Source organism: Hemitrygon akajei, unplaced genomic scaffold (assembly GCF_048418815.1).
Source record: "Hemitrygon akajei unplaced genomic scaffold, sHemAka1.3 Scf000057, whole genome shotgun sequence".
Lineage (NCBI taxonomy): Eukaryota > Metazoa > Chordata > Chondrichthyes > Myliobatiformes > Dasyatidae > Hemitrygon > Hemitrygon akajei.
Window position 1 is genome coordinate 3,808,451 of NW_027331943.1, and position 130,547 is coordinate 3,938,997.

Sequence of the window (130,547 nt, forward strand, 5' to 3'; positions counted from 1 at the left end):
ATAACACCCGCGTCTAATGACAATACCGCGGTGTTTTCAAATAAAGCCGTTTTACAGTGAACAGGTTTGGCAAATATGTCATTAATTCAAACAATCATATGCCTGGTCATCCGGGAATTGCAGAATTCGCGGAAGATTGCTTGCTTTATACAGTTCAGGCAGGTAGCAATAGAAACGTTCAATGCTGCTGGGTTGATTGCTACATTGGTTGAATTATGTTCCAAACTATCACAGATACTCACAAAGGCAGCGATGGCTACAGGGCTTTCCGGGTTTTAGGTGTTTCAAAATGGACAGGGTCGAGTAACAGAGTGTTAGGGGAGTGCGATGGGTAACCAGGGATAGTATTGCAGCTGCAGAAAGGGAGGACAAGGTGGAACATTCGTTTGTTAATTGACTGAGACTATCACAGAAACATGAAGATGGAGAACACCCTATACGGAGTACTCTTTACAGCCTCCCGCCAGATCAGTAAAAATAAAACGCAACGGGAACAGTGAGGAACCGATCTGGAAGCGGATCTTTGACATGCGCCATGTTATTGACACGGGCAACTGAAACTTACACAATATTCTTTGGCACCTTCCCAGGGCAAAAGGTTTATGTATGGCATAATTTCTCAGTTGAGTCCAGGAAGTATTCATATCACTATAAGAAGAAAGGCGGACGAGCGAACCGTCCATACCGGATCTAATATTGGAAAAGTAAACGCGTCAGGTGACAGATATCTCCGCGGGTCAGCATTTCAGAACGATATGGCAGAACTCCCCGACGTTTACCATGCACAGGGATAGGACCAGGGAGCGTGGAATGTATTTAATTGGGGGGTCTGCGATGTATGGTGCTACCTGGCAGAAACTTGGGAACGTACGTTGCGAAATGACGTAGTCAGGGAAATGCGCAGCAGGGATGTGGGGATTGTTTAGGGAGCACTGACACGGAGTTCAGTATGGGCTTCTCTCATTGACACGGGGCAAGGATGATAGCGTAAAGTAGCCCTGGGTGACAAGAAAGTTGGAACAACTCGTCAAGAGGAAGAAAGAAAGATACTTAAGATTTAGGAAGAAAGGATCGGGTAGGGTTATGGCGAGACACAACATAGACAGGAAATAATTTAACATGAACAGAGTTAGAAGGGGACTTGAGAAGGCCTTGACGAGTTGCATTGTGAAGAACAGGAGGAGACTGGAGACAGTGTAGGCAGATCAGAGGATAACTTGCGTCTGGAGACCAAGGAGGCGGTGAAGCTCCTCACTGAGTACATTGATGAATGTGAACACAGCGTCAAACGGCAGATACGCCAGATCATGCCGATGCTGAGAAAGAGGATGCGATGGAAACTTGGAAAACTTTATGATGGATGATTCCGCGATACCGTAGGGGATATAGTCCAAGTAATTTTGGAAGGCGAGCTGAGATATTGCTGCGCTTTCGGATAGGATATTAGTGTCTTCGCTGGCCACGGAAGTAGAACTAGATGACTGGGGTGTGGAAAATGTTATTCATTTGTTGACGAAAAGTAATAGGGATACTTCTTGTAATTATAGACCAGGGAGTCTTACATAAGTAGTGGGTAAACTACTGGAGACGATTAATGAAGAAGGAAATTATGAATATTTGGAGAAACGTAGTCTGCTACGGAGAGAAAACATGGCATGTTGTCCTTAATGAGTCAGATTGAATTATTTGAAAAAGTGAAAATAAAACAAAACGAAGAATCAGAACAGTCGATGTGGGTGCATTAATTTTGTTCTGGCGTTTCATCAGCTCCCCATAGTAGACTCATTCAGAAAGTCAGAGGCATGGGATCGAGGGAAACATGGCTGCGTTGATTCAGGATTGGCTTCCTGACAGAAGGCAGATGATGTAGTGGACAGAGTGAATTCTGGCTGGAAGACTAATGCAGCCGGGTTCCGTATGGAGAGTCGAAACTTCGGAACACTTTACAACTCTATTGCGAGTCTGCAGTTACAGTGCTGCAAGAAATAGTGCTGAGGAAATGATTGATTTAATCTGACCACACAGCAGCACCTGGATAATTAATGTAATTAGGGCTGACGGCGTAAACAAATCACTGAGCGATTGACTGCACCAGCGCGTTTTCTGAACTGACCTGTCATTTACACATTACAGGGCAAATGCGGCAATGACTTCAAAGCATCTTTTCCAATGGAGGCTTACAACTGATAACCAGCATTTCAAAGTGTTCAGTAGCAGCTTCTGGCGCTTATTAAAAGAACAACCCTTCCAAAATGCCGATTCCAAATTCCCAATTCAAGTATACACCAACTTATCCTAATGTCAATTTACCTCTGATTCGTGGCTTTATCTTATTGGGTGTAGATACGCTCATCTTTCGATCTATTTAACCCTGAATCCACATGGCCGGTGTGGATTCCGTGTTTCTCTCTGAAATCAATTTTAAATGAAACATACAAAACTAAACAAACTAAAAATGCAGCGAAGACAAAGCAAACATCCGTGGTCACACTTGTCTTCATTCAAAGACATCGGAGGCAATTGGAGAATACAGAATAAATAATTTCAAAATATTCCTTCTTCTCATGCCATAACCATCCATTGACTCAGTCTCCATGCTTCAGTGTCTGCAAGGACAGAGGGAGAAAACGGTATCAACGACTTTCTAGATTGGTCGGTGCTGTGAGACACTGAAGTTCTAACCCAGATATACATCAGACAACCAGAGGAAACCACTGCACAGAAGCAGTGTCTTCAGCCCGTCCAGTCAGTGAGGAATTATTTAAACTGCCGACTCTCATCGACCTCACCTGGACCGTGGCCATCAATATCCCTCTCATCCGTGTACTTCCCCAATCATCTCTTAAACGTTGACATCGGAATCTCAATTACCATTTGTGTTGGCAGCACTGTCTATACTCTGACCACCCTCTGGTTGAAGAAGTTTCCAGTCATATTTCTCTTAAGTATTTCACATTTCACCCTTCACCCACCATCTCTAGTTGTATTCTCGCCTAACACCAGTGTAGAAAGATGCTTGCACTTACGCTGTCTATACGTCTCATAATGTTGTACATCTCTATCAAATCTCCCCTAAGTCAAGTCACTTTTTATTGTCATTTCGACCATAACTGCTGGTACAGTACATAGTAAAAATGGGACAACGTTTTTCAGGACCATGGTGTTACATGACACAGTAAAAAAAATAGACTGAACTACGTTAAACAAAAAACAGAGAAGAAGCTACGCTAGACTACAGACCTACGCAGGACTGCATAAAGTGCATAAAAACAGTGCAGCATTACAATAAATAATAAACAGGACAATAGGGCAAGGTGTCAATCCAGGCTTCAGGTATTGAGGAGTCTGATAGCTTGGGGGAAGAAACTGTTACATAGTCTGGACGTGAGAGCCCGAATTCTTCGGAGCCTTTTCCCAGTCGGCAGGAGGGAGAAGATATTGTATGAGGGGTGCATGGGGTCCTTCATAATGCTGTTTGCTTTGCGGATGTAGCGTGTAGTGTAAATATCCGAAATGGCGGGAAGAGAGACCCCGATGTTCTTCTCAGCTGACCTCACTATCCGCTGCAGGGTCTTGCGATCCGAGATGGTGCAATTTCCGAACCAGGCAGTGATGCAGCTGCTCAGGGTGCTCTCAATACAGCCCCTGTAGAATGTGATGAGGATGGGGTGGGGGGTGGGAGATGGACTTTCCTCAGCCTTCGCAGAAAGTAGAGACGCTGCTGGGCTTTCTTTGCTACGGAGCTGGTGTTGAGGGACCAGGTGAGATTCTCCGTCAGGTGAACACCAAGAAATTTGGTGGTTTTTACGATTTCTGCTGAGGAGCCGTCGATGTTCAGCGGGAAGTGGTTGCTCCGTGCCCTCCTGAAGTCAACAACCATCTCTTTTGTTTTGTTCACTTTATTCGGGAATAAAGTGCTAACATATGTAATCTTCCCTTTAAGTTCAAAGCTTCAGTACCGGCAATAACGGTTAACTTTTTTTTGCTTTCTTTTAAACTTATTTGCATCTTTCCTGGAGGCTGATCAAAACCGCACACAATAGTCCAAATGAGGCCCCAATAAAGTCTTAAGCAACATCAACGTAACATCCAAAATCCTGTACTCAGTGCTTTGCTCTATGAAGGCCAAAGAGCGAAAAGCTTTTTTTACGACCTTGTCTAACTGTGCCGCAACATACATTGAATTATGAATCTGCAATCCCAAATTCGTTTGTTCTATCGTACTCCTCAGTACCCCTATTTCTCATTGTGTCAGACCAAACCTGACTAGTCCTCCCAAAGGGCAACATCTAACACTTGTTTGCGTTAAATCCGATCGGCCATTTTTCCAGTTGCCCCAGATCCCGCTTCATGCTCCGGTACTCTTCCTCGCTATGGACTACACCAGTAAAGTTGTCGTCATCGGCAAATTTGCTGATCCAGTTACCGACATTATTAACCGAATCGTTGATATAGATGAAAAACAACAACAGACGCAGCAACGACCCCTGCGGCACTCCTCTCGTCACAGGCCCCAGTCAGAGAGACAGCCATCAATTACCACAATCCAGCTTCCCCAACATAGCCAGTGGCTAATCCAGTTTACTACCTCATCGTGAAAGTCAAGCCACTGAACCTTCTCGAGCATCCTCCCTTACGGAACCTTGCAAATTCATTGTTGAAGTTCCTGTAGACGGCATCCACTGCCTTGCCTGCAACACCATTCCTGGTAACTACCTTGGAAAGCTCAGTGAGATTGGTTAGACATGATCTCCTACCGTCTGGCCATACTGACTATCGCTAATGTTCCTGTTTGTTCAGACCCTTCATACACCATTAGAGGCGTAGTCTGAACACCGAGGGCGATTCCTCATTATTTAGTTCTTGACAAGTTCCTTCCAATCAAAACTATCGATATCAGCCAGCTGCCGGCACTGATATCTATGGCCTATTATTAAATTCTCCTGCAGTATTATCAGCCGTACGATCAGAATTCTGGAACATCAAGGCGCAGTAGCTTTAAATAATTAATGGACTGCACTTAAATAGCATGATACGGTACACTAGATACAGCATAGAGCAGTGTGAATTTCATTCTGTGTCTGTCAGTCTCTGCTAGTGTGAGAGTGTGGGTTTCATTCTGTATCTGTCAGTCTCTGTTACAGTGTGAGAGTGTGGGTTTCATTCTGTATCTGACAGTCTCTGCTACAGTTTGGGAGTGTGGGTTTCATTCTGTATCTGACAGTCTCTTTTACAGTGTGAGAGTGTGGGTTTCATTCTGTGTCTGTCAGTCTCTGTTACATTGTGAGAGTGTGGGTTTCATTCTGTATCTGTCAGTCTCTGCTACAGTGTGAGAGTGCGGGGTTCATTCTGTATCTGTCAGTCTCTGTTACAGTGTGAGAGTGTGGGTTTCATTCTGTATCTGTCAGTCTCTGTTACAGTGTGAGAGTGTGGGTTTTATTCTGTGTCTGTCAGTCTCTGCTACAGTGTGAGTGCTGGTTTCATTCTGTATCTGTCAGTCTCTGCTACAGTGTGAGAGTGGGGGTTTTATTCTGTGTCTGTCAGTCTCTGCTACAGTGTGAGTGCGGGTTTCATTCTGCATCTGTCAGTCTCTGCTACAGTGTGAGAGTGAGGGTTTCATTCTGTATTGATGACGGTTGCATCGAGCAGGGCATTCAGCGTCGTGGAGTCTTACGTCAAACTGATCACTCAGTTTGACTTCATTTGGCATGCTATTCGTTACTCAACCACACAGCGCCAATTGAGCAACACGTGATCTGTAATTTTCTGTGGTTTGGCAAAACGACTTCTTAAATGTTGAATGAAAATAATCTGATAACATAAATTCATTTTTATATAAATAAGTACGTAATTATATTAACAGTTTGCTCTAAATAAGACCAACCGAGGCACAGCGTTTCATGTCCCAGCATCATTTATATTAATACATTTCCTCTCAGCAATTCTGTCGCTCTCTTCACCGTGTATCTGCTCTGTTATGTTTGCCAATTCTGTCACATATTCCTCAATGTGCACTCGACCGTGGATCTACTAGAGTTATGTTCCACTCATAAATCATTCAATATTCATTTCGAGTTTCTTATAGGAAAAAAAAAACAGAAAACCTTGAACAGAATACAGGCCCTTCGGCCCACAAAGTTGTGCGAACATGTCCCTAAATTAGAAATTAATCACGTTACCCATAGCTCTGTTTTGCTAAGCTCCACGTACTTATCCAAAAGTCGCTTAAAAACCCTATCACAACCACCTGCACCATCGTTGCCGGCAGACTATCCACGCACTCACCATTCTCTGCGTGAAAAAAAACTTACGATAACTTCACACTTGTCTGCCATATGCCTTGCATTTTCCATTGATAAAATTGTGTCTCCATTGTTCTGTGCAGCACTGAGAGAGTTTGTGAATAGAACTGCGAGGGAAGCTCCAGTGTCACATTTCGGATAATCCAACTTTCCACATTGCAGCATTCAGTTGATTGACGAACTCCTGAGAATCTGGTGTCACTGCTTACGTCACAGCTCAGCCGGGAATGTTCGGCATGTCAGAGACATGGTGGATGGAACAGTTTGCTCCTGTTAGATTTTAGCTGCTATGTTTAACTGACCGTGTTAATCCATTACATACTTTATCACTGTGTTGCAACACACCGTGTCATATATTACACCCATCGGTGCCGAAGAACGAGATGAATGGAGGAGAGTGGACACCGGATGATTAATAGATTGATATTAAAATGGGAATACATCAGTTGGAGATGTTGGGATCCTGGGAACTGTAGAAAACAGGAACAAGCCCTTCTGCGCTGAACAAGATACCGAATGAGATTAAACTCTGATGACTGTACATGACCCATCTCCCTTCATTCACTGCATACCCATGTGCTTTGACTGAATATTTACCGTTATGGGAAGCTGGAGGTTATATCTTAATAGATGACAAACCAGTACCATCAGCTCCCTTGCTAATGTAAATATTTGAGAAGGGAAGTGGAAACACTTATGGATTAAACAAAAAGGTAAAGGCTCAGTTACAGACTTCCCCGGAAGGGAGCAGGAAGGCTGGTGAGTTCGCCAAACCAAAATCAATCTGGGTGGTGAAAGGGAATCCAAATGTAGAGGTAGGGATGACAGGGAAACCAGCAAACTGTACAGATATAGACTTAGTCATGACATATTATCATGATCAGGAGTTAGCAAAGCTATAAAGAGGCGAAAAATCTGAAGAGTTTGGGAAATATCGAGGGATCTAGGCACGGAATCGGATTGTATTTAATTATGGTAAATTTGTGGTGCCAAAATGGCGAAAAAGACTTAGCAAAGGTACAAACAGGACAGGATTCTGAAGATTATGAGAAATATCGATGGATGCAGGCACGGATTTGGATTATCCTTGACAGTGGTAAATTTGAGGTGCGGAATTGTGAAAGAAACCAGATTATGTACTTGCACCGTGACATTTGTGGGCATCAAGGATCAGAGAGAACTATGGAACAGTTGAAGAATCTGTGTTGGTGGCCGAAATTGCGAAGAGATGCACAATATTATTGTAAGGATTGTTTGATTTGTGCTCAGTGATAACGCAGATAAATCGGCCAAAGAAGCAATTTTAAGACAGGTCCCGTAGAAGGACCACGTGTTAACATGCAGATTTATATTGTTGCATCTTTACCTCCATACCCTGGAGGACTGAACTATATCCTCGGGATAGGGGATGCGGTCACCAAGTGGATAGAGGCTGCCACAACTAGATCATGAAAACCGCTGATGTTACAGCCAGGATTTTGTCCGAGAGAGTTTTTCTCCGTTGGGGATTGCCAAGGACTCTAGAATCAGATGATGGTCCCCGCTACACCGCAGAGGTGACACAAAATCTAATGAAACTGTTTCGGCTAAAACGGAAGTTCCATATTCTCTATCCAGCACAATACAGCGCGATTGTTGAACGGATGAACAGAACTTTAAAGACAATGTTGTCTAAAATGGCTAAACGACTCCTGGGTCACTGTCTTACACTATGTTCTTATGATAGTCCTCAGCACAGAAGCATCCTCTCCTGCATTTACTCGTTTTAAGTTGACGATCGGGAGAAAAATGAAAGGGTTAGTATTCCTGCTTGGCTAGATCTATCACAGACCGAGTATGATACATTGGAAAGGACACATGCAAGCAGCAATTAATTGACTGTATTAAGGAGGTCCATTATGATGCCGCCCATAATACGTGACGGAAGAAACTTGTTTCGAGGTGCGAGCAAAACCGTGGGCGTTGGAAATAGGACAAGTTTATGATGTCATTGCATCAGCCGAGCCCCTTTACACCTTCCAGATTTGCCGGGACAGAGCCAATCCATCAGTATATCGAATCCAGACCGCTCCATATAAGTTGGGTTGGTATCATGTTAATTAACTCAAACCCCTTGGAGCTAGTCAATGTCCTCATGTAGCTGAGTTCCAGGAAACCTATTGTCAATGGGATGCCCTGGACCGAGATGAAATGATCATCTTGGATTTACGTTTCAGGCAATCGACGGTGATGGGGATGATGGAGCAGTTGCCCCCTCAGTGAGTTGGGCGACTACTTCCATTTTGTACTCGGAGGATCAGGACAGTTCACATCTCTGCACTCGCCCGAGCCAAAACGGAGACACTGGAAGAGATACAGATGGGAGAACGTGTTTGTTGCGGGGACTTTTGGAAATAAAGTGGGCGATAATTTATCTGATATGAATGGATTTTAGCAAGGCGTTAAATTTAGCCATGGTAGGACCATTCATAATGTCAGAAGATTTGGTATCCAGGGAAAGTTGGCTGACGGATTCTGACCTGACGCCCACAGAAGACAGAGGATAGTTGTAGATGGAGCGTTTTCTCCCTGGATTTTGGTGACAGGTGTCCTGCAGAGATCTGTACTGAGACCGCAGGCGTTTTGTGTTTCTGAACGATTTGGATGAGGAGGTGGTAGGGTGGTTTATTGTGTTTTCAATGATGTGGAGGTTGGTGGAATTATGGATAGTATAGGAGGTTGTCACAGATTACAACAGGACAGTGACAGGACGCAGAGCAGCGCTGAGAAGTTACAGTTGGAGTTCAACTCGGAAAGGTACGAAGTGATTCACTTTGGAAGGATGAATTTGAAAGCAGAGGTGATACTTTCAAGGGTCAACCGAGGGCCGCTCATCGGTACGAGTACCACAATAGGGACGGAGCGGTGCACTGCAGGAGCAGAAGGAAGCGTGATTGACAGGTGAGCTTGAACACATCCGCTGTTCTGCACATACTTACAGTGACGCTGGAAAGGCAATATACCTGACAGTAAATCAGGAGAAAGAAAATACAACTTCGTGGCAAATAATAGAACAGCCTGGGAACCTGCGGATTCTTCACAAGATTTACTACTTTTGTTCAGACAGAGAATGGGTGGAGAAATAGTAGTGGAATCGCGGCAGCTTTGATAATGTCTTTAACGTTAAATAGACAGCGTTTCACGTTACTCGTACGGGATGGTCAAGTCATTGACTGGCAGAGGTCAGGTTCCTGCCAAACAGCCCATGTGTGCGCTGGAAAACATTGTTCTTCAAACTGTCCACAGCCCGCGCTAATCTCCCGAGGACTCGTTCCCTTTTTGAGCCCAAGTCTCTGCAATATCGCTGTGGATCTTTTAAAGTGTTTCGAGGAACATGAATGTAGTGTGTTTTATTGAAACACATGTCAGCTGTCACTGTGATTTCCATCAATCAAACCACCTGGAATGACTGGAACGAAAGGAAGAAAAGATAACTGAATATTCCCCTTTAATAAAGAACTGTTCTCCATTCCACCTGTCGGACTAAACTCCTTCTCTCAACTTCAGAGGCGAATGAGGTCCGTTTAATTTTATAACATAAATCAACTTAATCATGAACTCCTATGTTTGAAATAGCACTGATAGAAAAATGTCCTTTTTAAATTGCACAATTCAGGTGTCATGGAAATTAAACTAGCGACAATCATATCATATTTTGTTTTAGTGGAAATAGATAGCAATATCCCTTGAGGAGTCAAATACATGACATTGTGATTAGGTGAGTACAAACAATTTAACGTAAGTGTTTGTGCATTTGGTTGCCACTAACGTCCCTGACGTGACAGCCACGGTAATTGCCTCAGTGGAATTGCTCTCACCTCAATAAAAGTTTGCTAAACCGATCACCAGTCCATCTGAGCAGCTGAAACGTTCCGTACAACTGAACGCTGCTTCTGACGGAACATGGGATATCCGGCGATTTATTACATCGCGGGCATTTTCTATCCCACACTTGTAGCGGTTGGTGGCCCCGGTAAGATGCCGGAGCTGGTCACTTTATGTATGGTGCCGTCGTTACTCTGCTGCGGTATCCGCACTGTTACTGAGCACAGATGCTACCGTCAGCTGAAACGTGTTTCAGGATTGGAGGATTCAGGCATCTAATGGTTTTACTTTCATTTTTGCACTTTGATCGAAGTGATTATTCTTTTGTCAATTACGCTTATGCCGATATTGACATTGTTTCATAATTTCACCTCGCTAGGCTTTCTGAAGTGATGCTGGTCTCTGCTTTCCTAGGTCCGAGTCTCTATCAGTGCAGACATTTCGATCTTATAACAACGAGGCAGCTTATTTAAATGACGGTCCAGTCTAATTTCGACACGTCAATCTGTTCTTATATAAGTCAGTAAATGCTAAATTGTTTTTCTATCTTATAATTCCATTTCGTCACGGCTGCAAACAATCCCTTCAACTGTTTCACGCCGAATAATGGAACTGGTGTTTCTCCGGTCCGTGAGCCGTGGAACTCAGGTTCTTTGCTCTAAACTGCCCAGCCGGAGTGCAGCGACGGAGACCGCACACACTGGACGCCCGCTTTCCACTTCCAAACAGACCACGCCCCGGGGGCAATCAGAAAGTTGCTGCTAACCATATTTCTATTTTGCTTTCAAATTTCTTCCAGTTAATTTAATGGCGATTGTGATCCTCTCTCGGGGAAAATGCGGACTTTCCAAATGCATCACCCGTTACCTGGTTGGAATGGCAACAGCGGATCTGATGGCAGTTATCATTGTTGCTTTAGTGGATCAGACCAACAATATCCACATTTATTCCAGATCCCTGCTCATCACTCCTGTATGCGCTCTGACACTTGTATTTAAGGTTATAATGACGGACTGTTCTGTTTGGTTCACAGTCAGTTTTACTTTCGATCGTTTCATCGCAATATGTTGCCGAAAGCTGCGGGAGCGATACTGCACTGAGAGAACAGCAACGGTGATTATCGTGACCGTGTTTATAGTGAGCTGCGGGAAATGTGTCCCGTATTACTTTGCACTTGAACCTTACGTTATCATTGACAACACGCCCTGGCGCTGCATCCGCACATATGAATACGCTACTTCACCCGTGTGGAGAGGATACGAATTACTGGACAGTATTTTAACACCATTGATACCAATCGGCTTAATCCTGGTGTTTAACGGGTTAACCGTAAGATATATCGTTGTGGCAAATAGAGTCCGCAGAAGGCTTCGGCACAGTAGTGACAATCAGAAAGATGCCGAGGTGGAAAAACGCAGAAAATCGATGATTTTGGTGTTTTCTATATCAGCTAATTTCATATTACTTTGGATGCCCTCTGTAGTCCATTCTCTGAAATGGCAAACGCAAAATTATTTTTTCCAGGACAGATATTTGAGTTCCCCGGTATACATCCTACAGCAATTTGGGTACATGTTGCAAGTACTCAGTATGTGCACCAATACTTGTATCTATACACTGACACAAAGGAAATTCAGAGAAGAGCTGAGGAATGGAATGAAGTATGTCTTTACATTAAATGGCCATCTGTGTAGGTAACGCCCACGTCTACTGACAATTCAGCGGAGTTTTCAAATAAAGCCGATTTACAATGAACAGGTTTGGCAAATACGTCATTAATTCAAACAATCATATCCCTGGTCATCCGGAAATTGCAGAATTGGCGGAAGATTGCTGACTTCATACAGTTCTGGTAGGTAGCAATACAAACGCTCAATGCTGCTGGCGTGATTGTTACACTGTTTGAGGTTTGTTCCAAACTATCACAGACACTCGACTGTCACAAGGGCAGGAATCGCTTCAGGACTTTTCGGGTTTTTGAAGTTTCAAAATGGACAGGGTCGGGTAACAGAGTGTAAAGGGAGTGCGATGGGAAACCAGGGATAGTATCGCAGCTGCAGAAAGGGAGGACATCGTGGAGCGTTCGTTTGTTAATAGGCTGGGAGACGAACACATAAACATGATCATCCCATTTGGACTATTCTATGCAGCCGCATTTCTAACAAAATAAAAAACTGCAACGGGAACAGTGAGGAACCGGTCCTTTCTGAATACATTGATCAATGTGAACAGCGCAGCAAAGGCTAATATGCTCTAACATGCCGACGCTGAAATGAGGATGCGCTGGAAACTTGGAAAACATTATGACAGATGATTCCCCGATACCGGTAGGGATATAGTCCAGGTAATTTTGGAAGTCGAGCGAAGATATTCCTGAGCTTTTGGACAGGATATTAGTGTCTTCGCTGGCCAGGGAAGTAGAACTAGATGATTGGAGGGTGGAAAATGTTGTTCATTTGTTGACGAAAAGTAGCAGGGATACTTCTTGGAATTATAGACCAGCGAGTCTTACATCGGTAGTGGATAAACTACTGGAGAGGATTATTCAAGAAGGAACTTATGAGTATTTGGAGAAACGTAGTCTGGCTATGGAGAGAGAACATGGCATGTTGTCCTTATTGAGTCAGATTGAATTATTTGAAAATGTGAAAATAAAACTAACAGGTGAATCAGAACAGTCGATGTGGATATATTAATTTTGGTCAGGCGTTTGATCAGCTCCCCATATTAGACTCATTCTGAAAGTCAGGAGGCATGGGATCCAGGGAAACCTGGTTGCGTTGATTCAGAATTGGCTTTCTAACAGAAGGCAGATGATGTCGCAGACAGAGTGAATTCAGGCTGGAAAACAAGGGCAGCCGTGTTCCGCATGAAGAGTCGAAACTTCGGTACACTTTACAAGTCTATTGCGAGTCTAAAGTTACAGTGCTCCGAGAAATAGGGCTGAGGGAAATATCCGATTTAATCTGATCACCCAGCAGCAGGATCATTTATGGAATTAGGGCTGACGACGTAAGCAAATCGCTGACCGATTGACTGCACCAGCGGGTTTTCTGAACTGACCTGTCATTTACATATTACAGGGCAAATGCTACAATGAATTCAAAGCATGTCTTCCAATGGAGCCCTACAACTTAAAACCTGCATTTCAAAGTGATCAGCAGCAGCTTCTGATGCTTATTAAAGGACAACGCCTTCCAAAATGCCAATTCCAAATACCCAGTTCAAGTACACACCAATTTATCCTAATGTCAATTTATCCCTTAATCGTGTTTTTATCGTATCGGGTGTAGATACGCTCATCTTTCGATCTATTTAACCCTGAATCCACATGGCCGGTGTGGATTCCGTGTTTCTCTCTGAAATCAATAATAAATTAAACACACAAAACTACACAAACTAAAAACGCAGCGAAGGCAAAGCAAATATCCGTGCTCACACTTGTCTTCCTTCAAAGACATCGCAGGCAATTAGAGAATACAGAATAAACAACTTCCAAAGCTTCCATCTCCTCATGCTGTAACCATCCATTAACTCAGTCTCCATGCTTCAGTGTGTGCAAGGACAGAGGGATCGAACAGTATCAAAGACTTTCTAGATTGGTCGGTGCTGTGAGACACTAAAGCTCCAACCCAGACATACAGTCAGACATCCAGAGGAAACCACTGCACAGAAACAGGGTCTTCAGCCCGTCCAGTCAGTGATGAGTTATTTAAACTGCCTACTCCCATCGACCTCACCCGGACCGTGGCCATCCATATCCCTCTCATCCGTGTACTTCCCCAATCATCTCTTAAACGTTGACATCGGAATCTCAATTACCACTTGTGTTGGCAGCAGTGTCTACACTCTATCGACCCTCTGGGTGAAGAAATTTCCCCTCATGTTTCCCTTAAACATTTCACATTTCACCCTTCACCCATGATCTCCAGTTGTATTCTCGCCCAACATCAGTGGAGAAAGCCCGCTTGCATTTACACTCTCTATACGCCTCATAATGTTGTATACCTCTATCAAATCTCCCCTCAGTCTTCTACCCGCACGGAATAACGTGCTGACATATGTAATCTTTCCTTTTAATTCAAAATATCCAGTCCCGGCAATAGCTGTGTAGATTTTTTTTTTCTCATTCTTTCAATCTTATTTGCAACTTTCCTGCAGGTGGTTGAGCCCAACCGCACACAATATTCCAAATTGGGCCCCAATAAAGCCTGAAACCACAGCAACGTAACGTCCCAACTCCTGTACTCAGTACTTTGGTCTATGAAGGCCAATGTGCGAAAAGCTGTTTTTACGACCCTGTCTAACTGTGCCGCAACTTTCATTGAATTATGGACCTGCATTCCCAGATTCGTTTGTTCTATCGGACTCCTCAGTGCCCTATTTCTCATTGTGTCAGACCAACCCTGGCTGGTCCTTCCAAAGGGCAACATCTAACAATTGTGTGTGTTAAATGCGATCTGACATTTTTCAGCCCATTTTTCCAGCTGGTCCAGCTCCCGCTTCATGCTCCGGTACTCTTCCTCGCTGTCGACTACACCCGTAATGTTGTTGTCATCGGCAAATTTGCTGATCCAGTTAAAGCCATTATTGTCCAGATCATTGATATAGATGACAAAACACAACGGACGCTTTGTTAAATTGTCCTGAAGTATTATTAGACGCATTGAGAGTAATCTGGAAAAGAAAGGCGTCGTAGCTTTAAATAATTAATCGATTGGGCTTATTTAGTGAGATACGGTACACTAGATAGAGCATAGAACATAGAATATTACAGCACAGTACAGCCCATTATCACATTCATTCATTATTATTATTTATCCATTGATTTTGTTTTGTATTTTTCTGATTTGATAGTGTATGTTGCTGTGATGCAGCGCATCGTCAGTTTTCCTGGTGGTCTAGTGGTTAGGATTCGGCGCTCTCACCGCCGCGGCCCGGGTTCGATTCCCGGTCAGGGAAATAAGATATTGCCTGCTGTTATTTAATGTGCTTATTTTACATTATCGTGTGTATTAACTTGCTGCCACAACAACAACATTCCTGTCTGTGCTTAACCTGCGTCCGCCTGATTCAGCAGCATAAGACCACAAAATATAGAAGCAGAATTCGGCAGTTTGACCCATAAAGTTTGCTTCGACATTTCCTCTCAGCCCCATTCTCCTGCTTTCTACTGTGTGTACTACCTTCTTCCGTCTACAAATGCTGCCTGACCCGCTGAACACTGTTTCTGCAGCGATTCGTTATTTGTTCTGTGTGACACTTGTTAGACAATGAAAACATGACTTTGAAAAAAAATCGCAGGTGCAGTCTCAATAAAGCTGGAAATAACTGTGCGAGGTCTTACAGACACTAACTTGCAATCGATACAATGTAGATTTGATCTTCTTCACTCCTCACTGTACTTCAATCCACTTAGAGATGCTGTCTCTCTGTAGAAGAGGGTGACCATACATTTCCCATATTGGACTCTGGTCCTACTCACTCAGTTTGCCTACATCACCTTGACTCATCTGCCCGGGGTCATCACTGCTCAAATCTCAGTGAGTATTGTCAGGTCCGGTCGGGTTTATTGCCGTGTGCACAGGAACGGTGAGGGACAGGTACAATGAAACACTTGCAGCGTCATTGCAGGCTCGAAAGGACAGACAGTACGCAAAACATAAATTGTACAATTCTGCATCATGAACAAACGGTAGATATAAATCTTGTGCCAGTTTCAGACTTGGAAATGATTCCTCAGGCAAACTGATGACATAGATTGCGAACTATTATATCCACGGGGGAGCATGCAGGCCCAAGAAAGGCTGTTTATTCCTTTTCTTTAAACAGACAGACAACAGAGAGAAGGGCGAGTCTCTTGTCCTCTTCAGCCAGCCCCGGCATTCAATAAGATCAGGCTGGCCCAGACATTTTCTCAATCCTCCCCCCGCCCCCATACAGCAGTTGCCGGTCAAAAGTCGGCCGGTGTCCTCCAGCAAATCTTCTACCGGCTCCTCCGATGAGAGGAGATAAACTTCTGTCGCCCGCCTTTATTTCGACGCCCTGACAGCGCCCCCAGCTTCGATCAGAAGCATATGGATATGAATGTTATATAATGGGACATTGTTCTGAGTTTTGCTCAGTATTGACCGGACTTTGGGGAGGCAGAAGCAGTCAGAGTCTGTGGGAGGGAACAACTCTTGGGTGAAACCCTTTCCGCAATTGGATAACACATTGGATTAACATCTGCATACACGAATGGGAGCAAGGTAGGTTGCACGCCTTTTGATTAGATTGTTTGATGTCGGACCATTACAACGGCTCAGTGACAATCGGCGAGGGTGGTTTTGACGGAAGGTCAGCGAACCGATTTGTCTATGGCAATAGGCGAGGTTGCTCGCTAGACAAGAGAGCAATGGGGAGTCTGTAGAGTGAGTGATATGAAACCGGCGAAAGCTTTCCACGTTCAGAGACCGTGCTGCCCACTTCAGTGAAAGGATGAAGTCCACTTCTTTACACTGACGCTGAAATATCCGTTCTCTGCATTTGATTCTTTTAGCTTTACAGGTCGGTAAAGCTACAGACTACAAAGCGTTTAAGCTGCCCAGAAGGGGATTGATCAGAGTCGTAATAGAAATGAAATTTGCACAATGAGTGTAAAAAACTATAACTCTGCCGGCTGGTACGTAGTTGTCAACGGAACACAGACATCAGCCAGGGTGTTAAATTTTTATTGGCAGTGAGGTTTCTATTCCCTGGCGCTGTAGTTTGAGCGCTGCAAACAGGATTTGAACCTAAGCGGCGAATCCCCATTGGATTTCAAGTCCAACTCCTTAACCACTCGGCCATCGCAGCTCCATCAATGTTCAGCACCTACCGTAGCACTACAACTGAAGTGAGGGTTGTACTTGATTTATTTTCGGTAACGGAAAAGGTGATTCATCATTCCAATACAAATAGTATAATTCGACAGCTTTGGAATTTGTTTCAACACAGTTACGTCAGAACGTGAATGTGGAGGGATAATACTGCCGTCAGTATCGTAAATGAAGGAGATTTCCATTGTTGGGGATAAAAGTCAGGATCAGAATCAGGTTCATAATGACGGACATATGTTAACATTACAATGTTGCTTATATATTCTAGCCCTCCTGAACCGAATGTTAAAATTGCATTTGCCTTACTTTACCGCTGACTAAGCCTGGAAGTAAACATTTAGGGAATATTGCACAAGGTCTCTTTGCACCTCTGATTACTGAAAACCTTCCCCATTCAGAGACTTTTTTTATCCTTTCTTCCAAGGTGCATCACTGTACCACACGCTGATTTATTTGACAAATCTCCGCCCTTTCTCCTCAACTGTCTTTGATCTTCAATGTGCTTCGAATCTTTTGAGTTATTTAACACGTTGAAGTCAGGCTGCCTTTCTTATATTCTCCTTTCTTCAGCCAAACTTCCTTCTTTCAGAGTGGAGTGACAGTCATAATTCTCCAGTCATCCGGATCTGTTCTCGAATATCAAGTCAAGTCACTTTTATTGTCATTTCGACCATAACTGCCGGTACAGTACATAGTAAAAATGAGACAACTTTTTCAGGACCATGATGTTACATAACACAGTACAAAAAACTAGAGTGAACTACGTAGAAAACAACACAGAATAAAACTACACTAGACTACAGACCTACCCAGGACTGCATGAAGTACACAAAACAGTACAAGCATTACAATAAATATTAAACAAGACGATAGGACAAGGCGTCAGTCCAGGATCTGGGTATTGAGGATTCTGATAGCTTGGGGGGAAGAAACTGTTACATCGTCTGATCGTGAGAGCCCGAATGCTCCGGTACCTTTTTCCCAGACGGCAGGAGGGAGAAAAGTTTGTAGGAGCGGTGTTTGTGGTCCTTCATAATGCTGTTTCCTTTGCGGATGCAGCGTGTAGTGTAAATGTCCGTAATGGCGGGAAGAGAGACCCCGATGATCTTCTCAGCTGACCTCACGATCCGCTGCAGGGTCTTGCAATCATTAATGGTGCAGTTTCCGAACCAGGCAGTGATGCAGCTGCTCAGGATGCTCTCAATACAACCCCTGTAGAATGCGATAAGATGGGGGTGTGGGAGCCATTGTGGATTTTCCGTCAGCCATGCTAGTGCCCCTTTCCAATCCACCTGGCCCGCTCCAGACTTGGGTCGCTGTTCTTTTCTGCCAGTAACGGGTCCAGGACTATTATCGTCCCTGTTTTTATTTCTGCGAGTGACGGGGTCGAGGACAGTTATGGTCCCTGATTTCTTTATTCTGCGAGTGTGTCTGATCATAAGACCCTGGGGTATATTCAGACCGCCAAACGATTGAACTCCCGCCAGGCCCGTTGGGCATTGTTTTTTGGACGGTTCAAGTTTACCTTCACGTACTGTCCAGGATCCAAGAACGGGAAGCCGGACTCGCTATCCCGCCAGCATGACTCCAAGGATGACACCTCCATTTCCGAGACGATCCTCCCACCATCCTGCGTGATGGCCACTGTCACTTGGGAGATCGAGGCTAAAGTAAAGGAAGCCCAGCGGGAAGACCCCGACACAGGGAATGGACCCGGCGATCGCCTGTACGTGCCCGTCTCCGTCAGGTCTCAGGTTCTCCACAAGGGGCACAATCCCGGTTCACCTGCCACGCCGGGAGTGATCGGACCCTGGCTCTCCTAAGGAAGCACTTTTGGTGGCCGTCCATGGAAGGGGCACCCGTTCTTATGTCTCTGCTTGTTCCATCTGTGCCCGGGGAACGGACTCTAATCGACCACCCGCGGGTCTTCTTCGTCCTCTACCTGTCCCTGGGTATCCCTGGTCACACATCGCCCTAGACCTCGTCACCGGTCTACCCCTTCCCGCGGAAACACCACTGTCCTCACCGTGGTGGACCGATTCTCCAAGGCGGTGCACTTTGTGGCCCTCCCTAAGCTCACTTCCTCTCAAGGAACCGCAGATCTTCTCGTCCGCCACGTCTTCCGCCTCCACGAATCCCCGCGGACATCATCTCACATCGAGGACCCCAGTTCCTCTCGCAGGTATGGAAGGCCTTCTGTCGAGCCTTAGGTGCATCGGCCAGCCTGTCATCCAGCTTCCACCCCCAGTCGAACGGGCAGACGGAACGGGTCAACCAAGACCTGATGGCGACGCTACGCTGTGTAACGGCAAACAACCCGTCGACCTGGAGCGACCACCTCCCGTGGGTTGAGTACGCCCACAACTCTCTGGTGAGCTCTGCCATTGGGAGTTCTCCGTTCGAGTGCTCCCTTGGGTACCAACCCCCGCTGTTCCCCGCGCAAGAAGGGGAGATTGCCGTACCGTCGGTTCTGGACCATATTGATCGGTGCCGTAAGATTTGAGAGGAAACACGCACGGCCCTACTCAGATCAACAAATCGAAATACGAAGTGAGCCGACTGACACCGGACTCCGGCGCCGGAGGTACCAACCTGGGCAGATGGTGTGGCTTTCCTCCAAAGACATCCCGCTCAAAACTGAATATAGGTAACTCGCCCCTCGCTTCCTGGGACCATTCAAGGTTGAAAGGATTATCAATCCCACAACGGTCCACCTGAAGCTGCCAAGGTCCATACGCATTCACCCAACTTTTCATGTGTCTCAGTTAAAGCCAGTCTCCGTCAGCCCCTTGTGTCCCCCGGCTGAGACTCCCCCACCTGCCCGTATCATCGACAACCATCCGGCATACACCGTCCGAAGACTACTGGATGTGTGCCGTCGGGGCCGGGGTCTCCAATACCTGGTGGACTCGGAGGGGCATGGTCCTGAAGAGTGTTCCTGGCTCCCTTGCTCTTTCATCCTAGACCCTTCCCTCATCCAGGACATTCATCGGAACCATCCAGACAGGCCTGGAGAATCGCCAGAAGGCTCCTGTTGGTGGGGGGGGGGGGTGGTATTGTCTGGCACCTGGCTATCTTCCTCAGGAATTGGGCCTCAATCACCTCGTTTAGTTCTCAATCATTCCCATTTTCCACTAAATACAAACACCTGTTTTCCATCAGCAAATGCAGTATAAAAACCCTATTATCACAACTAGAAGGTGCCAGTTCGTTGGTCGACTCGTGTTTGAGTCGCCGCACCCCATGATTCTCAGGACGATCATTTCTGAGTCTAACGTCGTTCCTGAATTCTCTACTAAAACCAAGACTCCGGGTAAACACTCCCTTGGCACGCATTCCACGCCCGTGTTCAGCACTTGGGTTCGTTCCACCGCCATGTCCTTGTAATACTCAACTTATACCCATATTCCAGGGAATAAAGACCTGAACTATTTAATACGTGTTACTGAAAACGGAAAGGAACAGTGGGCAATGTTTTGTACTTATTGCTGTGCTTAAGAGCAGGGCGGGGAGGGGGTGCGTCGGGTCATTGCTCAACAGCGCAAAGCATTGAGCGCTTTACACGGTTTCTGTGGTGTAGTGGTTATCACATTCGCTTTACACGCGAAAGGTCCCCAGTTCAATCCTGGGCAGAAACATTGTTTGGGCTCCAGTGCTTCAACTGAACTTGAGACTCAACTTTTCAGTTTGTGTTCAAGTTTACTGTCATGGGCATCCAGGTGTAAATATAATGAACATTCGCTTTTCTCGCAATAGCGCATTGTATTTCAAACCTGGTAAAGGAAAATTAAAGAAAGAAGAATTAATAGAAATTATATATAATTTCCAGGAGATCATAAAAGGATTTAAACCTAAGGAGGTTCGTGGATAACGTACATTGCAACGTACACGGGAGAATTAGCCTTCAAACCTATTGTCATGTATTGTCGCATGAGGATGCATTGTGGTTTCAACGGAGCTCACATCTCAAATGTTCTCATTCAGACAAACATCAGGAAGAATAACCGTGTGCTGCAAAATTTCAAACCTACTTTAAAATGTTAAATCGCTTTCTTTTTCCTCCTCCTGTATTCCACTCCTTCCTAGTCCCACCATACAGTCTCTCTGTTCAAATTCTCCACCACGGTCTTCTAGGTTCCACCTTTTCCGTCTGCCTCTCCCTCTCTCTCTCTCTCTCTCTCTCTCTCTCTCTCTCTCTCTCTCTCTCTCTCTCTCTCTCTCTCTCTCTCTCTCTCTCTCTCTCTCTCTCTCTCTCTCTCTCTCTCTCTCTCTCTCACACACACACACACACACACATTTAATCTCTCTGCTTCTCGTTGTTTGCTCTGTCGCGATCAGCACCACAGACACCCCACGTCAGCCGCGCAAATATTTGTGCTTCGTACAGTTTAAACTGCGGTGGAAACAGTTGGTAACATCAACACCTAATATTTTCTGGTCTCGAACCAGCGATCTTCCGGTGATATCGCAGCGCAGACAGAAGCCAAGTATCTTACCATTGGTATCGCACAGTCCATTCCTGTTAAAGGACCAGGGAGGAAGTACTGATCACAACGCTGATATCGTGGTTCTGCGGGAATGCCGAAAAGTATGGTTAAAACCTTCCTGTATAATGACGGTAATGTAGAACAAGAAAACTGGATACTGTTTAGTTTTGAAACGAGGTGACGGTGGGAGATCGCATATCGGTACAGAGTTGGGATCACGGCCCTTTTCAATAGATCGAATTTGTTGCGATTCCATGTAAAATTAAAGCATGGGCGAAATATCCCACTCCTGCATAAGGGTGAGTAACTGGCCGTGGAGGTTCTCCCGCAACGTGAACGTCAGCAATAAATACTTATCTCGGAATACGCTCCGCCCCTGACTCAACGTGTAGTGTTACTCCAAAATACCTCCCATCTTTCCCCAGTTACACTCTTAACTATATCACCTTATAAAACCTTACAGCTAATCATTCTAATCAAACCGGCCACAATTTTATTGTTTAAGATTTCGGCAACGTAATGCTTTACTCCAGGATCCCCACAGTGATGTGAAATATTTGAAATGTATCCCACTGAAAGTGATCAGTGAAAATATATCCTGGGATATCAGTGGAGTCCAGTTGGAAAATAACACCTCGCCATTGGATATTAAGGAACAGATGGATGGTATATTGACAGTGGTAATTTGTCCTGCTCAGCAGTCACGAGTTTGCGTGTAAACGTCCATGGCAACATTTGAGATTTTGTGATTCTCCGGCCCGGATCTTGTGCCGCTTTTCCACCGCCTCATGTACAGTGATATGCTAATGTTCGGGCAGCCCTGGTCAAAGTTTCTGTTTCTGTGAATAGTTCAGTGAGTAGAAGCTCAACTGATCTCCAAAGTCATAAAGTTAAAGATGAAACATTCTTTTTCTGCATTTTAAACAAGATTAGTGTAATATTTTTGTTTTGTACAATTTTAGAGTGAAAGAAAATAAAAGGAGCACCAATCAAAAGCTTGGGCACCCCAAGAGATTTGAGGTCTCAGATAACCTTTACCAGTGTCTCAGACCTTTATGAGCTTGTGAGGGCTCTGGCGTGTTTACAGTCGTCGTTAGGAAAGGCCAGGGGATGCAAATTTCAAAGCTTCATAAATACCCTGACTCCTCAAACCTTGACCCTAAAATCAGCAACCATGGGCTCCTCCTGGCAGCTGCTTAGAAAATAAATAAATGATGCCCCAAAACAAGAGAAGGCTATAAGAAGATAGCAAAGAGTTTTCAGGTAGCCGTTTCCTCAGTTCGTAATGTAATTAATAAATGTCAGTTAACAGGAACGGTGGAGGTCAAGTTGAGGTCTGGAAGACCAAGAAAACTTTCCGAGAGAACTGCTCGTAGGATTGCTAGAAAGGCAAAACAAAACCCCCGTTTGACTACAAGAGACCTTCAGGAAGATGTAGCAGCCTCTGGAGTGGTGGCGCACTGTTCTACTCTGCAGCGACACCTGCACAAATATAACCGTCATGGAAGTGTCATCAGAAGAAAACCTGTCCTGCGTCCTCACCACAAAACTCAGCGTCAGACGTTTCAAAAGGAACATCTAAACAAGCCTGATGCATTTTGGAATCAAGTCCTACGGACTGATGAGTTTAAAATAGAACATTTCTTAAGTGTTCTTTATGCATAGTAAGGTAAAATATATACTATATACTAAGACAAACTTTTGACTAACTGACGCTAAATAAACCGATATACCTGTTCCGACTTCAAATCCGTTTTAAAAACGGACTCAAGAACGGAACTCCCTCATAACCCAGGAACTGCCTGTACTTTTAAATCATCTCTAGATTACTTTTCATACCTAATACAATGTAAATAGTTGGTATACTACATTGCTTAGGGAGTAATGACAAGAAAAAATAGTATGTACATGCTCAAACAACGAGTGCTGGAGAGAGATCTTCTGGGTTTTCTCGATCCACGGTTGGTTGAATCCGCGCATGCGGAATCCGCGGATAAGAAGGTCCGAGTGTACACTTTGTCGAAGGCGTAGACTAGATTATAAATGGGCAGTAAATTCAAATATGGAAGGTGCAAAGACAATTGGGAGACCCTGTGCAGGATTGTCGAAAGGGTAAACACAGGCTGAGTTGGTAGTAAGGACGACAAATGCAATGACAACATTCATTTGGAGAGAACCAGAGTACAAGAGTGAGGCTGTAATGTTGAGTCTGTATAATGCATTGGTCAGACCGCGCCTGGAACAAGATGAACAGTCTGTGTCCCTTATTTAAGAACTGATGCCCTGGCATTGGAAAGAGTCCGGCGGACGGTGACGAGAATGGTCCCGGAAAGAAAGCTTTAATGTATGAGGATCGTTTTATGACTCTGCCCCTGTACTCGTTGGAGATTAGAAAAAGGAGTCAGGGTTTTCTTTGAAAACTATCAAATACTGAAAGGCCCAGGTAGACTGGACATGGAAAGGATGATTCCAATTGTGGGTGAGTTTAGAGTCAACAGAGCACAACCTCAGAATATTAGGACGCCCTTTAGGACAGGGATGAGGAGGAAGTTGAGTCACCAGAAGGCTATCGATATGTGGATTTCATTGCGGGGATATCTGTGGTGTCAACTCAGTTGGTAATATTTTAGAAACTTAGAAATCCTACAGCATAATACAGGCCCATCACCCCACAGACCTGAGCCGAACATGTGTATAATTTAGAAATTACCTGTGGCTATATATAGCCCTCTATTTTTCTAAACTTCATGTACCTGTCCAGGAGGCTGTTAAAATATCATTTTATATCCACCTCCACCATCGTCGCCGGCAACCCATTCCACGTACTCACCACTCTCTGCGAAAAAAAAAAACCCTAAACCTGACATCTCCTCTGTCCCTACTCCCAAGCACCTGGAAACTGTGCCTTCTCGTGCTCGCCATTTCAGCCCTGGAAAAGAGCCTCTGTCAATCCACGCGATCAATGTCTCTCATCCTCTTATACACCTCTATCAGGTCACCTGTCATGCTCCATCGCTCCAAGGAGAAAATGCCGAGTTCACTCAACCTATTCTCATAAGGCATACACTCCCATTCAGGCAACATCCTTGTAAATCTCCTCTGCACCCTTTCAATAGTTTCAGCATCCTTCGTGTAGTGAGGTGTCAAGAACTGCTTACAGTACTCCAAGTGGGATCAGACCAGGGTCTTATAAAGCTGTAACATTACCTCTCGAATCCTATTCTTAAGCGGAGATAGACAAGTATTTGATTATGAGGCGTGTCAGAGGTGACGACGAGAAGGCAGGAGAAAGGTATTGAGAGAAAATATATCAGCCATGATGGAACGGACGGAATGGCTGAATTCTGCATCTACATCGTCTGGTATTATGGCCAAATTATTAACAAAAGTTGATTTTCATGATTCCCGGCCAAGCACTCTATGTGACAAAAGGTGAAGGCTCCGAATTCTAATAAGTGATAACTTCAATATTTCATCCCCCAGATAAACCTACCTCGACCAGGATTGGATTCGAACCCACGCGTGCAAAACACAACGGATTAGCAGTTCATCGCCTTAACTTTGCGGCCACCTCGTCAGCTCTTCAGCCATTTGTGTTTTATTGCTATGAGTTTCTTTCCGATCACTTGCAACCCCCGCTTATGACTCACACGTTTGTTTTCATATTCCAGATCTATTTTCCTTGGCTGCCATGGTTACCAGAATTCCTGGGCATGGATAGGGAAGGCCTCGAGCGATATGCCCCAAACACAGGAGAATGGAACTATCTTTTGTAGGCACCTCAGACACTCTGATCGTGCTGAGTTAAAAGTATCGATCCCGCGCAGTTTAAACCCGAGAACTTGTAAGTGTTTTCAGTTGTGCAATGAGCGGTGGGCAGGTGTGCAAATCTCCTGGTCCATTTTTAACTACTTTATATCCAAACACAACTACATTGTAAGATATGACAAATTTCCCATGAATCAAGCATTTTAAAACGGAGGTATAAAATTAAATATTCTTTATTAGACTGACTTAACTTTATTACACTCTTCACATACACAAGGAGCAAAATTCCTTACGTTATATCTCGGTCTAAATGTACAATGCGCAACTTTATAGTAAGTTATAATAAATATATGTTCAACTCTATAGTTAATATAACATAGATATACTGTTGTGGTAGCGTAAATTAACAGTCAGATGTCCTGGTGGAAGAAGCTGTCCTGGAGCCCGTTCGTCCTGGCTTTTTTGCTGCTGTACCGTTTCCCGGATGGTTAAAGCTGGATCAGTTTGTGATTGGGTTGACTCGGGTCTGGAATGGTCTTTCGGACGCTTTATACACAGTTGTCTCTGTAAGTGTCCCAGATAGTGAGAAGTACACATCTACAGATGTGCTGGACTGTCCGCAGCGCTCTCTGCAGTGTCCTGCGATTGAGAGAAGTACAGTTCACAAAAGTGCCAGTGATGCAGCCAGTCTGGATGCTCTCAAATGTGCCTCTAATGAAAGTTCTTAGGATCTGGGGCCCACGCCAAATTTCTCCAACCGTCTGAGGTGAAAGAGGCGCACAGCCGGTATGTACAGACCACGTGATTTCCCCGGAGATGTTTATGCCGAGCAACTTAAAGCCGTTCAACCCCTCAACCCAGGTACATGGAGGCATACAATAGGGAAGAGCCTGTCATTTGCTTAGTACAGCTGAAAATACATTTATTGACATGTTTCGTTTTAATTCAGTTGTGGCATGATAGTAAATTAATTCAACCGAAACATTTAAAATTCGCCTGATTGCAAAAACGTGTCTTCGCACTTAATACAGCGTAATTGCAGATAATAATAATAATAATAATAATGATAATAATAATAATAATAATAATAATAATAATAATAATAATAATAATAATAATAATAATAATAATAATAATAATAATAATAATAATAATAATAATACTTTAGTGATCCCGCGTAGCCTAGTGGATAAGGCATCGGACTAGCAACCTGAAGGTCACTGGTTCGAGCCTCAGCTGAGGCAGCATGTTTGTGTCCTTGAGCAAGGCACTTAAGAACACATTGCTCTCTGACGACACTAGTGGCGTGGAGAGGGGAAGGCTTGCAGCCTGGGCAACTGTCGGTCTCTGATACAAACCTGCCCAGGCCTGCGCCCTGGAGAAATCTTCTAAGGCGCAAATCCATGGTCTTACGAGACTAACGGATCCCTATTATTAGTGATCCCGAATGGGAAATTCTTTCATTAGTGCCATAACTTTTAAAAACAAACTATCGAAGAATTTAAGACTCTTTGGATATATAGGGATTGTGAATGTTCCAGAGATTTAGCTAAAATCAGCAAGTAGGAGTTTGCAGCGCCGGGAGAAATTCAGCCAAAATATTCTGATCTAGGTCTAAGTTCAAAGTCAAACAATGTTCTTGTTAAGTGTTTTTAGTTACATACTCTGGGTCTATATAATGAAGCGTGTCTACAAGCTAAGTAGAGCCCCTACACACCGCTCTCAGGTGCAGAGTCTCTCTGTGATATCATGTATAATAAAGTCCTTTCGTCTGAAACATTTCTCTGAGTCTGCCTGATTTGTTCTGTCTGCTGCTCCACAGATTTATCTGCAACAGATTGGCGACGTGGATGGGATCCTCAATTTAGTCTCCTGGCTGAAAGGGGGAGGCTGGAAGAGCGGGATCCAGAAAAGGAACCCTAAGCGGAAAAGGAAAAGCAAGACTAAAAGGCGCCGACCAAGTTGGGAAGGGAAATCAGTCTGCTAGCTGAAAGGGGGAGACTGGTGCCCTGAGTCCTAGCTGAAAGGGGACGGCAAGGGGTGCTCGTATTGGTACCAAGGTAGCTCCGATCAATTCCGTAACTGAACTCAAAGACCTGTGGAAAGACAGAGGAAACACACCGGTGAGTGCTCTCGATATGATTACGTGTGGCATAATACAAACGCCATGTATAGTTACTCTCTTTTGCAGAAAATGGGAAGTGCCAGCAGTCGAGCGTCTTCGGCTGCTGCTGCGGCGAAACGTCGACGGCTGGGAACGCAAGGAAAGACCTTGAAAGCAAGAAAGAAGGTGGAAAAACGAATGAAGACTGTGAAAAAGACCCGGCAGAAGGTAAGAAACACAATGGTGCCCCCAGGGTCGCCAGCGGACACCGTAGTAAGAGAAACCGGGGATAACCGTTAGGCTGTAACCTTTAGCAGTGATCTCTACGGGTGGTCTCAAGGAGGCTGGCCCTATCGGGGCAGATTTAAGATCCCCCTGATTCAGACTTGGTGCGACGTAGTGGCTAACGGGAATGGGGACCCTAAATGGGAATTTGACTACATGATGGGACGTTTTGAAAAATGGATGGAGGTGGCCAAGAAGCACCAACCCACCCAAACTGAAAGAGAAGGAAGAGCAGGGGCAAAGCTGCACACTGGGGAGTCACAGGTGTCCACTGCTCTTGCATCAAAACAGGAGCAGAATATGCGGGAAATACTCAAGTCGGGCAGCATTTGTGGAGAGAATCACATTGAGGTTGCTGATTTATAACTCATCGGAATGACAGGAAAGAAAATGGGTAGTTTTCAATCGCAGTGATTGAGTGGAGGTTTGGCCCTTCTTGGCTGTGCCGAACCAATTTTCTGCCTAGTCCCACTGACCTGCACCTGGGCCATACCACTCCAAACGTCTCTCATCCACATATCTTTCAAAGTTTTTCTTAAATGTTAAAAGTGAGCCCGCATTCACCACTTCATCTGGCAGCTCATTCCACACTTCCACCACTCCCTGTGTGAAGAAGCACCTTCCCCAATGTTCACTTTAAACTTTCCCCCTTTACCCTTAAACCATGACCTCTGTTTTTTTTTCTCCCCTGGCCTCAGTGGAAAAAGCCTGCTTGCATTCACTCTGTCTATACCCTGTCACCACCGAGAGACTGGCCCGGATCTGGAATGATGGACAGACCCCAGCGCATGCGCAAACATTGTTCAAAACGGCGGCTGACCTGCATGAGAGAGTGCGACAGGCGCAGACTCCTGTGTGAAGCGAGATTATGCATGCTTTCCAACCCGGTGATGGGGTATATGTAAAGGAGTTAAAATGCTCTCTCTTTCTCCCAGGTGGAAGGTCCCGTACACAGTGCTGATAGTATCCCGAACCGCGGTGAAGGTTGAAGGAAACGGAGAATGGATTCACGCTACTAGGTGCAAACGGCACCAGGAGTTGGAAGACAAGAAAACATGAAGCTGACAAGTCAGATGCTTTTATGGGGACTGATACAGCGGGGAGTCAGTGTGGCCTTGTCCAGAAATACCTCTTTGTCTTTGTGTCACACTTACGCCAGTCATTAAGGTGAAGAGTTGGATTCTTGTTGGGTGTGTGTAAAGATACCTCAGCATGCCGCCCATCCCTGGAAGGGGTCCCCATGAACGGAAGCGAAAAGCTTTCCGTGCAACTTAAGAACCTATTTGACACATCCTATTCCAGCTTTAGAACGAGAGATTGGCAGAAGGACTGTGATATCAGCGAAGGGGATTGTGGATGGTACCTCCCTACCCCGACGGAGGGAAAAAGGATGCCCTCCTTCGAGTTAGCAAATAGACAGAAAACTGTAAATAGGATTTGTTATTGTAATGCGGCGGGGGAAGTGGGACATTTTTGGGTCATAGTTCTTGTACTGAACGGAGGGTGGGTCCTCCTCCGCATACTCCTAAAGGGACTTACTGGGTATGTGGGGAAAGAGCTTATCCTTGGCTTCCAAGGCCGCCAGGTGAAAGTGGGAATGTGTCTCCAGGAAATTGGACGGGCTGCTGTTATCTGGCCTATATATTACCCTCCATGCATTCTATAAAAAATATATCGCAACATCCTTTTTGCGGACGAAGTAAGCGAGGGATAACTGAAAGTGAAAGTTTTTGGATGGTAGCATTTCCCTCAAAAGGTGTGGCCCGAAATTCGCGAGAAATTATTTATATGGCAACCGCTCGAGAGAAATTGGCCAATGGCACTGCCGATGCCCTAACTGACGTGCAAGTGACGCAAGTGAAAGACCTAACAGCAGAGGTAATTCCACTTAGAATGGTAGCCTTGCAAAATAGAATGGCTTCGGACATTCTCTGAGCCGAAAAAGAAGGGACAAGCGCCGTGGTCGGGCAGGAATGTTGTACTTATATTCCCGATGCCTCAGAAAACATAACTGACCTTAGTCAACACATAAGGGAAAAGATTAAGGAGATTAGGAAGATAGGGAAACAGTTTAAGGATTTTGGTTCAGGGACGAAATGGCGGGAAATAATAGAGGAATGGTTTTCTGGCTGGGGAAGCTGGATTACCTATGGGATAATTATAGTAGCAATGATATGTGTTTTAGGGTCCTGTGTTTGTGGAGCATTACGATTGTATTGTGACCAGTTAATGAAAAGTACCTATGATAACCCAGAGGATGAGGGAAATGCGCAGTAAGCGGAACTGGTGGGCAGAGGGGATACATCCTAGCAAAGAAATACCCTTTGCGGAGGGATCTGACCCACCTGTGAGGAAGAGGAGGAAATACCTCATGAGGAGTGTTGATCTGAAAGGATCAACAACGAGGGAATTGTGGAAGAATTTAAGACTCTTTGGATATGTGGGGTTTAGCGAAATTGCTTGTGAATGCTCTTAAAATTTATCTAAAGTCCTTGCAGGTTTGGAATTCAGCTAAAGTCCTTCCAAGAAAGATGTTGCGGCCACACATTTACGTAACACTCTTGTTTGTTGCAATCTCTTTCTAAGATCAAAATCACGTTGTTTGTTGAAATCTAGTCCTAAGTTCAAAGTCAAGCAATGCTCTTGTAAAGTGCTTTTAGCCTTCTACTCGGTGTCTATATAATGAAGCGGGTCTGCAAACAAACAGAGCCCCCAAGCACCCCTTTTAAGTGAAGCGGCTCTCCGTGATATCACGTATAAATAAAGTCCTTTAGGCTGAAGCGATTCTCTGAGTCGGCCTGATTTGTTCTGTCTGCTGCTCCTGAGATTTATCCTCAACAAACTACATGTCGTATATGAACTTTATGTTAACTTGTATATCTACAGCATATTCTACCTGTTAATATTATTGTATTGCTTTAATATTATTTTATGTGCCGCATGTGATATATGTTCTGTGTTTTGCACCTTGGTCCCTGTTTCGTTTCGCTGCATACATGTGTACAGATCAATAAAAATATATCTGAACTTCAGCTTTAAACTGAACTTGAGTGTTGAACAATTTCGATATTTCACTCTGTCGCGATCCTTAGACCATAAGACCATCAGTATAATTAGGCCCTTCAGCCCGTCGTGTCTGCTTCGCCATGTCATCATGGCTGAACGCGGATCCCAGACAACTCTATAAATCTGCCTTCTCACCACATTCTTCGATGTCCTGGTCTATCAGGAAACGGTCAACTTCTGTCTTAAATATACCCATGGACCTGGATTCCACCTCAGTCTGTGGCACGACATTCCACAGACGCAGTACTTTCTAGCTGAAGAAAATCCCCTTTGCCTCTGTTCCAAAAGTTGGTCCATCAATTTTGAGGATGTGCCTTCGGCTGGGTACCCCCACTATAGTAAACACCCACCCTATCTAGTCCTTTCAAAATTCGTTAGGTTTCAGTGAGATTCCCGTGTATGCTTCTAAATTCCAGTGAATACAGACCCAAATCTGCCGAACGCTCTCCATATGCCAACCTATTCCTTCCCGGAATCATTCTCGTGAATGTCCTCTTGACTCTCTCCAATAACAACAGACCCTTTCTGAGACCTGGGGCTCATAGCTGATGACATCACTCCAAGTGCGACCAGACTACTGACTCATAAAGGCTCAGCATTATCTGCTTGCTTTTATATCCTGTTCCACTTAGTAAATGCTTGCATTGCATTTGCCTTCTTTACCTCAAACTCAGTCTGTAGCTTCACCTTCTGCAAGTCTTGCACGGGGACTCCCTCGTTCATCTGCATCCTGATGCTTGATTTTTTTCCCCATTTTGATCACAGTCCGCACTATTGTTCCTTTTATCAAAATGATGAACATACTTTATTCCATCAGCCACATTTTTGCCCATTCTTGCAATTCGTCTAAGTTCTGCTGTAATCGCATTGCTTCCTTGGCATTACCTACCCCTCCTGCTATCGCTGTATCCTCTGAAAACCTTGTCACATAGCCATCAATTCCATTATCCAAATCATTGACAAAGATTTGAAATGTAGCGTTCCCAGTACTGACCTCTGAGGAACACCACTAATCACTGGCAGCCAGTCACTTCTGCCTCCTGCCCGTCAGCCAGTCCACAATGCATGCTGGTAACTTCCCTGCAACACCGATACTTCCTGAAAATTAAAGTCTTCGCAATTGTAACAAAATTTGAATATGTTGGAATGATGAAGGACATTGAGAGTGGCTGATGCTCAAATTGGCGAACGTGCTGATTTACAAAACTATCTGATATGTTTGTAGAGAATTGTTTAATGTAAATAACCCCGGCACTGAGATGGACTTGACATTTGATTTACCTCAGCCCCGAAGGCAGACAGAATATCATGCATCATCGACCTAATTTCGATGTACTCCGACATACACACGTGTACATTGATGAACTGTGGACATTATCTCACGAACAGTGGCCGATCTGCATGGTTGTTGGCGTACTCTCGTTTCGTATCACATACCTGCCAGCGCACATACACATTGTAGTTCATTACCACACTGCACGAATTTATCTAATTTACAAAATGTACTTTTCAGGAGTGGGGATCACTGATAGTGTTCAGTGTGCATCACCACTCTAACTTGTAGTCTGACACCTTCTGAGGCGCCGACGTTGCTCCGCTCAAGCACATTAATCCCCCGTCCCAGCACTGAGCTGGTAACTTTGTATAGAATATTGTATGAGATCATAACAAAAAACAACATTCAATGTCTCCCTACCTCCAACAGTGCGTGATGTAGGAAGTCCCTTATCACCCATATACTTTGTAGATGAAAGCTGTAAGACAATCTTCCACATGGCTCTTTAAACCCTGAATATCGTAGCGAATACTCGGCTCATACTAATCTCTGCTAACGGAAAGAAAACCTCACTGACATCCTCTTCTATTTCATTGGTGATGTCGATTGTCCAGTAAAGGTGCAACTCTGTAATCTCTCCGACGAAGTCTGAGAAGTTTCATCGGAACAAGCGGCTTCGGTACCCACACTGAAGTAATGTGGAGGCACAGGCGGCTCTAAACGCTTAAATATCAGCGTTTTCAGTGCTGATGGAGGTGACTTATATCTGCTTGCTTGGAGTAACCATATCATATATAACAGTGACTCTCCACCAGCTACATCAGAATATATCATCAGTGACGTCAGAACGCGTCACTACCCCATTGCCGGAATGCTGCATCAATTGTTTGGTTTCAATGACGTCACATTCAGGAAGGAATCACAGCCTGTAAGGTTAGACAAAGACTAACGGGTTGACATTAGACTGGACCCATGATGGGAAAGGTTATCGAAGAATTATTCTGTGAAAAGTAAAGGCAAGCGCAGCATCAGTAATGCGATAGTCAGTGGGAATCAGCAGAACGCTGTGTAACAAATGCAGTTACGGAACGGAGCGGGACCTCTTCACTGAGTTACTGTGGGACAACGAAAGGACCCTCCTGGAGCAATGCTCTTCGCGGGCGAGGGGAGCTCTGACGTCACTCCCTCGGGGGGGGGGGGGTTCTGTTGTGGAATGTGAATGAAGGAGCTTCATGATCCAGCTGCTCAGTCCATCAGCTGGGGAACAGGTGGCACCGGAGCGGAACATCAACCCTTGTTTGTTCATTGGCTGTGCGTAACGTCATTCATTGCACAACCCGCCTACCCATGACGGAGAATTCGTGTTTCCTATAAATTAGCAGAGTATCGTGGTCCGAGTCATACGCTGATGTGAACTGCACAATGGGAGATAATTCAAGCAATCGAACATGAGTCGACCGGCGATCCTACAGGTGAAAGACGTTTGTTACCCTGTTCTAGCGGTGTTTGGTTTACCGGTAAGTCGTATTAATACAGTGTCTAACAGCTTTTGGCCTTCGGCAGGACATTGATATTTTTTATGAAGTATGATCAGAAGATGCGCCGCAATGTGTCCATTATACAAGCTGCTCAATAGGCGCTGTATCGTTCCCTGTCCACACGGCCGGTGAGGAGACTTTCCTCTGGACACAGGAGGGCGTCTCCTCATGTCCGGTGCAAAGGGAACGGAGGGATGCCATCGCTGAAATAGCAGTAGTGTTTCGCTCAGGAGGTAATGTATTTTCCATCGTGCCTGTCGGAGAGTAAAAGTGCACAACACATAAAGCGGCCATTCGGCCTGCCATGGCGACCTGAACCTCTGTTGTCATATCTACTGGCACCTGACTAATATTCCCCTACCTCCCTCCCACCTTGGCCCTTTACAAGCTTATCTTACGTGGTACAACAGATCCCGCACCGTCCGCTCCGCAGGGAGCCGTTTCCACACTCGCAGCAACCTCTGAGTAAATAACCTCTCTCAGATTACCCCCGAAGCGTTTCAAATTTCACGCTAATCCTATGATCGTTCAAAATAGTCTCACACAACCTGAGGGGAAAAGGCTGAAATGCATTTAACCGAGTTATACCCCTAATGGATACAAAGATTTCTCATTCCCGTCAGTATCCTTATAAATATTTTGAACTCTGTCGCGGATTTTGGTATAATTTCCGTACTAAGGTGAGTAGAATTGTAAACAATACTACGAATTCGGCTTCAATTACGTATTGTACAACATCAACTCAATAACTCAATCCCAGTGTTCAAAGTCCTGAATTGTGATGGCCGATGTGCAAAATGATCTCTGTGCCACCCGGTTTACCCAGTGTTTTACTTTAAATGAATGACGGATCTGTATTTACAGCTCCGTTTCATTTGTGCGGAGCACCTCACAACCTACCATTCACCATGCAATGGTAACCTGGTTTACCCTCCTGCAGGGCAGCACATTACCCAGGCTCCCAGTAAATTACACGTGCTGTTTCTCAGCCCGTTTCCAGCTGGTGAAGATCACACTGCGAAGTGCCTTTCCGTCCTGCCTATGCTCACTCTCAGACCACCGTAATAAACAGAAATACATCCGAACATATTTCAGAAATAAGTTGTAAGATTCCCCTCTCTTCCTCCTTCAGTGATCTCTTTATCTGTTGTTGCTTTTTTTTTCTGTTGCAGCTAATTTGTTAACAATTATTATTCTGTCCCGGGGAAAATGCGGTCTTTCCAAATGCAACTCTGCCTACATGACGATGATGGCTGTGTCAGATCTATCGGTCATTCTCATCTATGTCCTTTTCTATGAGATTTTAATATTCCGCTTGTCAAATTCATTTCTGCATTATACGGAAGTCCTTAAAGCCACGATCTACGTGCTGACGGTCACTCTGGAACTATCACGGCGGTACACGGTGGCCTTCACCTGTGATCGATAGGTTGCCATATGTTGTCAGAAGTTTAAAACAAAATACTGCAGAGTGAAGACAGCCAGGATCCTGGCAGCAGTAATACTGGCGGAGCTTTGCCTGGAGAATATACCCCTCTTGTTTGCATTTCAGCCTCAACGAATAATTGGAAATATTTCTTGGTTGTCCGCCCGAAATTGGACATCTTCAACTCTCCAACTTTTGCCGCGTTCAGCAGATTCAAATCCTTTCAAAAACCTGCTGTGTGCATTTGTTTAATACTTTTATGTAACGGGATGACGGCCAGGCATATCTTAGTGGCCAGCAAATCCCGGAGGAGCTTCCGAACCCATAAGAGTAAGATTGAACGTGACCCGGAGATGGAGAACAGGAAAAAGAGCATCATATTACTCTTCTGTGTATCGGGCAGCTTCATGCTATTTTGGCTGCCGTCGGCAGTGACCAGTTCTATTGCCAGTCTAACCGTGTATTTTGATCGCGACTATTACTCTGCCCGATATATCTCTGCTCAAACTGGGGCTCTGCTCACGAACATGAGTTCTTGTACAAACACGTGTATTTATGCAGCGACCCAAACTAACTTCAGGGCAGAGTTGAAAACGTTGATACTGTCTCCTTGGACGCTTGTCCGGGAATTGATCAGGACAAATGTAAGATCTTCTTTCTCCCCGGAGTAGAACTCAGTTCCAGCTCGCACACGTCTTACAACAGGCAACATTTTGTAAAAGATCCGCGCTTTTAGATTGATAGTAAGATAAATATTCTCATTTAATACATCCTGATGCTGGTAACTGAAAGTGTCTCATTCGTATCTGATAAGAATTAGCTCGAGGTAGAAATAAAATGTATGAATGTGTGGAATGGGCCGGATGGAACTCTGTATTGGATTAGGACAAGCGTCATTTCAATTTTAAGGAGACCAGACTATTTGCATCCAGCATTGGATCTCTGTAAAGCAGCAGAGAGCGACGGTCAATAACATCCTTATTCCATATTTCCCGATCTGCCAAACTGTATAATGTGAAGCAGCGAAAAAGAGGGGCAAAAAGTTTTCGAATACTGCACAGCCGCGTCCAAAATCCTCAGCAGGAATTGAGGATAGAAAATATTCTTCCTCGATAATTATTAGAAGAATACAAATTTGGAAAGAAGTTACATAGCCTTTCAAAAGATCCTGTGTTAGTTCAGCTTACGTTGTGTCGTTCCATTTATTTCGTGATCGGCAGTGCCACTCAGCTGTACCAGAACCTCCTCAATTGACCAGCCACCCCTCAGCAATAGAAGGCGATCTTCTATTCCCGATCCTGTAGACATTATATTCGATGTTACCCCGCGATATGCCTGGTTACGGAAATCAGCCCTTACAGAAGTCAGATATCAATGCCAAATTTGGGAACAGCTTCTTTCCAACTGTGATAAGACTGCTGAACGGATCCTGACCTGGATCTGGGCCGTACCTTCCAAATATCTGGACTTGACTTGCACTACCTTACTTTCCCTTTTCTGTTTTCTAATTATGATTTATAATTTATTTTTAAATTATATTTATTTCGATTTGTACTTCAGGGAGCGCGAAACAAATATCACTGTGATGATTGTACGCACTAGTATCAATTGTTTGGAGACAATAAAGTAATAAAGTCAATAAAATACTTTCTGTGAAAAATAATAAATAAGCACACGATGTATTGCTTTTCAAATTGATTTTATTAAATCATGTACAGATGACTCACATTCACTTTCTAATTAAATCTGAATATGGTTCATATTTTAAGGAGGCAATACTCTCACAAACGCTCCACAGCACGCCCAGCAAATCCATCCCCAAAATGTCGGGATTATGTGAAAACTGATTTATTCAGGTTATTAACAAGGAGCACGAGAAGCTGATTCTCACCTGGTCTGAAGCCGACTGAGCCAAAGCAATCTCGCATTCCGCTTCCACAAGCTTCAACGTCACTCAAACCTGTCGAACTGTCTGCCTGATTTATTCACAGCTCATTGTCATGGAGGATTGAACGTGCCGAAGCGGGTGCCTTCCTGACTGACTCCCATTTGCCTGTGTTTAGACATCAATCCTTCCCAAGCTTTCATAACATGATCTTATCCGAATGCCAAAGACAAATTCCAATTATATCTGCCTCAAATATGTTTACTGTCATCTCGGTCCGTGCCCACCACAATGAAAATTATGTTACTCAGGAGCCCCTTCAAAACTTCCCTTCTCGCATACAAATATAGCCACTAGTTCTAGAATCCACTCGGTTGGAGAAATGCTTACTATCCGCGCCATGTCGTTTATATAAATATTTATATATTCACCCTTCACTCTCTACCCCTGAACAAAAAAAGTTCCAGACTATCCATACTTCCCGCTTACCTCAAACTCCAAGTTCCAATTACATCATTGTGAATCCTTTCCGCGTCCTTCAACAATACGTGAGCACTTCCCACTAAACTTCACTCTTCTGCGCATGTTAACGGATCGCACTCTTTGTTTCCACACGTCGCAGGGGCAGGTGTAAACGTACGAACTATTTTTCAGTATCTGTTCGGTTGATGTTATTGATAAAATGAGCTTGTTGCTGCGGATCTGAGTATTGAGAGAGAGCCGCAGAATGTCCTTCCAGGTCACGCTACATCTTCAGATTAACTACATCCCTGCTCTTCCTGAGATCTACACTTAAAAGGGGATTATCAGCAGGTGGGGTCCGGCCAGCTCATCGTCCAGTGACATCACTTATGATCCCAATTACAGTCCCTGATGTTTGTATTAATAATGTTAATAAATGGCTTCACGGCACTGACGCTCTGTCTCTCGAATCTCTCTTTCCTACGGGGTCACACAGTCCTAAACGTCCATTGATATTATGGAGTTGTTCCGGGACAGTAGGCAAGGTAAGGAAAATTGCATCCTTCCCGAGGATTGGACTATTTTAAATTAATCTGTGTTTAATTAGTTTTGGTAGTGCCCGTGTTCTTCGTTGTTTTAATGTCATCATCATGGCTTGGCTTCGCGAACGCAGATTTAGGAAGGGGGCTGCCCCCGTCTGCTGCAGGCTCGCTGGTGGCTGACGAGGCCAACACGGGACAGGCAGGCCCGGCCACAGCGGCTGCAATAAGGGAAATTCTGTTCCGGGTTTGGTGCTCCTGTGTCACGGTTCCTCCTCCTTCTCCTTTCATCCTCAAGGCCGGCCCTGCGTGCGTTCCCAGTGGAGGAGACAGACTGGTGAATGGCTTGTCGCCAGGCCTCGCCATCGGAGGCTAGAGTAGACCACTGGCGATGGTCAATGTGACAGGCACCAAGGGGCTTCTTCAGAGAGTCCTTGTGCCTCTTCTTCGGTGCCCCCTGTCACGGTGGCCAGTGGAGAGTTCGCCATACAGCACAATCTTGGACAGGCGATGATCCTCCATCAGGGAGACGTGCCCGGCCCAGCGCAGCCGCGTCTTCATCAGCCGGGCCTCGATGCTGGTGACCTCCGCCTGTTCGAGGACTTCGATGTTGGTGACGGAGTCACTCCAGTGGATGTCGAGGACGGTGCGGAGGCAGCGCTGGTGGAAACGCTCAAGGAGTCGCGAGTGGTAACGGTAGGTGACCCACGACTCGGAGCCGCACAGGAGGGTGGTCAGTACAACGGCTCTGTACTCGCTGATCTTTGTTCCTTTCTTCAGATGCTTGTTGTTCCAGACTCTTTCTCACAGCCTGCCGAATGCGCTGTTGGCCTTTGCCAGTCTGTTGTCAATCTCTTTGTCGGTCCTGGCATCTGACGAGACGGTGCACCCCAGGTAGCTGAACTGGTGGGCTGTCTTCAGCTCTGCCTCGCCGATGGTGATGCGGGGAGGGTGGTAATCTTCCTGAGGTGCTGGCGGATGGAGAACTTCTGTCTTCTTCAAGCTGGCTTCCAGTCCGAAGGGCTCGGCAGCCTCTGCGAAGCCGGATGTTATACGCTGCAGGGCTGTCTCTGTGTGGGCAACAAGGGCAGCATCGTCGGCGAAGAGGAGCTCTCGGATGAGTTGCTCCAATGTCTTGGGGCGTGACTACGGTCGCCTCAGGTTGAACAGGCTGCCATCGGGGCGGTACCGGATGTAGACACCGTTCCCGTCATCACGGTCTTCCGGGGCCCTTTCCAGCACGATGCTGAAGAAGATGGTGAAGAGAGTCGGCGGGAGGACGCAGCCTTGCTTTACACCGTTGCCTATTGGGAAAGGCTCTGAGAGGTCGTTGTTGTGTCTGACCTGACCACGCTGATCTTCGTGTAACTGGATGACAATGCCGAGGAACACTGGTGGGCATCCCAGTCGTTCCATGATTTGCCACAGACCTTCCCTGCTCACAGTGTCGAACGCTTTGGTAATGTCGACAAACGTCACCAGCAATCCCTTGTTCTGTTCCCTACATTTCTCCTGGAACCGCCTGAGGACAAATCCCATGTCCTTGGTGCTCCTATTGACTCTGAAACCACACTGACTCTCTGAAGTTAACAGTAAAAACCAACATTTAAACATAATGTATGTACAATTGTACAAGAAAGAACACAATTAGAACAGAAAAAAATCTCCATGCAACACACACAAAATGCTAGAGGAACTCAGCGGACCAGCCAGCATCTATGGCAAAGAATACAGTCAACACTTCTGGCCGAGTCTGTCTTGGTGAAAGGTCTTGGCCCCTGACTCCGACTTTCCATAGATGTTGCCTGGTCTGCAGCGGTTTGTGTGTGTCGCTTGGATTTCCGGCATCTGCAGATTCTCTCTCGTGTGAAAAATGCTCATGATTGTGAAAACCTGCCAAAGTAGTTATAATGTTGCTGAGCTGCAGTAATCAGGATGATTGGTTCCAAATATGATTGGTTGAAGAGAAGCTGACGTCGTTGAATTTGGAGGTGCCGAAGGTTGTGTGTGTGTGTGTGTGTGTGTGTGTGTGTGTGTGTGTGTGTGTGTGTGTGTGTGTGTGTGTGTGTGTGTGTGTGTGTGTGTGTGTGTGTGTGTGTGTGTGTGTGCACTAAGGTTTCTTGAGTCAGGGCGTCAACTGTGTAATTGTAATTGTGGGGAGGTTTGTGCCTGCAATGAAATGCCGATCATTTCAGATTGTTGAAGCAGAAATGCACCACCTGTTTATTGAGAGTCTGCAGCTGACACAGATAGTTTAAAATTGCGTTTCACATGACACTTTTATAGAGAGAGGCATTAAATCCGGGGCTGGAAAGTCGGGACGCCCCTGTAACAGTGTCGATATTGTATCTCTTCTCATCGTTGTCTTCTGAGTGTATCCAGTTGTGATATAACAGAAGCTAATTTATCGTTCTCGGGAATGTTAAACCGAGACTTTGGAAAAATGGTAATTCGCCTGATAAATGGAACTTACTTTCACAATTCGACTTCCTGTAACCCCAAGGATCATTCTGCTGTTGATTGTGTTGAAGGATGTGTAGTCTTTTACCCAGTACCGTGAGACACTTCTTCTTTCCGGTTGGAGCAGTGAGCTGATTCCAGTTCAAGTTGTGACGAGATCTGATGGATTATTCTAAAGTGGACTGTTCCTTTAAACAGAGAGCGAGGGAGCGAACAGCGTGTGTGCTATTTCAGCAACGGAGAGAGAGAAAGTCTGTGAGTTGCCTTGGAAACTGAAAGGCGGAGCTATATGATGGACAGCTCGTGTTCAGCGCTTGTGAGATATATACAAGGTCGACTGGATTAATACAATACAACGTAATACAGACAATACAATTCATAATATAAAGAATCCAAACACAAAACTTGTTGAGAGTACAATAGGGAAAATTCAAGAGAGTTTTGAACATATTATCGAGAACTGTGCTGTCAACCCCGGGCCTCCAATGAGTCCCATAAAGGCACTTTCTTGAATTCTTTGGAATGACCCAAGCTCACATATTTACAAAATGAATGTTTATCACAACCAGTAACTACCAAAGAACTGAACGTGGCCATCACTAGATTAAAGGCTGGAAAGTCTCCAGGCTCTGATGGGTTTACCTCAGAGTGGTACAAATTGCTGAAGTCACAGTTAGCTCCTTTATTACTTAACACCTTTAATTGGATCTTACAGAGAGGAGAAAGCCCACCTTCCTGGAGAGAGGCGATTATCTCAGTTATTCCTAAAGAGGGTAAAGATAAACTAGAATGTGGTAATTACCGGCCAGTCAGTGTCCTTAATTTCGATTATAAATTATTTACATCTATATTAGCTTGTTGACTGGAAAAGCTTCTATCTGGCCACTTCCACTTAGACTAGACTGGATTCATCTAGCAAAGACAAACTCAGGGCAATATAAGGAGAACTTTACACATACTAGAACAGGTTACTAAGAAACGGACAGAGACAATGGTAGTGGGATTAGACGCCGAGAAAGCTTTAGATTCATTTAGATGTGTATACCTATATAAAGCGTTCGGAAGATTCGGCTTTCAAGAAAAGTTTACTAAAGTAATACAGACTTTATATGACAGAATTAAGATAAACGGGGACCTCGCTGACTCTTTTATTTTAGAGAGAGGTACTAGACAGTATGTCCAATTTCCCCTCTCCTCTTTGCAATATACCTTGAACCTCTTGCCCAACTAATAAGACAGTGCAAAATTTAAAAAGATATCAAGGTTGCAGGGATTGAACAGAGATGCTCGCAAAGCTATTCGCAGATAATGTCTTAGTTTATTTGAGTGAACCAGAAAAATCATTCATAGGATTGTTTAAACTGTTGGATGAGTTCGAGAAAATATCAGGTTATAGAATTAATGTAAAGAAAACGCAGGTTATGTCCTTAGATTATATAGCATCCAAAAAAAAAAAGACAACTGCAGAATGCATATGATTTTAAGTGGGAAACTAAATTATTTAGACATTCTGGAATAAACCTGCCAAAAGATCTGTCAATGTTGTCACAGGTAAATCATGGGCCATTAGTTTCAGAGATAAAAGCAGATATACGTAGATGGAATCTTATTCATATTTTAAGTTTAAATTCAAGGATAAGTTTTGTAAAAATGAATATTCTCCCCCTCCGTTACGTTACCTTTTCCGGACATTACCTGTAGAGGTAGACGATAATTAATTTAGGGAATGGGACAAATGGATTTCCCGCGTTATCTGATAAGGAAAGAAACCGAAAATCCGATTTAGCAGCTTACAGTTAGGAAAGGAAAGAGGAGGTGTAGCACTTCCTGCTTGAGAAATTATTATTTTTTTTGCTTCACAGTTAACCCCTCTGTTATATTGGTGTAGTGGGGGATACAAGGCCAGATGGAAGGAAATGGAATTTGGATTGATTGACAGTCTTCCTCTACAGGCCTCAATTGCGGACAAAGGATTGATGGCCCGTCTGGGAAAGATGGAAAACAGCTCAATAAATCTCACATTAATAGTATGGCAGAAGGTAATTAATTTATGTGGAATTTACAACGTTGAAATTTTTTAGACGGTGTGCTTATGATACCGAATTCTTGCCCAGCAGAGGAGGTAAATGATTTGAACTATGGATAAAGAAACGTCTTACAACCTAACTCTCATTCACAAATAAAAGTGTATTACAAAGTTTTCAATCCCTGCAGGACAAACATGGCCTAAGAACATAAAAACGTTTTAGGTACCTTCAAGCACGACACTACTTTAACCAGAATTGTAGATATACAGACTTATCAACAGCAGAATTAGAATTGTCCAGAATTTTGAATTCGGCTTACTGCTCAATACCAAGTAAATCAATTTCTCGATATATAATGCCCTCTCTCACGCCAAAAATGGAAACACATTGTATATTAAAGAGAAGTGGGAGAAAGAAGCGGGATTGGTACTTTCAAAGGAGGTTTGGGGGAAAATATGCAGTTTTCAGTGGTTTTCAACTAACGCTTTGGTTTGGAGAGAACATTGCTGGAAAAAATATTATAAGATATTTCAAGACCCCATACCAAGAAAAATATAAAGGCACAAACGTGGCGTGTTGGAGAAGTTGTGGTTTCAAGGAGGCAAATCATTTTAATATTTTTTTGGGATTGTCCTAAATTAAGTTTATATTGGAAAGGTATTCACAGAACATTATTTAAGGTATTTAAGATACAAATACCTCTGGATTTTGTGACTGTCAATTTGGGGCATGTTTTGTATTTGGAACAGAAGAAAGATATAAAATTGCTGCAGGCCTTGTAAGCGCAAATGGAAAAGATGACTTATTCGTGAAAATTCAAAAAGAAAAAAAAATACCAAATTTGGAATAGATGGATTGAATGTATTACCCCAATGCGAGCAGACTTTAGATGACTCTCTTAATGGTTCATGTTGCATTCTTCATCAACATAGTAATAGTGTTAACGTAAGCACCCTTGGTTCGAATGCTCACTGTTTTATTTCTGGAAAACGTGGAATCAACACAAATAAAGAAAAAAAATTCGGGGAAAATGTTAAAATGAAGTAAATAAGTACACAGGAATTGGAAGTATGTTTATGGGTAGGAGCAAACATGAATGCGTTAAGATACAAATACCTACGATGGAAGTTACACAGGGCTATCCACATTATTTTGGACAAAAAAAAAATTGGACGAGAAGAGATATATGGAAATTATTATTCAACCACTATTATTACTATTTTTCAACAACTATTAATATTATTTAGTTTAATAAACAGGAATTACAATTGTACATAAAGATCTATTTAATTGCCTAATTAATTTTCTTTAAATATCATCTCAGTCTGTACTTGCGACTGTGTATATAAATGGAAAATGGAAAAGACTTTATATGTAAAAAAAAGTTTGTGTAATACTTCTGAATACCTTATCCACATAAAAATAAAATTAAAAAAAAGGAAATGAACTGGAAGCGGTCCCATTGGGAGAAAGATGGTGGGAGTGAATTAGAAGGGTTGGATCCCATTGGGAGTAAATGGGCCGGGATGTGATTTATTGGGAAGTCAGACGATGAGATTGAAACGGAAGGGGTGGGGTCTATTGCGAGTGCGGACAGTGGGTGTGTATCATAAGGGGTGGGTCCCCATTGGCAAGAAAACAGTGGCAGTGAATGGGAAGGGGTGGGGTTCACTGGGAGTGCAGATGGGTGGAGTGAATGGCAAGGGGTGGGGTGTATTGGGAGTGCGGAGAGTGGGTGTGAATCGTAAGAGGTGGCTCCCACTGGCAGGCAAACAGTGTGAATGAATGGGAAGGGGTGGGGTCCCGATGGAATGTTCGGACGTTGGGAGCGAATGGGTGGTGATGCGTCCCGTTAGGAAAGCGGATGGGTGGAGTGACTCGGAAGGGGTGGCGTCTATTGGGAGAGCGGTTGGCCGGTACGAATGGGAAAAGGTGGCCTTTGATTGAGAGCAATGTCTGTGTGAGTGGACGGGAAGGGTCAGTGTCCCGTTAGGAGTGCCGACGGTGAGAGAGGACGGCAAGGTGTGGGGTCTCGTTTTTGCAAAATAATCTGCATCTTGGATTTCATCTTGGGCTACTTCTTCACCGTAGAATTCACATGCAATTGTCAACTGCAAGCGTTCTAATATCCACGTGAATTCCCCTGCCCGTTTGTGCCCCTTCCCGCCCTCCCCAGATCCGTTCACCCTGTATCACTCCATGTCTCTCTAACCTCCATGACATAGATTCAATTCTTGTGTGGGATGGGGGATGTCTCTGTGCTACAGTTCCTAACTGAACGTAGCTGATACATCTCACACGACAGCGAACGTTTCTCCGTGGCTAGGCACGAGAGGGCGAGATTGGACAGTGTGGAGGGAGCTTCACTCTCTGTCTGATCCCGGGAGTGTGTGATTGGACGTGTGGAGTGAGTTTCATTCTGTGTGTGACTCCCAGGCAGTGTCATGCGACAGTGTGGCGGGAGATTCACTTTATATGTCTGAGACCAAGAGTATGTGTTGGGACGGTGTGGAGGGAGCTTAACTTTGTGTCTGAACTGGGATTGTGTGATGGGACAATGTGGAGATAGTTTACCTCTGTGTCTGAGACCAGGCGTGTTTGTTGGGACCGTGTGGAGGGAGTTTCTCTCTCTGTGTCTGACAACGAGAGTGTGTGATGGGACGTTGTGGAGGGAGCTTCACTCTGTCTGATCCCGGGAGTGTGTGATTGGAGGTGTGGAGTCAGTTTCACTCTGTGTGTGACTCCTTGGCTGTGTCATGGGACAGTGTGGAGGGAGATTGTCTCTGTGCCTGACTCCAGGAGAGTGTGATGGGACGGTGTGGAGGGAGAATCACTCTGTGTCTGAACCCGGGATTGTGAAATGGGACGGTATTGAGGCATCTTAACTTTGTATCTGATCTGGGAGTGTGTGATGGGACAATGTGGAGGTAGTTTCCCTCTGTGTCTCACCCCGGGTGTGTATGTGATGGGATGGTGTGGAGGGAGATTCACTCTGTGTCTGACCCCGGGTGTGTGTGTGACGGTACGGTGTGGAGGGAGATTCACTCTGTGTCTGAGACCATGAGTGTGTGTTGGGACCGTGCAGAGGGAGCTTCTCTCTTTGTGTCTAACAACGGGAGTATGTGCTGGGACGTTGTGGAGGGAGCTTCCCTCTCTGTCTGATCCCGGGAGTGCGTGATTGGACGTGTGGAGTGACTTTCACTCTGTGTGTGACTCCCGGGCTGTGTCATGGGACAGTATGGAGGGAGATTCACTCAATGCCTGACCCCGGGAGTGAGTGTTGGGACGGTGTGGAGGGAGATTCACTCTGTGTCTGAGACCAGGATTGTGTGTTGGGACGGAGTCCAGGGAGCTTCACTCTGTGTCTGAATCTGTGAGTGGGTGATGGGACGGTGTTGGGGGAGCTTAACTTTGTGTCTGATCTAGGAGTGTGTGATGGGACAATGTGGAGATAGTTTCCCTCTGTGTCTGCGACCAGGCGTGTGTGTTGGGAACTTGCGGAGGTAGCTTCTCTCCCTGTGTCTGACAACGGGAGTGTGTGATGGGACGTTGTGGAGGGAGCTTCACTCTGTCTGATCCCGGGAGTGTGTGATTGGACACGTGGGGTGAGTTTCACTCTGTGTGTGACTCCTGGGCTGTGTCATGGGACAGTGTGCATGGAGATTCACTCTGTGCCTGACCCCGGGAGTGTGTGATGGGACGGTGTGGAGGGAGATTCACTCTGCGTCTGACCCCGGGTGTGTGTGATGGGACGGTGTGGAGGTAGTTTCACTCTGTGTCTGACCCCGGGTTTGTGTGTAATGGAACGGTGTGGAGGGAGCTTCACTCTGTGCCTGATCCCGGGAGTATGTGATTGAATGTGTGGAGTGAGTTTCACTCTGTGTGTGACTCCCGGGGTGTGTCATCAGACAGTGTGGAGGGAGATTCACTCTAAGCCTGACCCCGGGAGACTGTGCTAGGACGGTGTGGAGGGAGCTTAGCTTTGTGTCTGATCTGGGATTGTGTGATAGGACAATGTGGAGATAGTTTCCCTCTGTGTCTAAGACCAGGCGTGTGTGTTGGGACCGTGCAGAGGGAGCTTCTCTCTCTGTGTCTGACAACGGGAGTGTGTGATGTGACGTTTTGTAGGGAGCTTCACTCTCTGCCTGATCCCGGGAGTGTGTGATTGGACGTGTGGAGTGACTTTCACTCTGTGTGTGACTCCCGGGCTGTGTCATGGGACAGTGTGGAGGGAGATTCATTCTGTGCCGGACCACGGGTGTGTGTGACTGGACGGTGTGGAGGGAGATTCACTCTGTGTCTGAACCTGGGAGTGTGTGATGGGACGGTGTTGAGGTTGTTTTCCTCTGTGTCTGACCCCGGGTGTGTGTGTGACGGGACGGTGCGGAGGGAGATTCACTCTCTGTCTGACGCCGGTTTTCCATCCCCCATCCCTCTCGTACTTGGGACCTCAGTGGACTCACGTCGATTTTATCTGTCTGTGGGGAGCAGGAGCGCGTTAGTTAGCCAAAAAGGGGGTTGGGTGGAGATGAGATCCTGGGCACCCAGACTCTGCCAGTCCGACCTCCCTCAGCCTGGAGCTGAGACGCTGCTGTGTCAGTGTGAGGAGCTCCGACCCACTGTTGCAGTGCACAGGGTGCGGGGGGCAGCAGAAACCTCAAATAAAACTCGAGTCCGGCACCAGGACAGGAAGTTACAGCGGTTTATTGATTTCATCATGACAAATGTAAATTAAACAATGTGTGAGCTGCTGATGTGCGGGAATAAATAAGCTGCTTCCGACTCTCTCAGTCACACACAATTAACTGACCGGCGACAACGAGTGACCGGTTGAATAATCAGTCCCGTTTCTCAGCGTCACTCTGCATCGGGGATCCGATGATTATAAAATCACACTTCAGGACCGTGTCCGGGATCGCTACAGATCCAGGGTCACTGCCGAGGGATTTGTCAATTTAACATCATTATATCGGCCAGGTTGCCGAATGCACCGTCCTCAGCAAAGGGAGCAAAAGGATTCTCTCCCGGGATAATCTCACCCCGGGACACCGGTGTCCCAGACTGAGCCCCGGACCCCCGGGCTCTTCCTGTCCGGGTAATTCCCCGGGGTGTCACGTGGGAGTCTCGAAACGCACATCCGGCGGAATCTGCCCCGCCGGACAACAGGCGGAAATACGTCACTGCGGGACCGCTCCGAGCGACACTCAGCGCGAGGCCCGAGCCGGTTCCATTAAAACCGTTGGGAATCACCACCGGCGCGCGGCCATTAAAAGTAAGGGCGGGAGATAAAGGGGAGGGCGGGGAGTCGGCCAAATGTCCCCATCCCGCGGCGGGGATATTCACACGGTCCACACTCTCAGTCCGGGTCTGGTTTCCTGCAGAGATCTCAGTTCCTTCCTCCCGGTCCTACTGAACCGATTCCCCCACAGCCTGAAACAGATGGGAGAATAAAGATGAAATAAACAGATTACACAAAAGTGTCAGTAACAGGGGACTGGGGTTAATGTTTCAACAACACCCACAGACAAATATCACCAGAAAACCCGCGGATCCGCTGATATTTTATCACATTGAACATTAACACAAACACTCACTCGATCCGCTCCAGACTCGAGAGGGTCTGTATGAGGCGGCAGAGAGCGGGGACAGATCGGTCTGTCAGAGAGTTTGATGTCAGGTCCAGCCTCGTCAGTGATGGGTTTGTACTGAGAGCGGAGACGAGATCCTCGGCACCAGAATCTGTGAGACCGACACACCTCAGCCTGGAGATGAGAGAGAGAGTGAGGGTGAAGGACACAGAGAGACAGGAGACGGTACAAATCCCCAGTGTTAATCAGTAAGACAATTACTGATCACATTAATGTTCAGTGTCAGACACCCAGTGACTGTAAACACAATCTCTCACAGTCTGGTACTTACCACAGTTTCTGTATTTTACACTCCGGGTTCCTCAGAGCCGCAGACACCAGTTTCACTCCTGAATCTCCCAGTTTATTATCACTCAGGTCCAGCTCCGTCAGTGATGGGTTTGTACTGAGACCGGAGGCGAGATCCTCGGCACCAGAATCTGTGAGACCGACTTTCCACAGCCTGGAGATGAGAGAGAGTGAGGGTGAAGGACACAGAGAGACAGGAGACGGTACAAATCCCCAGTGTTTATCCGTAACACAATTACTGATCACATTAATGTTCAGTGTGAGACACCCAGTGACTGTAAACACAATCTCCCACAGTCTGGTACCTACCACAGTTTCTGTATTTTACACTCCGGGTTGCTCAGAGCTGCAGACACCAGTTTCACTCCTGAATCTCCCAGTTTATTATAACCCAGGTTCAGCTCCGTCAGTGATGGGTTTGTACTGAGAGCGGAGGCGAGATCCTCGGCACCAGAATCTGTGAGACCGACACGGAACAGCCTGGAGATGAGAGAGAGTGAGGATGAAGGACACAGAGAGACAGGAGATGGTACAAATCTCCAGTGTTTATCAGTAACACAATTACTGATTTTTTTTCTTCAGCACGACTGCGCAAGTCGGCCAGTGAGAACAGCGAGAAGAGTTTAAAAGGAAGACAGATTTACAGAGCGAGCGTCAGAGGAGCGGGAGACAGAGTAGGAAGGCTTTGGCTTCGGCGATAAAGGGTCGAGGCGAGGTAGGTTATCTGTTTACAATACAGACCGAGAGTATGTGTGTGAGGCTGGTTTTCTGTGCTCGGTGTCAGATGTGGGAGATCCCGGAGTCTCCCAGCCTCCTGGACGGCAACATCTGCACCCGGTGTGTCGAGCTGCAGCTCCTTAGGGACCGAGTTAGGGAACTGGAGATGCAGCTCGATGACCTTCGTCTGGTCAGGGAGAGCGAGGAGGTGATAGAGAGGAGTTACAGGCAGGTGGTCACACCGGGGCCACGGGAGACTGAAGAAGTGGGTCACAGTCAGGAGAATGAAGGGCGAGAGGCAGGTACTAGAGAATACCCCTGTGGCTGTACCCCTTGATTATAAGTACTCTTGTTTGAGTACTGCTGGAGAGGGAGCAACAACAGCTACACCTCTGGCACAGAGTCTGCCCCTGTGGTTCAGAAGGGTAGGGAAAGGAAGAGGAAGGCAGCAGAGATAGGGGACTCTATAGTTAGGGGGTTAGAGAGGTGATTCTGTGGTTGCAGGAAAGAAACTTGGATGGTAGTTTGCCTCCCAGGTGCCAGGGTCCAGGATGTTTCTGATCACGTCCAAGATATTGTGCAGTGGGAAGGAGGACAGCCAGTGGTACATATTGGTACCAGTGACATAGGTAGGAAAAGGGAAGAGGTCCTGAAAGCAGACTACAGGGAGTTAGGAAGGAAGTTGAGAAGCAGGACCTCAAAGGTAGTGATCTCGGAACTACTACCTGTGCCACGTGACAGTGAGAATAAGATTAGGATGAGGTGGAGGATAAACGTGTGACTGAGGGATTGGAGCAGGATGCAGGGATTCAGATTTCTGGATCATTGGGACCTCTTTTGGAGCAGGTGTGACCTGTACAAAAATGACGGATTGCACTTGAATTCCCGGGGGACCAATATCCTGGCAGGAAGGTTTGCTAAGGCTACTGGGGAGAGTTTAAACAAGAATTGCTGGGGGGAGGGAACCAAATTAATGTGACGGAGGAGAGGGAGGTTGGCTCACAAATAGAGAGAATTTGGAGACAGTGTGAAAGGGAGGATACGTAGGTGATAGAGAAGGGAGGCACTCAGTCCGATGGTTTGAGATGTGTCTATTTTAATGCAAGGAGTATGATGAATAAAGGGGGTGAGCTTATAGCGTGGATCAGCTCTAGGAGCAATGATGTGGTGGCCATTACAGAGACTAGGATGGTGCAGGGGCAGGAACGGCTACTTCAAAGTAGCAGGCCGAGCAGCGGATGTATTTCCTGCGGCTCTTGAGGAAATACGGTCTGCCTCAGGAATTGCTGCTGCAGTTCTACACTGCAGTCATTGAGTCTGTCCTGTGCACCTCCATCATTGTGTGGTTTGGAGCCGCCATCAAGCAGGATAGAACCAAGACTACAGTGCACAGTGAGGACTGCCGAGCGCATCATTGGAGCCTCCCTGCCCTCTATTGTGGACCTGTACTCTTCCAGGTTGAAGAAGAGGGCGGGGAACATCATAAAGGACTCCTCCCATCCTGCGCACGGACTGTTTGATCTGCTTCCGTCTGGTAGGTGCTTCAGATCCCTCCAGACTAAGAGTAATAGGCACTGGAGAAATCTTTTCCCTACTGCGGTCACTTTGCTGAACAGTTAACTGCCGGTTAACTGTCGGCTAACTATTACTTGGATTGCACTACCTGTATGTATAATCTATATTTTCATTTATATTTAACATTATTATTGTTATGAGCAGAGAGACAACATCTGCTGGAAGTAAATTCCTTGTATGTGCATAGGTACTTGGCGATTAAAGTCTGATTCTGATTCTGAAATGCCAGGATTTAATTGTTTCAGAAAGGACAGGGAAGGAGGCAAAAGAGGTGGGGACGTGGCACTGTTGATCAGAGATAGTGTCACGGCTGCAGAAAAGGAGGAAGTCATGGAGGGGTTGTCTACGGCGTCTCTGTGGGTGGAAGTTAGGAACAGGAAGGGGTCAATAACTCTACTGGGTGTTTTGTATAGACCACCCAACAGCAACAGGGACATCGAGGAGCAGATAGGGAGACAGATTCTGGAAAGGAGTAATAATAACAGGGTTGTTGAAGTGTGAGATTTTAACTTCCCAAATATTGATTGACAGCTCTCTAGAGTGAGGGGTTTAGATGGGGTGGAATTTGTTAGGTGTGTTCAGGAAGGTTTCTTGACACAATATGTAGATAAGCCTACAAGAGGAGAGGCTGTACTTGATCTGCTATTGGGAAATGAACCTGGCCTGGTGTCAGGTCTCTCAGTGGGACAGCATTTTGGAGATAGTGATCACAATTCTATCTCTTTTACCATAGCCTTAGAGAGGGATAGGAACAGACAAGCTTGGGAAACCTTTAATTGGAGTAAGGGGAACTATGAGGCTATCAGGCTGGAACTTGTAAGCATAAATTGGAAACAGATGTCCTCAGGGAAACATACCGAAGAAATGTAGAAAATGTTCAGGGGATATTTGCGTGGGGTTCTGAGTAGGTACGTTCCAATGAGACATGGAAAGGATGGTAGGGTACAAGATCCGTGGTGTACAAAAGCCGTTGTAAATCTAGTCAAGAAGAAAAGAAGAGCTTATGAAAGGTTCAAAAAACGAGGTAATGATATGAATCTGGAAGATTATAAGGCTGGCAGGAAGGAGCTTAAAAATGAAATCAGGAGAGCTAGAAGGGGCCATGAGAAGGCCTTGGCGGACAGGATTAAGGAAAACCCCAAAGCATTCTGCAAGTATGTGAAGAGCAAGAGGATAAGATGTGAGAGAATAGGACTAAACTGGTGTGACAATGGAAAATTGTGTATGGAACCGGAGGAAATAGCGGAGGTATTTAATAAACCATTTGCTTCGGTATTCATAACGGAAAAGGATCTTGGCAATTGTAGGGATGAATTGCAGTGGACTGAAAAGCTTGGGAATGTAGATATTAAGAAAGAGGATGTGGTGGAGCTTTTGGAAAGCATCAAGTTGGATAAGTCACCGGGACCGGAAGGTAGAGCAGTAGATGTAGTGTATGTGGATTTCGGCAAGGCATTTGATAAGGTACCCCATGCAAGGCTTATTGAGAAAGTAAGGAGGCATGGGATCCAAGCGGACATTGCTTTGTGGATCCAGAACTGGCTTGCCCACAGAAGACAAAGAGTGGTTGTAGATGGGTCATATTCTGCATGGAGGCCGGTGACCAGTGGAGTGCCTCAGGGATCTGTTCTGGGACCCTCAGTCTTTGTGATTTTTATAAATGACCTCAATGAGGAAGTGGAGGGTAGTGTTAGTAAATTTGCTGATGACACAAAGGTTGGGGGTGTTGTGGATAGTGTGGAGGGCTGTCAGAGGTCACAGCGGGACACCAAAAGGATGCAAAACTGGGCTGAGAAGTTGCAAATGGAGTTCAACCCAGATAAGTGTGAAGTGGTTCATTTTGGTAGGTCAAATATGCTGGCAGAATATAGTATTAATTGTAAGACTTGGCAGTGTGGAGGATCAGAGGGATCTTGGGGTCCGAGTACATAGGACACTCAAAGCTGCTATACAGGTTGACTCTGTAGTTAAAAAGGCGTACGGTGTATTGGCCTTCATCAGTCGTGGGATTGAGTTTAAGAGTCGAGAGGTAATGTTTAAGAGTTGAGAGGTTATGAGGGTGATAGATCAAGTTGACGTGGATAGGCTTTTTCCATTGAGAGTAGGGGAGATTCAAACAAGAGGACATGATTTGAGAGTTAGGGGGCAAAAGTTTAAGGGTAACACGAGGGGGAATTTCTTTACTCTGAGAGTGGTGGCTGTGAGGAATGAGCTTCCAGTAGAAGTGGTAGAGGCAGGTTCGGTATTGTCATTTAAAGTAAAATTGGATAGGAATATGGACAGGAAAGGAATCGGGGGTTATGGGCTGAGGGCAGGTCGATGGGACTAGGTGAGAGTAAGCGTTCGGCACGGACTAGAAGGGCCGAGATGGCCTGTTTCCGTGCTGTTATGGTTTATATGGTTATATGTTGTAGCTATATAGGACCCTGGTCAGACCCCACTTGGAGTACTGTGCTCAATTCTGGTCGCCTCACTACAGGAAGGACATGGAAACCATAGAAAGGGTGCAGAGGAGGTTTAGAAGGATGTTGCCTGGTTTGGGGAGCATGCCTTATGAGAATAGGTTGAGTGAACTCGGCCTTTTCTCTTGGAGTGACGGAGGATGAGAGGTGATTTGGTAGAGATGTACATGATAATGAGAGGCATTGATCGTGTGGATAGTCAGAGGCTTTTCCCCAGGGCTGAAATGGCTAGCATGAGAGGGCATAGTTTAAGGTGCTTGTAAGTAAGTACAGAGGAGATGTCAGGGGTAAGTTTTTTACACAGAGAGTGGTGAGTGTGTGGAATGGGCTGCCGGCAATGGTGGTGGAGGCGGATACGATTGGGTCTTTTAACTCCAGGAAAGCTACATGGAGCTTAGAAGTATAGAGGGCTATGGGTAAAACCGAGGTAATTCTAAGGTAGTCACATGTTCGGCACAGCGTTGTGGGCCGAAGGGCCTGTACAGTTCTGTATGTTATCTATGTTTCTTTGTTTCTACTGATCACATTAATGTTCAGTGTCAGACACCCAGTGACTGTAAACACAATCTCCCACAGTCTGGTACTTACCCCAGTTTCTGTATTTTACACTCCGGGTTCCTCAGAGCCGCAGACACCAGTTTTACTCCTGAATCGCCCAGTTCATTCCACCCAAGTCTAAACACAAACAGACAGATTGATGAACAAAGTGATTCAAACCGTGGGTCTGAGGGAATTTCTCTCACTTGGATATTTCAGGAAACATTAAACCCTTCTGTAAATCACTGATCGGAGTTCCCATCACGATCAATGTCCCTCCCTGCCCAGCTCCAGCGTATTCACCAAATGTCGGTAATTTAGTCTGTCAGTGTGACCCTGTAAACTCCACATATTCTCTCTCATTTCCAGATGGCTAAACAAAATGTTCCTGACAGAAATGCAGAAATGTCAACCGACCTAAAGGGATGGGGAAGAGAGATTACACAGGAAGAGTGGGGGATGGGAACAGGGGCCCCACACGAGAAAGGGTGATGGTGAATAGAGATCCCACAGGAGGAAGGGGATGGGGAAGAGAGATCCCACAGGAGGAAGGGGATGGTGAATAGAGATCCCACAGGAGGAAGGGGATGGGGATGAGAGATCCTACAGCAGGAAGGGGATGGGGATGAGAGATCCCACAGCAGGAAGGGGATGGGGATGAGAGATCCCACAGGAGGAGGGGGGATGGGGAAGAGAGATCCCACAGGAGGAAGGGGGATGGGGGAGAGAGATCCCACAGGAGGATGGGGGAGAGAGATCCCACAGGAGGAAGGGGGATGGGGGAGAGAGATCCCACAGGAGGAAGGGGGATGGGGGAGAGAGATCCCACAGGAGGAAAGGGGATGGGGAAGAGAGATCCCACAGGAGGAAGGGGGATAGGGAAGAGAGATCCCACAGGAGGAAGTGGCATGGGGAAGGGAGATCCCACCAGTGGATTGCTACCCGTGCCACGTGCTAGTGAGGCTAGAAATAGGAAGATAATGCAGCTAAATACGTGGCTGAGGGGATGGTGCATGAGGGTGGGGTTCATGTTTCTGGACAATTGGGCTTTCTTCCAGGGGAGGTGGGACCAGTTCCGATTGTACAATTTGCACCTGAACTGGAGGGGACTAACATCCTTGCCGGTAGGTTAGGCAAGTTCTGCTCAGGGGGTTTTAAACCAGATTGTAGGCGGAGGGGGCAGAGTGTTAGAGCAGATAGTGAGGTGGAGGAGGATACGGGTCATGCGAGGACTGCTTGTATAGACAGATATCAATGGTTTGTACGTGATAGAAATGTTCTCAGGTGCATCTATTTAAATGCAAGGTGTATTGTAGGTAAGGCAGATGAGTTTAGGGTGTGGATTGGCATGATGATATCGACAGCATTGCTATTAGTAAGACTTGGTTGCAGGAGGGGCAGGACTAATAACTATATAAACATATAACAATTACAGCACGGAAACAGGCCATTTTGGCCCTTCTAGTCCGTGCTGAACGCTTACACTCACCTAGTCCCACTGACCCGCACTCAGTCCATACCCTTCCATTCCTTTCCTGTCCATATACCTATCCAATTTTACTTTAAATGACAATACCAAACCTGCCTCTACCACTTCTACTGGAAGCTCGTTCCACACAGCTACCACTCTCTGAATAAAGAAATTCCCCCTCGTGTTACCCTTAAACTTTTGCCCCCTAACTCTCAACTGATGTCCTCTTGTTTGAATCTCCCCTATTCTCAATGGAAAAAGCCTATCCACGTCAACTATATCTATCCCCCTCATAAGTTTAAATACCTCTATCGTCCCCCCTCAACCTTCTGTGCTCCAAAGAATAAAGACCTAACTTGTTCAATCTTTCTGTGTAACTTAGGTGCTGAAACCCAGGTAACAGTCTAGTAAATCTTCTCTGTACTCTCTCTATTTTATTGACAACTTTCCTGTAATTTGGTGACCAGAACTGTACACAATACTCCAAATTCAGTCTTACCAATGCCTTGTACAATTTTAACATTGCATCCCAACTCCTATACTCAATGCTCTGATTTATAAAGGCCAACATACCAAAAGCTTTCTTCACCACCCTATCCACATGAGATTCCACCTTCAGGGAACTATGCACCATTATTCCTAGATCACCCTATTCTACTGCATTCTTCAATGCCCTACAATTTACCATATATGTCCTATTTGGATTATTCCTACTAAAATGTAGCACCTCACACTTATCAGCATTAAACTCCATCTGCCATCGTTCAGCCCACTCCTCTAACTGTTCTAAATCTCTCTGCAAACTTTTAAAACCTACTTCATTATCCACAATGCCACCTATCTTAGTATCATCTGCGTGCTTACTAATCCAATTTACCACCCCATCATCCAGATCATTAATGTATATGACAAGCAACACTGGACCCAGTACAGATCCCTGAGGCCCACCACTAGTCACCGGCCTCCAACCTGACAGTTATCCACCACTACTCTCTGACATCTCCCTCCAGACACTGTTGTAAGTCTGACACATTTTATTGCTTCAGTATTAATACCTAACAATCGAATCTTCCTAATTAACCTTCTGTGCGGAACCTTGTCAAGGGCCTGAATGAAGTCCATATAGACAACATCCACTGCTTTACCCTTTTCAACTTTACTCGTAACCTCTTCAAAAAATTCAATAAGATTTGTCAAATATGACCTTCCACGCACAAATCCATGATGACTGTTCCTAATCAGACCCTGTCTATCAAGATAATTATATATACCATCTCTAAGAATACTTTCCATTAATTTACCCAGCACTGACGTCAAACTGACAGGCCTATAATTGCTAGGTTTACTCTTAAAACTCTTTTTAAACAATGGAACCACATGAGCAATACACCAATCCTTCGGCACCATCTCCGTTTCTAATAACATTTGAAATATTTCTGTCAGAGCCCCTGCTATTTCTACACTAACCTCCCTCATGGTCCTAGGGAATATCCTGTCAGGATCCGGAGATTTATCCACTTTTATATTCCTTAAAAGCGCCAGCTTCATGTTCCGGCATTCCGTTGTTTCAGACGTGATGGGGGTGAAGGATGAAAGGGGAAGGAGTGGCATTACCAGTCAGGGAGAATCTCACAGCTGTGCGTAGACGGGACAGCCCGGAGGGTTCGTCTATAGAGGCCATATGGGTGGAGCTGAGGAATGGGGAAAGTGTGATCACACTAATAGGGTTGTATTATAGACCACCCAATAGACAGAGAGAATTGGAGGAGCAAATCTGTAGAGAGTTAGCAGACCGATGTAAGAAACAGAAAGTTGTAATCGTAGAGGATTTTAAATTTCCACATATTGACTGGGACTCCCACTATGAGAAAGGGATAGATGGCGTGGAGTTTGTCAAATGTGTTCAGGAAAGTTTTCTAAATCAATATATTGAGGTACCAACGAGAGAGGGTGCAGTACCTGATCCCCTATTAGGGAACCAGACAGGTCAGGTGACAGAAGTATGTGTAAGCAAACATTTTGGGTCCAGTGACCATAATGTCATTAGTTTCAAGATAATTATGGATAAGGAAAGGACTGGTCCACCAGTTAAGGTTCTGAATTGGACAAGGGCCAGTTTTGTGGAAATGAGAGAGGATCTGGGAAGAGTGGATTGGGATAAGTTGTTTTCTGGTAAGGATGTGTTCAGTAAGTGGAACGCCTTCAAGGGTGAAATTTTGAGAGTGCAGAGTTTGTATGTTCCTGCCAGGATTAAAGGCAAAGTTAACAGGCATGGGGAACCTTGGTTTTCAAGGGATATTGGTGATCTGGTTAAGTAGGTGTTTAGCAGGTATAGGCAACAGGGAACAAATGAGGTACTTGAAGAGTATAGAAAATGTAAGGGAATACTAAAGAAGGAAATCAGGAAGGCAAAAAGACATGAGGTTGCTTTGGCAGATAATGTGAAGGTAAACCCGAAGGGTTTCTACAAGTATATTGAGAGTAAAAGGATACTAAAGGACAAAATTGGTCCCCTTGAAGATCAGAGTGGTCGTCTATGTGTGGAGCCTCACGAGATGGGGGAAATCTTAAACAGGTTTTTTTGCATCAGTGTTTACACAGGAAACTGGCATAGCATATATGGAATTAAGGCAAACAAACAGTAGTGTCATGGAACATATAGAGATTAAAGAGGAGGAGCTGCTTGCTGCCTTACAGTGAATACAGGTAGATAAATCCCCCGGGCCTGACATGATTTTTTCTCGGACCTTGCGAGAGACTAGTGTAGAAATTGCAGGGGCCCTGGCAGAAATATTTAAAATGTCCTCAGCCACGGGTGCGGTGCTGGAGGATTGGAGGGTAGCTCATGTAGTTCAGTTGTTTGAAAAAGGCTCCAAAAGTACACCAGGTAATTACAGGCCAGTAAGCCTGACATCAATAGTAAGTAAATTATCAAAAGGTATTCTGAGAGATCGGATATACAAGGATTTGGACAGCCAAGGGCTGATAAAAGATAGTCAACATGGCTTTGTATGTGGTAGATCATGTTTAATGAATCTTGTAGTGTTTTTCGAGGAGGTTACCAAGAATGCATATGAAGGAAAGGCTGTGGATGTTGTCTACATGAACTTTAGTAAGGCCTTTGACAAGGTCCCACTTAAAAGGTTAGTTCAGAAGGTTCAGACACTAGCTAATCCATGGAGAGGTTGTAAACTGGATTCGAAATTGGCTGAGTCGGAGAAGACAGAGAGTGGTAGTGGATGATTGCTTCTCAGACTGGAGGCCTGTGAGTAGTGGTGGGCCTCAGGGATCTGTGCTGGGACCATTGTTGTTTGTTGTCTATATCAATGGTCTAGACGATATTGTGATAAATTGGATCAGCAGGTTTGCTGATGACACTAAGATGGATGCATTGTGGACAGCGAGGAAGGCTTTCAAAGCTTGCAGAGGGATCTGGACCAACTGGAAAAATTGGCCAGAAAATGGGAGATGGAATTTAGAACATATGACATATAACTATATAACAATCACAGCACGGAAACAGGCCATCTCGGCCTTTCTAGTCTGTGCCGAATGCTTACTCTCACCTAGTCCCACTGACCTGCACTCAGCCCATAACCCCCCATTCCATTCCATTCCTTTCCTGTCCATATACCTATCCAATTTTTAAAAAATGATAAAATCGAATCCGCCTCTACCACTTCTACTGGAAGCTCGTTCCACACAGCTACCACTCTCTGAGTAAAGAAGTTCTCCCTTGTGTTACCCCTAAACTTTTGCCCTTTCACTCTCAACTCATTCCCTCTTGTTCGAATCTCCCCTACTCTCAATGGAAAAAGACTATCCACGTCAACTCTATCTATCCCCCTCATAATTTTAAATACCTCTATCAAGTCCCCCCTCAACCTTGTACGCTCCAATGAATAGAGACCTAACTTGTTCAACCTTTCCCTGTAACTTAGGTGCTGAAACCCAGGTAATATTCTAGTAAATTTACTTAGTACTCTCTCTATTTTGTTGACATCTTTCCTATAATCTGGTGACTAGAACTGTACACAATACTCCAAATTTGGCCTTGACAATCCCTTGTACAATTTTAACATTACATCCCAACTCCTATATTCAATGCTCTGATTTATAAAGGCCAGTATACCAAAAGCTTGATATGAGATTCATGAGATTCCACCTTCAGGGAACTATGCACCATTATTCTTAGATCACTCTGTTCTTCTGCATTCCTCAGTGCGCTACCATTTACCGTATATGTCCTTTTTGCATTATTCCTACCAAAATGTATCACCTCACGCATATCAACATTAAACTCCATCTGCCATCTTTCAGCCCACTCTTCTAACTGGCCTAAATCTTTGAACAACAAGCTTTGAAAACCTTCATTATCCACAACGTTACCTAACTTAGTATTATCTGCATACTTACTAATCCAATTTACCATTCCATCATCCAGATCATTAATGAATATGACAAACAACATTGGACCCAGTACAGATCCCTGAGGCACTCCACTAGTCACCACTTTAATGCAGACATGTGTGAGGTGTTGCATTTTGGAAGGACAGATCAAGGTAGGACATACACAGTAAATGGTAGGGCACTGAGGAGTGTGGAGGAACAAAGGGATCTGGGAGTTCAGATACATAATTCCCTGAAAGTGGCGTCACAGGTGGACAGGGTTGTAAAGAAGGCTTTTGGCATCCTGGCATTCATAAATCAAAGTACTGAGTATAGGAGCTGGGATGTTATGGTGAGATTGTATAGGACATTGGTGAGGCCAAATATGGAGTATTGTGTGCAGTTCTGTTCACTGAACTATAGGACCGATATCAGTAAGTTTGAAAAAGTGCAGAGAAGATTTACTAGGATGTTGCCTGGTCTTCAGGAGTTGAGTTACAGGGAAAGATTGAACAGGTTAGGACTTTATTCCTTGGAGCGCAGAAGAATGCGGGGAGATTTCAAAGAGGTTTACAAAACTGTGAGGGGGTATAGACAGGGTAAATGTGAATAGGCTCTTCCCACATAGATTAGGAGAGATAAATTACAGGAGGACTTGGCTTCAGGGTGAAAGGGGAAATGTTTAGAGGGAATTTCTTCACTCAGAGAGTGGTGAGAGTTTGGAACGAGCTGCCATCTGATATAGAAAACGTGGAATAACTCTTAAGTTTTAAGAATAAATTGGATAGATACATGGATGGGGGAGGTCAGGAGGGTTATGGACTGGGTACAGGTCAATGGGACAAGCGGAATAAAGTTTTGGCACAGAGCAGAAGGGCCGAATGGCTTGTTTTCTGTGCGCTGGTGTTTTATGATTTTATGATTCTATCAAGGGGTGTGGGGAGGAGAGTTCACTCAGGCGGAAGGACGAATGGGAATAGAGCTCCCACAGGAGGAAGGGAGATGGGGAAGGGATATCCCACAGGAGGATGTGGGAAGGGGAAGAGGGATCCCACAGGAGGAAAGGGGAAGGGGAAAAGCGATACCACAGGAGGAAGGGGGATGGGGAAGAGAGAACTCGCAGGAGGAAGAGGAATGGGGAAGAGAGATCTCACAGGGGGAAGGGGGATAGAGAAGAGAGATACCACAGGAGGAAGGGGGATGGGGAATAGAGATCCCACAAGAGGAAGGGGGATGGGGAAGAGAGATACCACAGGAGGAAGGGGGATGGGGAAGAGAGATCCCACAAGAGGAAGGGGGATGGGGAAGAGAGATTCCACAAGAGGAAGGGGTATGGGGAAGAGAGAAACCACAGGAGGAAGGGGGATGGGGAAGAGAGATCCCACAGGAGGAAGAGGGATGGGGAAGAGAGATCTCACAGAAGGAAGGGTATGGGGAAGAGAGATCCCACAGAAGGAAGGGTATGGGGAAGAGAGATCTCACAGAAGGAAGGGTATGGGGAAGAGAGATCCCACAGGAGGAAGGGGGATGGGGAAGAGAGATCCCGCAGGAGGAAGGGGGATGGGGAAGAGAGATCCCACAGAAGGAAGGGTATGGGGAAGTGAGATCCCACAGGAGGAAGTGCGATGGGGGTAAAGAGCTGCCAGAGTAGGAAAGTGGATGAGAAGAGATATCCAATAGCAGGAATGTAATGGGCAAGAGAGATCCCACAAAGAGGATGTGGAAGAGAGATCCCACAGGATGAAGTGGGATTGTGAAGAGTGATCACATAGGAGGAAGGAGCATGCGAAAGAGAGATCCCGTAGGAGGATGTGGGATGAGTAGGAGAGATACATCATGACTAATGGGGATGGGAAAGAGAGATCCCACACGAGGAAGGAGATGGGGAATAGAGATCCCATAGAAGTAAGGGGGTTGGGGAAAATATATCCCTCGGAAGAAAGATGGTGGGGAGTAGATTTCCCACAGTTGAAAGGAGAATGGGGAAGAGAGATCCGACAGGAGGATGTGGGATAGATAGATAGATAGATACTTTATTCATCGCCATGGGGAAATTCAACATTTTTTCCAATGTCCCATACACTTGTTGTAGCAAAACTAATTACATACAATACTTAACTCAGTAAAAATATGATATGCATCTAAATCACTCTCTCAAAAAGCATTAATAATAGCTTTTAAAAAGTTCTTAAGTAGTTTACTTAAATACATTAAATACAATCAACCCCGGCACTTTAACATATCTTACTCCTAGCAGTTGAATTGTACAGCCTAATGGCATTGGGGAGTATTGACCTCTTCATCCTGTCTGAGGAGCATTGCATCGATAGCAACCTGTCGCTGAAACTGCTTCTCTGTCTCTGGATGGTGCGATGTAGAGGATGTTCATGGTTTTCCATAATTGACCGTAGCCTACTCAGCGCCCTTCGCTCAGCTACCGATGTTAAACTCTCCAGTACTTTGCCCACGACAGAGCCCGCCTTCCTTACCAGCTTATTATGACATGAGGCATCCCTCTTCTTAATGCTGCCTCCCCAACACGCCACCACAAAGAAGAGGGCGCTCTCCACAACTGACCTATAGAACATCTTCAGCATCTCACTACAGACATTGAATGACGCCAACCTTCTAAGGAAGTACAGTCGACTCTGTGCCTTCCTGCACAAGGCATCTGTGTTGGCAGTCCAGTCTAGCTTCTCATCTAACTGTACTCCCAGATACTTGTAGGTCTTAACCTGCTCCACACATTCTCCATTAATGATCACTGGAAGAGAGATCCATGTGCAGGGACAAGACAGATCCCACAGGAAGAGGGGGCATTATGATGACCCAAAGGAGGAAGAGGGATGGGGAAGAGAGATCCTACAGGAGGAAGTAGGATGGGGAAGAGCAACCCCTCGGGAGGAAAGGGGGTGGTGACGACAGATCCCACAGGAGGAAGGGGGATGGTGATGAGAGATCCCACAGGATGAAAGTGGATGGGGGAGAGAAATCCCACAGAAGGAAGGGGAATGGTGAATAGAGATCCCATAGGGTGATCGGGCATGGGGATGAGAGACAAGACAGGAGGAGGTGAGTGGGGAAGAGATATCATACAGGAGGTTGGGGAATGAGTAGGAAAGATCCATAGGAGGAAGAGGGATGGGGAAAATAAATGCCCCGGGAGGAAGTGGGATGGGGAAGTGTGATCCCACCCGACGTAGAGGATTGGGAAGAGAGATCCCACAGGAGGAAGGGGGATGGGAAAGAGAGATCCCACAGGAGGAAGGGGGATAGGGAAGAGAGATCCCATAGGAAGGGGGATGGGGAAGAGAGATCCCACAAGAGGATGGGGAATGGAGAAGAGAGATTTACAGGAGGAAGGCAAATGGGGAAGCAAGATCCCATAGGAAGTGGAGGGATGCAAACAGAGCCCCCACGGGGGTCAGGTGGATGGGTAAGAGAGATCCCACAGTAGGAAATACGATAAGGAAGAGAGATCCCACAGGAAGAAAGGGATGGGGTGTTTAAATCCCACAGGAAGAAGGGAGTTGGGGAAGAGAGATCCAACAGATGGAAGTGGGATGGGAACAGAGGCCCCAGAGGGTGAAAGGGGATGCGGAAGAGAGATCCCACAGGAGCATGAGGGGTGGAGAAGAGAGATTCCACTGTAGGAATGGGGATGGGGAAGAGAGATTCATCAGGAGGAAGATGGGTTGTGGAAGAGTGATCCCACAGGAGGAAGGGGGATGTGGAAGAGAAATCCCACAGGAGGAAGGGAGCTGGTGATGAGAGATCCCACAGGAGGAAGGGGGATGGGGAATGGAGATCCCACACGAGGAAGGGGATGGGGAATAGAGATCCCATAGAAGTAAGGGGGTTGGGGAACATATATCCCTCGGAAGAAAGATGGTGGGAAGTAGATTTCCCACAGTTGAAAGGAGAATGGGGAAGAGAGATCCGACAGGAGGATGTGGGATGGGGAAGAGAGATCCATGTGCAGGGACAAGACAGATCCCACAGGAAGAGGGGGCATTATGATGACCCAAAGGAGGAAGAGGGATGGGGAAGAGAGATCCCACAGGAGGAAGTGGGATGGGAAAGAGAGATCCCACCGGAGGAAGTAGGATGGGGAAGAGCAACCCCTCGGGAGGAAAGGGGGTGGTGACGACAGATCCCACAGGAGGAAGGGGGATGGTGATGAGAGATCCCACAGGATGAAAGTGGATGGGGGAGAGAATTCCCACAGAAGGAAGGGGAATGGGGAATAGAGATCCCATAGGGTGATCGGGCATGGGGAAGAGAGACGAGACAGGAGGAGGTGAGTGGGGAAGCGAGATCATACAGGAGGTTGGGGAATGAGTAGGAAAGATCCATAGGAGGAAGAGGGATGGGGAAAATAAATGCCCCGGGAGGAAGTGGGATGGGGAAGTGTGATCCCACCCGACGTAGAGGATTGGGAAGTGAGATCCCACAGGAGGAAGAGGGATGGGAAAGAGAGATCCCACAAGAGGAAGGGGGATAGGGAAGAGAGATCCCATAGGAAGGGGGATGGGGAAGAGAGATCCCACAAGAGGATTGGGAATGGAGAAGAGAGATTTACAGGAGGAAGGCAAATGGGGAAGCAAGATCCCATAGGAAGTGGAGGGATGCAAACAGAGCCCCCACGGGGGTCAGGTGGATGGGGAAGAGGGATCCCACAGTAGGAAATAGGATAGGGAAGAGCGATCCCACAGGAAGAAAGGGGATGGGGAAGAGAGATCCCACAGGAAGAAAGGGGATGGGGAAGAGAGATCCCACAGGAGGAAGGGGGATGGGGAAGAGAGATCCCACAGGAGGAAGGGGGATTGGGAAGAGAGATCCCACAGGAGGAGTGGGGATGGGGAAGAGAGATCCCACAGGAGGAAGGGGGATGGGGAAGAGAGATCCCACAGGAGGAAGGGGGATATAGAGAGAGATTAAACAGGATAAAGGGGGAAGGGGTTGAGAGATTGGCCAGAAGGAGGAGGGATGTGGAAGAGAGTTCCCACAGGAGGATGTGGGACTGGGAAGAGAAATCTCACAGGAGGAAGGGGGTTGTGGAAGAGAAATTCCACCGAACAATGGGGCATGCCAAAGAGTGATCTGACAGGAATATGTCAATGGGGGAGAGTGATCCCACAGGAGAAAAGGGTGTGGGGAAGAGAGTTCCAACAGCAGGAAGGGATGGGGAAGAGAAATCTCACAGGAGGAAGGGGTTTGAGGAAGAGAAATTCCACCGAACAATGGGGCATGCCAAAGAGAGATCCGACAGGAATATGTCAATGGGGGAGAGAGATCCCACAGGAGGAAAGGGTGTGGGGAAGAGAGTTCCAACAGCAGGAAGGGATGGGGAAGAGAAATCTCACAGGAGGAAGGGGTTTGAGGAAGAGAAATTCCACCGAACAATGGGGCATGCCAAAGAGAGATCTGACAGGAATATGGCAATGGGGAAGAGAGTTCCAACAGTAGGAAGGGATGGGGAAGAGAAATCCATTGAAGGAAGGGGGATGGGGAAGAGCGATCTCACAGGTGAAGGGGGGGGGGAAGACATCCCACAGGAGGAATGGGGATGGGGGCGAGATTCCAAAGAATGGAATGGGGATTGGGATGAGAGGTCCCACAGGAGGATTCCAAGGGTAAATGATAAACCTACAAGACGAGAGGATGCAGAAATTTTTTGTACGTGTGTGTTGGGTCTGAACAGAGGCCCAGAGGAGATGCGCCCTCGCTCTCTGCGTATCTGGAAGTGAGCAAAGTCACACACGGGGAAGGGCAGGGGAGGACAATCTCACAATGGTATTTCTTTCCTTCTCACTGGGACAGTCTGCTGATGGTCTCTTGTCCCTCACCGGGAAGGGGGAGTGAATCTCTGACCCACCTGCTGCAGTCAGTGTCGGTTTGGGTGTCAGTAACAGTGAGAAGGAACATTGTCAATGGACGTGTCACAGGCAGTGAGAAACACGGCCATTCCTGTGATTTACTACCATTAAACCAATAGCCGTTGTTCACTGATCTGATGAAGTCTCCAACATCTCTTCACAAGGAACCACAGAACCCTCCCATCCGTGGAGAATTACAGACCAATCCCCTGGGCATTTGTCACAATTCTTCACAATCTGATTTACTACAGATTTACCGAAATTCCTTTACATTGAAACAACACAATGGAACAGTTTCACAGTTCCGAGTGAGAGATAAATCAAGTTACCTCAACTCCTGGCACTTGTGCAGCCCGGGTCCCAGCCGCTGGATTCCTTCACACTGAATGTGGCATTTCTCCAGGTCAAGGTGTTTTATTGTATCACAGAGTCCGATGACATGAGACAGGACCGCGCAGTCAATCGGGGTCAGTGACATTCTACTGAATGATGGTGTTTCCACAGATCCCAGTACGGCCTGAGCCAGTCCACGATTCAGAGACTCAAACAGGTAGTGGAATGTGTTCAGGAGCCTCCTTTTACCAGCTTCACTCCATGTGTTTCTACTCTGGCGTTTAACCTCCTCCTTCACCCAGTCAATCACACGGCAGGTTGTTTCATTGGGAAATGGTCCCAGAAACTCCTCCAGGCCCCGAGCTGTCATTGGGTTGGAGAGACCAGCAACAAAACGGAGAAATACCTCAAATCGCCCATCTGTCGTGTTGTGAGCTTCAGTGAGGAATTTCAGGATATCCCCGGGATGTGGATTCAGGAATTGTGAGACTGCAGCTACAAACTCTTGGATGGTGAGGTGTGGGAATGTGTACACCATGTTCTGGGCAGAATCCTCTCTCTCCAAAAGCTCCATCAGGAACCCGGACAGGAACTGGGAAGGCTGCAGATTGTACTTGATCAAATCTCCATCTGAAAACACAATCTTCCTCTCGGACACTCCTCTGAAGGCCATCTGACCAACCCTGAGTAACACATCACGGGGGTTCTCAATCTCACGGCCGTGGTTTTTCAGGATGTTGTAAATATAGTAGGAGTACAGTTGAGTGATGGTCTTGGGAACTCGCTGCGGGTCCCTGACTCTTTGTGTGAAGAAGGGGCCCAGTGCCAGTGCGAGGATCCAGCAGTAGGAGGGGTTGTAGCTCATGGTGTACAGGATCTCGTTCTCCTTCACGTGTTTGAAAACAGCTTCCGCCACCGTCTGATCTTCAAAATGCCTGATGAAATATTCCTTCCGTTCTTCACCAACAAATCCCAGGATTTCAGCCTGGATACTGATCTCCGCCTTTTCCAATAAATGCAACGCAGTGGGGCGGGTGGTCACCAGCACTGAACACCCTGGGAGCAGCTTGTGCTGGATTAAACTGTACACAATGTCAGACACCGTACACTTGAAATCAGGATCTGTGCATGTGGACTGAGGTTCTGTGTCTCTCCGACTGTCAGCAAAATCAATTGTGTCATTGAATTCATCCAAACCATCGAATATAAACAGCAATCCCTCTGGGTTCTTCCAGACCTCTCTCAGGATATTCCCAAAGTAAGGATACTGATCCAGAATCAGCCCCTTCAGATTTATTCTGCAGTTAATGGTGTTTAAATCACGGAATTTGAAACTGAAGACAAACTGGAATTGTTGGTATATTTTCCCTGTGGCCCAGTCATAAACAATCTTTTGAACCATCGTTGTTTTCCCAATCCCCGGGACTCCGGCCATTGCTGCCGAACTCCCAGATGTGGAGTAACTTTGGGAAAACCTGCTCTGGAACAACTGATCAGTTCGGATTTTTTCCAGCTCTCCTTGGAGATGTTTCTCTCTCCACTCCTCGTGGTCTCTCCCTCTTGCCAGCAGCTCATGTTCCACCAGTCTCCGATCTCGAACAGTAGAAATGACCGTGAGCTCAGCGTATCGATCAACCAGCTGGAAAACCTTCTCCTTCTCCCTCATCAGGATCGTGTTCACTCTCAGTGTTCCAGTTTGTGCCCGCAGAGTCTCCTTGTGTTTCTGTTGAACATCTTCCATCGGAACAGACAGTGGACAAACTGTTAGATACCTCATCTCAGAACTCAGAATTTAAGCACACAAGACTTAGCTCAGAGCCATTGTATTAATTGGATTCATCAATGGATGTTCGTACAGTAAAGTAAATTCAATTAACAGACCCCTGACTGCACAGAGAGCCCTGGTCTAGATAAACACCAGGTCATCACATTTCCACATTAACTGTGCTGTGAAGGTGAGTATTTCCCTGGTAGTTTACCGACCCCCAACTGTCCCATACCGGACAATCTCCCACTACTGTCACAGCTGTCATTTTTTCCTGTGGAAGAAACGTTTCGTCTCCAGTGTTGATGTGGCGTATCGAGATGGAGAAGAGGGTAGTGGGCATTCTGTCAGAGGAACAGGTCGGGGAATAACAGCTCCCCCTCCCCTCCACCGTCACTGATTCAAAATACAAAGAAGTAACTTTGCGCATCAGCACGTGCACTGTGGGTGTCTGGTTGGGGTGTGTGGCATCTCAAAGTGGCTTTTAATCCTGTCAGGGGTGTGTGGGGTCTCACAGTGTGTCAGGACCCTGTCAGAGGTGTGTGGGGTCTCACAGTCTATTAGGACACTGCAGCTGTGCGTAGGTTCTGAATGTGTGTTGGGACACTGCCAGGTGTGAGTGATGTCTCACTGTGTGTCAGGACCCTGTCAGGTGTGTGAGGGGTCTGAAATTGTCTCAGGACCCTGTCAGGGGTGTGTGGGGTCTCACGGTGTGTCAGGAATCTGTCAGGGGTGTGTGGGGTCTGAAGGTGTGTCGGGACCCTAACAGGGGTGTGTGGCGTCTCTTAGTGCGTCAGGACCCTGTCAGCAGTGTGTGGGTTCTCACAGTGTGTCAGGACCCTGTCAGTGGTGTGTGTGGTCTCACAGTCTATCAGGACCCTTCAGCTGTGCGTAGGGTCTGAAAGTGTGTTCGGACACTGCCAGGTATGAGTGATGTCTCACTGTGTGTCAAGACACTGTCAGAAGTGCGTGGGGTCTCACAGTGTGTCAGGACCCTGTCAGGTGTGTGTGGGTTCTCACAGTGTGTCAGGACCTTGTCCCGGGTCTGTAAGGTCTCACGGTGTGTCAGGACCCTGTCAGGGGTGTGTGTGGTCTGAAAGTGTGTCGGTGCCCTGACAGTGGTGTGTGGGGTCTGACAGTGTGTCAGGACCCTGTCAGGGGTGTGTGGGGTCTGACAGTGTGTCAGTACCCTGACAGGGGTATGTGGGGTCTGACAGTGTGTCAGTACCCTGTCAGGGCTGTTTGGGGTCTCACAGTGTGTCAGGACCTTGTCCCGGGTCTGTAAGGTCTCACGGTGTGTCAGGATCCTGTCAGGGGTGTGTGGGCTCTCACAGTGTGTCAGGACCATGTCAGGGGTGTGTGGGCTCTCACAGTGTGTCAGGATCCTGTCAGGGGTGTGTGGGGTCTCACAGTGTGTCAGGATCATGTCAGGGGTGAGTGGGGTCTCACAGTGTGTCAGGACCCTGTCAGGGGTGTGTGGGATCTCACAGTGTGTCAGGACCCTGTCAGGGGTGTGTGTGGTCTGAAAGTGTGTCGGTGCCCTGACAGTGGTGTGAGGGGTCTGACAGTGTGTCAGTACCCTGTCAGGGCTGTGTGGGGACTCACAGTGGGTCAGGACCCTGTCAGGGGTGTGTGGGGTCTCACAGTGTGACAGGACCGTCAGGGGTGTGTGGGGTCTCACAGTGTGTCAGGACCCTGTCAGGGCTGTGTGGCGTCTCACAGTGTGTCAGGATCCTGTCAGGGGTGTGTGGGGTCTCACAGTGTGTTAGGACCCTGTCAGGGATGTGTTGGGTCTCACACTGTGTCAGGACCCTGACAGGGGTATGTGGGGTCTCACAGTGTGTCAGTACCCTCTCAGGGCTGTGTGGGGTCTCACAGTGTGTCAGGACCCTGTCAGGGGTGTGTGGGGTCTCACACTGTGTCAGGACCCTGTTAAGGGTGTGTGGTGTCTCACAGTGTGTCAGGACCCAGTCAGGGGTGTGTGGGGTCTCACAGTGTGTCAGGATCCTGTCAAATGTGTGTGGGATCTCACAGTGTGTCAGGACTGTGTCAGGGGTGTGTGGGGTCTGAAAGTGTGTCGTGACCCTGACAGGGGTGTGTGGAGTCTCACAGTGTGTCAGGACCCTGTCAGGGGTGTGTGGGGTCTCTTAGTGAGTCAGGACTCTGTCAGGGGTGTGTGGGGTCTGAAAGTGTGTCAGGGACCTGTCGGGGGTGTGTGGGGTCTCACAGTGTGTCAGGGCCCTGTCGGGGATGTGTGGGGTCTCACAGTGTGTCAGGAATCTGTCAGGGGTGTGTGGGGTCTCACAGTGTGTCAGGACTCTGTCAGGGGTGTGTGGGGTCTCACAGTGTGTCAGGGCCCTGTCGGGGGTGTGTGGGGTCTCTTAGTGTGTCAGGACTCTGTCAGGGGTGTGTAGGGTCTCTTAGTGTGTCAGGACTCTGTCAGGGGTGTGTAGGGTCTCTTAGTGTGTCAGGACTCTGTCAGGGGTGTGCGGGGTCTCACATTGTGTCAGGGCCCTGTCGGGGGTGTGTGGGGTCTCACAGTGTTTCAGGAATCAGTCAGGGGTGTGTAATGTATCAATGGGTGTCATGGCCATGTCAGGGGTGTGTGGGGTCTCACAGTGTGTCAGGACACTGTCAGGGGTGTGTGGAGTCTCACAGTGGGTCAGGAATCTGTCAGGGGTGTGTGGGGTCTCACAGTGTGTCAGGAATCAGTCAGGGGTGTGTGGGGTCTCACAGTGTGTCAGGACTCTGTCAGGGGTGTGTGGGGTCTGAAAGTGTGTCGTGACCCTGACAGGGGTGTGTGGAGTCTCACAGTGTGTCAGGACCCTGTCAGGGGTGTGTGGGGTCTCTTAGTGAGTCAGGACTCTGTCAGGGGTGTGTGGGGTCTGAAAGTGTGTCAGGGCCCTGTCGGGGGTGTGTGGGGTCTCACAGTGTGTCAGGGCCCTGTCGGGGGTGTGTGGGGTCTCACAGTGTGTCAGGAATCTGTCAGGGGTGTGTGGGGTCTCACAGTGTGTCAGGACTCTGTCAGGGGTGTGTAGGGTCTCTTAGTGTGTCAGGACTCTGTCAGGGGTGTGTAGGGTCTCTTAGTGTGTCAGGACTCTGTCAGGGGTGTGCGGGGTCTCACATTGTGTCAGGGCCCTGTCGGGGGTGTGTGGGGTCTCACAGTGTGTCAGGAATCAGTCAGGGGTGTGTAATGTATCAATGGGTGTCAGGGCCATGTCAGGGGTGTGTGGGGTCTCACAGTGTGTCAGGACCCTGTCAGGGCTGTGTGGAGTCTCACAGTGGGTCAGGACTCTGTCAGGGGTGTGTGGGGTCTCACAGTGTGTCAGGACACTGTCAGGAGTGTGTGGGGTCTCACAGTGTGTCAGGACCCTGTCAGGGGTGTGTGGAGTCTCACAGTGGGTCAGGACTTTGTCAGGGGTGTGTGGGGTCTCACGGTGTGTCAGGACTCTGTCAGGGGTGTGTGGGGTCTCACAGTGTGTCAGGACCCTGTCAGGGGTGTGTGGAGTCTCACAGTGGGTCAGGACTCTGTCAGGGGTGTGTGGGGTCTCACAGTGTGACAGGACTCTGTCAGGGGTGTGCGGGGTCTCACATTGTGTCAGGGCCCTGTCGGGGGTGTGTGGGGTCTCACAGTGTGTCAGGAATCAGTCAGGGGTGTGTAATGTATCAATGGGTGTCAGGGCCATGTCAGGGGTGTGTGGGGTCTCACAGTGTGTCAGGACCCTGTCAGGGGTGTGTGGAGTCTCACAGTGGGTCAGGACTCTGTCAGGGGTGTGTGGGGTCTCACAGTGTGTCAGGACACTGTCAGGAGTGTGTGGGGTCTCACAGTGTGTCAGGACCCTGTCAGGGGTGTGTGGAGTCTCACAGTGGGTCAGGACTTTGTCAGGGGTGTGTGGGGTCTCACAGTGTGTCAGGACTCTGTCAGGGGTGTGTGGGGTCTCACAGTGTGTCAGGACCCTGTCAGGGGTGTGTGGAGTCTCACAGTGGGTCAGGACTCTGTCAGGGGTGTGTGGGGTCTCACAGTGTGACAGGACCCTGTCAGGGGTGTGTGGGGTCTCACAGTGTGTCAGGACTCTGTCAGGGGTGTGTGGGGTCTCAAAGTGTGTCAGGATCCTGTCAGGGGAGTGTGGGGTCTCACAGTGTGACAGGACACTGTCAGGGGTGTGTGGGGTCTCACAGTGGGTCAGGAATCTGTCAGGGTTGTGTGGAGTCTCACAGTGTGTCAGGAATCAGTCAGGGGTGTGTGTAGTGAATCAATGGGTGTCAGGGGCATGTCAGGGCTGTGTGGGATTTTGCAGTGTGTCAGGACTCTGTCAGGATGTATGAGGTTTCACAGTGTGTCAGGACACTGTCAGGTGTGTGTGGGCTCTCACAGTGTGTCAGGATCCTGTCAGGGGTTTGTGGGGTCTCACAGTGTGTCACGATCCTGTCAGGGGTGTGTGGGGTCTCACAGTGTGACAGGATCCTGTCAGGGGTGTGTGGGGTCTCACAGTGTGACAGGACCCTGTCAGGTGTGTGTGGGGACTCACAGTGTGACAGGACCCTGTCAGGAGTGTGTGGGGTCTCACACTTTGTCAGGACCCTGTTAAGGGTGTGTGGTGTCTCACAGTGTGTCAGGATCCAGTCAGGGGTGTGTGGGGTCTCACAGTGTGTCAGGATCCTGTCAGGGGTGTGTGGGGGTCTGAAAGTGTGTCGTGACCCTGACAGGGTTGTGTGGGGTCTCTTAGTGTGTCAGGACTCTGTCAGGGGTGTGTGGGGTCTGAAACTGTGTCAGGACCCTGTCAGTGGTTTGTGTGGTCTCACAGTCTATCAGGACACTGCAGCTGTGCGTAGGTTCTGAAAGTGTGTTGGGACACTGCCAGTGGTGAGTGTTGTATCAATGCTTGTCGGGACCCTGTTAGGAGTCGGTCGGGTCTCACGGTGTGTCAGGAGCCTGTCAGGGTTGTGTGGGGTCTGAAAGTGTGTCGGGACCCTGACAGGGGTGTGTGGGGCCTCACAGTGTGTCAGGACCCTGTCAGGGGTGTGTGGGATCTCACAGTGTGTCAGGAGCGTGTCAGGGATGTGTGGGATCTCACAGTGTGTCAGGACCCTGTCAGGGGTGTGTGGGATCTCACAGTGTGTCAGGACCCTGTCAGGGTAGTGCGGGGGTCTCACACTGTGTCGGGACCCTGACAGGTGTGTGTGGGGTCTCACAGTGTGTCAGGACACTGCCAGGGGTGTGTGGGGTCTCACAGTGTGTCTGGACCCTGTCAGGGGTGTGTGGGGTCTCACAGTGTGTCAGGACCCTGTCAGGGATGTGTGGGATCTCACACTGTGTCAGGACCCTGACAGGGGTATGTGGGGTCTCACAGTGTGTCAGGACCCTGTCAGGGTTGTGTGGGGTCTCACAGTGTGTCAGGACCCTGTCAGGGGGTGTGTGGGGTCTCACAGTGTGTCAGGACCCTGTCAGGGGTGTGTCGGGTCTCACTCTGTGTCAGGACCCTGACAGGGGTATGTGGGGTCTCCCAGTGTGTCAGGACCTTGTCCCGGGTCTGTAAGGTTTCACGGTGTGTCAGGACCCTGTCAGGGGTGTGTGGGGTCTCACACTGTTTCAGGACCCTGTCAGGGCTGTGTGGGGTCTCACAGTGTGTCAGGACCTTGTCCCGGGTCTGTAAGGTCTCACGGTGTGTCAGGATCCTGTCAGGGGTGTGTGGGGTCTCACAGTGTGTCAGGACCATGTCGGGGGTGTGTGGGCTCTCACAGTGTGTCAGGATCCTGTCAGGGGTGTGTGGGGTCTCACAGTGTGTCAGGATCGTGTCAGGGGTGTGTGGGCTCTCACAGTGTGTCAGGATCCTGTCAGTGGTGTGTGGTGTCTCACAGTGGTTCAGGATCGTGTCAGGGGTGTGTGGGGTCTCACAGTGTGTCAGGACCATGTCAGGAGTGTGTGGTGTCTCACAGTGGTTCAGGATCGTGTCAGGGGTGTGTGGGGTCTCACAGTGTGTCAGGACCCTGTCAGGGGTGTGTGGGGTCTCACCGTGTGTCAGGACCCTGTCAGGGGTGTGTGTGGTCTGAAAGTGTGTCGGTGCCCTGACAGTTGTGTGTGGGGTCTGACAGTGTGTCAGTACCCTGTCAGGGATGTGTGGTGTCTCACGGTGTGTCAGTACCCTGACAGTGGTGTGTGGTGTCTCACGGTGTGTCAGGACCCTGTCAGGGATGTGTGTGGTCTCACAGTGTGTCAGTACCCTGTCAGGGGTGTGTGGTGTCTCACGGTGTGTCAGTACCCTGACAGTGCTGTGTGGTGTCTCACGGTGTGTCAGTACCCTGTCAGGGGTGTGTGGGGTCTCACAGTGTGTCAGGACCCTGTCAGGGCTGTGTGGGGTCTCACAGTGTGTCAGGATCCTGTCAGGGGTGTGTGGGGTCTCACAGTGTGTTAGGACCCTGTCAGGGATGTGTGGGGTCTCACACTGTGTCAGGACCCTGACAGGGGTATGTGGGGTCTCACAGTGTGTTAGGACTCTGTGAGGGGTGTGTGGGGTCTGAAAGTGTGTCGTGACCCTGACAGGGGTGTGTGGGGTCTCACAGTGTGTCAGGACCCTGTCAGGGGTGTGTGGGGTCTCACAGTGTGTCAGGACCCTGTCGGGGGTGTGTGGGGTCTCACAGTGTGTCAGGAATCAGTCAGGGGTGTGTAATGTATCAATTGGTGTCAGGGCCATGTCAGGGGTGTGTGGGGTCTCTTAGTGTGTCAGGACTCTGTCAGGGGTGTGTGGGGTCTCACAGTGTGACAGGACCCTGTCAGGGTTGTGTGGGGTCTCACAGTGTGACAGGACCCTGTCAGGGTTGTGTGGGGTCTCACAGTGTGTCAGGAATCAGTCAGGGGTGTGTAGTGAATCAATGGGTGTCAGGGGCATGTCAGGGGTGTGTGGGATTTTGCAGTGTGTCAGGACTCTGTCAGGATGTATGAGGTTTCACAGTGTGTCAGGACACTGTCAGGGGTGTGTGGGGACTCACAGTGTGACAGGACCCTGTCAGGGGTGTGTGGGGTCTCACAGTGTGACAGGACCCTGTCAGGGGTGTGTGGGGTTTCACAGTGTGTCACGATCCTGTCAGGGGTGTGTGGGGTCTCAGTGTGACAGGATCCTGTCAGGGGTGTGTGGGGTCTCACAGTGTGACAGGACCCTGTCAGGGGTGTGTGGGGACTCACAGTGTGACAGGACCCTGTCAGGGGTGTGTGGGGTCTCACACTGTGTCAGGACCCTGTTAAGGGTGTGTGGTGTCTCACAGTGTGTCAGGATCCAGTCAGGGGTGTGTGGGGCCTCACAGTGTGTCAGGACCCTGTCACGGGTGTGTGGGATCACACAGTGTGTCAGGACCCTGTCAGGTGTGTGTGGGGTTTCACAGTGTGTCAGGAGCCTGTCAGGCGTGTGTGGGGTCTCACAGTGTGTCAGGATCCTGTCAGGGTAGTGCGGGGTCTCACACTGTGTCGGGACCCTGACAGGTGTGTGTGGGGTCTCACAGTGTGTCAGGACACTGCCAGGGGTGTGTGGGGTTTCACAGTGTGTCTGGACCCTGTCAGGGGTGTGTGGGGTCTCACAGTGTGTCAGGACCCTGTCAGGGGTGTGTGGTATCTCAACGTGTGTCAGGACCCTTGTCAGGGGTGTGTGGGCTCTCACAGAGTGTCAGGAGACTGCAGCTGTGCATGGGTTCTGAAAGTGCGTTGGGACACTGCCGGGGTGTGTGGGGTCTCACAGTGTGTGTGAGGATCCTGTCAGGGGTGTGTGGGGTCTCACAGTGTGTCAGGACCCTGTCAGGGGTGTGTGGAGTCTCACAGTGTGTCAGGACCCTGTCAGGGGTGTGTGGAGTCTCACAGTGGGTCAGGACTCTGTCAGGGGTGTGTGGGGTCTCACAGTGTGTCAGGACTCTGTCAGGGGTGTGTGGGGTCTCACAGTGTGACAGGACCCTGTCAGGGGTGTGTGGCGTCTCACAGTGTGTCAGGACTCTGTCAGGGGTGTGTGGGGTCTCAAAGTGTGTCAGGATCCTGTCAGGGGAGTGTGGGGTCTCACAGTGTGTGTGAGGATCCTGTCAGGGGTGTGTGGGGTCTCACAGTGTGTCAGGACCCTGTCAGGGGTGTGTGGAGTCTCACAGTGTGTCAGGACACTGTCAGGGGTGTGTGGGGTCTCACAGTGGGTCAGGAATCTGTCCGGGTTGTGTGGAGTCTCACAGTGTGTCAGAAATCAGTCAGGGTTGTGTAGTGAATCAATGGGTGTCAGGGCCATGTCAGGGCTGTGTGGGATTTTGCAGTGTGTCAGGACTCTGTCAGGATGTATGAGGTTTCACAGTGTGTCAGGACACTGTCAGGTGTGTGTGGGCTCTCACAGTGTGTCAGGATCCTGTCAGGGGTTTGTGGGGTCTCACAGTGTGTCACGATCCTGTCAGGGGTGTGTGGGGTCTCACAGTGTGACAGGATCCTGTCAGGGGTGTGTGGGGGTCTCACAGTGTGACAGGACCCTGTCAGGGGGTGTGTGGGGACTCACAGTGTGACAGGACCCTGTCAGGGGTGTGTGGGGTCTCACACTGTGTCAGGACCCTGTTAAGGGTGTGTGGTGTCTCACAGTGTGTCAGGATCCAGTCAGGGGTGTGTGGGGTCTCACAGTGTGTCAGGATCCTGTCAGGGGTGTGTGGGGTCTGAAAGTGTGTCGTGACCCTGACAGGGTTGTGTGGGGTCTCTTAGTGTGTCAGGACTCTGTCAGGGGGTGTGTGGGGTCTGAAACTGTGTCAGGACCCTGTCAGTGGTTTGTGTGGTCTCACAGTCTATCAGGACACTGCAGCTGTGCGTAGGTTCTGAAAGTGTGTTGGGACACTGCCAGTGGTGAGTGTTGTATCAATGCTTGTCGTGACCCTGTCAGGAGTCGGTCGGGTCTCACGGGTGTGTCAGGAGCCTGTCAGGGTTGTGTGGGGTCTGAAAGTGTGTCAGGACCCTGTCAGGGGTGTGTGGGGTTTGAAAGTGTGTCGGGACCCTGACAGGGGTGTGTGGGGCCTCACAGTCTGTCAGGACCCTGTCAGGGGTGTGTGGGATCTCACAGTGTGTCAGGACCCTGTCAGGGATGTGTGGGATCTCACAGTGTGTCAGGACCTTGTCAGGGGGTGTGTGGGATCTCACAGTGTGTCAGGACACTGCCAGGGGTGTGTGGGGTCTCACAGTGTGTCTGGACCCTGTCAGGGGTGTGTGGGGTCTCACAGTGTGTCAGGACCCTGTCAGGGGTCTGTGGTATCTCACCGTGTGTCAGGACCCTTGTCAGGGGTGTGTGGGCTCTCACAGAGTGTCAGGATACTGCAGCTGTGCGTGGGTTCTGAAAGTGCGTTGGGACACTGCCAGGGGTGTGTGGGGTCTCACAGTGTGTGTGAGGATCCTGTCAGGGGTGTGTGGGGTCTCACAGTGTGTCAGGACCCTGTTAGGGGTGTGTGGGGTCTCACAGTGTGTCAGGACCCTGTTAGGGGTGTGTGGGGTCTTACTGTGTGTCAGGACCCTGTTAGGGGTGTGTGGGGTCTCACACTGTGTCAGGACCCTGTTAAGGGTGTGTGGGGTCTCACAGTGTGTCGTGACCCTGACAGTGGTGTGTGGGGTCTCTTAGTGTGTCAGGACCCTGACAGGGGTGTGTGGTATGTCACAGTGTGTCAGGACCCTGTAAGGGGAGTGTGGGGTCTCACACTGTGTCACGACTCTGACAGGGCTGTGTGGGGTCTGAAAGTGTGTCAGGACCCTGTCAGTGGTTTGTGTGGTCTCACAGTGTGTCAGGAGACTGCTGCTGTGCGTGGGTTCTGAAAGTGTGTTGGGACACTGCCAGTGGTGAGTGGAGTCTCACTGTGTGTCAGGACACTGTCAGGGTTGTGTGGGATCTCACAGTGTGTCAGGATCCTGTCAGGGGTGTGTGGGGTCTCACAGTGTGTTAGGACCCTGTCAGGGATGTGTGGGGTCTCACACTGTGTCAGGACCCTGACAGGGGTATGTGGGGTCTCACAGTGTGTCAGGACTCTGTCAGGGGTGTGTGGGGTCTGAAAGTGTGTCGTGACCCTGACAGGGGTGCGTGGGGTCTCACAGTGTGTCAGGACCCTGTCAGGGGTGTGTGGGGTCTCACAGTGTGTCAGGAATCAGTCAGGGGTGTGTAATGTATCAATGGGTGTCCGGGCCATGTCAGGGGTGTGTGGGGTCTCACAGTGTGACAGGACCCTGTCAGGGTTGTGTGGGGTCTCACAGTGTGACAGGACCCTGTCAGGGTTGTGTGGGGTCTCACAGTGTGTCAGGAATCAGTCAGGGGTGTGTAGTGAATCAATGGGTGTCAGGACACTGTCACGGGTGTGTGGGGTCTCACACTGTGTCAGGACCCTGTTAAGGGTGTGTGGTGTCTCACAGTGTGTCAGGACCCTGTCAGGGGTGTGTGGGGTCTCTTAGTGTGTCAGGACCCTGACAGGGGTGTGTGGTATCTCACAGTGTGTCAGGACCCTGTAAGGGGTGTGTGGGGTCTCACACTGTGTCAGGACTCTGACAGGGCTGTGTGGGGTCTGAAAGTGTGTCAGGACCCTGTCAGTGGTTTGTGTGGTCTCACAGTGTGTCAGGAGACTGCAGCTGTGCGTGGGTTCTGAAAGTGTGTTGGGACACTGCCAGTGGTGAGTGGAGTCTCACTGTGTGTCAGGACACTGTCAGGGGTGTGTGGGGTCTGAAAGTGCGTCGGGACCCTGTCAAAGGACTGTGGGATCTCGCAGAGTGTCAGGAACCTGTCAGGGGTGTGTGTGTTCTGAAAGTGTGTCGTGACATTGACAGGGGTGTGTGTGGTCTCGTAGAGTGTCAGGACCCTGTCAGGGGGGTGTGGGGTCTGACAGTGTGTCAGGACCCTGTCAGGGGTTTGTGGGGTCTCACAGTTTATCAGGATCCTGTCAGGGGTGTGTGGGGTCTCACAGTGTGTCAGGATCCTGTCAGGGGTGTGTGTGGTCTCACAGTGTGTCAGGACCCTGTCGGGATGTGTGGGGTCTCACACTGTGTCAGGACCCTGACAGGGGTATGTGGCGTCTCACAGTGTGTCAGGACCCTGTCAGGGGTGTGTGGTGTCTCACGCTGTGTCAGGACCCTGACAGGGGTGTGTGGGGTCTCACAGTGTGTCAGTACCCTGTCAGGGCTGTGTGGGGTCTCACAGTGTGTCAGGACCTTGTCCCGGGTCTGTAAGGTCTCACGGTGTGTCAGGATCCTGTCAGGGGTGTGTGGGGTCTCACAGTGTGTCAGGACCATGTCAGGCGTGTGTGGGCTCTCACAGTGTGTCAGGATCCTGTCAGGGGTGTCTGGGGTCTCACAGTGTGTCAGGATCATGTCAGGGGTGTGTGGGGCGTCACAGTGTGTCAGGACCCTGTCAGGGGTGTGTGGGGTCTCACAGTGTGTCAGGACCCTGTCAGGGGTGTGTGGGGTTTCACAGTGTGTCAGGACCCTGTCAGGGATGTGTGGGGTCTCACAGTGTGTCAGGACCCTGTCAGTGGTTTGTGTGGTCTCACAGTGTGTCAGGAGACTGCAGCTGTGCGTGGGTTCTGAAAGTGTGTTGGGACACTGCCAGTGGTGAGTGGAGTCTCACTGTGTGTCAGGACACTGTCAGGGGTGTGTGGGGTCTGAAAGTGCGTCGGGACCCTGTCAAAGGACTGCGGGATCTCGCAGAGTGTCAGGAACCTGTCAGGGGTGTGTGTGTTCTGAAAGTGTGTCGGGACACTGACAGGGGTGTGTGTGGTCTCGTAGAGTGTCAGGACCCTGTCAGGGGGGTGTGGGGTCTGACAGTGTGTCAGGACCCTGTCAGGGGTTTGTGGGGTCTCACAGTTTATCAGGATCCTGTCAGGGGTGTGTGGGGTCTCACAGTGTGTCAGGATCCTGTCAGGGGTGTGTGTGGTCTCACAGTGTGTCAGGACCCTGTCGGGATGTGTGGGGTCTCACACTGTGTCAGGACCCTGACAGGGGTATGTGGCGTCTCACAGTGTGTCAGGACCCTGTCAGGGGTGTGTGGGGTCTCACGCTGTGTCAGGACCCTGACAGGGGTGTGTGGGGTCTCACAGTGTGTCAGTACCCTGTCAGGGCTGTGTGGGGTCTCACAGTGTGTCAGGACCTTGTCCCGGGTCTGTAAGGTCTCACGGTGTGTCAGGATCCTGTCAGGGGTGTGTGGGGTCTCACAGTGTGTCAGGACCATGTCAGGGGTGTGTGGGCTCTCACAGTGTGTCAGGATCCTGTCAGGGGTGTCTGGGGTCTCACAGTGTGTCAGGATCATGTCAGGGGTGTGTGGGGCGTCACAGTGTGTCAGGACCCTGTCAGGGGTGTGTGGGGTCTCACAGTGTGTCAGGACCCTGTCAGGGGTGTGTGGGGTTTCACAGTGTGTCAGGACCCTGTCAGGGATGTGTGGGGTCTCACAGTGTGTCAGGACCATGTCAGGAGTGTGTGGTGTCTCACAGTGGGTCAGGATCCTGTCAGGGGTGTGTGGGGTCTCACAGTGTGTCAGGACCCTGTCAGGTGTGTGTGGGGTCTCACAGTATTTCAGGACCCTGTCAGGGATGTATGGGAACTCACAGTGTGTCAGGACTCTGTCGGGAGTGTGTGGGGTTTCACAGTGTATCAGGACCCTGTCAGGGGTCTGTGGGTTCTCACAGTGTGTTAGGACCCAGTCAGGGGTGTGTGGGGTCTCACAGTGTGTCAGGATCCTGTCAGGGGTGTGTGGGGTCTCACAGTGTGTCAGGACTCTGTCAGGGGTTTGTCGGGTCTGAAAGTGTGTCGTGACCCTGACAGAGGTGTGCGGCGTCTAACATTGTGTCAGGACCCTGTCGAGGGTGTGTGGGGTCTCACAGTGTGTCAGGAAGCTGTCAGGGGTGTGTAATGTATCAATGGGTGTCAGGGCCATGTCAGGGGTGTGTGGGGTCTCTTAGTGTGTCAGGACCCTGTCAGGGGTGTGTAGGGTCTCACAGTGTGTCAGGACCCTTCAGGGATGTGTGGGGTCTCACAGTGTGTCAGGAACCTGACAGGGGTATGTGGGTTCTCACAGTGTGTCAGTACCCTGTCAGGGCTGTGTGGGGTCTCACAGTGTGTCAGGATCCTGTCAGGGGTGTGTGGGGTCTCACAGTGTGTCAGGATCCTGTCAGGGGTGTGTGGGGTCTCACAGTGTGTCAGGACCCTGTCAGGGGTGTGTGGGGTCTCACACTGTGTCAGGACCCTGTTAAGGGTGTGTGGTGTCTCACAGTGTGTCAGGACCCAGTCAGGGGTGTGTGGGGTCTCACAGTGTGTCAGGATCCTGTCAGGGGTGTGTGGGGTCTCACAGTGTGTCAGGACTCTGTCAGGGGTTTGTCGGGTCTGAAAGTGTGTCGTGACCCTGACAGGGGTGTGTGGGGTCTCTTAGTGTGTCAGGACTCTGTCAGGGGTGTGTGGGGTCTGAAAGTGTGTCGTGACCCTGACAGGGGTGTGTAGGTTCTCTTAGTGTGTCAGGACTCTGTCAGGGGTGTGCGGGGTCTCACATTGTGTCAGCACCCTGTCGGGTGTGTGTGGGGTCTCACAGTGTGTCAGGACCCTGTCAGGGGTGTGTGGGGTCTCACAGTGTGTCAGGACCCTGTCAGGGGTGTGTGGGGTCTCACAGTGTGTCAGGACCCTGTCAGGAGTGTGTGGGGTCTCACAGTGTGTCAGGGCCCTGTCAGGGGTGTGTGGGGTCTCACAGTGTGTCAGGAATCAGTCAGGGGTGTGTAGTGAATCAATGGGTGTCAGGGCCATGTCAGGGGTGTGTGGGATTTTGCAGTGTGTCAGGACTCTCTCTGGATGTATGAGGTTTCACAGTGTGTCAGGACACTGTCAGGTGTGCGTGGGCTCTCACGGTGTGTCAGGACCCTGTCAGGGGTGTGTGGTGTCTCACAGTGTGTCAGGATCCTGTCAGGGGTTTGTGGTGTCTCACAGTGTGACAGGACCCTGTCAGGGGTGTGTGGTGTCTCACAGTGTGTCAGGATCCTGTTAGGGTTGTGTGGGGTCTCACAGTGTGACAGGACCCTGTTAAGTGTGTGTGGTGTCTCACAGTGTGTCATGACCCTGTTAAGGGTGTGTGGTGTCTCACAGTGTGTCAGGACCCAGTCAACGGTGTGTGGGGTCTCACAGTGTGGCAGGATCCTGTCAGGGGTGTGTGGGGTCTCACAGTGGGTCAGGACTCTGTCAGGGGTGTGTGGGGTCTCTTAGTGTGTCAGGACTCTGTCAGGGGTGTGTGGTGTCTCACAGTGTGACAGGACCCTGTCAGGGTTGTGTGGGGTCTCACATTGGGTCAGGAATCTGTCAGGGGTATGTAGTGAATCAATGGATGTCAGGGCCATGTCAGGGGTGTGTGGGATTTTGCAGTGTGTCAGGACTCTCTCAGGATGTATGAGGTTTCACAGTGTGTCAGAACACTGTCAGGTGTGTGTGGGCTCTCACAGTGTGTCAGGATCCTGTCAGGGGTGTGTGGGGTCTCACAGTGTGACAGGACCCTGTCAGGGGTGTGCGGGGTCTCACAGTCTGTCAGGATCCTGTCAGGGGTGTGTGGGGTCTCACAGTGTGTCAGGATCCTGTCAGGGGAGTGTGGGGTCTCACAGTGTGACAGGACTCTGTCAGGGGTGTGTGGGGTCTCTTAGTGTGTCAGGACTCTGTCAGGGGTGTGTGGGGTCTCACAGTGTGACAGGACACTGTCAGGGGTGTGTGCGGTCTCACAGTGGGTCAGGAATCTGTCAGGGGCGTGTGGGGTCTCTTAGTGTGTCAGGACACTGTCAGGGGTGTGTGGGGTCTCACAGTGTGACAGGACCCTGTCAGGGGTGTGTGGGGTCTCATAGTGTGTCAGGATCCTGTCAGGGGTGTGTGGGGTCTCACAGTGTGTCAGGACCCTGTCAGGGGTGTGTGGGGTCTCACAGTGTGTCAGGATCCTGTCAGGGGTGTGTGGGGTCTCACAGTGTGACAGGACCCTGTCAGGGGTGTGTGGGGTCTCACAGTGGGTCAGGACTCTGTCAGGGGTGTGTGGGGTCTCACAGTGGGTCAGGAATCTGTCAGGGTTGTGTAGTGAATCAATGGGTGTCAGGGCCATCTCAGGGGTGTGTGGGATTTTGCAGTGTGTCAGGAGTCTCTCAGGATGTATGAGGTTTCACAGTGTGTCAGGACACTGTCAGGTGTGTGTGGGCTCTCACAGTGTGTCAGGATCCTGTCAGGGGTGTGTGGGGTCTCACAGTGTGACAGGACCCTGTCAGGGGTGTGTGGGATCTCACAGTGTGTCAGTACCCTGTCAGGGGTGTGTGGGGTCTCACAGTGTGACAGGATCCTGTCATGGGTGTATGGGGTCTCACAGTGTGACAGGACCCTGTCAGAGGTGTGTGGGGTCTCACAGTGTGACAGCACCCTGTCAGGGGCTTGTGGGGTCTCACACTGTGTCAGGACCCTGACAGGGGTGTGTGGGGTCTCACAGTGTGTCAGTTCCCTGTCAGGGCTGTGTGGGGTCTTACAGTGTGTCAGGATCCTGTCAGGGGTGTGTGGGGTCTCACAGTGTGTCAGGACCTTGTCAGGGGTGTGTGGGGTCTCACAGTGTGTCAGACCCAGTCAGGGGTGTGTGGGGTCTCACAGTGTGTCGTGACCCTGACAAAGGACTGTGGGGTCTCGCAGTGTGTCAGGAACCTGTCGGGGGTGTGTGGGTTCTGAAAGTGTGTCGGGACCCTGACAGGGGTGTGTGGGGCCTCACAGTCTGTCAGGACCCTGTCAGGGCTGTGTGGTGTCTCACTGTGTGTCAGGACCCTGTCAGGTGTGTGTGGGTTCTCACAGTGTGTCAGGACCTTGTCCCGGGACTGTAAGGTCTCACGGTGTGTCAGGTCCCTGTCCGGGGTGTGTATGGTCTGAAAGTGTGTCGGTGCCCTGACAGTGGTGTGTGGGGCCTGACAGTGTGTCAGTACCCTGTCAGGGATGTGTGGGGTCTCACACTGTGTCAGGACCCTGACAGGGGTATGTGGCGTCTCACAGTGTGTCAGGACCCTGTCAGGGGTGTGTGGTGTCTCACGCTGTGTCAGGACCCTGACAGGGGTGTGTGGGGTCTCACAGTGTGTCAGTACCCTGTCAGGGCTGTGTGGGGTCTCACAGTGTGTCAGGACCTTGTCCCGGGTCTGTAAGGTCTCACGGTGTGTCAGGATCCTGTCAGGGGTGTGTGGGGTCTCACAGTGTGTCAGGACCATGTCAGGCGTGTGTGGGCTCTCACAGTGTGTCAGGATCCTGTCAGGGGTGTCTGGGGTCTCACAGTGTGTCAGGATCATGTCAGGGGTGTGTGGGGCGTCACAGTGTGTCAGGACCCTGTCAGGGGTGTGTGGGGTCTCACAGTGTGTCAGGACCCTGTCAGGGGTGTGTGGGGTTTCACAGTGTGTCAGGACCCTGTCAGGGATGTGTGGGGTCTCACAGTGTGTCAGGACCCTGTCAGTGGTTTGTGTGGTCTCACAGTGTGTCAGGAGACTGCAGCTGTGCGTGGGTTCTGAAAGTGTGTTGGGACACTGCCAGTGGTGAGTGGAGTCTCACTGTGTGTCAGGACACTGTCAGGGGTGTGTGGGGTCTGAAAGTGCGTCGGGACCCTGTCAAAGGACTGCGGGATCTCGCAGAGTGTCAGGAACCTGTCAGGGGTGTGTGTGTTCTGAAAGTGTGTCGGGACACTGACAGGGGTGTGTGTGGTCTCGTAGAGTGTCAGGACCCTGTCAGGGGGGGTGTGGGGTCTGACAGTGTGTCAGGACCCTGTCAGGGGTTTGTGGGGTCTCACAGTTTATCAGGATCCTGTCAGGGGTGTGTGGGGTCTCACAGTGTGTCAGGATCCTGTCAGGGGTGTGTGTGGTCTCACAGTGTGTCAGGACCCTGTCGGGATGTGTGGGGTCTCACACTGTGTCAGGACCCTGACAGGGGTATGTGGCGTCTCACAGTGTGTCAGGACCCTGTCAGGGGTGTGTGGGGTCTCACGCTGTGTCAGGACCCTGACAGGGGTGTGTGGGGTCTCACAGTGTGTCAGTACCCTGTCAGGGCTGTGTTGGGTCTCACAGTGTGTCAGGACCTTGTCCCGGGTCTGTAAGGTCTCACGGTGTGTCAGGATCCTGTCAGGGGTGTGTGGGGTCTCACAGTGTGTCAGGACCATGTCAGGGGTGTGTGGGCTCTCACAGTGTGTCAGGATCCTGTCAGGGGTGTCTGGGGTCTCACAGTGTGTCAGGATCATGTCAGGGGTGTGTGGGGCGTCACAGTGTGTCAGGACCCTGTCAGGGGTGTGTGGGGTCTCACAGTGTGTCAGGACCCTGTCAGGGGTGTGTGGGGTTTCACAGTGTGTCAGGACCCTGTCAGGGATGTGTGGGGTCTCACAGTGTGTCAGGACCATGTCAGGAGTGTGTGGTGTCTCACAGTGGGTCAGGATCCTGTCAGGGGTGTGTGGGGTCTCACAGTGTGTCAGGACCCTGTCAGGTGTGTGTGGGGTCTCACAGTATTTCAGGACCCTGTCAGGGATGTATGGGAACTCACAGTGTGTCAGGACTCTGTCGGGAGTGTGTGGGGTTTCACAGTGTATCAGGACCCTGTCAGGGGTCTGTGGGTTCTCACAGTGTGTTAGGACCCAGTCAGGGGTGTGTGGGGTCTCACAGTGTGTCAGGATCCTGTCAGGGGTGTGTGGGGTCTCACAGTGTGTCAGGACTCTGTCAGGGGTTTGTCGGGTCTGAAAGTGTGTCGTGACCCTGACAGAGGTGTGCGGCGTCTAACATTGTGTCAGGACCCTGTCGAGGGTGTGTGGGGTCTCACAGTGTGTCAGGAAGCTGTCAGGGGTGTGTAATGTATCAATGGGTGTCAGGGCCATGTCAGGGGTGTGTGGGGTCTCTTAGTGTGTCAGGACCCTTTCAGGGGTGTGTAGGGTCTCACAGTGTGTCAGGACCCTTCAGGGATGTGTGGGGTCTCACACTGTGTCAGGAACCTGACAGGGGTATGTGGGTTCTCACAGTGTGTCAGTACCCTGTCAGGGCTGTGTGGGGTCTCACAGTGTGTCAGGATCCTGTCAGGGGTGTGTGGGGTCTCACAGTGTGTCAGGATCCTGTCAGGGGTGTGTGGGGTCTCACAGTGTGTCAGGACCCTGTCAGGGGTGTGTGGGGTCTCACACTGTGTCAGGACCCTGTTAAGGGTGTGTGGTGTCTCACAGTGTGTCAGGACCCAGTCAGGGGTGTGTGGGGTCTCACAGTGTGTCAGGACTCTGTCAGGGGTTTGTCGGGTCTGAAAGTGTGTCGTGACCCTGACAGGGGTGTGTGGGGTCTCTTAGTGTGTCAGGACTCTGTCAGGGGTGTGTGGGGTCTGAAAGTGTGTCGTGACCCTGACAGGGGTGTGTAGGTTCTCTTAGTGTGTCAGGACTCTGTCAGGGGTGTGCGGGGTCTCACATTGTGTCAGCACCCTGTCGGGTGTGTGTGGGGTCTCACAGTGTGTCAGGACCCTGTCAGGGGTGTGTGGGGTCTCACAGTGTGTCAGGACCCTGTCAGGGGTGTGTGGGGTCTCACAGTGTGTCAGGACCCTGTCAGGAGTGTGTGGGGTCTCACAGTGTGTCAGGGCCCTGTCAGGGGTGTGTGGGGTCTCACAGTGTGTCAGGAATCAGTCAGGGGTGTGTAGTGAATCAATGGGTGTCAGGGCCATGTCAGGGGTGTGTGGGATTTTGCAGTGTGTCAGGACTCTCTCTGGATGTATGAGGTTTCACAGTGTGTCAGGACACTGTCAGGTGTGCGTGGGCTCTCACGGTGTGTCAGGACCCTGTCAGGGGTGTGTGGTGTCTCACAGTGTGTCAGGATCCTGTCAGGGGTTTGTGGTGTCTCACAGTGTGACAGGACCCTGTCAGGGGTGTGTGGTGTCTCACAGTGTGTCAGGATCCTGTTAGGGTTGTGTGGGGTCTCACAGTGTGACAGGACCCTGTTAAGTGTGTGTGGTGTCTCACAGTGTGTCATGACCCTGTTAAGGGTGTGTGGTGTCTCACAGTGTGTCAGGACCCAGTCAACGGTGTGTGGGGTCTCACAGTGTGGCAGGATCCTGTCAGGGGTGTGTGGGGTCTCACAGTGGGTCAGGACTCTGTCAGGGGTGTGTGGGGTCTCTTAGTGTGTCAGGACTCTGTCAGGGGTGTGTGGTGTCTCACAGTGTGACAGGACCCTGTCAGGGTTGTGTGGGGTCTCACATTGGGTCAGGAATCTGTCAGGGGTATGTAGTGAATCAATGGATGTCAGGGCCATGTCAGGGGTGTGTGGGATTTTGCAGTGTGTCAGGACTCTCTCAGGATGTATGAGGTTTCACAGTGTGTCAGAACACTGTCAGGTGTGTGTGGGCTCTCACAGTGTGTCAGGATCCTGTCAGGGGTGTGTGGGGTCTCACAGTGTGACAGGACCCTGTCAGGGGTGTGCGGGGTCTCACAGTCTGTCAGGAGCCTGTCAGGGGTGTGTGGGGTCTCACAGTGTGTCAGGATCCTGTCAGGGGGAGTGTGGGGTCTCACAGTGTGACAGGACTCTGTCAGGGGTGTGTGGGGTCTCTTAGTGTGTCAGGACTCTGTCAGGGCTGTGTGGGGTCTCACAGTGTGACAGGACACTGTCAGGGGTGTGTGGGGTCTCACAGTGGGTCAGGAATCTGTCAGGGGCGTGTGGGGTCTCTTAGTGTGTCAGGACACTGTCAGGGGTGTGTGGGGTCTCACAGTGTGACAGGACCCTGTCAGGGGTGTGTGGGGTCTCATAGTGTGTCAGGATCCTGTCAGGGGTGTGTGGGGTCTCACAGTGTGTCAGGACCCTGTCAGGGGTGTGTGGGGTCTCACAGTGTGTCAGGATCCTGTCAGGGGTGTGTGGGGTCTCACAGTGTGACAGGACCCTGTCAGGGGTGTGTGGGGTCTCACAGTGGGTCAGGACTCTGTCAGGGGTGTGTGGGGTCTCACAGTGGGTCAGGAATCTGTCAGGGTTGTGTAGTGAATCAATGGGTGTCAGGGCCATCTCAGGGGTGTGTGGGATTTTGCAGTGTGTCAGGAGTCTCTCAGGATGTATGAGGTTTCACAGTGTGTCAGGACACTGTCAGGTGTGTGTGGGCTCTCACAGTGTGTCAGGATCCTGTCAGGGGTGTGTGGGGTCTCACAGTGTGACAGGACCCTGTCAGGGGTGTGTGGGATCTCACAGTGTGTCAGTACCCTGTCAGGGGTGTGTGGGGTCTCACAGTGTGACAGGATCCTGTCATGGGTGTATGGGGTCTCACAGTGTGACAGGACCCTGTCAGAGGTGTGTGGGGTCTCACAGTGTGACAGCACCCTGTCAGGGGCTTGTGGGGTCTCACACTGTGTCAGGACCCTGACAGGGGTGTGTGGGGTCTCACAGTGTGTCAGTTCCCTGTCAGGGCTGTGTGGGGCCTTACAGTGTGTCAGGATCCTGTCAGGGGTGTGTGGGGTCTCACAGTGTGTCAGGACCTTGTCAGGGGTGTGTGGGGTCTCACAGTGTGTCAGGACCCAGTCAGGGGTGTGTGGGGTCTCACAGTGTGTCGTGACCCTGACAAAGGACTGTGGGGTCTCGCAGTGTGTCAGGAACCTGTCGGGGGTGTGTGGGTTCTGAAAGTGTGTCGGGACCCTGACAGGGGTGTGTGGGGCCTCACAGTCTGTCAGGACCCTGTCAGGGCTGTGTGGTGTCTCACTGTGTGTCAGGACCCTGTCAGGTGTGTGTGGGTTCTCACAGTGTGTCAGGGACCTTGTCCCGGGACTGTAAGGTCTCACGGTGTGTCAGGTCCCTGTCCGGGGTGTGTATGGTCTGAAAGTGTGTCGGTGCCCTGACAGTGGTGTGTGGGGCCTGACAGTGTGTCAGTACCCTGTCAGGGCTGTGTGGGGTCTCACAGTGTGTCAGGATCCTGTCAGGGGTGTGTGGGGTCTCACACTGTGTCAGGATCCTGACAGGGGTATGTGGGGTCTCGCAGTGTGTCAGGACCCTGTCAGGGCTGTGTGGGGTCTCACAGTGGGTCAGGATCCTGTCAGGGGTGTGTGGGGTCTCACAATGTGTCAGGACCCTGTCAGGGATGTGTGGGGTCTCACACTGTGTCAGGATCCTGACAGGGGTATGTGGGGTCTCGCAGTGTGTCAGGACCCTGTCAGGGCTGTGTGGGGTCTCACAGTGTGTCAGGATCCTGTCAGGGCTGTGTGGGGTCTCACAGTGTGTCAGGACCCTTTCAGGGATGTGTGGGGTCTCACACTGTGTCAGGACCCTGTTAAGGGTGTGTGGTGTCTCACAGTGTGTCAGGACCCTGTCAGGGATGTGTGGGTTCTCACACTGTGTCAGGACCCTGACCGGGGTGTGTGGGGTCTCACAGTGTGTCAGGACCCTGTCAGGGCTGTGTTGGGTCTCACAGTGTGTCAGGATCCTATCAGGGGTGTGTGGGGTCTCACAGTGTGTCAGGACCTTGTCAGGGGTGTGTGGGGTCTCACACTGTGTCAGGACCCTGTTAAGGGTGTGTGGTGTCTCACAGTGTGTCAGGACCCAGACAGGGGTGTGTGGTGTCTCACAGTGTGTCGTGACCCTGACAGAGGTGAGTGTTGTCTCTTAGTGTGTCAGGACTCTGTCATGGGTGTGTGGGGTTTGAAAGTGTGTCGTGACCCTGACAGGGGTGTGTGGGGTCCCTTATTGTGTCAGTACCCTGTCAGGGGTGTGTGGGGTCTCACACTGTGTCAGGACCCTGACAGGGGTATGTGGCGTCTCACAGTGTGTCAGGACCCTGTCAGGGGTGTGTGGTGTCTCACGCTGTGTCAGGACCCTGACAGGGGTGTGTGGGGTCTCACAGTGTGTCAGTACCCTGTCAGGGCTGTGTGGGGTCTCACAGTGTGTCAGGACCTTGTCCCGGGTCTGTAAGGTCTCACGGTGTGTCAGGATCCTGTCAGGGGTGTGTGGGGTCTCACAGTGTGTCAGGACCATGTCAGGCGTGTGTGGGCTCTCACAGTGTGTCAGGATCCTGTCAGGGGTGTCTGGGGTCTCACAGTGTGTCAGGATCATGTCAGGGGTGTGTGGGGCGTCACAGTGTGTCAGGACCCTGTCAGGGGTGTGTGGGGTCTCACAGTGTGTCAGGACCCTGTCAGGGGTGTGTGGGGTTTCACAGTGTGTCAGGACCCTGTCAGGGATGTGTGGGGGTCTCACAGTGTGTCAGGACCCTGTCAGTGGTTTGTGTGGTCTCACAGTGTGTCAGGAGACTGCAGCTGTGCGTGGGTTCTGAAAGTGTGTTGGGACACTGCCAGTGGTGAGTGGAGTCTCACTGTGTGTCAGGACACTGTCAGGGGTGTGTGGGGTCTGAAAGTGCGTCGGGACCCTGTCAAAGGACTGCGGGATCTCGCAGAGTGTCAGGAACCTGTCAGGGGTGTGTGTGTTCTGAAAGTGTGTCGGGACACTGACAGGGGTGTGTGTGGTCTCGTAGAGTGTCAGGACCCTGTCAGGGGGGGTGTGGGGTCTGACAGTGTGTCAGGACCCTGTCAGGGGTTTGTGGGGTCTCACAGTTTATCAGGATCCTGTCAGGGGTGTGTGGGGTCTCACAGTGTGTCAGGATCCTGTCAGGGGTGTGTGTGGTCTCACAGTGTGTCAGGACCCTGTCGGGATGTGTGGGGTCTCACACTGTGTCAGGACCCTGACAGGGGTATGTGGCGTCTCACAGTGTGTCAGGACCCTGTCAGGGGTGTGTGGGGTCTCACGCTGTGTCAGGGACCCTGACAGGGGTGTGTGGGGTCTCACAGTGTGTCAGTACCCTGTCAGGGCTGTGTTGGGTCTCACAGTGTGTCAGGACCTTGTCCCGGGTCTGTAAGGTCTCACGGTGTGTCAGGATCCTGTCAGGGGTGTGTGGGGTCTCACAGTGTGTCAGGACCATGTCAGGGGTGTGTGGGCTCTCACAGTGTGTCAGGATCCTGTCAGGGGTGTCTGGGGTCTCACAGTGTGTCAGGATCATGTCAGGGGTGTGTGGGGCGTCACAGTGTGTCAGGACCCTGTCAGGGGTGTGTGGGGTCTCACAGTGTGTCAGGACCCTGTCAGGGGTGTGTGGGGTTTCACAGTGTGTCAGGACCCTGTCAGGGATGTGTGGGGTCTCACAGTGTGTCAGGACCATGTCAGGAGTGTGGTGGGTGTCTCACAGTGGGTCAGGATCCTGTCAGGGGTGTGTGGGGTCTCACAGTGTGTCAGGACCCTGTCAGGTGTGTGTGGGGTCTCACAGTATTTCAGGACCCTGTCAGGGATGTATGGGAACTCACAGTGTGTCAGGACTCTGTCGGGAGTGTGTGGGGTTTCACAGTGTATCAGGACCCTGTCAGGGGTCTGTGGGTTCTCACAGTGTGTTAGGACCCAGTCAGGGGTGTGTGGGGTCTCACAGTGTGTCAGGATCCTGTCAGGGGTGTGTGGGGTCTCACAGTGTGTCAGGACTCTGTCAGGGGTTTGTCGGGTCTGAAAGTGTGTCGTGACCCTGACAGAGGTGTGCGGCGTCTAACATTGTGTCAGGACCCTGTCGAGGGTGTGTGGGGTCTCACAGTGTGTCAGGAAGCTGTCAGGGGTGTGTAATGTATCAATGGGTGTCAGGGCCATGTCAGGGGTGTGTGGGGTCTCTTAGTGTGTCAGGACCCTTTCAGGGGTGTGTAGGGTCTCACAGTGTGTCAGGACCCTTCAGGGATGTGTGGGGTCTCACACTGTGTCAGGAACCTGACAGGGGTATGTGGGTTCTCACAGTGTGTCAGTACCCTGTCAGGGCTGTGTGGGGTCTCACAGTGTGTCAGGATCCTGTCAGGGGTGTGTGGGGTCTCACAGTGTGTCAGGATCCTGTCAGGGGTGTGTGGGGTCTCACAGTGTGTCAGGACCCTGTCAGGGGTGTGTGGGGTCTCACACTGTGTCAGGACCCTGTTAAGGGTGTGTGGTGTCTCACAGTGTGTCAGGACCCAGTCAGGGGGTGTGTGGGGTCTCACAGTGTGTCAGGACTCTGTCAGGGGTTTGTCGGGTCTGAAAGTGTGTCGTGACCCTGACAGGGGTGTGTGGGGTCTCTTAGTGTGTCAGGACTCTGTCAGGGGTGTGTGGGGGTCTGAAAGTGTGTCGTGACCCTGACAGGGGTGTGTAGGTTCTCTTAGTGTGTCAGGACTCTGTCAGGGGTGTGCGGGGTCTCACATTGTGTCAGCACCCTGTCGGGTGTGTGTGGGGTCTCACAGTGTGTCAGGACCCTGTCAGGGGTGTGTGGGGTCCTCACAGTGTGTCAGGACCCTGTCAGGGGTGTGTGGGGTCTCACAGTGTGTCAGGACCCTGTCAGGAGTGTGTGGGGTCTCACAGTGTGTCAGGGCCCTGTCAGGGGTGTGTGGGGTCTCACAGTGTGTCAGGAATCAGTCAGGGGTGTGTAGTGAATCAATGGGTGTCAGGGCCATGTCAGGGGTGTGTGGATTTTGCAGTGTGTCAGGACTCTCTCTGGATGTATGAGGTTTCACAGTGTGTCAGGACACTGTCAGGTGTGCGTGGGCTCTCACGGTGTGTCAGGACCCTGTCAGGGGTGTGTGGTGTCTCACAGTGTGTCAGGATCCTGTCAGGGGTTTGTGGTGTCTCACAGTGTGACAGGACCCTGTCAGGGGTGTGTGGTGTCTCACAGTGTGTCAGGATCCTGTTAGGGTTGTGTGGGGGTCTCACAGTGTGACAGGACCCTGTTAAGTGTGTGTGGTGTCTCACAGTGTGTCATGACCCTGTTAAGGGTGTGTGGTGTCTCACAGTGTGTCAGGACCCAGTCAACGGTGTGTGGGGTCTCACAGTGTGGCAGGATCCTGTCAGGGGTGTGTGGGGTCTCACAGTGGGTCAGGACTCTGTCAGGGGTGTGTGGGGTCTCTTAGTGTGTCAGGACTCTGTCAGGGGTGTGTGGTGTCTCACAGTGTGACAGGACCCTGTCAGGGTTGTGTGGGGTCTCACATTGGGTCAGGAATCTGTCAGGGGTATGTAGTGAATCAATGGATGTCAGGGCCATGTCAGGGGTGTGTGGGATTTTGCAGTGTGTCAGGACTCTCTCAGGATGTATGAGGTTTCACAGTGTGTCAGAACACTGTCAGGTGTGTGTGGGCTCTCACAGTGTGTCAGGATCCTGTCAGGGGTGTGTGGGGTCTCACAGTGTGACAGGGACCCTGTCAGGGGTGTGCGGGGTCTCACAGTCTGTCAGGATCCTGTCAGGGGTGTGTGGGGTCTCACAGTGTGTCAGGATCCTGTCAGGGGAGTGTGGGGTCTCACAGTGTGACAGGACTCTGTCAGGGGTGTGTGGGGTCTCTTAGTGTGTCAGGACTCTGTCAGGGCTGTGTGGGGTCTCACAGTGTGACAGGACACTGTCAGGGGTGTGTGGGGTCTCACAGTGGGTCAGGAATCTGTCAGGGGCGTGTGGGGGTCTCTTAGTGTGTCAGGACACTGTCAGGGGGTGTGGGGGTCTCACAGTGTGACAGGACCCTGTCAGGGGTGTGTGGGGTCTCATAGTGTGTCAGGATCCTGTCAGGGGTGTGTGGGGTCTCACAGTGTGTCAGGACCCTGTCAGGGGTGTGTGGGGTCTCACAGTGTGTCAGGATCCTGTCAGGGGTGTGTGGGGTCTCACAGTGTGACAGGACCCCTGTCAGGGGTGTGTGGGGTCTCACAGTGGGTCAGGACTCTGTCAGGGGTGTGTGGGGTCTCACAGTGGGTCAGGAATCTGTCAGGGTTGTGTAGTGAATCAATGGGTGTCAGGGCCATCTCAGGGGTGTGTGGGATTTTGCAGTGTGTCAGGAGTCTCTCAGGATGTATGAGGTTTCACAGTGTGTCAGGACACTGTCAGGTGTGTGTGGGCTCTCACAGTGTGTCAGGATCCTGTCAGGGGTGTGTGGGGTCTCACAGTGTGACAGGACCCTGTCAGGGGTGTGTGGGATCTCACAGTGTGTCAGTACCCTGTCAGGGGTGTGTGGGGTCTCACAGTGTGACAGGATCCTGTCATGGGTGTATGGGGTCTCACAGTGTGACAGGACCCTGTCAGAGGTGTGTGGGGTCTCACAGTGTGACAGCACCCTGTCAGGGGCTTGTGGGGTCTCACACTGTGTCAGGACCCTGACAGGGGTGTGTGGGGTCTCACAGTGTGTCAGTTCCCTGTCAGGGCTGTGTGGGGCCTTACAGTGTGTCAGGATCCTGTCAGGGGTGTGTGGGGTCTCACAGTGTGTCAGGACCTTGTCAGGGGTGTGTGGGGTCTCACAGTGTGTCAGGACCCAGTCAGGGGTGTGTGGGGGTCTCACAGTGTGTCGTGACCCTGACAAAGGACTGTGGGGTCTCGCAGTGTGTCAGGAACCTGTCGGGGGTGTGTGGGTTCTGAAAGTGTGTCGGGACCCTGACAGGGGTGTGTGGGGCCTCACAGTCTGTCAGGACCCTGTCAGGGCTGTGTGGTGTCTCACTGTGTGTCAGGACCCTGTCAGGTGTGTGTGGGTTCTCACAGTGTGTCAGGACCTTGTCCCGGGACTGTAAGGTCTCACGGTGTGTCAGGTCCCTGTCCGGGGTGTGTATGGTCTGAAAGTGTGTCGGTGCCCTGACAGTGGTGTGTGGGGCCTGACAGTGTGTCAGTACCCTGTCAGGGCTGTGTGGGGTCTCACAGTGTGTCAGGATCCTGTCAGGGGTGTGTGGGGTCTCACACTGTGTCAGGATCCTGACAGGGGTATGTGGGGTCTCGCAGTGTGTCAGGACCCTGTCAGGGCTGTGTGGGGTCTCACAGTGGGTCAGGATCCTGTCAGGGGTGTGTGGGGTCTCACAGTGTGTCAGGACCCTGTCAGGGATGTGTGGGGTCTCACACTGTGTCAGGATCCTGACAGGGGTATGTGGGGTCTCGCAGTGTGTCAGGACCCTGTCAGGGCTGTGTGGGGTCTCACAGTGTGTCAGGATCCTGTCAGGGCTGTGTGGGGTCTCACAGTGTGTCAGGACCCTTTCAGGGATGTGTGGGGTCTCACACTGTGTCAGGACCCTGTTAAGGGTGTGTGGTGTCTCACAGTGTGTCAGGACCCTGTCAGGGATGTGTGGGTTCTCACACTGTGTCAGGACCCTGACCGGGGTGTGTGGGGTCTCACAGTGTGTCAGGACCCTGTCAGGGCTGTGTTGGGTCTCACAGTGTGTCAGGATCCTATCAGGGGTGTGTGGGGTCTCACAGTGTGTCAGGACCTTGTCAGGGGTGTGTGGGGTCTCACACTGTGTCAGGACCCTGTTAAGGGTGTGTGGTGTCTCACAGTGTGTCAGGACCCAGACAGGGGTGTGTGGTGTCTCACAGTGTGTCGTGACCCTGACAGAGGTGAGTGTTGTCTCTTAGTGTGTCAGGACTCTGTCATGGGTGTGTGGGGTTTGAAAGTGTGTCGTGACCCTGACAGGGGTGTGTGGGGTCCCTTATTGTGTCAGTACCCTGTCAGGGGTGTGTGGGGTCTGAAAGTGTGTCAGGACCCTGTCAGTGGTTTGTGTGGTCTCACAGTGTGTCAGTAGACTGCAGCTGTGCGTGGGTTCTGAAAGTGTGTTGGGACACTGCTAGGGGTGAGTGGAGTCTCACTGTGTGTCTGGACACTGTCAGGTGTGTGGGGTCTGAAAGTGCGTCGTGACCCTGTCAAAGGATTGTGGGGTCTCGCAGTGTTTCAGGAACCTGTCAGGGGTGTGTGGGTTCTGAAAGTGTGTCGGGACACTGACAGGGCTGTGTGTGGTCTCACTGTGTGTCAGGACCCTGTCAGGTGTGTGTGGGTTCTCACAGTGTGTCAGGACCTTGTCCCGGGTCTGTAAGGTCTCACGGTGTGCCAGGTCCCTGTCAGGGGTGTGTGTGGTCTGAAAGTGTGTCGGTGCCCTGACAGGGGGTGAGTGGGGTCTCACACTGTGTCAGTACCCTGTCAGGGATGTGTGGGGTCTCACAGTGTGTCAGTACCCTGACAGGGATGTGTGGGGTCTCACAGTGTGTCAGTACCCTGTCAGGGCTGTGTGGGGTCTCACAGTGTGTCAGGATCCTGTCAGGTGTGTGTGGGGTCTCACAGTGTGTCAGGAACCTGTCAGGGGTGTGTGGGGTCTCACAGTGTGTCAGGAACCTGTCAGGGGTGTGTAGGGTCTCACATTGTGTCAGGACCCTGTCAGGGGTGTGTGGGGTCTCACAGTGTGTCAGGAATCAGTCAGGGGTGTGTGGGGGTCTCACAGTGTGTCAGGAATCAGTCAGGGGTGTGTAATATATCAATGGGTGTCAGGGCCATGTCAGGGGTGTGTGGCGTCTCTTAGTGTGTCAGGACTCTGTCAGGGGTGTGTGGGGTCTCTTAGTGTGTCAGGACCCTGTCAGGGGTGTGTGGGGTCTCACAGTGTGTCAGGAATCTGTCAGGTGTGTGTAGTGAATCAATGGGTGTCAGGGCCATGTCAGGGGTGTGTGGGATTTTGCAGTGTGTCAGGACTCTCTCAGGATGTATGAGGTTTCACAGTGTGTCAGGACACAGTCAGGGGTCTGTGGGGTCTCACAGTGTGACAGGACCCTGTCAGGGGTGTGTGGGGTCTCACAGTGTGTCAGGACACTGTCAGGGGTTTGTGGGGTCTCACCGTGTGTCAGGACTCTGTCAGGGGTGTGTGGGGGTCTCACAGTGTGTCAGGACACTGTCAGGGGTCTGTGGGGTCTCACAGTGTGACAGGACCCTGTCAGGGGTGTGTGGGGTCTCACAGTGTGTCAGGACACTGTCAGGGGTTTGTGGGGTCTCACAGTGTGTCAGGACTCTGTCAGGGGTGTGTGGGGTCTCACAGTGTGTCAGGACACTGTCAGGGGTTTGTGGGGTCTCACAGTGTGACAGGACCCTGTCAGGGGTGTGTGGGGTCTCACAGTGTGTCAGGATCCTGTTAAGTGTGTGTGGTGTCTCACAGTGTGTCATGACCCTGTTAAGGGTGTGTGGTGTCTCACAGTGTGTCAGGACCCAGTCAACGGTGTGTGGGGTCTCACAGTGTGGCAGGATCCTGTCAGGGGTGTGTGGGGTCTGAAAGTGTGTCGTGACCCTGACAGGGTTGTGTGGGGTCTCTTAGTGTGTCAGGACTCTGTCAGTGGTGTGTGGGGTCTGAAAGTGTGTCAGGACCCTGTCAGTGGTTTGTGTGGTCTCACAGTCTATCAGGACACTGCAGCTGTGCGTGGGTTCTGAAAGTGTGTTGGGACACTGCCAGTGGTGAGTGTTGTCTCAATGCTTGTCGCCACCCTGTCAGGGATGTGTGGGGTCTCACAGTGTGTCAGGACGCTCTCAGGTGTGTGTGGGGTCTCACAGTATTTCAGGACCCTGTCAGGGATGTATGGGAACTCACAGTGTTTCAGGACTCTGTCGGGAGTGTGTGGGGTCTCACAGTGTATCAGGACCCTGTCAGGGGTCTGTGGGGTCTCACAGTGTGTTAGGACCCAGTCAGGGGTGTGTGGGGTCTCACAGTGTGTCAGTATCCTGTCAGGGGTGTGTGGGGTCTCACAGTGTGTCAGGACTCTGTCAGGGGTTTGTCGGGTCTGAAAGTGTGTCGTGACCCTGACAGGGGTGTGCGGGGTCTCACATTGTGTCAGGACCCTGTCGAGGGTGTGTGGGGTCTCACAGTGTGTCCGGAATCTGTCAGGGGTGTGTAATGTATCAATGGGTGTCAGGGCCATGTCAGGGGTGTGTGGGGTCTCTTAGTGTGTCAGAACCCTGTCAGGGGTGTGTGGGGTCTCACAGTGTGTCAGGAATCTGTCAGGGGTGTGTAGTGAATCAATGGGTGTCAGGGCCATGTCAGTGGTTGTGTGGGGTCTCTTAGTGTGTCAGGACTCTGTCAGGGGTGTGTAATGTATCAATGGGTGTCAGGACCCTGTCAGGGGTGTGTGGGGTCTCACAGTGGGTCAGCAATCTGTCAGGGTTGTGTAGTGAATCAATGGATGTCAGGGCCATGTCAGGGGTGTGTGGGATTTTGCAGTGTGTCAGGACTCTCTCAGGATGTATGAGGTTTCACAGTGTGTCAGGACACTGTCAGGGGTTTGTGGGGTCTCACAGTGTGTCTGGACCCTGTCAGGGGTGTGTGGGATCTCACAGTGTGTCAGGACACTGTCAGGGGTTTGTGGGGTCTCAAAGTGTGACAGGACCCTGTCAGGGGTGTGTGGGGTCTCACAGTGTGTCAGGATCCTGTCAGGGGTGTGTGGGGTCTCACAGTGTGTCAGGATCCTGTTAGGGGTGTGTGGGGTCTCACAGTGTGTCATGACCCTTTCAGGGGTGTGTGGGGTCTCACAGTGTGTCAGGACACTGTCAGGGGTTTGTGGGGTCTCACAGTGTGACAGGACCCTGTCAGGGGTGTGTGGGGTCTCACAGTGTGTCAGGATCCTGTCAGGGGTGTGTGGGGTCTCACAGTGTGTCAGGATCCTGTTAGGGGTGTGTGGGGTCTCAGAGTGTGACAGGACCCTGTTAAGTGTGTGTGGTGTCTCACAGTGTGTCATGACCCTGTTAAGGGTGTGTGGTGTCTCACAGTGTGTCAGGACCCAGTCAACGGTGTGTGGGGTCTCACAGTGTGGCAGGATCCTGTCAGGGGTGTGTGGGGTCTGAAAGTGTGTCGTGACCCTGACAGGGTTGTGTGGGGTCTCTTAGTGTTTCAGGACTCTGTCAGTGGTGTGTGGGGTCTGAAAGTGTGTCAGGACCCTGTCAGTGGTTTGTGTGGTCTCACAGTCTATCAGGACACTGCAGCTGTGCGTGGGTTCTGAAAGTGTGTTGGGACACTGCCAGTGGTGAGTGTTGTCTCAATGCTTGTCGGGACCCTGTCAGGGATGTGTGGGGTCTCACAGTGTGTCAGGACGCTCTCAGGTGTGTGTGGGGTCTCACAGTATTTCAGGACCCTGTCAGGGATGTATGGGAACTCACAGTGTGTCAGGACTCTGTCGGGAGTGTGTGGGGTCTCACAGTGTATCAGGACCCTGTCAGGGGTCTGTGGGGTCTCACAGTGTGTTAGGACCCAGTCAGGGGTGTGTGTGGTCTCACAGTGTGTCAAGCCACTGTCAAGTGTGTGGGACGTCTCACAGTGTGTTGGTACCCTTTCAGTGGTGTGTAGGGTCTCACAGTGTGTCAGGGCCCTGTCAGCGGTGTATGGGGTCTTACAGTTTGTCGAGACACTGCCAGGGGTGTGTATGGTCTCACATTGTGTCAGGACACTGTCGGGGGTGTTTGTGGTCTCACAGTGTGTCAAGACCCTGTCATTGGTGTGTGGGATCTCACAGTATGTCAGGACTCTGTTCAGTGTCGTGTGTGGTCTCACAGTTTGTTAGGACCCTGTCAGAGGTGTGTGAAGTCTCACAGTGTGTCAGGTCCCTGTCAGGGGTGTGTGGGGTCTCAGTGTGTCAGGACCCTGTCAGGGGAGTATTGGGTCTCACAGTGTGTCAGGACGCTGTCAGGGGTTGTGGGGTCTCACAGTGTGTCAGGACCCTATCAGTGGTGTGGGACGTCTCACAGTGTGTTGGTACCCTTTCAGTGGTGTGTAGGGTCTCCCAGCGTGTGAGGACACTGTCAGGGGTGTGTGGGGTCCCACGGTGTGTCATGACCCTGTCAGGGGTGTATGGGGTCTCACATTGTGTCGGGACCCTGCCGGGGGCGTGCATGGTCTCACATTGTGTCAGGACACTGTCAGGGGTGTGTGGGATCTCACAGTGTGTCAGGATCCTGTCAGGGCTGTGTGGGGTCTCGCAGTGTGTCAGGTCTTGTCGGTGGTTTGTGTGGCGTCTCACAGTCTGTCAAGACACTGTCAGTGGTGTGGGACGTCTCACATTGTGTCATAAACCTGTCAGAGGTATATGAGGTCATATAGTGTGTAGGGACCCTGTCAGAGGTCTTTGTGGCTTCACAGTGTGTCAGAACCCTGTCGGGTTTGTATGCCTTCTTACATTATGTCGGGTCCCTGTCAGGAACCTGTAAGGTGTTGTTGGTGTCTCACAGTTTGACAGGGCCCTCCGAGCAGTGTGTGGGGTCACATTCTGTGTCAAGACGCTGTCAGGGGTTTGTGGGTTCTCACAGTGTGTCAGGACCCTGTCAGCAGTGTGTGGGCGATTCACAGTGTGTCAGGACCCTGTCAGGTGTGTGTGTGGGGTCTCACAGAGTGTCAGGACCCTGTCAGGGGTGTGTGGGGTCTCACAGTGTGTCAGGACCCTGTCAGGGATGTGTGGGGTCTCACAGTGTGTCAGGACCCTGTCAGGGATGTGTGGGGTCTCACAGTGTGTCAGGACCCTGTCAGGGGTGTGTGGGGTCTCACAGTGTGTCAGGAACCTGACAGGGGTATGTGGGGTCTCACAGTGTGTCAGGACCCTGTCAGGGGTGTGTGGGGTCTCACAGTGTGTCAGGATGCTGTCAGGGGTGTGTGGTGTCTCACAGTGTGTCAGGACCCTGTCAGGGGTGTGTGGGGTCTCACAGTGTGTCAGGACACTGTCAGGGGTGTGTGGGATCTCACAGTGTGTCAGGATCCTGTCAGGGATGTGTGGGGTCTCACACTGTGTCAGGACCCTGTTAAGGGTGTGTGGGGTCTCACAGTGTGTCAGGACCCTGTCAGGGATGTGTGGGGTCTCACAGTGTGTCAGGACCCTGTCAGGGATGTGTGGGGTCTCACAGTGTGTCAGGACCCTGTCAGGGGTGTGTGGGGTCTCACAGTGTGTCAGGAACCTGACAGGGGTATGTGGGGTCTCACAGTGTGTCAGGACCCTGTCAGGGGTGTGTGGGGTCTCACAGTGTGTCAGGATGCTGTCAGGGGTGTGTGGTGTCTCACAGTGTGTCAGGACCCTGTCAGGGGTGTGTGGGGGTCTCACAGTGTGTCAGGACACTGTCAGGGGTGTGTGGGATCTCACATTGTGTCAGGATCCTGTCAGGGATGTGTGGGGTCTCACACTGTGTCAGGACCCTGTTAAGGGTGTGTGGGGTCTCACAGTGTTTCAGGATCCTGTCAGGGGTGTGTGGGGTCTCACAGTGTGTCAGGATCCTGTCAGGGCTGTGTGGGGTCTCACAGTGTGTCAGGACCCTGTCAGGGGTGTGTGGGGTCTCACAGCGTGTCAGGACCCTGTCAGGGGTGTGTGGGGTCTCACACTGTGTCAGGACCCTGTTAAGGGTGTGTGGGGTCTCACAGTGTGTCAGGACCCTGTCAGGGATGTGTGGGGTCTCACAGTGTGTCAGGACCCTGTCAGGGATGTGTGGGGTCTCACAGTGTGTCAGGACCCTGTCAGGGGTGTGTGGGGTCTCACAGTGTGTCAGGAACCTGACAGGGGTATGTGGGGTCTCACAGTGTGTCAGGACCCTGTCAGGGGTGTGTGGGGTCTCACAGTGTGTCAGGATGCTGTCAGGGGTGTGTGGTGTCTCACAGTGTGTCAGGACCCTGTCAGGGGTGTGTGGGGTCTCACAGTGTGTCAGGACACTGTCAGGGGTGTGTGGGATCTCACAGTGTGTCAGGATCCTGTCAGGGATGTGTGGGGTCTCACACTGTGTCAGGACCCTGTTAAGGGTGTGTGGGGTCTCACAGTGTGTCAGGATCCTGTCAGGGGTGTGTGGGGTCTCACAGTGTGTCAGGATCCTGTCAGGGGTGTGTGGGGTCTCACACTGTGTCAGGACCCTGTTAAGGGTGTGTGGGGTCTCACAGTGTGTCAGGATCCTGTCAGGGCTGTGTGGGGTCTCACAATGTGTCAGGACTCTGTCAGGGGTGTGTGGGATCTCACAGTGTGTCAGGATCCTGTCAGGGATGTGTGGGGTCTCACACTGTGTCAGGACCCTGTTAAGGGTGTGTGGGGTCTCACAGTGTGTCAGGATCCTGTCAGGGGTGTGTGGGGTCTCACAGTGTGTCAGGATCCTGTCAGGGGTGTGTGGGGTCTCACACTGTGTCAGGACCCTGTTAAGGGTGTGTGGGGTCTCACAGTGTGTCAGGATCCTGTCAGGGGTGTGTGGGGTCTCACAGTGTGTCAGGATCCTGTCAGGGCTGTGTGGGGTCTCACAGTGTGTCAGGACTCTGTCAGGGGTGTGTGGGATCTCACAGTGTGTCAGGATCCTTTCAGGGATGTGTGGTGTCTCACAGTGTGTCAGGACCCTGTTAAGGGTGTGTGGGGTCTCACAGTGTGTCAGGTCCCTGTCAGGGCTGTGTGGGGTCTCACAGTGTGTCAGGACTCTGTCAGGGGTGTGTGGGATCTCACAGTGTGTCAGGATCCTGTCAGGGATGTGTGGGGTCTCACACTGTGTCAGGACCCTGTTAAGGGTGTGTGGTGTCTCACAGTGTGTCAGGACCCTGGTAAGGGTGTGTGGGGTCTCACAGCGTGTCAGGACCCTGTCAGGGGTGTGTGGCGTCTCACAGTGTGTCAGGACCCTGTCAGGGGTGTGTGGGGTCTCACAGCGTGTCAGGCCAATACATCTTCACTTACCTTTCAGTTCACTGAGAAACTTTAGTAAAAGTTGAGCGGGAATTGGTCGATGCGAAGGATCGCAACCTGTTTGAATTTAAACAAATTGATAAAATCATTTTTGTAATACTTTAAAGTGTGCTATGGTGCGATCAAAATTTGAATTAATCTCTATTATAATCTCACCACGTTCCTGTATTTCCTTCAGTATTTTGTCCAACTTTGGGACACCAATCCGCATTTTAACAAAGGTTTCCCACATCACCCTCCGGGCGCAGGAGCCTTTCTCCATCACCAGGCTCAGGAGGAGTTTAGAACTGTCCGCCCGCTCTCCCTTATCAGCGAGATCAGAGATTTTCTGTGAAGAGTAACGGTGAACATATTGGGGACTGACAGATTCACACAGAGAATGAGAAGTAAATGATGTGCTCTGTAACGGGATCACACTAAGCAGTCACCCGGACGGGTGCTGATCCTGTCTGGACATGGACTGTACATTCTGAGTGCAGAGCACACGGAGGGACATTCACCGTGAACCTGGTCCACCAGTCAATGAGATCCTGGCTGGTCTGTGACCACTTCATTGACGTGGCTCCAAATCCATAAATAGTTCCTAACCGGATTGGACAGTGTAAAACAAAATCAGAAAATAACGATCACAGATGAGGAAAGAAGTCAGGAGGGTTCCCTGAGCAGTCACAGGGAAGCTGTAGAAAAGATGATGTGATTCCTCTCCTCAGTCCGCCGGTGTCCAACATGACAGCGGATTACCGGCTGACACCTGATGCCTTTCCTTTGCCTTTTCCAGTGGAGGTTTATTCAGTGATTACACATTACAACATGGCAGTATTCTCCGATCCACACTGTCTGCAGTTACAGATTGTGAAATAATCATCTCCACCCAGAACAGAACACATTCGAGCTCCTGTGGCGAACACAGATAATACCCTAGTTCACAGTGACATCCTGCTGTCACGCTGCACGGACTTCCGAAAGCGAAACAACCTGGCATATTTCCACTTAATCTCCTTTATTCTAAGTCCATACAGCTGCTGCTCACTCTTAACATTCAGCAGCTCCCCACCAGTCTGCCGCGTATTTTCACCTCTTTCTATCACTGGTTCAGATTCACATTTTGTTTTGTAATTGTATGTATAGTATTTATTTTCCAACTGTTCGTTTATTTAATTTAATATCCGATGAGTCAGAAATCGGACACACATCAGTCCTGTGAAGAGTGAAAATTCAAACCCATTCTCTCTCCCACTCACCCGATGTTCCTCTCCACTGAACTGATACTCGGCCGTTAACGCCAGGCTCACTCCGTGCACCGCTCCTTCCATCGCCTGCTCCAGCCTGTCCCGGTAGAAGTCCGTCAACTGCAGCAGCTGGAAATCGTCCCAGCTTGCCAGGAGCTCGGTGATCATTGAGCTCGGACCTGTGAAGGAAAATGAGGAGCATTATTGGGCAGGAACTTTCTCTCTGGAACCTAAAAATGATGCACTAAGTGACCAAGCAGCCCGAAATATATATATATATATATAGGAGGGGAGTTGGGGGTGGTGAAATGGACGCGGACCTGGGAAGAGCAGAGGAAAATTTCTGCCGGCCGGGGCTGAAGAGGCATAATTCCATCCATTGAAGGCTGCCCTTTGTGTCCCTGGGAATATACCTCTCTATTTGAAAAGGCTCTGCTTCTTCCTGGGAATATAGTAACCCATCACCATGACTCTCCTGGTTCTGCCCATCACCACCGCTTTGCTCTGGGTTACTGTCTGCCTGCCTGGTCAACCCCTTTCTCAGCAAATCTCTGGATTTCTCACAAAGTGCTCAGGCTACTCAGCATATCAGGCAGCATCTATGGAGAAGAATAAACAATCGACGATTCAGGCCAAGACCCTTAATCGGGACTGGAAATGAAGGGGACAGAAATTCTAGATATTGCCACATTTCTACTCCATGTTGTCTCGATCCGAAACGTCAGCTGTTTATTTCTCTCTATGGAAGCTGCCTGACCTGGTGAATTCCGACAATATTTTGTGTGCCTTTGTGTTGCTCAAAACTTTCAACATCTATAGAATGTCTTGTGTTCTGGAATACTCACTGTTTTAATATGCATCACAATCTGCGAGAGGAGCTGGAAGAAAACAGTAATTGTACCCTGTCCACGTGTGACTGTGCTTCCCCCAGAAATGTTAACTGTCTCTGCTCAGTCCCCTCACAAATAATTTGGGAATTGACGATATTGAATTAAACCCAGACACAGAGTCAAGGCAATATTTATAAATTAAAATAATTCGCCGACATACCCGTGACCTTTTCTGATGTCGACCACACTGGAACTCTTCCGATGCCCGCTCCTTGAGCCATTTTGAGGGCAGCTGTGATCGGATTTTGATGCTCTGTTCAAACAAAATTAACAGGAGGTTCAGACATTAACTGTGGTGTAAAGGAGAACATTGTTTTGCTTTTATACTGAGGAAAACACTTCCAAATATCTTGGGCCTGTCCACTGAAGCCTTGACATGACCTGCTCCACCTGTGCCCATCCACCCACAGTCAGACAATGTCCATTTCCGATCTCTCCATGGATTGTACACTGCACCAGGATTCTCTGGGGTATCTACTCTGCCTGTTATATTGCAGACAATTCCCTTTTAGGAGCGAATCTGGTGTCTTGGACTGGGAATGATGTGTCAATGGAATGCGAGGCAGGTTGAGCAAACAGCCCCCACTGTGTTGGTCCTCCTACCACTAGTGGTGCTATGGTGAGTAATGGACAACTGTTACACCAGGGTGGGTTGAAGCTTTTCTGCTGACCAATGTGACATCTTTTCCTCTCATCAATGGATTACACAGATTTCTCTGTAATACCTGTTCTCACCGTCTCCTTTCAGTTTAACATCGCCTGGCAATGATGCTTCAGACAATATGTGGTTTGATTCTATGTAGAAAGACTGTGACATCCTGAACAATGCAATCGGCCCTCCTCCCCCCCCCCCCCCGCACCAAACACACACACACAGCATCGCAACATCTTCTCCTGAGCCACTACATTTTCTCCTGTACGACTTTAAGAAAATCATTAGCACTTAAACTCTGGTCAAGCTTTCATGTCACCTGGCTATTATCAGATAGTTAAATGGCACCTTGCTAAACACAATGTCGACCCCCGTACATCCAAAACAACCATAAATAAAACTGGAATTATTCAACAAGACAGACGGTATGTTCACATTTCAGGTGGAAGACGCTGTATTAGAGCTGAACCAGTGTGTAGGAACCATGCATCTGTTCTCTACCTGCATTGTATTCTATGTTGTTTTTTTATGATGCTTTTCATGGCAACTAGTCACATCAGTCGGGGTGTGGTAAACACAAAGGGAATCAGTTACATATTTGTGCTTTGCTCCGTGCGGTACACAGCTGGGAACTGACCGATGTCATATATTTTATTATTATCCATTCAAATACGCTGAACTGACATTTGGGGACACTTCAGTTTCCTCGCTTCAAGATTGTATGTTTGCTGATTGCTAATAAAGTATCGAATACTTATCAGCGACTTTGGTAACAATCATCGTTGGAGCTGACGGGACGCCAGGAAAGTAGAATAAATCCGTGGGGGGTCGCCAGCAATGTCAACTTGGTTTGGTTAGAATTCGCCGCTACGTTATCGACAGACATTTCTCAATCTGCCGATCATTTTAAATATTCTGAGGTACTTCAAGAATACTTTGCTTCAGTATTCACAGGTGAAAAGGACCTTCACAATTGTGGGGATGACTTATAGCGGACTGAAATGCTTGAGTGTATAGACATTAAGAAAGAGGATGTGCTGGAGGTTTTGAAAGGCATTAATTAGATAAGCTGCCGGGACCGGTTGAGATATGCTCCCCGGCTACTGTGGGAAGATTGCTGAGCCTCTGGCGATGATCTTTCCATTGTCAATCGTGTGTTGAGAAGGACCAGAGGTTTAGAAGGTTGAAAATATCGTGTCCTTGTTCAAGAAAGCGAGTAGAGATAGACCACTAAATTATACACCAGTCAGCAAGTTAAGTGAGTGTGTTGTTGTGGAAGATTCTGAGAGGCAGGATTTATGAGTATTTGGAGAGACATAAACTGATTAGGGATAATCAGCATGGCTTTGTCAAGGGCATGTCATGCCTTATGAACCTGATTGAAATCTTTAGGGATGTAACAAAACATGTTGATGAAGGTGGAGCAGTGGATGCAGTGTATATGGATTTCAGTAAGGCGTTTGATAAGGTTTCCATTGCAAGGCTCGTTCAGAAAGTAATGAGGCATGGGATCAAAGGGGGCATTGCTTTGTGGATACAGAATTAGCTTTCCCACAGAAGTTCTAGATGGTTGGAATACTGCATGGAAGATGGTGACCCTTGGTGTTATGCAAGGTTCTGTTCTGGAAACCCTCCTCTTTCTGATTTTTATAAATGACCTGGATGAGGAAGTAGAACGGTGGGTTAGTATGTTTGCTGATGACACAAATTTGGGGATGTTGTGGATAGTCTGGGGGGTTCTGAGAGGTTACAGCAGGACAGCGATAGGGTGCAGAACTGGGTTACAAAGTGGCATATGGAGTTCAAACCCAGATAAGTGTGAAGTGGTTCATTTCGGAAGGTCAAATTTGAAGACAGAATATAATATTAATGATAAGACCCTCGGCAGTGTGGAGGGTCAGAGAGATCTTGCAGTTTATGTCCATAAGACACTCAAAGCTGCTGTGCAGATTAACAGTGTTGTTAAGAAGGCGTATGGTGTGATAGCCTTGATCACCTGTGGGATTGAGTTCAAGACCTGTGAAACAAAGTCTAAGCTATATATGACCTCAGTCAGACCCTGCTTGGAGTACTGTGTTCATTTCTGGTCACCTCACTAGAGGAAGGGTGTGGATACTGTAGAGAGAGTGCAGGGGAGATTTACAAGGATTTTGACTGCATTGGAGAGCACGTCTTATGAAAATAGGTTGAGTGAACTTGGTCTTTTCCTTTTGCACCCTGAGGATGAGGTGACCTGATAGAGGTGCATAAGATGATGAGAGGCATTGATCGTGCTGAAATGGCTAACACGAGGGGTCATAGTTTTAGGTGCTTGGAAGTAGGAGGTACGGGAAATGTCACAGATACTGGTGGGACCATGGATTGCACTGCCAGCAACGGTGGTAGAGGCGGACACAATACGGTCCTTTGAGGAACTCATAGATAGGTACATGGAGCTTAGGAAAATAGCGGGCTATACTGTAGGGCAACTCTAGGCAGTTTCTAGAGAAGGTTACATTGCCAACACAACATTGTGGGCCGAAGGACCTGTAATGCGCTGCAGATTTCTATATTCTATGTTTTTATGTTTTATTGTTTTACAACATTCAATCACAGTGGCACTAATGTGGCTTTTTTGACGCTGATGAACATAAAAGTGTCAGAACCACGGATTCAGCAGCGCAGTAGATACGGCATGCGCTTGTGAATATGCACATGACAGCTAATTATGATTTCATTTTGATAGTATTTAACTCAATACTTGTCATCACAGTGTTTGTCGAGAGTTGAACACAGCAGTTCTTCGCTGCCTGCTTGCATTCGACCTGAGAAATTGAACTGTCGAGTCAAATGAGTCTGAAGACTAGCGGTATTAGTTTTATATTTAGTTGCTTTTTTCAGCCGCAGTGTAGGCTTCATTTTCCATTTGAAAGTCTTAGTCATCCGCCCTGTTTGGCCTAGTGTTTATTGTCTTCTTTTCCCTGTAATATTGTTCGCATTAAATTCTGTGAACTATCGACCTGCGTCAGTGTCTCTCACTCCGTACTTGGGCGATATCCGAACCGAGTGACAAAAAAGACGTGTCAAAGTGGAAGAATCTCTGTAAAGTGATCAAAATTAATTCTGAATATAAAACACAAAATGACTGATTGCGTAAGTATTCCTCCTCCTTTAATATGACACAACAAGTCAGCACTGGTGAAGCCAATTGGTTTTAGAAGTCACATTATTATTTAAATTGAGATCTGTTTTTGTACACCTGTGTGCAGTCAAGATGTCTGAATTGATTGTAGTAAGACTACAAATGTACCTGGAAGATTCAACTGTTGGCGAGTCAAACCACACCCTGAAGACAGAAGAACACTACAAGGAACTGCGTTAAAGAGTTATTGAAAAGTACATGACAGGAGATTGATACAAGAAATTTCCATGTCACTGAATAGCCCTTGGAGTACAATTAAGTCAATTAAGTCAATCATCAATAAATGGAAAGAAAATGGTACAGCCCTAGATCTGCCTGGAGCAGCTGTCCTCAAAAACTGAGTGAACTTACAAGAAGAGGACTGGTGAAGGAGGCCACGAAGAGACCTATGACAACTGTGGTGGAGTTGCAAGCATCAGTGACTGCGCAGACATCAATTGTTACCTGGGTGCTTCACCAGTCACAGATTTATGGGAGAGTCGCAAAGCGAAGGACACTGTTGGAAAAAAAGGAAAAAAAACACATGAAACCTCGGCCAGAGTTTGCCAGAAGACATGTGGGAGACCCTAAATGTTCTAAGGTCGATGAAGCCAAAACTGAGCGCTGCCCATCAGACTAAATGCTATATTTGATGTAAGCCTAACACTACACATCATCAAAATCACACTATCCTTACCGTGAAGCATCATGCTTTGGAGATGTTGTACTACAGCAGGCCCTGGAAGTCATGTGAAGGTAGAGGGTAAAATGTATGCAGCAAAATACAGGGAAATCCTGGAAGAAAACCCGATTTAGTCTGCAGGAGAACTGCGATTTGGGAAAATATTTGATTTGCAGCAAGACAGTGACCCCAAGTGTAAAGCCAAAGCGATACAGGATGAGGTTAAGAACAACAAACGTACTGTCCTGGAGTGGAGTATATGTATAAGCTTTCCAGATCAGTTTCAGACCGAGGAGTTATGCCAAAAGAATACGTTAATATAGGCAGAGCGAACGTGTTTATTGCTTTTGTTATATTGTTACTATTCAGCTCTGTTTGGCAGACTTTCTTTAGCCCTGGAGTAAATTCTGTTGAATGATTTCTATTTATCACGCCATGATCTATCTCCTTTGCTTGTTGATATCCTAAATATACTTACATGTTTCATATTCGTGTATCTGCTATATTGAATCCTGATGATCTGTCATATACTACTAGCTCCACTGCACCTTACATAATGTTTATGTTCTATACTTCTCTCGTCTAAAGCTAATGTATATATCTTTGGACTAAATACAATTTAAACTAGAGTGATTTAGAGCTCAGCAAAACAAGAATTCACAATATGTGCATCGCAATAATATCATAAGACATAGGTAAAGAATTAGGCCAATTGGCCCATCGAATCTGCTCCACTATTCAATCATGGCTGATCCTTTCTTCCCCTCCTCCACCCCATTTCTCGTCCTTCTTCCCGTAACCTTTGATGCCGTGTCCAATCAATAACCTACAAGTCTCTGCCTTAAATACACCCAATGACCCGGCCTCCGCAGCTGCCTGTGGTAACAAATTCCACAAATTCACCACCCTCTGGCTAAAGAGTTTTCTGTTTAAATGTTTCTCCTGAGGCTGTGCCATCTTATCCTGGACTTCCCCAGCACAGGAAACATCGGTTCACATCTACTCTGTCTAGGCCTTTCTACATTTGAAAGGGTTCATTGAGATACCCCACCCCTCACCTTTCTAAATTCCAGCCGGAACAGACACAGTGCCATCAATCAATGGAGCCGAGACTCCGGCTGACTAGATTTGGAGTGGGACTGTGTTGGTGAATGTGAACCACACTTCCTGCTAGGAGATCATCCCAATAAGCCGGTGACCAGACACATCCACTCCCAGATACAGAACACGATCGACACAATAATACTGATCACTGGCTCTTCAGTAGTTGAACACACTGATAACCAGGGGATCTTAATGGAATGGTGTCCGGTGATACCGGGAAATAACACTGGGATTATTTTCCACAAGCAAATTCTTCCCAGGTCACAAACTGTTCAGTCATCTGTGTCACACACAAACCAACTTCTGAATTGCACACTGTAAGATTCCCTAGATCACATACTTTCGTCTGCTGTGTCAAAGTGTCCGGTTCCTTGGTTCACAGACTGACCATTACCTCGAGACGCACACCGTCTTGTCCCCTGGGTCACAAACTGACCATTGCCTTGAGTCACAAACGGTCCTGACCCCAGTGTCACAGACTGACCATTACCTAGATACGCACACTGTCCCTTTCACAGGGTCACAAACAAATCAGCCACCGGATTACAGGAGTCGTTGTGTGGAGTCGACTTTTAGCAGGTTTGCCATCATTAGCTACAGAGCAGAACACAGGCGCAGAGATATCTTGTGACAATGTTATAAACTGTTGTTTGGACCAGTTGAAATGGCGTGTACAGTTCTTGTACCAATACTACAGGAAGAATGTATTAGTACCTAAGAGAATGCGGATTGAATAAATCACTTACAAAAGATTGAATCGGATAAGAACTTTTTCTGACTCTGAGAAAATAGTTCTCCTCCATAAATGCTGCCTGACCTGCTGAGTTCCTCCATCATTTTATGTCTCCACCCTAGTTCCCCTCCAGAAATCCCGTGGGATTCACCTTAATCATATTCACCAATGACATTACGTTGTCCCAGTCACCTTCTTTGATTATGTTTGTCTCTTGCTGTTTTTATATTTCCTGTGCTATATCAGCATTAAAGCTCATTAAACATCTTTTGTGAAAATAACGGTCACCATTTGTCCACAGCCTAGACATTCATTGTGGTATTAAAACACGGAAACACACCTCAAATTTACCTACAATGAGCTGTCTCCTGATCCTCAGCAATTCTTACCATTGGCCATGTTCTTGGATGGGCTACAGAAAACAGATTTGGGAAACTCACTTCATCTCCTTTGTGCAGCAGTCAAGAAAATCAAGGGTGGAGTTGCTAGCTACCCGACCAAAACCTGAACTTTTGTGTTATCACACAATCTCTGAAATTCCAGAAATGCTCTTATTACCTGTCTCTGAATTTTATAAATGAAAGTTGGAGATGTCTTTCATCTCTAAACAGGCCCAGTTGTGCAACAAGCCCTGAGCCTGGACTTTTACGGAACAAACAACACCGATATCACATTCCTGTTAGTGTTTCACTCCCAGCTTGATGATTCAGGGTCTCCTGCTCCTTTCACTCAAGTGAAGCTTTGCCTGATGAGTGGAGTCATTCGACCATTACTGGTGTCAGGTCCCTGCGCTGGAACTGTTGGACTGATCGATTACTCAAGACCTCTTTACCAAGGTATTCAATGATCCTGTTTGATGAAACTTTGCTGTGCCCGTTACCATCTGTGTAAGATACTTCATCGGAAAGATTGTGCACAGATGCGACAGACGTTTAATCATAAAGATCCCAGTGATCATACCTGTAGCCATTATGATTCCGACTGACGATTCCTGGTTGTTGATTTTTTGATTACACTTTGGTCCCGGTGCAGAAATCTCCACCTGCCGGTGATTATCTGAATTACACAGAAGCAGACAGTGAATCAGAGATATGATTACTTTGTAAATATGACAGAACCTACATCCCCTGTATCAGAGCAGGAGTTGGCTTAGGGACAAACCATTCCCCATCTGTCGGCATGTCTGTCCAGTGATATCTGGCGCATCCTACTGATAGAGTAACAGAGCAACAGAGCACAAATGCAGACCCTTCAGCCCGATGAGAAAATGCTAACCACTGTGCCCACAGATTTGATCCTCTTTTTCTGTTTTAGGCCCATTTCCTCCTGGCATCCTCAATCCATCTGCTTCTGGAATTATACAATTGGGTCTGCCTCATTCACTTCCTCTGGCAGGTCCCTCCACGTCATCACCAAGCTCTGCGTGAAACCGTTGCCGCTCCTGTTTGTTTTACAATCGATTTACCACTCCTTTGCGCATTTAGATCCCCTATAAGCTATGATAATATTCATCATGAACACCATCTACTAATTTGTGTCATCAGTGAACTTACTAGTCAAGCCTTGTACATCCGCATTCAAATCATTGCTATCAAATAACGAATATCAAATGTCCCAACTAGCAGTCTTGCGGCCTCTTTTCAAAGAAAAACCTTCAACCGTCACTCTTTGCTTGCTACCTTCCAGGCAATTTTGAATCCATCTAACTTTCTCACCCTGGACCGCATGTGATCTTATCTTCCAGACCGAGCTGTCATTTGGCATCTTGTCAAAGACTTTACTGAAGCTCAATGTACAACATCCTTTCCATTGCCCTCAATGACACTCATCTTCAAAAACTATAACAAGTCTTGTTGAACACAAATTCCCATGCACAATGCCATGGTGTCTCCTGATCAGACTCTGTCGATCCAAATGTCGGTGCATGACTGTCACATATTGTGGAAAATTATCTCTGGCACCTCCCCTACACTTTTCTCCACTCACCATCTAAACGCCGATTTTATATCTATATAATCAACATCAGGAAAGTTGAGGTCAACAATGACAGCAACCCTGTTACATTTTCACTTTTCGAAAAACTGACAAGTTATCTGCTCCTCATTGTCCCAGTCGCTTTTGGGTAGGTATGAATATTACTCCCTTCCCGTTTCTGACTTTCTTTCACGCTGTGTGAACATGGTCCCTCCATGATGTCCTCCGTTTCTGTTGCTATGATACCATCCCTGATAAGCAGTCACAATTGTCCCCATTTCACCCCCTCCTTATGCATTCTGAAACAACTAAACCCTGAAACATCAAACAGCCAATCCTGCCCTTGTAAAAGTCAAGTCTGTGTAACGGTGACAGCATGCACCTTTCGTGTACTGAACCATGTTTAATTTACTCTTATTATTAATACTTTTTGTATTGAAGTAAACACATTTCAACCCATCCAACTGACTACATGATTCCCTGTCCACAACCGATCCTTCCACGGTCTCTCTGAACATAATCCCAACTGCTCCATCATCTGCCCTAACACTTTGTTTGCCGTCCCGCAACGACTGAGTTTTAACCGACCCTGGCAGCTGCAGGAGATTCGTTCATCTCAAATACAGATATAAACCGACCATTTGGTACAGAGTCAAATTGGAACCTTTTTCTGCTTAATCACAGGGTCATGGGTTCTGAGAATTTATTAGTAGAAATATTTGATGAAGTCAGGGTATGTAAATGTAAATTATCGATTGGCTTTTGCTTTTTGTGACTGAATGAAATGTGGTGCTGGGATTTTTCGCATCAGATGGGTTGGTTCTCAGCAGAGGCTTGCACAACCATATACTCGAAGGAAGCATATCATTATAGCTTGCAACAGCCAGAGGAATTAATTACATGTCACTGTAGTTCATGGCAGTTCTACATTTCTGAAATCACTACAGAACGAAGCAATTGCGGCGTCTCATAAAGGGAGGGAATTGCCAAAGCATTTTGAGATGATTGTGACCTAATACAGCCAGGCAAGGTAACATCAGAAGTGATCTAAATCTATTTCAGAAGATGCAAGAGCTTGAGATGATCAAACACTGAGGGAATGGGAGTGGCTTTAAAGAACAGGGATTACAGACAGCACATTACCAGACCTGGAGTGATTGCAACTGGGTCTGACAGAGGCATAACTGTTACTTCTGGGCACACTCAGTCTCACTCCAACTATTTCCTACCTTCGTTTGTACAGGTATGTAATGTCTAAAGGACCAGTGTTTGAGTAAATGAGACTCACCAAACTTTCTCCTGACTGAATGAAAGGAAACTCTGAGTCAAAGGGTTCTCTCCAGCTGGTGTCCTCAGTTTTCGTCTCGTTCAAATGTTGCTGCTCCCTCGTCTTCAGTTGTTCTTTGCTTCCAGTCGTGGGCTTTTCTTCCAGCAAATCTCTCAGCGCAGATCTAACTTCAATCGGAGAGATAATGAAGCACATTTTCAATATAAGGAAGAACAAAACATATCTGTTGAATATTCTTGAAAACAAAATTGATTGGAATTTATATCTTGAACGCAGATATAATGATCTGAGTGATGAAATCTGTAACGGTCCCGCACAGTTTAGAAAAACCGGACAGCGAACATAAAAGAACACACACACAAAGCTGGAGGAACTCAGCAGGCCAGGCAGCTTGTATGGAAATGACAGTCGACGTTTCGTTTCTAATGCAGCCAGCATCTTCAGCAATCTGCTCTGCACCCTCTCCAGCTGGAATGTATGCATGACAAGATTTTCACTGTCCCTCCGTACATGAGAATAATAACTGAGTCCCCACTTATTGTGAGGCAATATTAGACAGACTGAGCTTCTGCTCTGGAACTTCTGGCGAGAGAATTCACTGAAGTGTACAAATGTTTGAGAAGCCCGAAAGAATGGAAAGGCTTCCTTTTTGCATTAATAGGGTTATATACCTGGAAACGTTTTCTGCACTTCGGCAATCTGTAACAGTGACATGGAGTCAAGGAACAAAAATATGCCCACCCAAAATGAGAAGACGTGACATATACGGATGTCACTCCCTGATCTGAACGGAAGAAAAATTAAACTGCACAACCATGCGAAACAAACCCGCAGACGCACGTGACGTCAGATGGGCCAAATGGCCTAATACTGCTCCAGTATTTGATGGTTTTATGTGGAGGCGCCAGAGTGGCATCATGTGTGGGAGACAGCTTGCATTCACAAGTTGTTGAGTGGAGGTTTTAATGATTTCAGGGGGAGAACGAAGGAAACTTAACGGGTCATCACTGAATCCGATGTTGTGTGATGTGAAGTCCCTTGCCAGCTGCCCTGCTCTGCCGTGTTGTCCGTAGAGTGGGCGGTGTGGTGCCTGTCTCGAGTTGGGTCACAAAACCCAGAATGTTTCTGGGGAAGAGTTTCCAGGGTGATCTGATTTGAGGTGGTTCGGTCAGTGCAGTGTCTCGTTGTTTAGCATTTTCATAAACAACAGTTTAACTACTGTAAACAGGAATTGCCAGCAGGGGAAACACAGATTCGTATCAGTTAACAGAAGACCTCTCGTCCCTGCTGTCCTTGTCTCCCGGTAATTTAAACCACCCCGACAGTGAGCGAATTATTCAGACAGCTGATCGCTGACAGGGATTTATTTCTTGCTCGTTGAAGTTCGCCCAGAGTCGGTTGGATGGAGTTAATGTGAAGTTTGGAGGGTGTCACACTGAATGAACCGACACCCGAATGGTCTGTGTTGTCCGTCCGACATCTTGCCACAGGTGGCGCTGTGTGGACCTCCTGCAGGTCAGGGCACAGTGCCGAACCCAGCTGAATCCAGCGGTTCTCCTGATCGGACGGCGGTGAGGAAGGGCTGATCTCGGGTTTGTGTAAATCGAAGGTCGGTTGCAGTGGGTAAGGGCCGGAACTGAACCAGTCATCTGGGGTGTCCGGGGTCGCCAGTGCTGCAGGCCTGGTTTCAGTTTTGCGCCCGAGCCGGGAATGTATGATCAGTTAGTTATGATACCCAAGTTGAGAGTGTGGATGTGGGTGAAGGGAATCTGTCCACGGGTTCGATTGTGGGGTGAACGATGGGAAGGGTGTGGGGCTATTGGCGGGGTGGGGGGAGGTTGGGGGCTTACGGAGTATCGGACGCAGCGTACCGGGAAGGATGGGTCTCGAGGTAAATCAAGTTGTAAACAACGGAGGATCTTTCTCTTTGGATCAGACATGATACGCGTCCTTACAGGAAGCAGCAAGTTCCTCTTTATGTTAGTTACAGTCTAATCTTGCTGTTAACATTGAGTTTGTTACAGGGCCCCAGAGTCTGCAAACAGATGATTGTTAGGAAGCAGAAGCTGACGGTGAGAAGCTGTTTCTTGGACTTGAGTTTCGTGGTTAGTGATGTTCCCGGGGTTACACCCATTCCTACTTGTCGTGTATATTGATAATTAGTTTGAGAATGTATAGGATATGGTTAGTAAGTTGGCACAAATTAAATTCAAGCAATTACATTTCTGAAAGACAGTAAGTATAACAAACCCCTCTCATTCCCGGTCCCCACTCAGAACTGACCAAAAACTGCTTCATGTAAAAGCTTGAAATGAGCAAACACTGAGAGAATGTGAGTGGCTTTAAAGAGCTGGGCTGCTGACAACACCTTACCAGACTTGGAGTGATTGCAGCTGGGTCTGACAGAGGCATACCTGACACATTCAGTCTCATTCCAACTGTTTCCTACCTTCTTTGTATAGATATGTAATGTCTAAAGGACCAGTGTTTGAGTAAATGAGACTCACCAGACTTTCTCCTGACTGAATCAATGGAAACCCTGAGTCAAAAGGTTTCTCTGCAGTCGGTGCTCTCAGTCTTTGGGCTGGTTCACTTGTTGCTGTTCCCTCGACTTCAGTCGTGGTTTGCTTCCATTTGGGGTTTTTCTTCCAATAAATCTCTCACCACAGGTCTCACTTTAACTAGAGAGATAATAAAGCACATTAACAATACAAATGAGAAAACAAATATTTCCGTTCATCGAAGTTTAAATGTTGAAGACAAATATAACGATCTCAAAGAACAAATCTGAAATTTCCCCTCGTACTTCCCAATGCCTGATATGGGATACGAAGGAGTCATCGTTCAGTTATGGTCAGACACAAGATGTAGGAGAAGAATTAGATGATTCAGTCCATCGAGTCTGTTCCACCATTCAAACATGATTTTTATTCCAACACCATATTCCTGCCTTCATTCTGCAACCCTGAAGCTACTGAGCAATCACGAACATATTTAAACCTGCCATAAATATACGCAAAGGGCAGCCTCCACCCCTATCTGCGGCAACAGGTTCCACACAGCAGCCGTCCTTTAACTGAAGAGATTTTTCTCAAGCAAGGCTGCAGGCCCGGATGGTGTCAGCCCCAGGGTGCTCAAAGCCTGTGCCCCCCAGCTATGTGGAGTACTTCACCATGTATTCAACCTGAGCCTGAGTCTCCAGAGGGTTCCTGTGATGTGGAAGACGTCCTGCCTCGTCACTGTGCCGAGGACGCCGCGCCCCCCGTGGCTCCAATGACTACAGGCCAGTGGTATTGACCTCTCACATCATGAAGACCCTGAAGAGACTTGTTCTAGAGCAGCTCCAGCCTACGGTTAGGCTACACTTAGACCCCCTCCAGTTCGCCTATCAGCCCCAACTAGGAGTTCAGGATCCCATTGTCTACCTGCTGAACCGTGTCTACGCCCACCTGGACAAGCCGGAGAGTACTGTGAGGGTCATGTTTTTTGACTTCTCCAGTGCGTTCAACACCATCCACCCTGCTCTGCTGGGTGAGAAGCTGACAGTGATGCAGGTGGATGTTTCCCTGGTGTCATGGATTATTGATTACCTGACTGGCAGACCACAGTACGTGCTCTTGCAACACTGTGTGTCAGACAGAGTGGTCAGCAGCACTGAGGCTCCACAGCGAACTGTCCTGTCTCCCTTTCTCTTCACCATCTACACCTCGGACTTCAACTACAACACAGAGTCTTGCCATCTTCAGAAGTTTTCTGATGACTCTGCCATAGTTGGATGCATCAGCAAGGGAGATGAGGCTGAGTACAGGGCTATGGTGGGAAACTTTGTCACATGGTGCGAGCAGAATCATCTGCAGCTTAATGTGAAAAAGACTAAGGAGCTGGTGGTGGACCTGAGGAGGGCTAAGGCACCGGTGACCCCTGTTTCCATCCAAAGGGTCAGTGTGGACATGGTGGAGTATTACAAGTACCTGGGGATACGAATTGACAATAACTGGACTGGTCAAAGAACACTGAGGCTGTCTAGAAGAAGGGTCAGAGCCGTCTCTATTTCCTGAGGATACTGAGGTCCTTTAACATCTGCCGGACGATGCTGGGGATGTTCTCCGAGGCTGTGGTTACCAGTGTTATCATGTTTGCTGTTGTGTGCTGGGGCAGCAGGCTGAGGGTAGCAGACACCAACGGAATTAACAAACTCATTCGTAAGGCCAGTGATGTTGTGGGGCTTTCTGACGGTGGTGTCTCAAAAGAGAATGCTGTCCAAGTTGCATGCCATCTTGGGCAATGTCTCCTATCCACTCCATAATGTACTGGTTAGGTACAGGAGTACATTCCGCCAGAGACTCGTTCCACCGAGATGTAACACTGAGCGTCATAGGAAGTCATTCCTGCCTGTGGCTATCAAACTTTGCAACTCCTCCCTCGGAGAGTTAGACACTCTGAGCCAATAGGCTGGTCCTGGACTTATTTCCCCTGGCATAAGTTACTTATAATTAATTAATTATTTCTAGTTTTATTTTGCTGTATTTCTACTCTATTCTTGGTTAGTGCGGCTGTAACGAAATCCAGTTTCCCTCTGGATCAATAAAGTATGTCTGTCTGCCTGTCTGTCATCATAATTTTAAAAGCAGGCGTCTTTATTCTAAGACGGTGCTCTCAGATCACAGACTCCCTGTCTAATGGAAACATCCTCTCCATGTCCACTGTATCCAGGCTTTTCAGCATTCGGTAGGTTTACTTAAACATACATCCCTCCACCACCCCCACTGCCCCTCTGAACTCCATTGAGCACAGGTCCAGAACCATCAAATGCTCCTCATACATAAAGCCGATCATTCTTGAGATTATTCATGTGGACCTTGTTAGCAACAACTGCACTGAACAGATTCCCAGGAACAACAGGCAAATTGATACCAGAACAATTTAGTGCGAAAAGTTGTGGTTTGTTTAAACGGTTTGAACAATGATCCCACAGACCAGAAATACTCGCTCAACACATCATAAACCTGGGCAAGTTGACCCCCGGGTCCATTTTACTTGATCTAAAACTATGATATCCCATGACCCAGCCTCACAGGGTCACACAGCTGAACCTGTCCCTTACCGACGCCAGAAGCCTCGCACATCGTCCACACATCTCACAGCAAGTGGTGTATTCAGGGATGTACCCACAACCAATGTCCAGATGCCCGAGACTTCTGATTCATTTGGAAGGAGGAACATCGTGTCCTATCTGTATAAGTACTAAGGATTACAGCCAAAACCGCAACTCTAGGACTCCTTGCTACCGATAAAATGATGCAGTGTTTCGGCCAATCAGAGTTCAGAAACTAACACTCAATCAACCTATGGCAGAACGGGAAGCTGATGATCATCTGACTGGACCAATGATCGGGCTGGAAAACCTGGGCGTGAGTCACCAGATACAAGCGATACGTTTCACATTGTCTCCTGCAGCTAAACTGAACACAATTTATCGTTATCTTATTGTTAAGTGAGGTCTTGTCCAGCACAATTGTGTAGGCTAACAGGAATAAAATGCTTGTGATACAAAATTGAAATAGTATTGCTGGAAAACTTGTTTCATCAGATAGGACGTGTGGAAAGAGAAACTGTGGAAGAGCCAGTATCTGAATTGGGATTGTCCAAGTTACTTCCCGATCTGCTGAACGGTCTCAGCATTTTCTCTTTTTACTTTAAATGATGCACAACTATTGACTGATTACAAGATCTTTGCGACGGCCTGAACAAAGTTGCACAAATGTAATGCCCACATTCATTAGTTTTGTCTTCATTCCAACACAGGGATAAATCCGTCGATAAAGTCAATGCTCATAACATCCTCCCCACCCCACTATCAGTCTGTTACATCTGCTCCCGAGGCCCATGTCTCTCATTGAGGGACCGTGAACAGAGAGCGATAAAAATGAGCACCACACCCTGCAAGTCACATGGGCTGTTACCGTGGCAACAGAGAAAGTGGCTCTCCAAAAATGACAAAAATTAAATGAAATAACAGACTCACTTTAAATGTTGTCAAGATTAACACTTCGCCATTTTGTAATGTTGAAAATAAAATTGTAATTATTGATGCGATACAGACTGTCATTGAGGTGGTGGGTTACAGAATGGACAGGGGCTGAACAAGATGGTTGATATATATCACTGAGGTGGTGGGATACAGAATGGACAGAGGTTGAACAAGATGGTTGATATATATCACTGAGGTGGTGGGATACAGAATGGACAGAGGTTGAACAAGATGGTTTATATATATCATTGAGGTGGTGGGTTACAGGTCTGAGAGAGGTTAAACAAGATGCGCGGGGAATGAGCAGATGGAACCAGATGGGAAAAGGGATCATCATTAGTTTTCTCTTCATTCCAACACAGGAATTAATCAGTACACACAGTCAATGCTCACAGCATCATCCCCACCCCCTTTATCAGTTTGTTACATCTGCTCCTGACGCTACTAACTCTCACTGAGCAACGGTGACGAGAGCGCGATAAAAATGTTTACCACTCCGTACCGGTCACATGGGCTGTTATCCTGGCAATGCAGAAAGCGGCTCTCCAAAAGTGACCGAAAATGTAAACAACAGAGTCAATTTAAAACGCTGTGAGTCTCGTTATGACAATATTAACATCATTCAATATTGCATGTACTTGTTCAAAATAAGTCTGTGAACCTTGGCTTTCATTAATTGGTGTGAACCCCCCCCCCCTCCCACCCCCCGGCCGCGCTCCCAATCCCCCGTACAGCAATAACTTCAACCAAATGCTTCCGTTAACTATAGATCTTCCTGCACATCGGCTTGGAGGAATTTTATGTCATTCCGCCTTACAAAACTGCTTCGACGGAACTGCTGCTTCGAGGTAGGATTCCTCGACGGAACTGCTGCTTCAGCCCATTCCGCAACTTTCCTATGGGATTAACGTTAGGACTTTGACTAGGCCATTCTAATTTTCTTTGGTAATTATTCTGTTATTGATTTACTCTTGTCTTCTCGATCATTGTCTTGTTGCGTTATCCAACTTCAATTAAACTTCAGTTGACAGATTGCTACCCTGACAGTCTCCCGTAAAGTGACTTGATATAAAATTAACACACTGCTATTTTATAACGTTGAAACTAAAATTGTAATGTTTGCCTTTACCTTACCTCAGGCTGCATTTAATAAATCCTCTGCTATTTCTCGTTAATAAACACCGATAGTGAGGCAAAATAATTCACAATGAGGCGACAGTAGTAGTTTCAATGATTACAGTCCAAACAGCAACTCTCCCAGGACTCCTTGCAACCGGTAATATGATGCAGTGTTTCGGCCAATCAGAGTTCAAAAACTAACACTGCGTCAACTTATGGTAGAATGGGAACCTGATGGTCATCTGACTGGACCAATGATCAGGCTGGAAATCCTGGGCGTGAGTCACCAGATACGGGGGATACGTTTTACATTGTCCCCTGCAACTGAACCGGATTCAATTTATCATGATCTTTTTGTTAAATCAGGTCTTACCCAGCACAACTGGTCATCACGTTTCCTGTAGGCTAACAGGAATAAAATGCTTTTACTATAAAATTGAAATAATAGTGCTGGAAACTCGTTTCATCAGATTAGATTTGTGGAAAGAGTAACTGTGGAAGACCCAGTATCTGAACTGGGACTGTCCAAGTTGCTGCCCGATCTGCTGAACGTTTCCAGCTTTTTCTCCTTTTACTTTAAATTATGCACAATTATTGACTGATTACAGGATGTTTGTGACGGCCTGAACAAAGTTGCAGAAATGTAATGCCCACATTCATTAGTTTCGTCTTCATTCCAACACAGAGTTAATAGTCGTTACATTCACTGCTCACAAAATCCTCCCCACCCCACTATCAATCTGTTACATCTGCTCCCGAGGCCGCTGTCTCTCACTGAGGGACCGTGACCAGAGAGCGATACAAACGTGCACCACTCCCTGCAAGTCACATGGGCTGTTACCCTGGCAACAGAGAAAGTGGCTCTCCAAAATTGACAAAAATTAAATGCAATAACAGACTCACTTTAAATGCTCGTCAAGATTAAAACTTCGCCATTTTGTAACGTTGAACCTAAAATTGTAATTATTGATGCGATAAAAACCTGATCAGAAATTGCCAAGAAGTTTGATATATATATCACTGAAATGAGGGCATACAGACTGGACAGAGGTTGAACATGATGGTTGATACATATTGAGGTGGTTGGATACAGGTTGGACATGTGGTTGAACAAGATGGTTGATATATATCATTGAGGTGGTGGGATACAGACTGGACAGAGGTTGAACAAGATGGTTGATATATATCATTGAGATGGTGGGACACAGACTGGACAGAGGTTAAACAAGATGGTTGATGTATATCATTGGGATGGTGGGTTACAGGCTGGACAGAGTTTAACGAAGATGTTGTGGGGAATGAGCAGATGGAACCAGAATGGAAAAGGGATCATCATTAGTTTTCTCTTCATTCAGTACACACAGTCAACGCTCTTCAACTCTGGGATGTTGGTGGAATTCCTTGCCTGAACTGCTGCTTCAGGCCATTCCACAACATTCCTATGGGATTAACGTTAGGCTTTGGCTTGGCCATTCCAAAACTCGAAATTTTCTTTGAAATTATTGTCTTATCTATTTACTCTTGTCTTACGGACCATGTCTTGTTGCGTTATCCAACTTCAATTAAACTTCAGGTGACAGACAGCTACCCTGACATTGCCCTGTAAAGTCTCTTTATATAAAATTAGCACAGCTGCCATTTCATACCGTTGAAACTAAAATTTGAAATGGCTGCCCTTACCCTACCTCATGCTGTATTCAATAAATCCTCTTCTAGTTCTAGGTAACAAACACTGAGCGCGGAAATAACTCAGTAAGGCAGAATACTTCACAATGAGGTGAGAGTAGGAGAAAGATTGCTGATATATAATTATTGATAACTTACAGGTATAATATGAGCACAGATAGAACTTGGTGGAAGAACACATCAAGGACAATCACTGATGGTCCTACAGAAATAGACTGAATTTACAGTACATACTATGATATAAATGATCCTAAAGTGAAAAAGCTAGAACGAACCAATGTAAACTTTTGCATATGCCCTTTGAAATTATGCATGCCTTGTAATCCAGGAAATTTCCTGGTAAAGCTCGCCTGCACTCGCTCCAAAGCCTCGACATTCTTCCCAGATTGAGGCTACAAGAACTGTGTGAAATACTCCAGATGTGGCTTAATTCGAGCTTTAACATAACTTCCTGACATTTGAAATCAACGCCTTGATTGTAAAGGTAAGCATACCATTTGCATTCTTAACCACTCTGTCGATCTGAGTAGTCTCTTTCAGGGAGCAGTGACCTTGGACTCCAAGATACTTCTGCTGATCAACAATGTTCAGGTTCTTGTACTTAACAGTGTACTGTCTCTACATCTGACCCACTGAGATGACAAGATGATAATCAAATCTCACTGAGTTTAGGCGGGGTCCTGTTGAATTCATTACCCAAGTGCACAAGTACGGGAAGGCCCAGGTTCAGAGAAACACTGACTTGCAACAGCATCGCAGGCAAGTACATTCAGATAACACACGGAACACAAATTATACGATTCTCTGTCAGTAACAGTCTATAAATATGTTTTATGTCATTAACGATATTTAAAATACATTGTGTCATGATCAATATTAAAATGTACATTAACAATATCGAAATGGTGTTTTATGTCATTAAATACAGGTTGTATGAAATGATATAAATCTATATATTATGTATCAATAATATATAATATATATAATGTATCAATAACTGACAGAAATCCCATCAACAATGTAGAGATATAAGTTTTATGTCCTTAACAATATCTTAATATACGTTTGTGTCATTATCAGTATATAACTATACTTTCGTGTCTACAGCAGACTTAGAAATCTTCGATTTGGTCTCTCGGTCAGATTGCTGATAGAGTTTGTGAAAAACTGGGCTCCAACCACCGGTCCTTACAACACACACTGAAACATCTTGCAGACCCAGGAAAGATTTGGTTATTCCATCTCCTTAAACACAGAGACAACAGGAACAGGAGCAAGCCAGTCGGCACTTACAGCCTGTACTGTCATTCAATAAGATCCCGGGCCAGTCCATCATTGCCCCCTAACACCACTCCTATCCCGACTTTTCCCAGACCATTGGCCCGACTTGGAGGTCAACAGTCTTTGGTGTCTATCCTCCAGCTCACCACCACCATGGTCTCAGACATTTCCACAACTGAACCCCTCCTATCCCCACCGGGACAAATATCGTGTTTGCTCCTTCTCACACTATCGGTATCCTTTCAATAAAATCCCCCTCCCCTCCGTCTTCTGCCGGGATCCCTAAATCCCCCGGGAGCTTATTCAAGCCGATGGGCCGAGAGGTTTCCTCCAAACTCTCAGCGATACATCAAAATCCGGCCGCAGGAGACACTTCACAAGCGCCGAAAATTCCCTCGGAGGGAAATGGAAATAAATCAAAAAGAGGGACATTTCCTTTGGGGTTGGCTCCGCTTTGACGAGGTGCTCGCCGAGGGAGCGGGGTTATCGCCCTCTTGGATGCTTTCCATCCGCTATTGTGTGTAACCAGTGATTGACATCACTTCGCACCAATGGGATAGCTCAGCTCCAGAATCCTCTGTTGACGGCAGTGTGTGGGTGACGCCACTTGTGGGAGAGAGCTCGTATTTAAAAACACCTGAATGGACGATTCGTATGATTTTCGTGGGACAACGACATTAATCACAGATTTCATCTCTGAATCCAGTGTTGTGGGATGTAAAGTCCCCTGTTATGTGTCCGGTTGTGCCGTGTTGTTGGTGGAGTGGGCAGCGTGGTGTTTGTCTCGATTCGGGTCACAAAACCAGAATTGGCAGCGGGGTCCACACACAGTGTATTAGTCAACAGAAAACCTCTCGTCCCTGCAGTCTTTGTCTCCTGGTAAACTCAGCACCCTGACAGTGTGGACCATAGATACCCCGTCCTCTAAAAGTCAGGGAATCTTTTGGACAGCTGAGCGCAGAAAGGAATTAAGTTTATTGGTCATAAAACCTCGCCCAGACTTGGTTGGATGGATTTAGTTTGGTGTTCGGGATGTCACCGTGAAAGAGCCGGACGGCTGAAATCTCTCCATTGTCCAAACATCCTTCCAGATGAGGTAACAATTCAGTTGCGAATCCCCGTGTGGTCGCCTAATTCGATGCAGCCTCCTCTACACTAGTGACACCAACTCCTCCACATTTGTGCGGCGTTAGGTTTTCGTTTGGGGGAGAGGGGATGTTAATGTTCTTGTTGCGTTTTGTGAGGGGAGAGGAGTTTTTTGAGGTTGACGATCGGATTGCCATTCTATTTATGTGTGTGTGTGGGGGGGGGGCGGATTTTATGTTTCTCTCTGAACGGCGTTCATGTTCTTTCTTTTTTTCATGGCTGTCTGGAGGAGAAAAAAAATCAGAGTTGTATATGGATACATGCTTTGATAATAAATTAACCTTTGAATTATCTGCTATGAGTGGGACTTCTAGACACTAGACGCTCGAATACTACAGCACAGTACAAGCCCTTCAGCCCTCGATGTTGTGCCGACCCATATATTCCTTTAAAAATGTACTAAACACACACTACCCCCGTAACCTTCTATATTTCTTTCATCCGTCCAAGGGGCTCTTAAATACCCCTAATGTTTTAGCCTCCACCAACATCCCTGGCAAGTCATTCCAGGCACTCACAAACCTCTGTGTAATAAACTTACCCCTGATGTCTCCCCTAAGCTTACCTCCCTCAACCTTGTACCTATGACCTCTGGTGTTTGCTATTCGTGCCCCGGGGAACAGGTACTGACTATCCATCTCATCTGTACCTCTCATAGTCTTGTAGACCTCTAGCAAGTCCCCTCTCATTTTTCTACGCACCAAAGTGAAAAGTCCCAGCTCTGCTAACCTTGTCTCATAAGACTTGATTTCAAATCCAGACAACATCCTGGTAAATCTTCTCTGTACTGTCTCCATAGCTTCCACATCCTTCCTATGATGAGGTGACGAGAACTGAACTGAATACTGTAAGTGTGCTCTCGCCAGAGGTTTGTAGATTTGTAACATGTCTTCACTACTCATGAACTCAATCCCCCTATTATCCCATAGACCTTCTTATCTATCCTATCAACCTGTGCAGCGACATTGAGGAATATATGGATTCCAACCCCAAAGTCCCTCTGTTCATCCACATTCTTAAGTAACCGACCAATAACCCTGCACTCAGCCTTCTGGTTTGTCCTTCCAAAATACATCACCTCACTCTTCCCCGGATTGATCTCCATCTGCCGCTTTTCAACCAATTCTGCATCCTGTAACCTTCGATAACCTACAGCTCCACCCACAACTCCTGCAATCTTCGTGTTATCTGCAAACTTCCTTCCACCTCTTCATCCAGGCCATTTATAATAATCACAAACAGCAGGCATCCCAGGACAGATCCTTGCGGCACTCCACTAGTCACCGACCTCCAGGCAGAATACTTTCCTTCCACTACTACCCTCTGCTTTCTTCCTGCAGAGTATGAAAAGAATTTGCCCACGGCTATATAGTTTAAAGGTATCCCATAATGTTCCACCGGAAATTTCTTCCGTTGAGTTTGTTGAAAAGAAAAAATACAATCTGTTTTTCAATGAAATTAACAAAATTTAAATCCTGAAGCAAAACAGAGTTGAACCACCATTGTCGATTGGACCTCTTGCGCGTACTAGGCGCTGTCTCCGCTCCGGCTGTCGAGTCTCTGTATTTTTCTTCTCGGGTGGCTTCGGTTCCTGACTCCAACGCTGGAAATTGCCCAGAGTGTTCCGTTACTAACATGACTCTGTATAAGAGTTTCATCATACCACTCTGCGCTTTCGTTACAGCAGCAGTGTTTTGTGGTCACAGAGACGGGGAGGGAGGATGAATATCGCGAAGTAAGTGAGATCGTGGATACGGTGTGGGAAGGACTCGGGTCAAACAGGCGGAGTGGCAGCGGTCAGAGAGATGGCACGGGTTGCTTGTTTCAGAGGGTCTATAGAATGTAAACGCTGTAATCCCAGAATGCCCCGCAGGTAGGAAAGTCAAAATCGCTCAGTGTATTTATGGACAGTATTCTGTGACTCACACTTCCCTACCTCATCCCAGTCTCTCTCTCTCTCTCTCTCTCTCTCTCTCTCTCTCTCTCTCTCTCTCTCTCTCTCTCTCTCTCTCTCTCTCTCTCTCTCCTCTCTCTCTCTCTCTCTCTCTCTCTCTCTCTCTCTCTCTCTCCCCCCCCTCTCTCTCTCAACCCCAGTGTCTATTTCCCTCCCCAGCTCTTATAATCTCCCCGTCTCCCTGTATTCACCCATCTCCCCAACCCCACCGGCGACCAGTACCTAAACCCGCCTCTCTCTCTCTCCATTGACTCCCCAATCCTGGTTTCTCCCTCCCACGAGTTTCTCTCTCTACATGCCGTCACTCCTTCTCTACCCTTCACACAGCCGCGTCTCGGAGTCTCCCCTTCCGAGTTCTCTTCCAATCTCCCTCCTCACTCAGATTCCCAAATATCTCTCCTCACCCCAGAACTCTCTACTTCCCCGGCCCCCACCCCCCTCGATCTCGCTCTACTTCACCGGTCTCTCTCCCAGACTCTCCCCTCAGTCATTTCATCCCAAGTCTCTGCCTCATCTCTCTACACTAGCTCTGTCATACAATTCTACCTTTACCCCGCCCCACTCTGTCTCACTCAGTTTCCCTCTCCTAGAATCTCGGCTGCATCTCTCTTCCCCCCCCCACCCTCCGTCCTTATATTCTCAGACACTCGCCGCCGTCTCTCTACATTCCCCAGTCCCTTTCTCCCCCCACTCGTCTCTCACATTCTCTCTATCCGATCTCTTCCGTAACCGCGGCCTCTATTTCCTTGCCTCTCTCTCTCTCTCTCTCTCTCTCTCTCTCTACCTACCCCAACCCTTCGCCCTGCTCTCCACCAGTCTGTTTCTCATCCAGTCACTCTATCGGCCTCCGGTCTCTGCTGCGTCCCCCTCTCCGTCGCGTTTCTCCATTCCGGCTATCTCCCTCCCGCTTTCTACCGACACCAAACTCCCGACTCCGATCTCTCTCCCCATCTAATGTCACTCTCGAAACCCTGATCTCTCTCTACACCAGATACCTCGACCTCCCGGCCCTCCCTCCCCAGGGTCTTTCTCTGCCCTCCTCTTTCTCTCGCTACCTCACCAGTCTCTGTCCCGGTCTCTTTCTCCCGAGTCCCTCTCTCTGGCCAGCCTCGAATCCGTTCCCGGGTAATGACTTTTCTGTTCATTGACTGCTCATGGAGTGTAGTGGAGTGAAGATGGCGTCTGAACCTTCGTGTTTTATAGTTGAAATAATAAAATTTACTTGCGGATAAGTGCAGATTCTCTGTACATCACTTATCATTATTACAAGGATGATTTTTGTAACAGTGGCGTCCATCACTAAAGCTGCCCACCAACAGGCCACGCCCTCTACACAGTGTTACCACCGAGAGGGAGATTAATTGTACCGCTACCGTAAAGTTAACAAATTTCACGACGTATGCCTGTGATATTAAATGTGTTTCTAATTCTGATTCAATTGCAGCCGGGATGCGTCAGTTTGAATTAGTTGAAAGTCGGTCAGAACCTCGTGAGACGAAGGGCTGTACTGGGCTGTAATATTCTATGTTCTATGCTCTATCTACTGTACCGCATCTCACTGTTTAAGTCCAGTCGATTATTTATTTAAAGCTACGACACCTTCGTTTCCAGACTACTCTCAATATATCCTGATAATATTGCAGGATCATTTAACAATAGGCCATAAATATCAGTGACAGCCAGAGGATGATAATGATGGTTTTGCCTGGAAGGGACTCGTCAAGTTCTACGTAATGAGAAATTGTCCTCGGTGTTAAATCTACGCTGGTCATGGCGTATGAAGGGAAGTATCTGTACAACCAGGATCATTAGCGATAGTCAGGATGGGCCAGTGCGTAGTAGGTCATGTCTAACGAAACGTACAAAGCTTTACGAGGTAGTTACCAGGAATGGTGTTGACGGCAAGGCAGTGGATGCCGTCTGCAGGGACTTCAGCAAGGAATTTGAAAGGTTTCACATGGGAGGATGCTCGGGATGGGTCAGTCGCTTGGCTTTCACAATGAGGAAGTAAATTGGGATCCTTGCTGTGTCCGTTGTTATTTGTAATCTATATCAACGATCAGGATAATAATGTCATCAACTGGATCAGCAAGTTTGCCGATGACAAAGTGCGGAGTACAGGAGTTGGGATGTTACGTTGCTGTTGTTTAAGCCTTTATTGGGGCTTAATTTGGAATATTGTGTGCGGTTGGGCTCAACTACCTGCAGGAAAGATGCAAATAAGATTGAAAGAATACAGGAAAAAAAAGTTACACGGCCATTGCCGGGACTGAATGTTTTGAATTAAAAGGAAAGGTTACATATGTCAGACCTTTATTCCCGAGCGGGTAGAAGACTAAGGGGAGATTTGATAGAGTTGTACAACATTATGAGGCGAATAGAAGAGCGTAAATGCAAGCGGGCTTTCTCCACTGATGTTAGGCGAGAATACAACTGGAGATCATGGGAGAAGTGTGAAATGTGAAATGTTTCAGGGCAACATGAGGGGAGGCTTCTTCACCCAGTGGGTGGTCAGAGTGTAGACAGTGCTGCCAACACAAATGGTAATTGAGATTCCAATGTCAACGTTTAAGAGATGATTGGAGAAATACACGGATCAGAGTGATGTCCCGGAACTGATGCGAATTCGAAGGCTGCATGTCTTTCCGAAATTCTATGAAGTGCTGATGTATGCTAGCTTCAGCTCTCTACATCTCACTCTCCTAAGTTCTTTAGAATGCGTGTTGAGGCCTTTTGCTTTGGAAGTTGAGGATGGCCACGGTCCGGGTCGTAAAAATAAAGAAGCTTTTGACTTCATTTGTCTTCATAGGCCAATGTACTGAGTACAGGAGTGAGGATGTTATGTTGATGTTGTTTAAGACATCATTGCTGTCTAATTTGGAATACTGTGTGCTGTTGGGCTCATCTACCTGCAGGAAAGATGTAAATAAGTTTAAAAGAATACAGAAAAAAAAATGAAGACAGTAGTTCCGGGTTGGAGGTGGGTGTGACAGTGGTCTCAGTACGGTGAACAGATCTGTTGCTACAGAGGTGCTAATAGGTAAAAGGGATGATTAGCCTCGATACTATACAACAAAGGGTCATTTAATCCGAATCCTATCCTTGGTCAGAAAGTGGAGGTCAGTAATCCTGCAAGTCGTTGGAGGTTTGGAGACGTCATGTTTTAATTGTGTTGAATATTAACTCGTGGACGATACGTTACCTTCTGCGCCTCTTTGTCTTGGAGTTGAAAGGCTTCATTAAATGTTTATGATTACAATTACAGATGTTTGTTAACCATTGAATAAATAAGAGCATGTCACTTTCTGAAATATTTTGAAAATATGAATGCATTGTAACGATTTGCATAACATTTGCCACCTTCTAATCTTCTAGTTCTTCTTCCGTGGTCAAGGAAAAAAGGAATATCCTGTCCGGAATCTCAGCAATATCTTTGTTTCCCTTCCCAAATCAGCTGAACTATATCCATTCCGGCACCGGGGAATCATCTATCATAATGTTTTCCAAGTTTCAAGCACATCCTCTTTCTCAGCGTCGGCATGTTCTGGCATATCTGCCTTTTGACGCTGTGTTCACATTCATTAATGTATTCAGTGAGGAGCTTCGACTCCAGACACAAGTTTTCCTCTTTTGCCTTTGATCTGCCCACACTCTCCCCAGTCTCCTCCTGTTCTTTACAGTGCAACTCGCCAAGGATTTCTCAAATCCCCTTCTAAATGTTCTAAATCCATTACTAAATTCTCTTCTGTGTGCATTGTGACCTTCCATAACCCTGCCAGATCCTTTTTCCCGAAACCTTAAGTACCTTTCTTTCTTCCTCTTGACGAGTT

At 48.6% G+C, this 130,547-nt stretch overlaps 1 protein-coding gene and 2 non-coding genes across 6 annotated transcripts; 2 read left to right on the plus strand and 1 right to left on the minus strand.

The window, feature by feature from the left end:
• The first annotated feature begins 15,056 nt into the window (after positions 1-15,056).
• trnae-cuc (transfer RNA glutamic acid (anticodon CUC)) lies at positions 15,057-15,128 on the plus strand. The gene has a single exon. It is a non-coding gene; the product is annotated as a tRNA-Glu (tRNA).
• A 5,463-nt stretch (positions 15,129-20,591) lies between these two features.
• On the plus strand, positions 20,592-20,664 carry trnav-uac (transfer RNA valine (anticodon UAC)). The gene has a single exon. It is a non-coding gene; the product is annotated as a tRNA-Val (tRNA).
• A 26,373-nt stretch (positions 20,665-47,037) lies between these two features.
• Positions 47,038-120,778, minus strand: LOC140721488 (NACHT, LRR and PYD domains-containing protein 3-like). Of its 4 annotated transcripts, XM_073036306.1 has the most exons (15): positions 120,666-120,778; positions 116,008-116,181; positions 113,501-113,667; positions 111,199-111,294; positions 108,092-108,236; positions 104,068-104,160; positions 103,030-103,196; positions 101,945-102,116; positions 101,780-101,845; positions 65,645-67,382; positions 53,628-53,714; positions 48,595-48,765; positions 48,269-48,439; positions 47,944-48,111; positions 47,038-47,779 (listed from the first exon to the last, which is right to left on the minus strand). In XM_073036306.1, the coding sequence occupies exons 6-15, from the start codon at positions 104,126-104,128 to the stop codon at positions 47,689-47,691; spliced, it is 2,892 nt and encodes a 963-aa protein (XP_072892407.1). In that variant the 5' UTR covers positions 104,129-104,160; positions 108,092-108,236; positions 111,199-111,294; positions 113,501-113,667; positions 116,008-116,181; positions 120,666-120,778; the 3' UTR covers positions 47,038-47,688. The 4 variants fall into 4 exon arrangements, with proteins under 4 accessions (XP_072892407.1, XP_072892406.1, XP_072892404.1 ...); XM_073036305.1 differs by lacking the exon at positions 108,092-108,236 and having other exon boundaries at positions 113,501-113,663; XM_073036303.1 differs by lacking the exon at positions 108,092-108,236.
• Positions 120,779-130,547: the final 9,769 nt, after the last annotated feature.

Coding starts and splice junctions, on each gene's coding strand:
- LOC140721488 (XM_073036305.1), bottom strand. Junction 67,383..101,779: donor GTTTCTCAGTGAACTGAAAG/GTAAGTGAAGAT, acceptor TTCCGATGGAAG/ATGTTCAACAGAAACACAAG. Junction 48,440..48,594: donor TGTAAAATACAGAAACTGTG/GTAGGTACCAGA, acceptor TCTCATCTCCAG/GCTGTGGAAAGTCGGTCTCA.